Source organism: Dreissena polymorpha, chromosome 9 (genome assembly GCF_020536995.1).
Source record: "Dreissena polymorpha isolate Duluth1 chromosome 9, UMN_Dpol_1.0, whole genome shotgun sequence".
NCBI lineage: Eukaryota > Metazoa > Mollusca > Bivalvia > Myida > Dreissenidae > Dreissena > Dreissena polymorpha.
This window is the reverse complement of record NC_068363.1, coordinates 55,162,322-55,271,731: the sequence shown is the minus strand read 5'-3', so window position 1 is coordinate 55,271,731 and position 109,410 is coordinate 55,162,322. Positions and strand designations below refer to the sequence as shown.

At 34.7% G+C, this 109,410-nt stretch overlaps 1 protein-coding gene and 2 long non-coding RNA genes across 3 annotated transcripts; all 3 read right to left on the bottom strand.

Moving 5' to 3' along the window:
- Positions 1-7,410: 7,410 nt before the first annotated feature.
- Positions 7,411-11,370, bottom strand: LOC127846058 (uncharacterized). Its single transcript, XM_052377234.1, has 4 exons — positions 11,366-11,370; positions 8,947-9,181; positions 8,644-8,785; positions 7,411-8,201 (listed from the first exon to the last, which is right to left on the bottom strand). Exons 1-4 carry the CDS (start codon positions 11,368-11,370, stop codon positions 7,411-7,413), a joined length of 1,173 nt encoding a protein of 390 aa, XP_052233194.1.
- A 16,110-nt stretch (positions 11,371-27,480) lies between these two features.
- On the bottom strand, positions 27,481-36,958 carry LOC127845536 (uncharacterized). The gene is made up of 3 exons (XR_008033251.1): positions 36,302-36,958; positions 32,264-32,357; positions 27,481-27,798 (listed from the first exon to the last, which is right to left on the bottom strand). It is a non-coding gene; the product is annotated as an uncharacterized LOC127845536 (long non-coding RNA).
- A 5,367-nt stretch (positions 36,959-42,325) lies between these two features.
- On the bottom strand, positions 42,326-93,710 carry LOC127844674 (uncharacterized). The gene is made up of 3 exons (XR_008032863.1): positions 93,231-93,710; positions 92,609-92,723; positions 42,326-45,338 (listed from the first exon to the last, which is right to left on the bottom strand). It is a non-coding gene; the product is annotated as an uncharacterized LOC127844674 (long non-coding RNA).
- Between the last annotated feature and the right edge of the window lie 15,700 nt (positions 93,711-109,410).

Genomic DNA, 109,410 nt, shown 5'->3' with positions numbered 1-109,410 from the left:
TGTCAGCTGAATGTCAGCAAATAGTGCATTAAAGAAATCAAGATGATAGTGAATAAGACCATGAACAAGAACTTCAGTGGATTTTTGTGACAAATGTTTTCGGATACACTGCAAGTTTCTTAACTGGCTACAGGCGACTTGGCATTTCTTTCGAATGTGCAGATCAAAATTTAAGGTGCCGGACATATGCACCCCAAGGGCGCAAACATTGTCCACACACTTCACTTCACAACCACCAACAATCACACAAATAATGTTCAGCTTTTCTATTTGTTGTTTTGTCCCATAAGCTATACTTTCAGTTTTTGCATTGTTCATTTTGAGCTTGTATTTGTTCATCAAGTTATGGATATTTTCAAGACAGTCATTCAGTTGGTTAATGATGTTAGCTTCACTTTGTTGATTTCCAGCTGTTATTTTAAAGGCAACTTAATTGTCATCAGCATAACCGTAAAGGTCAGCTGAATAGTTTTGAAAAACCCTATTTAGCCCAGCGATATACATTGTGAAGATAACCGGGCCGGCGCAAGAGCCCTGTGGGACGCAACAGTGTAGTGGCATGGTGTCAGACGAAGCATTGCCAAGCTTGACCTTCACGGTTCTGTCAGTAAGGAAGGATACAATCCACCTGATGGAAGTGTTGGTTACGCCGAAGTCATCTTGCATCAACTGAAGAGCTGAAGGAATATATATCGTGTCAAATGCAGCACTAAGGTCAATCATCACTACAAGTGTCACGAGATTCAGATCCACTGATTCAAGAATATCACCGTACATCTTCAGCATTGCTGTTTCAACTCCGTGATATCACTTTGATACTGGGGTAGAGAATTGTGGATGTGGACATGATTAGTTATTTCTAACAATGCTGCCTTCTCGAGTTCTTTGGAAAGAAATGGGAGATTGGATACAGGGAGATAACTCTGGTGTTCTAAGGGATGACCTTTCTTCTTCAAATGAGGCTTTATGAGAGCACCCCTCCACTAATTTAGAAATGAGCCAGATGTAATTGATATATTTACAATGTCAGTAACAATATGTATGAAGATATTTAAGTTATCTTTCAATTTTTTAGTAGGAATAACATCTAGTTCACATGTAGATTTAGAGTTCATTATCAGTTTAGAGCATTCATTCTCTGTCAAGAATGTCCCGCAAATTGGCAATCTTGTCTGCAAAGAAGTGGAGAAAATGATTGGCCAATGTGAAATCATCAGTGCGAGGAGGCAATTGATTGTTCGTGGATCGGCCCAATAAGGTTGAAGTTACCTTGTACAGTTGCTTCACCTTAGCTTCTGCACCACCTACCACATCGCTAAAGACCGGGTGTTTTTAAATTTCACGGATAATTCTACAGGGTGATTAGTTTTGTTTTCAACATATTTCGCATCTGGCGATTAAGTGCGATTCAGCTAAGATTTGTTATTCCACAAGTGTTCAGAAACAGATAATAACAACCGATTTCAAAATGTGATGACCTTTATAGGTTGTTGCATGGAGAAAGTTTAAAACAAAACTGATGTAAACCCCATGTGTGGCGACTAAATTTCAACATTATAATATCGCAAAAAAACATCAAGGAATTGCTTTGAACATGCACAAGTTGTTGGATGCACAAAACATTGCCTTCTTGTTTATCTTATATATAATTTTGATTTTTTTTCAAAAGAGATGGAGCCAAAGCCAAGGAGGTGGCGCTGATGAGACGAGGTGGTGCCAATGCACAATTCCGCTATTTTAATTACCATACAGTTTGTGTGCGGCATTCTAGGTTGAGTGTTCGATCTGTTTTTTTCTTTGTCAAATCATCATGAAATATAATAAAAAAGTTCAGTCTACATTATTTTGAGCAAACATGTATTGCAAAAATATTTTGAAGATTTTTAATATTTGATATTTTTTTTATTGAAAAGTTACATGAGTAAAGTAAAAAAATTAACGATTAAAGATGAATAAAAAATAAAAGGATGTTAGTAGGAACAAAAGACATATTGTTGAAGTCTATCTAAGCTTCCGTGACCTTTGCCATTCTGTGAATTAAGCATTTGTATTATGGGACAAAACTCATCGTTTGTAGCAGAATTTATTTTAATTATTTCGATAATAATATAATTGTAAAAACACTTCTGTTATAGAAAAAATATGTTTAGAATGTTGAGAATGTATCAGTTATTTGATTTATTTTAAGTTTATATCACCCAATATGTTTTATTCATGTTGCTGACTACTTTATTTAGTTGAGTTGGTTACCTATATATTAACTTATTTACATCTATTTTACATAGAATGTATATATGTTCTGTACAGATTTGCGTATTAACATTGAAAAATAAAATTAGATATAAAAAAGGAAAACTATCTATCAAATGTAAGTCATGTGATGATTCATGTATTATGGATTGGTTCCATCTCATATCCTAGCACCACCTCCTTGGCATTGGCCCCATCTCTCTTGAAAAAATTAAACATATTTTTTAGTTCTGCAAATAATCCATGTATTTGTGAATGCAGCAACTAGAATATAATGAACGCAAGCGTTTGATGTCGTTAGCGAATTAATCGGATGGACATTTGCTCGTCACACAGACAAAATACATCGATTTGCTTTCAAAACAATCACTATGGCACATCTTGTTCAGGTTCTCACGTTTCTAAATCGGCCGTGATTGTATATTTTTGTACATTTGTGGATGAATGAATCTTCGCTGAAACGCACAACATTGCGCGAATTTTAAAATAAATAGAAATATGTTGAAAAAACAACAACTAATACAACCTACTCAACCTGAAGAATTATCCGTGAAATTTCAAAACATCCTGTCATTAGCGCCACCCCGGAAGTAGTATTGGCTCATTTATTAATGCATCACAAAAAAAGAGGTGGCGCCCGTCATTAACGGCCGTGTAATGTGCAACAGTTGCATGGATATCGTGCGTATTCAGACCATGTGCTTAATTAATACTCCGCGAATTTCACTAGTAAAATGTGAAGCCGTTATTTAAATTAGCTATAATAATTCTTTAATATACAAGTATAAATACAATGTGAATTGCAAATGTTGTCAACGAATGGGAATTAAACGCACATGAAAGCTTCCAACAAGATTCATAATGTTTTGTTCTAACGGGCTTTCTAATTGCGCATCGGAAAATCAACAAAAGAAGGTATGTCCGTTTCTGAATGGTGCATAAGCTCTTATTCGCATAACTTTTACACATGTTTATATCAATTAAATTAAACACTTGCACACAAATAACAAAATCGCTGTTCGTAAACCAATAACATGAGATAAATAAACACACTTGTGCCTGACTAGATTTTCCTCTACATTGCCAGGTCGCTGCATAAAATAAAAATTAACAGGTCGAAAACTGTGCCGGGAAAAAAAAAAACACTGTTATATTTCGTCTTTATTTGTAGCAAAACGAACATAATTTATATTGGTTAGGACTTCACTTTCCATACAGAATACGCGACGACGCGCTTTTCATTAGAATACGGCCTGAACTCGAAACCCATGCGCATTTCAATTAAAAAAAAAGAAAAACGTAATGTTGCATATAGTACATTATCTGACTCCTCCCATAAATAAATGTAATTAACATCTTGTTGAAGAGAAGCTTTCTATGAAATAGTGTATTGCCGGCAATACGTGTCGTGAATACAAACGCCAGTATATACGGGTTTTTTGTTCATTTGGTCAAATACATCAAGACCCCCCCCCCTCCAACCAAACAAACACTTTTGTGTAAAGATGGCCTTATTATGAATGATAAACGAAACCTCTTTTGCCCATGCCTCACGCTCATTCCCGTCTCTTGTGATCTGCACGAGGCAATCTTTAGCAAAACGCGGTTTTCCAAACAAAGTGTCTTTTGGTGACGATATATCGCCTTCAGCCATTACAGTTGGATTAAAAGTCCATCTTAAATCAAACAAAATAAAACATAATGTGTTTTGTGTGTATATCATCGTTACGAAGGATTGCTAATGTTCGTTTCACGTTAAGACATACGCGATTTTAAAGTTTGACTTGCATATAGTACTGGTGCTATGATAAACCGAATCATCTCATTACATTCGATTCAATTGTGCTTTAAGAATACAATATACAATACAATAAAATATAGATCATCGACAGTTACTTTAAACAAAACAATATTATTGAAAATTGTTTTTTTTAAAAAGCCACACTCTAGAGTACAAAGAAAGTATACCAGTAAGAACATGCGTGTACCTGTTGCCCTTGTCGTCTGAGATGAAAAATTCATAGTCTGAATCAATGCCTATTCCTCTAACAACAAGTTCATTGGGCTGAAATACAGTTAGAACTTGTGTTATACATTTCACTCGTGTTATTCCGAATTTTGAGATTTCAATTATATAGCAAATACCAAACTCAAGACAAGTTAGTGCCGTGGAGTAGATGGCAAGGTGTCCGCCTAGAGTTGGTCGCGGGTTCGATATTTCGATCTCTCACAAAGAAACCAATCACTGTTAATACCCTGAATACGGAATCGAGAGCGTTGCAATAAGTCTAAAGTTTTCACTTGAGTCGATCTCAAAGGAATATGTTTAACTAAACCAGTAAGACAGATTGTTTGGAGATAATTCGTTCTTTTATAGCTGCTGTCTTTTTTAGTGGTCACCTGTTTCAGTAATACCAAACAACACCAACAACACAGCATTTAACATTTTAAAAAAGCTTATGACCAGGTAAACGCATTATTTTCGTTGACGATGTAGCCAGCTATGCTTAACCTGCTATTGCATAGCAATTTTAACAAAAGAATATATTACAAAACATTAATTATTATATTTCCTATTGGTGGTCAATTACGATCGTATCAAAAATAGAAGTTTAATGGTTTGCGTTGCTTCAATAGTATGTGAAAGTATTTCATACCCAAATTGACGTAGTCGAAAGCAAAAGTAAACTATAGCTGTCAAAGCGACAGCTATATCATCCCGAGATTCTGAGCAACCTTGATTGATGAATAAATTCTAGACAACTTCAATCTTTGCATCTCGATTTTGTATAGGGGTCGGGATATGAAGAAGATATGCAAACAACGAATACTTAACTATTGGTCTTAAGATGTGACATTTACCTGGAGCAAGTGTAGTTGAATTATGCCTATTAAACATCGTATCAATAAATTTAAGAACATACGCAAGCTTTATTAACACGCTTTGAAAAGTTAATGAGATATGGACCAGACATGCAAAAATAGGCTCAACAGTTTTTTAAAATATGAAAATTTATACTTGCCAGCTTGCCTGACTCATGCATTCTGCACATACCTTCTCAATTACTATTACATTCAGACAAGTTTATTATTGAAGTAATATATGCATCATAAGCATTACCCCAGACACTGTTGTATAATGCCAAAAAGGCGTGTTGAAGTTGGTAAGCAGAACAAATTGAGTGACGAAAAATGTATCAAATATCAATAATGATTTTGATGGCTGTGGCTATAACATGCTCTTAGTGTAGTTGATTTTGGTTATCAGCGTTAAAACACACAATCATTGATCGAAGTTTGAAAGACTCCGTAATCAATTATGTACAAATGTGACACGTAAAAATATGTCACGGTATTGCTTAACCAGGCCCCGTGTTCACAAAACTTTTTTTGCAATCGAAAATCGAGTTTGCTTGTCATTGAAAATTGATTTCAATTGTAGTTGATAGGCAAAAATGAAAATCGATGTCAGTTAAAATAGATTTTCCTTTGCAAAATCTTTTTGTGAACACGGGGCCTGGTACAGTATTTGACCGTTAATTTAAAGATGTATATAGACCGGACACAGAGCATGAGTAGTGGGAGAAAATAGAATGTAACCAAATTTCTTTAAGGATTGTTATGTCCATATCGTTAAGAACTTTTTATTTGTGTGTTAAAATACGAATTTCTAAAACAGCCATTTTCACCTTAAATTGTGAAATATTGCAAAAGTCTTAATTGTTCCGTGTTCAACATACATGGAAGCTTCTGAAAATATGAATCTCTCAATTTCGTCCATGTACCTCGTTTTAACCAAAGATCTCAGAACAGGCCACATATGTATTATAATGCCTATATTCTGATATTGCTCTACATAAATATCACTTAAAAAATAAAAAAATAAAAAAATATATATAAAATATGTATCTATATATCTCAATTAATTGCTGTAGAATGCTTAAATGGTGAAAATATCTGTGCAAAAACGTATTTAACCAGAAGTATTAAACATAACTTTGATCGCCAAAAATTTATTAAGCCGTGCGTTTGACTACTAAAAGGATTTACTATTCTACAGTTCTAATGCGAAATACATATCGGAAGGAGGTGAATGATCAGATCAACTTAATCAAATTGAATGCGTTCACGTTTAATGCATGATATAATACTTTAACGTTGAAATTCCGAAAAAAATGGATTTTTTTTTCACTGTAAACCATGTTAATAATCTCTGTATTCTAAATGATTTAAACAGCGGATTGGAAATTAATGTGAGCTTCGGCTTAATGAACGAGTAGCCTATAGTTTATCAGAATCAAGATTATGTCTCAATGTCTCGAGACATGAAATGATATTCATTATTGCAATTGGCGTGGTTCACATAATTTACGAGAAACAAAAAGCCGTCACATGTCACTAGTGTATTGTTGTCGGAAGAGTATAGTAAACATTTGCGATAAAATTGATATAAAAAAGACAAAGAAAAAATAACCTTTACCCTTTCAACAGTACATGTTGATTATGAGTGTGTTCATGTTTGATAACAATCACAAACAGTTTGACGTGAGTTGCTGGCATAATTTTTGAGAGTTTCTTACATAAGCTTTTATGTAGTATAGTTATAGTATTTCTAACAAATAGCAGATACGAAATAAATATAACGCAATTGTGAGACATAGACAATATGCATTGTAGCACTTAGAGATTATGTTTGTGTTAAAATTTGACAAATACCAAGAATTTCATCAACCAAGATATTAAAAAAGCATCGCAGTAAAATGAAGAATTCAGAATTCAAACAATCTTTTCGTGGATAACAATAATAAAAAAACAACAATGCGGGTAGTAGTTTTCACACCACACACCCATTGAATAACTTAGTAAACTTGGAAAAATACAAACATTTTGAAGAAAACATTGTTTAACAGTGGGGGCAGATGAAAGAGTCTCCCCTTCGTAACACAGCCTTTTCATGACAGAAAAAAAGGTGTACCCAGTGACCGCAATTATCGCACTGTCCCAAATTAACAATTTTCAAGTGTGGGCGATCATTTAACCCTTCTGGCGAAAACCTTTCACAGACGCAACAAACATCTGTGTCTTCCACATCAGACCACTCGTCAGACTCTGACAAGTCCATCTTCTCTTGCTGAAGGCCACTGGTGCTTGGTTTGGGGCTTATGTGAGAGGCCACGGGTGTCGGCTTTCGCTTTTTCGTGCCATGTCGGAGCTTGGCGGCAGGTTTTCCTTCTGTGAAGCATACATTTCCATATCTTCGAGAAATTCGTCACTGGTGATTTCTTTGCCAGAGGGGTCATGCTTCTTAATGGAAGGTGGCGGCTTTTTCTTCTGGCAGTTGTAGAGACAGGAACAAATTGCGTTGACGGTTAGCTTCCGTTCTAGATATGCATCAACCGCATGTTTTCTGCTCTGGATTGCCCTGCACTTCAAGACAGGTGTCTCATCTCGAAAGGCCTCGCATGGCATGAGTTGAACATCGGATATGGCGTGCTTGTTCAACGCCAGTTTCATTGAAACCAAAACAATGTTCCATGGGCTCATTGCCTTCAAGGAGGCCTTACATGCTATGCGGGCCATGTCATACATCGTGACAGCTTTGCCTATATTTTCTTTCATGAAGCTTGCACACTCGCTGTAATAATACCTCTTAAATGGCCCAAAGACAGCGACATCAAGAGGTTGCAGCAAGTGGTATGAGTGCGCGGGTAGGCAAAAAAGGTGCAGGTTTTTAGACCTCGCCCATCTGGTCAGTTCTGGTGTCGTATGGGTAGTGTGGCCGTCTAAAAGAAGTAGGATTGGCTGGTTTTCGTCGGTTCTAGCTGCGTACTTAAGAAAATGGTTTTCAAGGTAGTCCTTAAAAACGTATGTCGTTGACCATCCGGAATCCGACATTGTAGCCCGTGCGCCCGGTGTTGCACCTTCCAACAGCTCTTCGTTGTATCTCTTACCTGCGGATGAAAATGCGCCGTATTTTTTTAGTTATCTATTAGCGATGTTAGATGGTGTTATTAAGTTTTATGTTCTATGACTTGTCGAGAACCAAAATTATTTACATACTCTTTTAGAATATTAGAATAGTGCATACAAATGAAACCATTAATACGAACCTTTGTTAATTAATTACTCTTTGTGTAAGTCCAATCCCTTAAAGGCTTTTGTATGTTTACTGTGCATTAAAGTGTGCATTTCTTGATCTCAAACATCTGAGGTCGCGGTGGTGTAGTGAATATCGTGTCCGCCTTGGTAGTTCGTGGATTTGATCCTTACTTGGGTATAGTTCTCATAATATTCTCAATAGACACTGTTTTTTCCCAGGAAACGGACTCGAGAATGTCTCGATGAGCCGAAGCTTTTGATGCAATAGCTAAAATGAATATGTTTAAACTAAACCTTTAAACACGAAATATGGGGGTATACAGGCTCCAGCAGCATTAGCAAAAGCAATCAACGTTGTTGTAGCGGAACGTGGTGAGGTCACAGCATGGGCCTTTTCCTTTGTCAGTGCTATACTATTAGGGGGCGGTGATCGGGGCTTATGAATGTTTCGTCCATGTTGTATATTAGTTCTGGCCTATCTTGGAGCATGTTGAGAGCTACCGCCTTCTCTTAGTTGTGTAAATAAGCCCCAATATGTTCGGGAGTGGTGGCTTTAGCCCTGATTGTCTCGAAGGATTAAGGTTTTATCGAGGACACCCTGTCATACCATCGCTTCAAGAAGCTATAGAGCCAGCAGTTGCTGAGCGGCTCATCCGACGGCCGCTTTCCCAACTTGTATGCAAGTTCGCCGGCGAATCTTTGCATGCTGGTGTTTGAGTAGCCGTAGCCTAGTCTAGCAGAATTTTCTGCATGTTCAACTAACCCCAACTCTTCCTCCGATGAGAACAGCGTCTCCTTTCCATAATTATCACTGTCAATTCGACCATTCACCCTATCTCGCAGGGTGTTGTATGGAATGCCACATTCTTGGGCAGCCCGACGGATCGATCGTTGTTTATTTATTTCCTCAACCTCTTGTTTTCATACGTTTTCTGGCAAATAATTCTTGTACTTGGAATGGAATTTTCTTAGGCACTATTATTAAAAATAAAAAAGGAATTCAAATAAGATTAAATTAATTGACGCTGTCTTAGCGCTTAAATTGGATTTTAATTAACTGTGTCGCTTTAAAAGGCAATGCGCACAATACAAATACCCCGTGTGCGGCCCCAAATACGTCATAAGCTTTTGGATCAACTTGATCACGTGACTTACAAAACAAGTCGACACAAAAGTGGGTCAAAAAATGTAAACATTGGATTTTAAAGCATACTATAGCTTGAATTATTGATTTGAAGGTAAGATTAACGTGTAGGATATGGTTTAAATAACAGTACATACCGTTTTAGTGCGCATTTTTCAGTTTTCAAACGAGCAACAAACTTTCTTACTACTCAAAGAATTCGGTCACGCGCGTTGCACGGATGATATGATAATTAACACGAATAAAAAAATAACGAATGTATAGGAATGGTCGAATGTAAAGAAAGAAGGCGATGTATGTATGTATGTATGTATGTTTGTGTGTTTGTATGTATGTATGTATGTATGTATGTATGTATGTATGTATGTATGTATGTATGTATGTATGTATGTATGTATGTATGTATGTTATATGTATGTATGTATGTATGTATGTATGTATGTATGTATGTATGTATGTATGTATGTATGTATGTATGTATGTATGTATTTATGCATGCATGCATGCATGCATGCATGCATGCATGCATGCATGTATGTATGTATGTATGTATGTATGTATGTATGTATGTATGTATGTATGTATGTATGTATGTATGTATGTATGTATGTATATATGTATGTATGTATGTATGTATGTATGTATGTATGTATGTATGTATGTATGTATGTATGTATGTATGTATGTATGTCTGTATGTATGTATTTATCTATGTATGTATGTATGTATGTATTCATGCATGCATGCATGTATGCATGTATGTATGTATGTATGTATGTATGTATGTATGTATGTATGTATGTATGTATGTATGTATGTATGTATGTATGTATGTATGTATGTATGTATGTATGTATGTATGTATGTATGTATGTATGTATGTATGTATGTATGTATGTATGTATGTATGTATGTATGTATGTATGTATGTATGTATGTATGTATGTATGTATGTATGTATGTATGTATGTATGTATGTATGTATGTATGTATGTATGTATGTATGTATGTATGTATGTATGTATGTATGTATGTATGTATGTATGTATGTATGTATGTATGTATGTATGCATGCATGCATTCATGTATGTATGTATGCACGTATGCAAGTATGTATGTATGCATGCATACATGCATGTATGCATGTATGCATGTATGTATGTATGCACGTGTGCATGTATGTATGTATGCATTTGTCAACACCGTTACATCTTTAATACGGAAGATCAGTGATTTGTTAAAAACATTAAATCATCTTTTTCAAATAATGTCCTAATTATATCATCCCTATTAAGGACACAAACATTTACTATTCATTATCAATATGGTACATTAAATAGCGTTAGACCTCCATCTATAGCGCAAACACCAGTATCACCAGTATCAAACAACCTTTGTGGAAACTAAACAAGACATGCGATCAACAGCGATACATTTTTTATACGGAAGCTCAGTGATTAGTTATGAACATTGAATCATAGTTTTCAAAAATGCAAGCCTCGCCGTTATATTATTCTAAGCCTTGCCTGATATATTACAAAAACAGCAGGCAGTTACATGTTATTCTCTCTCTCCCTCTCCTCTCTCTCTCTCTCTTCCTCTCTCTCTCGCTGTCTGTCTCCCTTTCTCTCCCTCTCTATACTTTAAATGTATATATATGTATATTTTTCTGGTTGTTAATTACCTTCAATGCTTTATGCAAAATAAATAACAAATGACAAAAAACCTTACTTTAAGATCATCTCGGTTCGTTATGCGGTCCCAATTTACGATTCCAATAGATGGGCATCTCTCATTCTGTTTTTCATTCGAATCATGTGGAGAAATATCCCTTTCAAAATTACGAACGGCTTGATTTACATCTCTACTTACAGCATTGTTGGTTCCATCCATGAAAAGACATGTTTCTGAAAAATATTGTATTCTACTTTAATTGCAATATAAATAAACAATAACAAAATATATATTAATCGACATTTTTCATGTGAGTCATGCAATCTAAATCTTTATTTAATATTAATAAGTATATGTAAATGATCCTTGATGTCTACCAAATTACCTATTTGAATTACATTTGTATTACGAAAAGAATGTCTATTTATCCAACAAAACGAGTGTTCAGGATCTCAAGGTCCTAGTATTTTTATTCGTTGACTGAACAATGCTTATATAAATACAATAGTAAGTTGTGTTAATATTTGCAGTTCAGAGTTAATAAACAACTTGCCATGTTGTACTTATGGCAATACCACATGCAATAAAAAAACTTATATTTTGAAGGATCAAATGAAATGTGATTTAATTTTCAAACGCAATACACAAATGAATTTTTGTTTTAAATGTCAGATAAAATACATTTGCTTGTAACATTGAAAAAAATGCCCAGAGAAAATGGGAGTTCACAAAACGTGTTATGGGGTCAGAGGGCTGCTTTACAATATCGACATGATGGATGTTTACTTTACAAATATATCAACTGTATGCGTCAAATATAGAATATATAGTGATTATTCAAATGATATATGGAAATTATGTATTTTACAATTATTCTGGATTATTTAAATGTGCCATAGATCTCCAAATAAAACACATTTATGTTTTAGTGTATGGGTTTAATTATCAACTAATATTAAAAGATTTAATCTGAATACTTGTTTGTTTTAAATTATAATCATTTAAGTATAAATGTATTTGTAAAAACGAGATTGAAATACCGCTAATTGATTGAGGTATCGAGCGTAATGTGGCCTTCATGATGTCATTTTTTTACACTTAATATTTTCTGTAACTGACTATAACTATAAATACAGACGTACATAACAACATTAAGTAAATTTAGTCATCAAAATAATATTTATGTCACCAATTATCTATAAAAATATAATTTCTAAATGTATAACGTAGTATTACATTTTTGGACATGATATGTACTTAAAGCAATATTTGACGGGTCCTTGTTTTACAATCCAACGCCTTTAATTTTTTAATAACAAAAAATATCTGGTATGACGATGAAAGTTTATGTTGGTTTGGTATTGTATTAGTATAAGTTAGCAAATTATTTCAGTGGGCTACACAAACCTATAACCACTGTCCACATGTCCACAAGTGTTGCAGTTTGGACACCAATATTTATCTATGTCGACTTTGTCATTTATTTCAACTGCATATATTACTCTTATTTTGTCATTATATTATTTGCATAGAATTGCTTTATTATTATGTGCATACCTACACATCAAAATGTTATTACGTATAAGATACGCTTTAAAAAAAGGCAATGAGCATTTGTGTGGCTTTTTAAATATACGATACTTTCGCCTGGAGATTATATTTTACCAGTGGGGTTGCATGACAAAAATGTCAGTTACCTTTTTATTTGTTAGCAAAATATTCAAAGTTTCAAACAAAATTCGTTTTATTTAAGCAGATTACGAAGCTACGCATTTCAAAACAAGCGATATTTAACAATATTATTTTTACTGAACAGCTTTTAGACCATATAATAATAATAATAATAATATTATTAGTATTATTATTAATAATAATAATAATAATAATTATTATTATTATTATTATTATTATTATTATTATTATTATTATTATTATTATTATTATTATAATAATTACTATTATTTTTATAACTATTACTATTATTATTATCATCATCATCATTGAGTAGTAGTATTATAATGATATTTACAGTATTTTCTTAAGTAATCTTAATTAAACATTCGAATGGGTGAATCATTATTCTTCTATATTTGTTATCAAGAATGGAACAAGCCTTTAATCGAATAAATTGATGAATTAAATTTAACAGTCCATAAACTCAATAAAAACAGTGTGAAGCACAAAGTAATTCATATTAACGCCCATTTACATTTATCTACTCAAACATATACAAAGTGAAAGTTATAACCTGTATAAACCATGTGATCGATAGCTCAAAACACGTTCGTTTAAATCCGCTAAAAGTACGCAAATGAGCCTTTTTGTGTTTTCAATTTTGAATCAGTGGCTGATCAATTAACGCAGGGTCTGTGGTAGGTTTAAAAGACAAGTTAAGAAAAAAAATGTTTGGGAACCACAATTATTTGGACGTACGACAAATTGGCAATACGTTTAAACGGCCTAAAAAGTGACCCCAACCACTACACAAATGAAGCCGTTTTCGTTCGATCAGAATTTAAATGAAATCGGGCTCCACAAATTTTAACTGGAAACACAACGTAATAACAATTTTTACACTTAATGGTCAATTGTTACTTTAATTTACACATACTAACGGGAAATATTTGCATAGCTACATAACAATCTTTTAACACTTTATGATATAAAATAACTTTATATATGTAATATATACAGCAATGTATATTCGCATAAGAGCTTTTCACTCAAATTATTGATTTCGTGTAAAGTGTTTTGTAACCATCAATTTGTTTGCTTTGTAACGTTTAACATCCGGGTCTTAAAAAAAGCTATTTTGTGTATTAAATGTTGAATTTACATATAATGCTATATCAATATCTTATTTTAATAAAAATACACAACGGAACCACGCTTTTTGACGATGCTGGAATATCAAATGATTCTTCACAATGGCGACCTATGTAACAGACCGAGCCAGTCCGATTGAGATAACTCGATTTTTCAGTTACTTCCCTTGGGCATTCGATTCTCCTAGCAGAGTTGCCGTTCGTGTTTCAACATTCAACAATGGCCGCCCCTATGAGAGTCTCGATTAAAAACTTTCTTACGCCATAAATTGGCTTGTTTCGCTATTTAGAAGCTGTCATTTATGATATATGAATTATTTATTCACTAAATCTCCGCTAATGACAACAAGGGATGGAATTCGAAGGATATTTTCGATGTGAATGGATCACTTTCTACAACAATGGCTTCGCCCATGAGAGACTTTATAACGCTCGTGTCAAAACTTTCTTAAAGCTAAAATCGGCTTGTTTCGCTATTTAGTAATGCAACAATAAATGGAATTCGAGGGATATATTCAATGTGAATGAAGCACTTTCTGGATCTCGACAGCTTGACAAGGCAAAACTGGCATACTGATAATACTGGTAATTTTAGTTATCAATTTAAGTCACATTTTGCTTTATAAATTTTGATCGAGCATTTTGCGACTTATTGAATGGCTATGATACCCGAAATAAACATGTCGTATGGGATTTGCATATCACCAAGCTGTCGTGAAATACAACATTGATTACAAACTCTTTACTCAAATTACTGGTTTGTATGAATTCTTTCTTCTTTCTATTTAATGTTGTTGTTATCATTATAGTCCAAATAATTAGACGTAATTTACCGTTTAGTCCATGTATATCGACCTCATATTTATAGGAGTAGATATTAATTATGTTAAAGGGGCCTTTTCACAGATTTTGACATGTTTTGAAGTTAGTCATTAAATGCTTTATATTGATAAATGTAAACATTGGATCTTAAAAGCTCCAGTTAAAAATCCAGAATAAAATTCTTTAAAAAAAAGTAGTCCGCAGCAGGGCTCGAACCAGTGACCCCCTTAGTCCTGGAGTAAAAACGCATTAGCCTGCTCAACTATTCTGCCAAGTTTAAATGGTTGTCGTATTTTATACCTAATATAAGCAATCTTCAAGATTTTGGTGTTAATAGACATTACTAGTTTATATTTTAATAATTTCGATTCTCATTTGATTAATAGGTAATTTCAAGGCTGATAAACTTGAAATATGCAAGCTATTTTCGTTTTGCATATGTCTGTCGATACATCTGTACAATCGGTAATGTCCGAAACCACTCGTTAAATTGTAGCAGACACAAGTTAAAATTAAAAAAAGTATGTTTTACACTAATATTCTACCTCTTTCTTGCTAAAAACTAATGCATGAATGATTTAAAAGTAATATTGCATCGTTTTCAGCCAGGAACACTGTCTATGACCGCGAAAAAAAACATAACAAACTTGATTTACGATATTTACTTTATAAATAGCTTGCATGCGGCATGGCATTACATGTTCCGCAAGATAAATATCTCGACTTTATTTATTGGATGATTTCGGACTGTTTAATCCAATCAGAAAATAGATTTTAAACGTAATTTAGACCCATGTTAAGCGAGATAATTAAGTACCACTTTTTATACACTGCCAAATTGTGATATAACAAGTTGCCTCCCTTGTAGGTTCATGCTACTATATTATTATGCTCCCCCCACCTTCGAATAAGAGAGGGTATATTGTTTTGCACATGTCGGTCCGTATGTCCGTCCACCAGATGGTTTCCTGATGATAACTCAAGAACGCTTATGCCTAGGATCATGAAACTTCATGTGTACATTGATCATGACTCGCAGATGCTCCCTATTGAATTTCAGGTCACTAGGTCAAAGGTTAAGGTCACGGCGACCCGAAATAGTAAAATGGTTTCCGGATGATAACTCAACAACGTTTATGCCTAGGATCATGAAACTTCATAGGTACATTGATCATGACTCGCAGATGACCCCTAAAGATTTTCAATTCACTAGGTCAAAGGTCAAGGTCACAGTGACTCCACTTTGAAATATGGTTTCCGGATGATAACTCAAGAATGCTTGACGCCTATGATCATGAAACTTCTTAGGTACATTGATCCGGACTCGCAGGTGACCCCTATTGACTTTCAGGTCACTAGGTCAAAGGTCAAGGTCACGGTGACTTGACACAGTAAAATGGTTTCCGGATGAAAACACAAGAAAGCTTACGCCTAGGATCATGAAACTTCATAGGTATATTGATCATGACTCGCAGATAACCCCTATTGATTTTCAGGTCACTAGGTCAAAGGTCAAGGTCTAAGTGCCAAAAAACGTATTCACACAATGGCTGCCACTACAACTGACAGCCCATATGGGGGGCATGCATGTTTTACAAACAGCCCTTGTTTCAAAAATGTTTTCATGTAGTATACTTATATTGATATTTACAAAATTGATGCATATGAATGATAGACTTAACTGAAATCATTTTAATGATACTGAAATCATGACAGTGAATTAATACTGATAATTATTTAATATATTTTGCTTGATACAATCATGTACATCTTTATCAAATGAGATCATACTGTAACTTCAGTGATGAATTTCAGTGAATTAAATTAAATCCAAAATATAAGTAACTCCTTTATTTCTCCCGCAGCGCGCACACTTAAACATCCTGCTGTGTACCTATCCAGATCCAGATAAAAAGATATGATACATAATTATGTATCATCATGTTGTTCAGAGGAGATGATTTTACCTCTGTTGTATCAATGTATTGTTTTACTTCTTTAATCAGTGTGTTTAAAGATATATAAACATAGCTCCAGGGTCTTTGCTTCAGGCAATGAATATTTCATATCCTGATCTATTTTTCTAATGGATATTTTAACTAGTTCCGTCATTCAATACAGTCAAATATATGTTAAGTAAAAGTAGTATCTGTACACATTGGTAGATTAAATGTGTACATCAAATATTATTTTTTAGTTGTTTTAAAAAGATATATTTCAAATGTTCATTCTAGATTAATTTAGAACCTTCGTCATGTCACGGAGATCTAGAGTCCGTGGTCATGTGGTAATTAAACATTTTTAAATATAACCACTTTTATATGGAGTCCTGACCAGATCTCAAATGCATATCCCTTTTCTCTGTCACCCTGGTCATCTCTTATCAAAATGGCAAATTATATGCAGAACCGTTCTTTATACACAATGGTTAAATGAAAAAGTGACATCCTTTTCACATGGAAATTTCACTTTGACAGTCATGGAAAAAGAGCCTGCACAACACAGATCAAAAATACTTTTTATTTGTGGATAATCCCATATCTTGAAACTCTTATGTGCATAAATATCTAAAGTCTTCATGAAATCAGGACAACAAAAATGTTTTTTAAGTCCTTAAAGCGAGATTATACGATTTTTATATGTGTTGAATTGTAATATATTGATACAAATATGTTATATTAACACACAATATGCAAGAAAAATGATACATTTAAGACGAATTTCATAAAATGCAGCAAATACAAATTAGCGCCCCGAGCCGATTGTGACGAAATATTCGTACATATTTTCCTACAATAACCGATGCATTCGTCTTTTAAGTAAGTATGAATCGATTGCTGCAGGAATTTCAAATAAACCGTTAGACTAAATTTAGATTCACATCGTACATGCATGAAATACATGCTAGCGAATTCGGCTGTACAGCTTTGAGTGTAGATGTAAGCAAAATGTGTTTTTTTTTATCTAAGAAGTGCGTCTTTTATTTAGGAAGTGCATTTTTTGTGTGTTTTCTCCATCTGTAAGTGCGCTTTTGAGTGTAGATGTGAGCTAAATGTGTGTTTTTTATCTAAGAAGTGCGTCTTTTATTTAGAATTTGCGTCTTTTATCTAAGAAGTCTGTTTTAAGATATGTGCGTTTTTATCAAATGATCTGTTTTAAACGGATGTATCTAAAAAGACACATGTTTAACACACTTCTTAAAAAGTGCGTCTTTAACAACCGTTTAGCAAATGTTGTACAGAAATTGAACAAAAAACACAATTGTTGCAGGCTCTAACAATTTATTTGCAATCAAATAAATAAACATAGGCATGTACCTCAGCAACCTGTTATTATATAAGGTGCTGTTTGAATTCAAAGCGCTTACTGGTTGTGCATAATTTTATTAACCTGTTTAATGTTTATATACTTTATAATACAATTTCAATGCATATAACATTTCTTTCGTTTTAATCTCAAACATTTCTAAAAAATTCCACCTAAATCAGACTGTGGCTAACTAATTAAAAATAATGAAAGTGTCAAAAGTATTATGTGGGTTTGAAAGTATCAATAATATTTCCTCAAGATAAAAAATAAGTATTTGAACTTTCTTATACTGATATTTATACCCCAATACAATTAATGTCTACCACATTGACCATCAATAAACATTTAAAAGGCAATTAAAATAATATTTATACTATTATTATTATTTGCTAGCACCATTCAGCATGTTATATATGTTATATTTAAATATTCACAATTAAATATAATGCGTTAAGGGTGCTGTGTATTATTCAATAAATATTTTGGTGTTGAAATAACTGCCTTATCAGTTTTTCTCAAATTATGTAATTTTTGGCTTAGACACAGCATGGAATCAGATAAGAGAATAGCCAGTCCCTATCAGTCCTATATCGAAGCCTAACAAAGGGTTGTTGATATACTTTTGATTGGTTCAGGCACCATCTATTTGAGAACCACAGATAGGAAGTTATTTTTTGAAAACAAGCAGAATCAGCAACTGTTTTTAAGCTAGATTTTAGGTACATGTATAAAGTGAACATAATTCAGACTTATTATTCTAGTGTGAAATGTCTTGAAATACTTTCAGCATGAAGTATTGTGTGATGAAATAAAATGTGTATTTACTACAATGTGTAGATCAACAATAAGTTTGTTGCAAAGGAGATTCAAAGTGGGTGGTTAAAGACATATAAAGTGATATGGTCTAGTTCAACAACTGTATTTTTTTAATACTGAAGAACAGTCTGTTGTAACAGGTTTGTATTTTCAATTCTGCATCCCTTTTTTATTTAGTTTATTGAATTAATTATGATCATTATCATATTTATGTATTGTCACTGGGAAATGTAAATGGATGAGTAAATGTAATGCAATTGTAAGGAAAAACAACACCATTTGAATTATTATGGCTGTATTTTATGTTTATTGTCATCTTAAATGTGATTTATACCTATTTTTTGTCATTAATGAACAGATTTTTTCCCCCATATTAAATGAGAACTTTAATATTTTAAATTTAAAGGTTATACCCCATGGTGACCGTGAAATTTACATTGATCAGAAGATCCTTTGGAAAGAATGTGCATCATCGCATCGCCTGCCAAAAAAGGGAGCAAAAGGGAGACTACCTGATGTATTGACTTGAATACCAGGTTTTACTCTGCACAAGCTGGCCAACATGAGGATAACATGAGTGGGAAAACCGCGCCCTCTCCTTGACCAAGAAAAGCTGGATTTGTTTAGAGGTAAAACTATACAGGGTACTGGTTATTGCATTTTAAAGGTGTCACACTTCCGACCAGTCCACAAAGCCAAATGAGACCACGTATCTTGGTACATTTTCAAACAGTATTTTCTACCAAACATATTTATTTATGAAAAGCGTTAAGTCACATGTGATCAGGGAAATAAAATTGCAAAAATAAACAACCAAAAACAACAAGCAAACAAACTAGTTTTGGTTTTGTTTAAACCTATTTATTTTAGCTCGATTGCATCGAAAGCCTAAGGCTTATATAAATGCTCTCGAGTCCGTTTCCTGGGCCTAGAACCAGTACTTGGTGTCTTTGGGGGAGATCTAAAGAACGCTCCCACGGTGGGGATCAAACCCGTGACCTCCCGGTCGCTAGGCGGACACCATATCCATTACACCACGGCGATTAAAGTTTTGATTTAAATTTATAATTTTTATAGCAACGAGATTACCATAACAGAAATATTCAACATTTTCATTATTAAATATCTTTCAGGACCTGATCAAATGAGATCATGCACGAGACGCACCGCGCAAAGGCCATGACAGTATAATAGTTGCAAAGAAGTTTGACCGGCTGGTGGCAGACGTGGAGAGAAAGATGAGAGCCGCATTCCGCCGCCTCAATGACAGGCCTTGATTGATTCTCATCTTTTTTATGTATATAGATGTTCCTGTGTATATACTGTACATGTTATTTATTAGTATGCTATTATGTTTTGTTTATTTATAATCTAATTATGTTAATATTTATTTCATCAAATTGTCATTGATCTTTAATTACTCATATATGTTAAAAATATGTGTGTACATTAGAGTATAAAATTGAATTATCTTGTAATTATTTAAATACACAAATATATGTTTATATAATTATTGGTTTTTATTGCATAACTGAATTTAAAAAAAACACTTTTAACAGCATATAATTGAATCAACTGTTGAGGCAAAAGATACACCTTTAACGCACATGTGTGCTTTTTGTGAGTGCGCTTTACTGCCATTTATGTGCGTAAATTGTGCGTTTTATGTAGGTTATAACTGCGCTTAACGTGAGTTAAATGTGCTCTTTTTAAAATAAAAAGCACACATTTAACTCGCTGAAAAGCGCAGTTTTAACCCACTTAAAAGCGCACATTTTACACATTTAACACACATGTGCGCTTTTATGTGGGTAATAACTGCGCTTAAAGTGAGTTAAATGTGCGCTTTTTAAATAAAAAAGCGCACATTTAACTCGCGAAAAGCGCACATTTAACCCACTTAAAAGCGCACATTTTACACACATAAATGGAAGTAAAAAACGCACTTATAAAAAGCGCACATTTAACGCACATTTAACGCACATAAAAGCGCACATTTAACACACATTTTTGCTTTTATGTGGGTTATAACTGCGCTTAAAGTGATTTAAATGTGCGCTTTTTAAATAGAAAAGCGCACATTTAACTCGCGAAAAGCGCACATTTAACCCACTTAAAAGCGCACATTTTACACACATAAATGGCAGTAAGAATGCACTTATAAAAAGCGCACGTTTAACGCACATAAAGCGCACATTAACCGACAAAAAGCGCACAGTTTCTTGTTTGTTTGTTTTTTGTTAAAAACTCACTCGGTAAGAAAAAGCGCACATAAAACGCAATGCCAATACCGCCACGTTTAACACACGCAAAACGTACTTAAAACGTACATTTCACACACTTTTTTGAGAAGGGTTTTTAAATTTCAGAATTAAATATCTGGCTTATTTAGCACTTTTCAACACATGTTCTTCTTAACTTTTATTTTAGTTTATATTGAAATATATGTATAATCAGTTTTTTACACATTTTATATTAATTAATTAATATTTGACAGTATCCTATATACCCGCTTTAATTGACCTGGCTATAGTAATCAGATTATTATAAGCGTAATTATGTCATATGCTTTGTGTATTGTAAACATACACACAATATTGCAGGTACATGAAAGCAATAAATAATAACAAAGCCTTCCATACTATAAAGGTCAGTGAGAAAAATTTGAACGCATTGAGTGTAATCACACAACATGCTCATGGTGAGCTTTTGTGATCGCTTTATGGCCGTCGTGAGCCGTCAACATTTGCCTTGTTAACTCTGTGGATGCCACGTTTATATTCCAATCTTCATACAATTTGGCCAGAATATAAGTCTCAATGATATCTTGGATTAGTTCGAAAATGGTTACAATTGGTTGAAAAACATGGCTGCCAGGGGGTGGGGCATTTTTCCTTAAATTGCTATAGTAAAAAATTGTTAACACCCGAGAGGTCACATTTATTTTTTGATCTTCATGAATTGTGGCCACAATATTTGTCCCAATAATATCTTGTTATCTCAGGTGAACGACTTTGGGCCTTTCAGGCCCTCTTGTTTGTTCATCTGTTCATCTTACCATTTGAAGAAAAGATATCATTGCACAGATGTCTGTTACTTTTAGAATGTGTTATGCTGAATTTCTATGTGGCTTGTTCGGTGTATATTGTTTAGCACATGTCGGTCAGTCCGTCAGTCGGTCCGTCAACCAGATGGTTTCCGGATAATAACTCAAGAACGCTTAGGCCTAGGATCATGAAACTACATAGGTACATTGATCATGACTGGCAGATGGACCCTATTGATTTTCAGGTCACTAGATCAAAGGGTAAGGTCACAGTGACTAGAATGCTTAGGCCTAGCATCATGAAACTACATAGGTACATTGATCATGACTGGCATATGACCTCTATTGATGTTCAGGTCATTAGGTCAAAGGTCAAGGTCACAGTGAGTCAAAACAGTTTAATGATTTCCGGATGATAACTCAAGAATGCTTACGTCTAGGATCATGAAACTTCATAGGTACATTGATCATGACTTGCAGATTACCCCTATTGATGTTTAGGTCTAGGTCAAAGGTCAAGGTCAAAGTGACTCAAAACAGTATAATAGTATCCGGATGATAACTCAAAAATGCTAACGCCTAGGACCATTTAACTTCATAGGTGCATTGATCATGACTGGTATATAACCCTTATTGATTTTCAGGTCACTTGGTCAAAGGTTAGGTCACAGTGACTCATAACAGTAAAAAGGTTTCTGATGATAACTCAAGAATAGTAAGGCCTAGGATTATGAAACTTCATAGGTAAATTGATCATGACTGGCAGATGATCCCTATTGGTTTTCAGGTCACTAGGTCAAAGGTCAAGTTCACAGTGACAAAAAATGTATTCACAGTTGTCACACAATGGCTACCACTACAACTGACAGCCTATATGCGGGGCATGCATGTTTTACAAACAGCCCTAGTTTGTCTTATGTTGGTAAATTTTCATCTCGGTCAATTCTAGGTTAAGTTTGAAAGTAGGCCATATGTGGTCCAAACTAGGTCAACAAACCAAATCACAGAAAAGGTTAGTGAACACTCCAGAGGTCACATTTTCTTCCAGATCTTCATGAAAATTGGACAGAATGTTATCTCGATGAAATAAAGTTTCAGTTTGAAAGTTGATAGTTTGTCAAAAATTAGGTCATAGGTCAAAATATAGAAAACTTCCTTTACCTTTCTACAGGTCACATTATCTTCCTGATTTTCATGAAAATTGCTTACAATGTCCATCTTAATCAAATCAAAAGCTGAATTTGCAAATTGGTCATGTGCAGGCTAAATCTAGGTTACAACTTAGTCAAATCATACACAAGTTTTTGACACTAAAGAAGGAGTTTTGGGTGAGCGATACTGGGCTATCTTGTTTTAAAACAGCCTGTAGTAAGAAAGGGAAGGTATTGTATTTGTTTCAAAAGTAACATTTTATTGTTATTGGAAGTAACTGAGCAATTATATGATGTCATAGTTTTGGTTATTTTGCTCACTTGTTATGATGTGACAAGGTGAGCTTTTGTTATCACTCTTTGTCTGTTGTATTTTATCCAAAGTTTATTGTGAACACATAAGATATCATTTTACAATGTTTAAATTTGGGTGTCACCTCTTTGCCAGATTCTTATGAAACTAGTCACTTCTATGTCATTTTGGGTTTCATATTCTATCAAAAATTAGGGCACTAGGTCAAATATAAGAAAAGGTCTGTTAATACTTTAGTGGTCACATTCTCTCTTTGATCCACTTGTAAATTGGTTATAACATTATTTTAAATGATTTCAAAGTCAAGCTTTAAAGTAGCATATTCAACATTAAGGTCACAAGGTCTAGTCTCAGTGATTAACAGGTCACGTTCCAAAGTGGGTGATGTGCTTCCAAGCATTTGATCAATTACTAAAATCATTAAAATCTATGTTAACACTTACATTTTTTACCTGATCTTCATGGCAGTTGATCAGAATGTTCAAATAAATAAAAGTAGGAACTCCGTAACAAGGCTCAACTAGATCGGATAGACGCAAATAGTTTGTTCATACTCACAATGCCTTTTTTCTAGATCTTCATGAAAAATTAGTTAACACCTCTAGGAAACAATCAGTTTCAGGTGTGCCACATTGTGCTGTAAAAGCTATCTATGTATAGTATAGATTGTTACAAAACCTTGTTAATCAATAAAAAATGAATGAAAAAAATGGCTTTCTAAAAGTTGTAGTCTTGGATGATTCCTCAACTTATAATCTACGACAATCTTTTGAGAAGAAAAACAAAATTTGACTATTATTATACCCCAACATACTGTGATTGGGGGCTAGCACAGGAATTCTCAATTATGTTCCTCGAAAAATAATGGGTTAGCATATTGTTGCTGTTTTATCCAGTTGTCTGGACCATTACTCCCAAAAGAATTGTAAGTTCAAATATGAGATATTTAGGTAAATAAATCTCATTGAAGGGAGTGCAGTGTCCAAGAACGAAAACGATTGCACCACAACCTTTAACTATTGACCTGCGGATAAATGACAAGCAATAAAAATTACACAATTGCGGTGATGTAGATTAACTTAAATGGATGCTTATTTATTTTATGCTTTCCGGTGATTTATACAGAAATATCAGTGAAATAAACTGGTATTTCACTGTTTTAAACAGTGAAAAATAACAGTGCAAATATCGATATGTTTCGCTGTTTTTCTGGGAAAATCGATATTCCACCGAATACAACAAATATCCTCTATATATCCATCCTCTTCAAAAGCATCGTCAAACCAGTAATTTCAGTACTTTGATTTAACAATTATACACCTCCTTCTATTGCTCCAGCTATATGTTAATACTAATCGTGTACTAATGGTCTTAATTCAAAAACATTGCACAATATTTGGTTGAAGCGTTCAAACTTAGAGGAGAATTTAAAAAGTCTAGTTGTTATTATTAATGATAACTGACCGAGCAAGGTCAGCAGATTAATTTTAACTGACTAATCAAAAGGGAATTTATAAATTCTTTGAAATTACCTCTTTTATACATTTATACTTAAATAGTTGACTCATGTTACTTCAACATTTACTTGTAAATTTACATTTTATTGATTCGCCAATAGATTAAGTTTACCACCTTTTTCTGCCAATCGAATAAACCGTAAAATTGGTATCGTAATCCATCGAAATGGTATTCATGTTACTTTCCTTCATTTGTGTTGCATATATAAACCATTCAGAAAACTAATAACATATCAGGTTTACATTATATTATTGGGTCCGATATATCATTTAAGTGATACTGTTTTTGTTCTTGTTTTTTAATTTAGAGCATGCAATCATAATATCATTTCCAAAGTCGATCGTCTTTTGTTAAGACGTTCATTTTATAAATATTTTAATATAATGAACAATGTATTTTCTATGGAGAAAGAATCTCGTAAAAATGCAAAATATACTTCATTATACAGAAATATACTGTAAATAGAAACTTAAATTTTATAGAAAGTCAAAACATTTATTATTTTCTATCTTATGACATAAAGTAACGGAGACTTAAAGACACATTCACTCTCACCTCTAGCAATCTATTACAACATTGTAGAAAAGTTGAAATAAAGCATTCAAATATCAGATCATTAGAGTATAACCTTAAAGGGGCCTTTTCACAGATGCATTTTTTAACTTATTCATTAAATGCTTTATATCGATAAATGTAAACATTGGATCGTAAAAGCTCCAGTAAAAAATCAAGAATAAAATTGAAAAAAGGAAAAGAACATTGCCCGGACCAGGTTTCGAACCAGTGACCCCTGGAGTCCTGCCAGAGTCCTGAAGTAAAAACGCTCTAGCCTACTGAGCTATTCCGCCGAGTAAGTATTTTATACATTATATAAGCAATCTTCGTAGTTTCAAAAAATTTAACGACAAAAACAGAACTCTCCAAATTATTCAATCGTTTCGCGTTGCAACGCTTTATAATTTTTAGGTTTTAAAATCGTCAAAAGATGCATATAATGGCTATATTAGACCATGGTAAATGTTCAGTATTACTGTTTCCTAACAAATATCATAACTAAAACGAAAATTTGCGAATCTGAAACAACTTTTTTCAATTTTGTCAATTTACCAAAGCGTGAAAAGATCCCTTTAAAATAGAAAATATGTGAAACGTACCTTCTTAATTGACTTTAACAATTATAGCAACTATTAATAACATGATTAAGTATATCTAAAGTGTATATTTCTAAAACTAGAAGAACTTAAACCACAGTATTGATCGCCTGTGCACAATGTGGAATCATGGAATCCCGTTTATAATACGACGCTTCAGTTAACTTAAAATCAACAGTCACTTTTGCATTCTCTAGTAATGGAATATGAGAAGCAACTCGATTCCTTATTTCTCTTCGAAATCCAACTACGGATAAAAATGAGAAGATATTCTTATAAAAATACAATTACATGAACAGATTCTCATTATTTAAACGTGTTATTTTAAGTAGTCAGACGTAAACAGAAAGGTTTTATTTAAAGAAGTTTTAATCGGGACTTTTTAACTGGAGGTTTGTTTGTCACTCGCAACAAGAAAACATCCGCTGAATTACATTTTTTAACGAATCTCAGACTCTTCAAACATTTTTAACTGTTGTATATAGGATAACGCCAGGGACAATTGCCGGTATCTAAATCTTGTCGCATATGATCTTGCAGAAAGAAAATAAAACGGTGTCATACATTGAATCCCATTCTTAACATACTTTTACAGTGCCCATGTGTTAAAGGTTTCATGGAAACAATGCATATATGACTTCACTTAAACATACTTAAATTAAATGTTATCTACACTACGTATAGCGCGATGTCTGCCTTACACAATGTGGTTCTATCGTGATAGATCGCGGTGATAGTGAATGAGCACCGCGGACGTTATCGGGAAATCAATATCACGGTGGACCAACGCGATCGCGGTAAATCACCGCGGCCACGATGGTGCCCGGGGATTACAGGTAAATGTATAGTTTAATGTATGTATGGAGTATTACTTAATGTATGTATGGAGTATTACTCGTTGTTTATTTAAAAAATTGTTTTTGTTAACATTTCGAAAATGCTTTTTGGTTTGTGTAAGTATTTCTTGTCGATAATTTCATGTTAACATGCTGCATGTACATGTAATTTGATATCAGACTATTTTAGTGATTTTCTGTTTCTATTGTTACATATATTGATTCGGATATACATTCGACACTTCGACATTAAGTATTCAATTCAGTGATGTTTTAACGAAAAACAATCAGTTGTTATGTTTGCGAGTGACTATGTTCATATATTCCTGTTGTATATAGTAACAAGTTAATTTCGTCACTTACTCTAAAGAAAAACGTAATCGAAGGAATATTGTGAACCATATTGTTTAAATTATAATCACAATATTAAAATTAATATATTCACAATTTTTGTAATGTATCGAAATCAGTTAGTCATTGATAAGCTTGATTTTGTTTCAAACGAGAATATGATAATAAGGTTATTTTGTAGTTTGTCTCAATACAAACGAAAACATGTGGTGTCATGTCATTTCCCGATGATATATATATATGATATTCTATTGTTATACCCTTTTGATGGCATACACATATGTTATTCCCAATAATTGTTTTGAGAAAGCATACCTTGTAATGTCTGTTCGAGAGCAACACGTAGGGTTCTAGAATCATAACTATCATCACCGTTTGTTATAGAAAGCAAAAGATGTTTCTTGGAAAGTTGTGGTAGCTTTTGCAGAATCTCTTGCGCCAGTTGTTTAAGAATATCACCTTTATCCCTGTTGTTCTCATCGATGTATATAAACTGAAAAAAGAAAGGAAAAAAAACATCACTATGTATTTTTAGAGTTATATGGTAATGCTGAAAATATAATGTTTTCCTTTTGTCAGAGTCAATACGCATACGTTACATTTTGTCAATCAACAAAGCGTCATTATATTATTTCTGTTAAGTCTCATGTGACTCACACATGTTCACTTTTCGCATTGATATCGTGCCAATGTGACAGTCTATACTGTCACTCTCGCGTGGAGCTCAACAGGAAAAAGTAAAAATTGAAGATTTGAAAGAATTGTGAAATCAGAAAGTAGGCGTGAGTAACGTTGATACAGTGTTTTACCAGATAATATCTAGTAATATATATGTTTGCAATTTATTTACTTAACAACAATATAGGTTACATTGAAGCGTGTTGTTTTCTCCCATTTGGTTTTCAGATCACAGTTGCTAGAATGGTAAGAATATTGCGTGTAAATAATTATATGTTACTTAAACCCGTTACTCAATAATCCTTTACCAACATATCGCAACACTCTAAAAAGGCGCTGTAAAGATGTACATGTAAAACAGTATATTTTATTTGTTTTAGAATACGCTGCTCATTTTAAGCAATATTTTATTTAAATGTCCAATACACTATTTAGATTTATAGACACTATTCTATCACATATAACGTCCCGTATCTCATTTTTTGCTGAATTGAATAAACGCGTCAAAAACACCTCATATTGACCCGGCATCTTGTTAACGTAAGTAAACGCATGAACAACGCTTTGAGCTAAAAAAATTCTTTGGAAAAATAAAAAATAAACTATTTGAAACACCAAATTTCCCTTCAAAGTTGTAGTATATCGCTAATTAGCATTAGCAAATATGTTTCATATTACCGATAAGACCTGTTCGCTGGAGAGAAATTTGTAATGGTAGTCTGCAAAAATAGTGACATATTTATGTCGAAATCACTAGAACGTCGCTATAAATTCCTCACGTGTGGCGTGTTTTTCGAAATTGCCTTAGGGGGCGAATGAATATCGAAGAATTTGTCTAATCGGTAAAATATGCAGCAAATACACCGCCATCGCTGTTTTAGCACGAGATGAAAGTTTCATTCGGATATGTTTTAATCGAACTTGATGACGTTTTTTATAGATGCGGATGCCGTGATACGATTTGTGTTTAACAACTGTCGTCTCAAGAGCATGTATATTGTTTTTTATAATATGTTTACTATATAGTTTATTTTCTTTGAATATACTATTTTTAAAATTATTCGAGTAGTCGGAAAACCTCTACGTTTTGCACTTCTAGTTCTTTGGAAAAAAGACATGAATTAGTTGATACCATTCTTTTATTAATGATCTGGTTTGAATTGTATCATTAAGTAACTTAATGATAATTGGATAAAAATGTTTTATATTTAAATGTTATTAAATAAATTGAAGATAAATTCTGGTGCTATGAGATTAATATATGTCTACATTTAAATTGTACGTTTCGGTCAAGACATTTGTTTGGAGGTCTCTACAAGCACACTGCTTTACGATGTTTTAAATTGCCCGTAACATCCATTAAAGTTGCATTCTTCTGTATATGCACATATACAGAATTTAAGCTATATATGGATGCAAACTGACATAATAAAGCACTTATTTTTATGTTTATTATGTACAGTGCGAACAAAGACCTTTTTAATTACAAAGAAATTGATGCATGTATTAAAGTAAATACGTCCAATTTCACAATTAATCACCATAGTAATCTTACTATTGTAAATGTATCTAGCTGTTATATTTGTTCTTATTTTTAACAATTTTATTTAAAAATAGAGTATGACGCTGCTATTTTGTGTGGCAAACGATGGACATACACAACAAAGCTTAGCAATTTTGCCTTCACAACCTTATTGCGGCTCTCTTCCTGCATGGCAATTTTAAGAATGTACAACTATATGATGTTATGTCTCTAAACTTTTTTATATAAAAAAATATATTGTTGATCTTTGTTAAGGTTTCATTAAATCATGCCTCATAGGTTACAGATCTGGTGCTCAGGTCTGATTATAATCATTATTTTATTGTTGTTTATTTCGAATTATGATGTTTTTCGGTTAATTGGCACGAACATTGTAAGGTGACTAATCTTAGTCGTGTTCATGTATGTGCGTTTGTTCTGTACATATGTGTCTTGTCTAGTGCATTTGACCAGGTGACCTTGATTGATACACACTTGACAAGATTCAAACTTGGCCCATACATTGTCAAGATAAATAGTATGTTCAAATATTAATGTCAAATTGTATTCTAACAGTGAACTTGTTTTTGACACACGTAGCCCTAATTCAAAAGTTATTTCGAAAATGTTTTACACGACAATTTGACATGGTGATTTTGTTTTTGGAAAACCCATAATCAGACATGGTCTAGAGAGTTTCAATGTAAAAATGTATCCGTGCATTTCAAATTTGTATGTTGTGTAATGTTCATAGCTTCGTCTGAACTGTTTGGCGAACTTGAACAAAGTGTTAAGTGTTACCAGCTAATTCATTTTGGAATCGCCCATCACTAAATAATTACCAACATATAACTACAATTATTTTGTATATAACAAATTTATTACCATTAAGCTTGTATGTTTTTATGTTCTGTTTTGTATTGTTTTTAACATATTACGTATAATAACAGTATAATTTAAGTCAATTTATGAAGCAACTCGAATGTAATATAAGAACAACGCGTGTAAAAAACATTTTGGGTCTGATGACCCTCTTATACTATATGGGAGCGGTGGTCTAATGGTAGGACGCTTGCGTAGGGATCGAGAGGTCCCGGGTTCGAATCCCGCCCTGACCACTGGAATTCATCCCACATCTGCTCCTCTCTACCCAGGTGTATAAATGGGTACCTGTGAGGGATAAAAGTCAATGTTTCGTGGCTGCAAACTGCGCCGAATGTAAACGGACGACTGATATCCCAGTGATCGGGGGGGGGGCAAATGTCAAAGTCGATGGAATATGTATATAGTAATCAGACTATAAACACATGCATTTGCATTTGCATTTGCATTTACTTGCACACTTTCAGCTAAGTAGTTTTTGGAAAAAAATGCCGATATATATGGTTTGTGGGAAGCACAATGTTTCAACAAAAAATTAAATGTGCTTAAAAGAATAAGCCAAGTTCAGACATGATACCTGCACATCGGTTTATAAACTTCTCTAAACCGTTAGCAAAATCTGCAAGGAAAATGCAGGAACTCGAGCAGAATATATTTATTGGGGAGTGTGGGGCTACAATGTCCAATGTTCGTTAATTGTAGGAAATCATCATCATTAAAGGTCCCCCCATGAATATCCTAGTTGTATATTTACTAAACGCGTACGTATTGATTTTATAATTGGTAATTGTGATAAGTTTAAAACAGAAATGTCGCGAATGATATTAATAAGCAGCTATTGATTCGTGTAGTGTACTTCAACAGCATTCGGAATGTTTCTTTACAAGAGTTTATACTAGGAATAATCTTCTCAAATTGGACTATTGTTTTTCGTTTACTCTAATATTTGTATGGATACATCTCTGAATACCTTTGCCGTTCTTAGCATCGCAAGATAGCATTCTCTCTTTATTCAACCCTAACCAGATAATCACTTTACACAGACCAAAAAGACATCAACTTAAGTATGTACTCTAATCAGCTTTTTAAAATATTTTTAACACAGTATCTCATTTCTTGATCAACAGCTCTTACAGATTATTTTAAACATGTATTCTGATTTTAATAACATATAATAACATATATTTCTCGGCGAATAGCAGATCAGTGCAGCATTAGTCATATTTGCTGTTAAATACTAGCATGACAATTAAGCGCTGTTAATTCCACGTGTTATTTATGAAGCCGTAAAATCGGTAGTCAGTGTTTACAACGCGTTTGTGTAGATCGGCAATAAACAGGGTTTCAATACTGTCTAAAACATGAAATCCTCAGATCTGTTGACTGTTTTTTGTATATTTTATCATTATATTTACATTGATGATGTTTAAAAAGGAAGCAAACAATGACACTTTTTATGATTATCCTGCTTGAGTTATCTGCTAGTAATTAAATCATCGACATTGATTTGTATATAAACATTATTTACAATCTAGTCATACTAGAGTTCTGACACCTTAAGGGTTTCGCGGGATGGAATGATTGAAGACTAAACAATGTGGGTACGAACATTTTTGGTACGAACATTTTTGTGACGAAAAAAATGTGGGTACGAAAATTTTCGGTACGAAAAAATTATGCCAAAAATAAAACAAATTCGGTACAAAAAAATAACGGTGCGAAATGAAAATTTGTTAAACAAAATTTACAATCTAGTCATATTTTCAAACACATAACTTCGTCAAAAATTGACAAACATATTATGTTGCTCAAACATCATGTGTTTTGTACGCGCCTGAGTAGAAACAGTACAATTTATAAAGACTTATATACTTACTGGTAAAGATTTATCATCCATATAGTTGGCCATTATATGATGTCTCTTCTTGCATTGAATTCGTCCTCCAGTTAACGTCTTTCGATAAAATTCACTGAAATATTTATAAAAACAAATCTTAAAATGTATAATAAATAAACACTAGCCAATTTAATACTCGAATGACTTATTGATGAATACTTGTGTTTGACATCGGAATATTAAGTAAATGTTCATAATATGGAAACATTAATAGGATACCTGGTAAGTAACTGTCAGTAATTTCACATTTCGTTTTGTCGTAGTTACTTTTTACACGGGGAGTAAGAAAAATGTTCCGTTCATGTGACGTGTGCTGTCATGGAGTACGATGTCTTGATTTTCCGTTCGGTTCACATATTAAATGTTGCCTTAATGAAAAGCAGGTTAAAACTTCGTCATATCCTTATTATTAAATAAAACTATAGCTATTTCAGAGAATGCCTTACAAAAGATATCATGTATTGACTGGACAACTGTTGTTGTTCCATCATATCCTTTTTTAGTAAGATATTCAACATATGCATCGTAGGTAATAATATCGTAACTTTATGAGTGTACTAATACAAGTTAAGTAAAAGGTCTATTGATTCTGTTATAGTCTAACAACTAAAAAAAGCACGGTACGGCTGGGTAAAATGTGCATTTGATCAAGTATATAATTCAGTCGTTAATGCCAATGTTTATTTCCTAGCTTGACTTAACGCGATTCTGATTTTATAGTATTTTAAATATATTCAAAATACTCGTTTACGATATACTAAACTGGACATGTCTTTTAAAATACAATTAGTGTAAGCATTTGTATTGTGATGACGTGGTTTTAATAGGAACAAGATGATCAGTAATTTAATAACTCGGACCTCATAAAATACCATATATTGAAGTATTTCGAAATTAGTATTTTTAATAAACACGAACACACACAGATACGCATAAAAGTCAATGGCCATGGTTTGTCAAAGTCCACTAAACGCCTAATCTGGGCGAATGAACGAGAAATGAATGTGCCATATTTTCGTTTTCGCGTAAATACTATTGTCGTCCATGCGCAACTTGTTTGTCGTTAGGCGTTTTGCAGATTTTAAGATTCGCTAACATGTGGACAAGCAAAATGACAAGTTACTTCATTTGACATTTCGCCGCGTATATTGTTCGGCCTGATGTGTATTTGTGTTAAGGTTCATGTAGAGGCTTCATTTTGAAAAATATGGGACCCCAAGCATTGAACTCAAATTTGACTAAAGGAAGAGTGCCACATTGAAAATGTATACATATATGCTTTAAAGGATGTTTTTCCTTCAAACTGCTATCAATTTTGTACATCAACGTATCATACCATCCACAAAATCAATCAAAATACAAAGCGATTTTAACACTAAAATATACATTATTTTCAAAAATCTGAAGCATGTTTATTTCACGTATTTCGGCGGAAAATTATATAACTAGTGAATAATATCGACATTGACGAGGGCAAGTTACGCTTAAATAGTAAAAAAAGTTTACATATCTAGAAATATCAAAACTCGAACACATGTCATTTCATCACCATGGGGGCAGCCATTTGTAAATTCATAACATAAAAAGAAACATGCTAAAAACTAACTCATCGCCTAATTGACATTCCAAACGGTTGACGATGACAAATGCATTGGATTGTAATCTTTCCGTTGATGTTTGCAAACTGCACGATCAGACCTCATAAACACTCAAAAGAATAACTATGTAAGAAGCATTTCACCAATGTTTACAATTGTTGTCGAATCACCATACTTATATTATTGCGCATAAAATAGTACGCTTACAGACTGACAGAAAGATCGATACGTAACTCCGTTAAATTCATCACGGTATACTATTCTATTGATAATATATAATAACACATCGCTTTAACAATCTAAAAGGAGAAATAATTGTTTTAAACAAAGTTTTTAATAACGAAAGTGAAAACAACGGAGTTAGATGGATATTCTGTGAGATGCACTTCGGCTCCAGAAAAAAACAATACAAATAAACTAAAAAAGACGTGTGGGGGACAATTTTCAGCTGGAAAATATTTGAAATAGGGTAAGTGATGATATCTCTACGTGGTCATTTCTGTTATTGAGTGCGATCTCTTGCTGATTAATGTTAATAGTTGTTTTACTAGTTGCGAACCAACTGTCAAAATATGTTTGTGTTTTCTCAGGTATGTGTATACACATACCCGGTTTTCTCACTACTGCACGTGGTTTCGACCGATTTGTTTTGCACGTTTTTCTACGGAGCACAGCGAGGGCCACGCTTTCAAAATGGGTAGAAGTAATCGAAATATAAAATCAATCGGTTTGCCAATTTCTTTATAATTCTTTACAATGTTATATGTCGTCTGCAATCTATTTCAATCTTAGATGGTTTAAATTTGCAATTTGGTTGAGAGGTAAATAACAAAATTGTTAAGCCCTTGAAAAAGAATTGTGACTCTTACTATCCACCATACCTGGATTTTTAAAAAGTAGTTACGTTTTAGTTATTTTTAGAACTTTGTTTAGGAAATTTATCCAAAATAGGCAGTTGAATAAAAACTCATTTGTTGTTTTATGACAATAATTTTCTGTGAAATGTTGCTAACTTGACCTTGTATATGTATATAGCTTTGTATTTATTCAACTTAAGGTAGTGCATATCCTTCCTAACTTTAGATTGAGATTTTGTAAATAAGTGTAAAAATGTATTGGTTTTAAACCAAAATATGAATAAAGCACACAAATATTGAATGTCAAAAATGTGTTTATGTTATTCTATCCGTCTTTAGCTTTAAAATGATATATAGTTTGACCATATTGTACCACATTGAATGAAGAAAAACCAAAGCGAATTTTTAATTAATTTTATCCCCCCCCCCATGAACCTTAACAACGGTTAAATCAGTAAACACGGCAGAATGGAAATCACACGCAAGATTTAAGTTTATTAATGCCATGCTGTGTTAGCATCTCTAATGTGTTGTTCTTGTTTGTTGACGGGTCAAAAGTCGATTACAGGGGGAGCTGCGATAACGAAGAACACATCGTGTGTCGTTTTGCCTCTTCACTTGTCGTTCTTGTGTGTTGAAGTGTTAGCGCCCTTCAACCCGCTTACTTGATATAGCATAGCAGAAAACAGCAACACTTAGTATACATGGTGATGGCTTAAGATATATCTTTCCAATATATTTTCTACTAATAAGCGAAGATTAAAACATATCGGATTTAATTGCACAATATATAAACCTAAAGGAACGTGTGCTTATGTTGTCAGCAGACATTTAACTTCCCGCAACATGTATTTTCCTCTAAAATAATTGCAATCATATCCTAATAACAGGATGCGGTTAGATGAATGCAAAAGTGTCAGACTTACTTATAACGTATGAACAAATACTCATAATTTCAATTATTCAAAACATCATTCAGCATACACATGATGATTCAAACACGGTAAATGACATAAACGCAAATAAATAGTTCGTCTATGATCCGAGATTTATGCCGATATTTTAACATATACTGACAAGATAAAATCCCAAATTAAAAAAACAACAACACAATAACTGTGTACATCTGTTTGCATGCAACGCATATTTAAACAAACAAGCTTAAAGAATATGATACCAACTTGCGATTCAATGCGTTTTACCTAAAATGAATGCAAGTTTGTTGACAACATATAAACGTTCACTTTACTTAATTAAAAAAAACAGCAAAACACGGAACTGTTTACACACTTGGCATCAAACGCTTTAACGAATAAGAACATATGGCAAAGTAAATTGAATAATACCATTCGCTTATTTTAAATGCTTGTTTAAGTTGACATGGTCGCGTATTTTCTAAAGTACTCGTTGCTTTCCAAATTACATCATACGTATCCTATACAACAATTCCAGTTTAATATACACTTTAAAACAGAATCCGATATCGTAATAAATGTTATAAAGCCCATTCCATTGTTAACATACCACTGTGTAGATGTGTTATTGAAAATATTGTAACTTACTCATTTCGAGGCGTTGACTGGGAAGCCATTTGTTGAGAAGTCATTGTATGTGACGGTGTTCTCTTTGTCGAATTTGTGTTTAGGTTGAAACCATCTGTGTCGAACTCACTCAATTTGTGTTCTCTTTCGATTGAAGTTAATAAATATATATATATACGCGAGATGATTGCGGTAAAACTGGTCTGTTCTCATCCTCAGTTCGATTTAGAGTGTTTAACATTTTTTACGTCGCACAGATAGTGCCGCGCAACAAGCATAGAACTGAATAATGAATATGTTGACACAACTAAGCAAATACCACTTCTTCTTATCCCGGCTTGTACCAGGGCATCTTAAATCAGTTCGACGAACCAAACACAGTTACAAATCCTGAATTGTTATAAAATAAAGTGTGATAACACAGTGATATATTTATAAGTTACCGCGTTGGACTCGTGCCAGTCATTATTCGCAAGCAACTCACCGCTGTTATTGAAGGAAGCTATTAGAACAAGACCGTTTTATACGTGAGCGGCGTACCTTACAGTGTGATATTATGAAAGATAATCGTATCGCTTCCTTCTTATGGTAAACACTCGATCACATGTGTAGACTTAATTAAATGTGTTGATAAATATGTTCATATTGCCCTATAAATTAAATTCCAAATCAAAGAAAAAGACACGAACTGATTTGTCAGGTCGCGAATAAAAAACATATTCAGAACCAATGTTAGGTTACCAATGTCAAGTGGCCTACAGGAGATTTATATTTCGTTAACAGGGATTTATAAAGATGTTCACAGATAAAATAGTACCGTAACGGTATGTTTTGCTGAGTAACAATCTACTGACAGCACATTTTAAAACTGGTATCGTACGAACCTAAGTACGCATTTTATGAGCCCATTATCAATAAGCTTAATCTTTATTTTACGATAAGGTTGTATTTTAGTGATTATATGAAATGTTAAGCAAACACTTTATGATTAGCAAGATGATCCAAGTATCCCTCCAATGAATTTATTATAACATTTTTTTAGCTCAGATCTGAATGATATTGCTTTAAAAGAAACTACCAACATCAAACCAAGGTTGGTGTTCTGGTTATCATATTAAATAAAGTGTCACCAGCGTCTGCTGACCAAGCTGCACCACTACGGCATACTCGGCCAGACCTTGGAATGGATCCGAGCCTTCCTTACAGATAGAACACAGCGAGTTGCTGTCGACGGAGCAATCTCAGATCCCGCCCCAGTAGTCAGCGGAGTGCCCCAGGGAAGCGTTCTGGGACCGATCCTCTTCCTTGTTTACATTAACGACCTACCCCTTACAGTCTCCTCCAAGACCAGGCTTTTCGCAGATGACTGTGTAGTATACAGAGAAATATCCTCGGAGCAGGACAGTGAAGTGCTTCAGGAAGACCTCCGTCGCCTATGGGACTGGGAGAAGCTCTGGGGTATGTCCTTTAACCCAGAGAAGTGCTGCATTTTGCGAGTGTGCAGAAAGCGATCACCACTCCTGTACAGTTACACCCTCAAAGGCCACACGCTTGCATGTGAAGACGCATCCAAATACCTTGGGGTGGAGCTAACAAAGGACATGTCCTGGAAGCCACATATCCAACAAGTGATCAAGAAAGGCAACAGTTCCCTTGGCTTCCTACGCAGGAACTTACGGATAGGCAACAAAGAGGTAAAAAGTGCAGCATACTTTTCCCTCGTTCGCCCCAACCTAGAGTACTGCGGCACTGTGTGGAGCCCATACCATAAGGAGCAGATCCACGACCTGGAGATGGTCCAAAGACGAGCAGCCCGCTATGTGACGAACAGATATCACAATACTAGTAGCGTCACATCAATGCTCGAACACCTACAGTGGGAAACTCTAGAGTCCAGAAGAACCAAAGCCAAGCTGACAATGGTCTACAAGATAACCAACGACCTCGTGGACATACCAGTCTCGAAATACCTTTCCCCTGGCTCAAGCCGGACACGAGCAAACCACTCCATCAAGTTCCTGCCATTATCGACATCCACTTCATACTATCGCCACAGCTTTTTTCCAAGCATCATTGCCACCTGGAACAACCTACCAGCCTCCATTGCTGAATCCCCCGACTTGGTATCCTTCAAGCGTGGGCTAGCAACAACCAGATTCTGAATAAGTTGTCAGCTCCAGCTACAAAGTAACTCCTAATGACCCCTTGTGGCTGTGCCGGTTGAGGCTCAATCCTCTCAGCGGCCACCGTAGCCAGAGAGGCATGAGGGAGAAGGGCGAAACGTAGCTGGTGTTCTGCTTTACTTTCCTTCTGTCTTTTAACTATCAAGCTCTTCTTACTTTACTGTCCCTCATTCTTTATTCTTATTCTTTCACCACCCGTCGCATAATAATCATGCGTGATTGCAGCGATGTACAATGTAGATGTATATGTAGATGGTAAAAGATTAGAACCACATATCGATATTTCTGTAAAGATGAATATAAAACGTTCCGACCATAATTTTGCAACACTCACTGTATATATAGTGACTTGTCTCGAAAATATATTGCATTTACCTTTTGATAATCCAAACGTTGCTTTTATCCATTACTGTGATGATAAATACAATCCAGAAAGACAATAACATTGGAAGCATAATTATTGTCATTCGGAATTGTATTTCTTTTGCTGTTTATTCCCGTGTAACAGTTTTGGAGGTTTTTTTCCTAGAAATTTAGTTTGCAAACATTTTCGGTGCAATGTCGTACCTTAGTGTACCGGTTACATTCCACAAGTTGTTTTTTTTTTACACAAAATGCCTGAATAGGGCAGTGTGTTAGGTTCATTGTTTTGTTATTGTAGTTGTTTGTTTTTTATCTTTAACAACACCGTGCACTGGTAGCGTTATTAGCAGAGACATGCGGGAGTCTTCTTGAAACATACTGTACTGGCTAGTTTCAATTATGGGACACACCACTTCTCCAATAGAATCGATGATGTTTAAATACATTTAAGTTATATTTGCAGTTTCAGTTATTAACTGTTTTGTTTTCTGATAAGGATATGATATCCCAGACGTTAGTTCCTGTGCTGTCTTTTTCCCTCTAAACAAACAGACATATAACACCAAGGGCTTATATCACTTTTCATTATTGTGTATAAAATACAAAATACCACACACAACTGAAATATTTTATATAACCCATATAAGCAGTATGATTTCCTTTCTAAATGTAATAAAAACTTAATTTTCAATCATGAATTAGTAGTTTCAGGAAAACAGGAAACCAAGAAAAAATGTGAAACCAACAAAGGCATAGAATTGTGAAATATGCAAGCCAGAGTTCTCGACTTATGATTGTTGAACGCTGCACTTCTATACACCACAACCTACCTTTGTTTGAAGTTTGATGTAAATGGGTCTTATTGTAATTACGTTATGACCCGGACAATAAAAAAGTGAGATAAATAAAGTAATGAAGGGGCTATAGCTATAGTTCTTGTGCACTGAACTTCTCATCAGTGAGATCTATCCATATATGCATATATGAAGTTTCATGTGAATAGGTGATATAGTTAAAAGACTAATACTCCGGACAAAGTACTGGAAGCTGCCCGACCCCAGGCATGACATAATTAATCCCTTAATATGGACTCCATTGGTCATTGTCGACTCGGGTGCTACTTACCTGTACCCCGGGTACTCTTAAGTATACTTACATGTACCCCGGGTACGGTAAATATACTAAATCGTACCCGGTCGATATTAGACTGTACTCGAGTTGTATTCCCGCCTAAAATCCTATGTCGTAAAACGCGCTACCGATTATCTTAAACAAACTTCTATTTAAAAAAAAACTGCCTCAACATGCTTTGTGAGTATGAGTTTCGATTATATAGAGGCCATTTTACAGAAAATTGACATAAATGTGAATATATTTAATTAAAAACAAGATGTGTTTGTGAAACACAATGTCCCCCTATATGACGTTTGACCTTGAAGGATGACCTTGACCTTGTAAAGGATGACCTTGACCTTTCACCACTCAAAATGTGCAGCTCCATAAGATACACATGCATGCCAAATATGAAGTTTCTATCTTCGTGAAACACAATGTCCCTCTATATGACGTTTGACCTTGAAGGATGACCTTGACCTTGTGAAGGATGACCTTGACCTTTCACCACTCAAAATGTGCAGCTCCATGAGATACACATGCATGCCAAATATCAAGTTGCTATCTTCAATATTGCACAAGTATTCATAAAATAAGCAATTTGGGCCACATATATTTGACCTCTGACCTTGAAGGATGACCTTGACCTTTCACCACTCAAAATGTGCAGCTCCATGAGATACACGTGCATGCCAAATATCAAATTGCTATCTTCAATATTGCAAAAGTATTTATAAAATAAGCGATTTGGGCCTCATATATTTGACCTCTGACCTTGAAGGATGACCTTGACCTTTCACCACTCAAAATGTGCAGCTTCATGAGATACATATGCATGCCAAATATCAAGTTGCTATCTTCAATAATGCAAAAGTATTCATAAAATGAGCGATTTTGGCCACATATATTTGACCTCTGACCTTAAAGGATGACCTTGACCTTTCACCACTCAAAATGTGCAGCTTCATGAGATACACAAGCATGCCAAATATGAAGTTGCTATCTTCAATATAGCAAAAGTTATTGCAAAATGTTAAAGTTGGCGCAAACAGACAGACCAACAGACAGGGCAAAAACAATATGTCCCCCACTACTATAGTGGGGGACATAAAAATAGCCGACAACGACCGATTAAGCTTTAAATTTCCCGGGTACGTTTTAGTATATTTACCGTACCCGGGGTACATGTAAGTATACTTAAGAGTACCCGGGGTACATGTAAGTAGTACCCGAGCAGACAATGACCAATCGAGCCTTAATATGCCCTGTATTTGACAGACATATAAAAGAGACAAATGGAAAGGATGAAAAAAACAACACAGCAGTAATTAGTTTTATCAGAGACATAGTAACAGAGATAGGCAGCTCGCCAAATATCGGCAAACTCTCGCGCATCCAGTGGTTTTGGCGAGATAGGTTTAAACGCGCAACTGTTTGACGGTTGCAACGGTAGTAAACACGCTTATCAACATTTCTAAAACTCGCTTTCGCATTCCAGTGTTTGCAATTTGAAACAAATATGTTATGTATTATTAAAATGAGAATGTATGCGGTATTATCACTCAACGGTAATGTGTCAATTAAAATAAATCACATGCCGCATTGTTTTATTAAGCGATTTTATCTGGCTCCAGTTTGAAAAAAAAACACAATTCTTACCGGTATATAAAGATGGCCTTTGTAATGAGATAAAGGAGCGATAAGAATCTTACGACAAACAACTAATAATAGGTTGTTTTAATTAGATTTTTGTTTTTCATTTTAATTGCATTTTTCAAATTTGAATAATCCGAATGCCATTTACCTGTAGTATAATTTGAATAAAGCTCTGAACAAGTTTTTCTTCTTATGGAGAGAATCTGTTCTTGGTCTGCTCTAATCTGCTGTTTGTGTTCTTTGCTCTCTTAAATTACTGCTCAATTCAATGCACAATTTTACCAATAATAAATAACATTACAACCTAGAGTATATGTATAGAAATCTTCAGACCCGTATACTGTGCCATTCTCCGATATTTAGCATATCAATCAAGTTATTAAGTGACTTTTCTGTTTATCTTCAACATGTCTTAGGCGGATTTTGTGTCATGGGATGAAGAGGATGAACATTGTGATAGTGAATTTGTTGAGGACATTAATCAGTCCGTTGTGTATGAGTGCCCAGAATGCAAAAAGTTAATGAAAAGAACATATGGATTCCATGTGTTGTTAAAAAGCACAATCAAAACTTTAAAAGTATGTCCCCTTATGTACATAATGATAACTAAATGAAATGTGTTCCGGCTTCTACAGAGGAGCTTATGCAACCATTTATGTGATACAGTCTCTAAGTAAACCTGAGACTGTAGTAACAATTTTAGTCTGTGCAATAAAAGAATGCATGAACATAGTTTTTACAATTTAATGATATTTCATCAAAACTTCATCATTCATAAACACATATCAATACAACTGGCATAAAAAATAAGCAATTTATTACACGTATTAAGCAAGTTGTTGATATTACAAAATTAATAACATATCGGGAGAAAACAGCTAATATTCTGCAGTGATGCAGGCAACAAACATGTAAGCATAAGAGCCATTATCGTATGGGGCAGGGTATTAATGTTGCTGAAGAAAATTCATAATCACATAAGAATTTTTCATCATGGAGATTGGACTATAAATGCGACTGAGAGTGTTAACATGTTTTTACCAATAGTCATGTAAGGAAAAAGCCCCGCCCCTTGGTGGCCATGTTTTTCATGATATCATTGGGACACTCTATAGTGTTAAAAAGGTTTTTCGAATCCCGGACAATCGCTCCTACGGACAATCGCTCCTACGCTTAATTTGACAAGGCGGACAGTCGCTCCTACGATGTTTTGACAGGGCGGATAGTCGCTCCTACGATGTTTTGACAGGGCGAAAAGTCGCTCCTACGATGTTTTGACAGGGCGGACAGTCGGTCCTACATTATTTTGCCAACCCGGACAATCACTCCTACATTATTTTGTCAACCCGGACAATCGCTCCTACATTATTTTTGACTCCACGGCAAAACATATTATTCGCTGATCAAAGGCTTACACCTATAATTAACCAACAATTAAAATTGCCAACCTGTTAACAGAAAGCCAATTTAACATGAGGCGATCAATTTGATTTTAATTAATTAATTTACTTACTGACAAACTATGTTACAGTTTGTCGATTCTGTAAATATAAGGTAGTTATAAGGGCACTTTGGACAATGGTTCCTACATTATTCCTATCAGGGACATTCGTTCCTATATTACATTTATTGGAATAAGTGCCATTTTGCAAATGGAATAAACATAAAAACCGCATTAAATCAATAATTGCTATAACAACAATGGTAGTATCAATCGATAATGACCACTTTGACACCTATGATGTGCGAACCGTGCATAAAGATTACAGAATGGCGTCACATTAAAGGGGCCTTTTCACAGATTTTGGCATGTTTTGAAGTTTGCTATTAAATGCTTTATATTAATAAATGTAAACATAAAATTTTAAAAGCTCCAGTAAAAAATAAAATTTAAAAAAGGAAAACAAAAGTAGCCCGCAGCAGGACTCGAAGTAAAAAACGCATTAGCCAACTTAGCTATCCTGCCAAGGATACATAAGATGCGTATTTTATACCTTATATCATCGTAGTTTCACAAATTTAAACGACATCACTAGAACTTTCCAAATTATTCAATCGCTTCGCGTTGCAACGCTTTATAATTTTTAGGTTTTTAAATCGTCAAAAGATGCATATAATGGCTATATTAGACCATGGCAAATGTTCAGTAATACTGTTTCCTCACAAATATCATAACTAAACCGAAAATTTGCGAATTTGAAACAACTTTTCTCAATTTTGTCAATTTACCAAACCGTCAAAAGATCCCTTTAAAGTGAATTAAGGTTAGTAAACAATTGGCTAGGTCATTGTTTTCACATTTGACCCATTGATTGATATGACACTGAACAATTTCTTAATCGGCATTTCTATGATTATTAAAATAGTGTGTTAAAGTGATACTGAACAATTTTTGTATGTGTTGAATTGTAATATATTGATAAAATGTTATATGTATATGTTACAATAACACAAAATAGACAAGAACAATTATACATTGAATACAAAATTCATGAAATGCAACATGCTGGCAAATTCAAATGTACAGACATTTTCGATTTCAAATTTAAATATCTGGCTTATTTCGCATTTTTCGACACAAGTTGGCAATTTTAATTGTCGGTTAATCATAGGTGTTAGCCTTTGATCGGCATACACTACATTTTGCCGTGGAGTCCAAATAATGTAGGAGCGACTGTCCGGGTTGACAAAATAATGTAGGAGCGATTGTCCGGGTTGGCAAAATAATGTAGGAGCGACTGTCCGCCCTGTCAAAACATCGTAGGAGCGACTGTCCGCCCTGTCAAAACATCGTAGGAGCGACTGTCCGCCCTGTCAAAACATCGTAGGAGCGACCGTCCGCCCTGTCAAATTTAGCGTAGGAGCGATTGTCTGTAGGAGCGATTGTCCGGATACCAAGTTTTTCTATAGCTATATATAGACATATAAGGAAAAATGCCCCACCCCCTGGTGCCCATGTTTTTGAACCAACCGGAACCATTTTTGAACTTGCCCAAGATATCATTTTGACAAATCCTCTGACCAAGTTTCATGATGACGGACAATAAACCGGAACAATTTTTTAACTTGTCCAAGATTCCATTTGGAAAAATGTTCTGACCAAATTTCATGAAGTTTGGACAATTAATGTGGCCTCAAGATTGTTTACAAGGCAAATGTTGACGCCACACAACACGCACTCCACGACTGCCAAAAGGCGATCAAAAAAGCTCACCATTAGCACATTGTGCTCAGGTGAGCTAAAGGGCAAAAAGATAATCACTAGAAATTTGTTCCCACAAAAAATGGTTCTGGGCAACTTCCTAACCATGAACATATTCAGTAGTGTGTCCTGCTTCATTAACACATACTTTCATCCTTAAATATGTTTTGCCATGCTTTGATCTGAATGTAAAAAGCGAATGTCCAGGTCTCTAGCGTGCGTATTGACAATAAATTGCTTTGGATCACTTCGTTCAGTATGTAACACTCAACCCTGATAGGCACAGTGATCTCAACTTGGCAGACTCCAACGGCAGCTGAGTCTGGTTCTGTTGTTGACGATGACTAACCACTCTGAGTTGCTTTGTCTTCATACAATGCAGTGTTGAGAGAAGTATCATCCTCAGTTCTCAGTTATGGATTCATCCTCATCGAGCAGGAAACCATCCTCAAGCGCTGTTGGGGATGATTCATCATGTCGAGAAGGCTTGTGCTTCTTCTGCACCCCATAACTCAGTCACTCCCTCCTGGGCATGGCCAAACTGAAAATACAAATGAGCGTATCAGATGAACACCAAATAATATGAAATGTATTATATGCTATTCTAAATTTAGATAAAACAAGAGATGTGTTCATCAGAAACACAATGCCCCCTACTGCGCCGCAATTTGACCTTTGACCTTGAAGAATGACCTTGACCTTGAACTTCCACCACTCAAAATGTGCGGATTCATGAGATACACATGCATGCCAAATATCAAGTTGCTATCTTCAATATTGCAAAAGTTATGGCCAACGTTAATTTTTTTTCGGACGGACGGACAGACTGACATACTGACAGTTCAACAGCTATATGCCACCCTACCGGGGGCATAAAATATAAAGGCCTCATGGAATTTATAAAGAAGGCACATAAGCATGCAATTTATAATGTTTCATATGTGAATTATTTTTCTTTCTATCAGCATTTTAACCATTTTAACCCAACAACATTCAGGCTGTTTAGTTGACTTCACAGTTACTGCATAATGTAATAATGGGAATTTCTCCATAAGATATAACAGACTACTGCAGTTGACGGCCAGTTACCTTTAAAATAGGATTTATGTGTGTTACATGAATATTGTAACTTAAAAACTCTTCCATTATACAAAATTCCTTTTCTTGTAATAGAATGAGCTTCATTTTTATAAATTCATTGTCATATTTCAGCAAATGAACACAGAAAGACAATAAACAACCAATCCACCATTTACACCACACAATAACTGGTAATAAGACAAAATGCTGTCTTATTTCCAGGTATTGTGTGGTATTTAATATTACCTGAGCTAAGACACCTTATTAAATTATCTTCCTATATTATAAATTGATCAACAAGCACCTGTTTTAAATTAAATTTGATTTAATATTCCTTGATCAATGGATTAAAATTAAATTATTAATTAAATTCTTATCTTAATTATTAAATGACTCTTGTTTTAAAACTAAATTTATAAATTAAATCATATATTAAATGATCAATTTATTAAAACTTTCCTTAACTTATAAAACTGAAGCACTTTTTTAATTAAGCACATTCTTCGATGATTTTAACTACACAAAATAAACAAACCATTATTTATACTAATTTACACAAAGTAAGATTGTGAATGAGAATGAAGTAAAATTATAAATGTTTAAATTATTATAAAAAGTTGATTTAATTGGGGAGGGCTAATCTCTTATCTGGCACAATACTGTGTCTGCCATTATAACTTTGATAACATCAAATGATATACATCACCATTCGGTGGACGGACGGACTGACCGACATGTACAAAAAATCTACCCCCTCTTCTTTGAAGGGGGCATAAATATGGGAAACCATAAAACTATTGAAATCAGAAATTTGCTTATATATAAATGCATTATATATTATAGATTGATTATTAAATGAGGCATGTATTAATACGTCTTGCTAATTACAGCATTTAAACTTAGAGCAGATAATATAAAGATTTTTTAGAGAGTAAATTTTCCCCCCACAACTAAAATTTTGTACATAACATCTAACTGTATTTTTTTCTTTATCAATTGCGGATTTTAAAAATTCACTTAACTTTGTTAAAACAGAAAGAGCTTTCTCTTACATCATACATTCTCACAAGTCATATATTTGTACAAAATGCATAAACATATTTTTGGTGTTATTTTGATGCATGTGTATTGTGTATTTATTATTATGGTAGTTTGATGTTTAGATGTATATGCTTATGTCGCAAATAAACTCGCTGTTCTGTTCTGTTAATTTTATAATATTGGGATTTATTGTGCTCGAATCAAAGTCAGGGGAAGTCTACACTGTGTATTAGCAACCTGCTGTGTTGATCACTATCTTATTAGCTCAATACACAGGCACCTGGCTACTGTACTGGAAAAATTGGATTTACTGCCAAAATAACTGATTTCATTTATTGCTAAATTGTTGTGTACCTTAAAAAAACTTCAATAAATAGTAAAGGCTCTACCATTGTCTTATATTTATACCGTTTGAAAAAGTTAATGACAATTATTGCAAGCGTCCGTTTTATTTACCATTATTATTTTAAATAAGCGTTCAATGGCAAATAATACAGGTAAAATCATTATTTGATGTGGATATCAGTACAGTTAATAAATGTTAATAAATGTCTATATATTCTAAGCATAGCATACGCAATTGTATAATTCCGAACTAATATAATTTACTTAAATATGATCTAGCTAGAATCAACATCAACATGGATCAACATCACAGTTGTACTTTTTATTTAGTTTTCAGTAATCTGTCTTTGAAATAGTGGTAGCCTTATTAAAGACAGCGCTAAGTGTAAAGTGGAGATTAAGAAATAAGATCTATTGCATCGCACTGGCGGTATAGCATATAGTCTTAAATAAGACACATTTAAGACATGGATAAAATACAAATATGACACATATGAATCTTTCATTTCTTCAAAAAATAAGCACATAGTCACATATAAATAAAACACATTTAAGACACAGAAACAATATGAATAAGACACATTTGAATCTTTCATTTCTTAAAAAAAGCATGTGAATCTTTAGAATACAATATAAAATAACATGTATTACTGACACATTATTCTCAAACAACATGTTTAATTAAAAAAATGTATCCGTACAATACTCAATATCCTTTTACAATGAGTTTAACAAGTTTTCTTTAATGACCGATTCATCAAAGAAACACAAATTCCCAACCATTAACAACATGTTCAATAAAAAAAAAAATGTTTCAGTACAATACTCAATATCCTTAAAAAATATTGCTCAAAAATCTGTTTTACTATATAACGTCTTGCATTTTTACCTATGGCATTTTTACCACTTTACCTCTGGCATTTTTACAGCTGGCATTTTTACCTCTGGCATTTTTACCTATGGCATTTTTACCTCTGGCATTTTTACGGCACACCATATAAATGGGTCAAAAAGTAAATTTCAGTAGCGTTAAAGATCTATATAATAGCAAATTCAATAAGAAAACTGTATTGATATGACAGAAATTAAAATTCAAGTATGAAATGTGTCCACTTAATCAAATTCTAGTATTTAAATGGGTCCAGTTTATAAAACTTCTTGTATTGAAATGGGTCCACATTCTCAATGGTATCGTATACAAATGGGTATGCTTTAAAAAAAAATCTTGTATCAAAATGGGTCTACTTTATCAGAGTTCCAGTATAAAAATGGGTCACATTTCGCAAGTCTCAGCGGAACACCCCACCCCCCGGGTTTAATGTCCAGGTGTTTGTTACCCCTCACAGCAATTGCTAGGGAGGGGGGGCTACATCTTGTTCGGATTACAATAATTTTAATGTTTAAGTGGTCATTATTTTATGTTATTTTCTATTGATGCAAAGAAATACTTAAATTACTTCCCAAAATGTATAATATATTATAACATCATTATTTTTTTGCAAGCATTCCCCACACATTTGGCAACGTCAATATGGTGAAATAATCAAAAATAATATTTTCATGATATTGTTGAAAACACAATAAGAATCTTTTATTGACATACCATATATATATATATCGCTCAAATCAGCCAATGGAATAAATGAAGTGTCTTTATTTGTGTCTAGCCGCAGGAAATTTTATTGGACAGTCTGTCTTACAAAGGTCAGGTTAGGTGAAAAGCTGGCTTAGACAGCTTCCACGAGAAAGTACAATTGAAACATATACATGTAACTGTTAAGCATGTGCTAATTATAGCAAACAACAAAACCTGCATATTTAATTGGCTCTGGAGATAATCTGTCTACTGGGGTCAGTGATGTCCCCCAATAGCTTATCTTATCAGTTAATTTATAAACTGCAGTGTGATGGCTCTTATAATGAAGTGAAGCAAAATGTCTGTGTCACAAAAGAATGTTACTCTCAGTTGCAACTGGGTAGACATGTGGTCAATTACTCGAAAAAAAATCAATGAAATTAATGATTTTAACTTATTTTTTAACATGATTAATGTTTTTTTTCATTGATATATTATTAATTGGTAATCTCAACCAAAGTGATCAAATTGATTACAAATGTATTAATTCATGCATTTAATAATATTTGGGCTTCTAGACCCTTAATCAACCACTGTTCATCTATAAAAAAAAATCCTATTCTTATTAAGGGTGTCACGATACGCTCCCCTTCATTACTATACGTATCGCGGTACAGTGTGTACGATACAATACGTACCGGGATACGTATTGTCAGATGGAAACAACATACAAACCATTTTAAACCATTTTTTCAATTTTATTTAAAGACCTCTACATACATTAATTTCTTTAATTTGTAAAAAATGTAATTTTATTTTAAATTCATATTCATGATTACAAAATTTGTCATTTAAAAATGTGATATGAGATGATATTGGGAGATTTTCCGTTGACATTGATCCAATTACTGTGCCACATATTTTATTGATTGCGCCAATGGAATCTTTCTTGCCGCGTATTGTTACAACATCCAAACATTAAAAGTTTACTTGGCGTGTTGGCACATATGAAAAATGCTGTACCGTACCATACGCACTCGAAGGCGTATCATGCACCGTACTGAGAGGAGACTATTACGATATACCGTCCCACAGAGTACCGTGACACCCTTAATTCTTATCCTATTAACTTGCAAAAAAAAAAAGGTTGCATGGTACTGCACGATTATTGCATTTAATGTTCATGGGCATTTGAAAAGTGCGGTCACTCATTCAACTTCTATGAGAAAGGAAAGAAAATGCCAGAGTCTCTCCACTGGTGCAGAAGTTGCATGAATTGCTTTTTCAAAATGTAACTTGTATACATGGGTTAACATGGTTCACTAAAATTCTCATGAAATCAATTATTTGACTGATTACTTAACTGTTCCCACACCGAATTAAGCTCCAACACTTATTTTTTGCATAAATGCAGATCATCAATGCAATAGACTGTATTCGTAACTCCACTAATCGTTAGGTACAATAAACTTTTTACCATAATGACCCTAGTGTCACATGAATATTCTGGTACCGTACTTACTTAGTTTGAACAAGACTATTTCCAAGCAATATGAGTCCAATACCGATGAAACTCCACCATTTTCAGCAATATTTCTAGTCTATTTGTTGCCATACCAATCAGAATTATTGACATTGGAACACAATGAATTGACATGCATAATCTCCATGTTGCCTTCTATCCATGTTTCAAGTTTCATGAAAAAATATGTAGAACTTTTAAAACTATCGCAGGATCCACTATTTTCAGCAATATTTCTAATCTATTTGTTGCCATAGCAACCAGAATTCTTGACGTAGGAACAAAATGAAATGACGTGCATAATCTCCATATTGCCATCTATCCATATTTTCAAGTTTCATGAAAAAATATGAAGAACTTTTAAAGTTATCACAGGATCCAGAAAAGTGTGACTGACTGACAGACAGAGCAAAAACCATAAGTCCCCTCCATTTTCACCTGTAGGGGGAATAACAATACGCATTCCCGTGGATCTAGGTCAATTTTATTTGTACCTCATGTAAATTAGCGGAAAAACCAGTTGTAGGCAAGTTCCAAATAAGAACTATTGTTCAGACTTAATCCCTTGAAATACCCCTCGGACCGAGAGCTATCAGAGATCTACACCACTTGAGTAATTAACTACATTATAAGTTGGCAAGTATCTGATGTTGTTAATGTGTCATTTGTCTTCATGAATTGAAATTGAATCTGCTTTTTGGTCAAAAATAATCATAAAATAATAATGAGTAATGACCTCTTGTAGAGGTAATCTATAAAATTATTATTTAAGTAATACAAAAGCTATAATTAATGATCAATCCATGATTAATGAAAAAAGTATTCAATTAATAATCATGATGATAACAGATTAACAATTATGATTACCCCATGTCTGCTACTGGCAACTTATTGAAAATATAACCCCATTTCTCAGGTAAAAAGTTTTATCAACTCATCAAATAATTATGAAATGGTATTTGTACTAAATACTTCAGGTAAAAATGAAAGTTAGATTTAAAATTTGACATTTGCACAACAGTAGATAGCAGCTTGTGCTTCAGTGATGTGAGACACAAAGAAACTATTATCAAGCACGTGCAATACCCTTAATGTTTTGAAGCATATTTAATTTGCATGAAATGTACAACTCTTTTATCTTGAAATAATTAATGAGAAAATCAGAGCTTCCCTTGGCATTCTTTTTTGTATCTTCATCACACCCTAGGGTGAATTAAAAAGAGACAAAACAAAAACACACTTTCTGATAGAATATTGGAAATAGTGTCACAAAGCATTTGGAGAGAATGTTCAAAAGAAATTGTAAATACATTTTAAATGTTTATTTATGGATTATGATGAACAATTTAATGATCAATATAAAAAGTGCTTATGAAATGCTGGGAACAAATTAAAATGAATGTTGCCTGATTGAAATCCCATTGTGGTTTTTCCAGAGACTGTTTATCATCTTTGATGTGAGGTGTGAGCATTTAGAAGCCCTTAAATCAATTGAAAGTCTGTCACATTGAATCTTAAATTATGAGACTGAATATTGAATTGTGTAAAAGGTCCCTTTTTTGGGCTGGACTAAATGACTGCCAACTTATGACATTGAACAACAAGTTTTACTGTAAAGTGTCAAATGAGCAGTACAACAATTGGCCCAGTGACACCCCATTTGCACAAATATGTGTTTGGTACTTTTTCAATCATTTTTAACCCTAGCATTATAACTCCTTAGTCTGAAACTCCTAACAACAAGTATCGTTGAAAACGATGGATGCTCCCGATGATGCCCTTTGTCAATCTATGTGTTAATAACCACCTAAGAAAAATCTATTATTAGCCTCGGTGACCTTGACCCCAAATGACATCAAGCGTCATCAAAAGGTAGAGGTCTATATATGTAAGGTACCTACATGCCAAATATGTAAGAGATCAGTAAAATATTGAAGGCGCTTTGAAAAACTGTAACAAAAGTGTGACGGAAAAATATATAATTAGCCTCGGTGACCTTGACCTTTAACCCAGTGACCTAAAAACTCATCAAAAGGTAGAGGTCCATGCAAGGTACCTACATGCCAAATATGAAAGAGATCGGTAAAGTAGTGAAGGCGGATGGCCCTATGAGAAACTGTAACAAAAGCGTGACGGAAAATCTATTATTAGCCTCGGTGACCTTGACCTTGAACCCAGTGACCTCAAACCTCATCAAAAGGTAGAGTTCCATGCAAGGTACCTACATGCCAAATATGAAAGAGATCAGTAAAGTAGTGAAGGCCCTATAAGAAACTGTAACAAAAGCGTGACAGAAAATCTATTATTAGGCCTCTGTGACCTTGACCTTGAACCCAGTGACCTCAAACCTCATTAAAAGGTAGAGGTCCATGCAAGGTACCTTAGACATGCCAAATATGAAAGAGATCCGTAAAGTAGTGAAGGCCCTATGAGAAACTGTAACAAAAGCGTGACAGAAAATCTATTATTAGCCTCGGTGACCTTGACCTTGAACCCAGTGACCTCAAACCTCATCAAAAAGTAGAGGTCCATGCAAGGTACCTACATGCCAAATATGAAAGAGATCGGTAAAGTGTTGAAGGCGCTATGAGAAACCGTAACAAAAGTGTGACGGAAAGAAGTATGGAAGGAAGGAAGGACAAACTGGCCACTATATGCTCCGCTAACATTTTATTTCGGGAAGCATAAAAATATAACACTTGTTTAACCCTTTCACACACAAAAGCAAAGTGGAAGTGGCTTTGTGCAAACAGCATAACTTCAGAACAGCCTGTGAATAAAACGCAGGCTGTTCAGGTTTTATGCTGTTTGCTGCTCATCAGTATCTAAGGGTTGGAAATGAAGCCTTTAAAACTTGGATCTAGTAAGAAAGTTCTTGAATAAATATAACTTTCTAAGTGACTACGAATGCGTCAAAATACGTATCTAAGGGGTAAAGGGATACACAAAAAGTAAGGATTTGTAGTAAAAAACTAAGAAGATTGCCAGTAGTATTACAAACAAATAAAACTATGTATTTAAAACTGATAATATTGTCTTTGTGAAATTAATCTGCAGATTCATTAGCCCATTGTTCTTAATAATTAAATCAAACACAACTGATAGATTTACCATGCCAACACATTGTTTAAAACAATTATTATAATACTTGTTTTCCTCAATAAAAAAAACAACTTATTTCGTATTCATTTAAAATTAATAAAAAAAAACTCAAATCTCAAGATTGTTTGACCTGGAGATAATAAGATATTCAATGTGTGGAGTGTGTCCTTCAGCTTATCAGTTACTTTGTTACTGATTGTAATCTAATAAACCGTGGGTGACTGTGCTCTCTAGGGGTCTAAGGTGACAAAATAAGATAAGACTGGATGCATGTATTTAAGAGGGCATAAGGCACTATTTGGATTTTTTATATTAATAAATGACATTAAATAAAAATGGAAACTAACAAACTAACAGCTCATAGATTATGGGCATTCAATAGTGGTGATATTATATTGTTAGTAAAAAAAACAACTGCATTAATTTATCAAAAAGAAACTTAACACATAAAATTGTCTATTTGGTATCTGAAAAATCTTTTCTTGCTGAAATTGTGATGTACACACCATCAATGCATTTGGTTACGTAATATCCCATATTTCTACGAATTCACTGATGGTATTGACACAACTTACATGTAACTGTAACAATAATAAATATTAATAATAATTATAATGCGAAAAAGTTTCGACTGTAGATTTTCATTTACAAGTAATTGATCGCCTGATAATAAAGGCCAATTTGGTGCAGTCACACCAGCAACCAGTATTCGATTTCCATTCTGGGACCAGGGTCCATGTAAATTGTTTCGGTGGTGACAATACAATATAGGTGGAGCTTAAATTAGGTACTCTGGTTGATCCACATGGCACATGACCATGTCAACTTTAAAATATGTTTTTCAGTGAGTCAGAGATTAATGCATAGAATTAAGCTCTTAATATTGAAAATTCTTTCCACATTTTGAGTCTTAACTGCAGGAGCTCCAGGTCAACACATTGTCATAAGCATGATAATACATATTCATCATCACACACTGTCATGTAATTATTCAGGTGAGGAAGGAACTAAGAAATAAAATATATGCACACATGCACACATTTGTTCACAACCTGTGGCTTCAAGCCTAAAAGATGCAGCAGCCGTAAACATCCTCAGGTGTGAAAAAATGATGTTCAATAAATTAAAAATAATCTACAGTAGATACACTTGATTAACCACACAGACGAAATCTACAGTACTGTAACGACACTGAATTGCACTTAAGTATGTGTATGGCACGCCTGAACCACAAAAAAGAGAAAAACTAAGTTTAAGTTACTTAAACTTAGTTTTTCACTACTTAAACTCAATTTAAGTAACTTAATTCGAATTAACGCTACTAAATGCATTAAGTAGTTAAGAAGAGTTATTTTCTATTTATGTGAGAAAAATGAATTAAGCAGAGAAAAACTTAGTTTAACTCGTTAAGTGCGCCCGAACAACAAAAATTGATTTTAATTACCGTTAAGTTACTTAAATTGCATTTAACGCTGCTTAAAATTAATTTAAGTGCTTTCGCATCGTTAATTGTATTTAATTATTTCTTAAGTAATAAAATTTTTACTTAAGTTGAATTATTAATTATCGTTAAGTCAAAACTCGCGTCCGAAAATAAGCATATGAAACAAGCGTTTTGATTGGTTGTCAGGTTTGTTAATAAATTCAGGCCCGAGGTCGGAAGAAAAAGATTGCCATGTGGTACGAGCACAAAATACAGATATTATAAATTTGGATTAGAATCTTAAGTCAGCTAAAATTTGTTTTAGTCTGGAATAACATTCAAAACACCCTTTCATCATCAAATTTTGCTGACAGTCAGTAACTATGCAATAAACATCAAAAACGATCCGCCCGTCTATATATTTCCGGGTCATATCGCATTTACCTGTAGTAATAACTTGTCTTGTATACGAGTAGTCATACCAGCTTGTATGTAGAAACTGGGACTATATTATATGTCCCAGGTAGAAATTAAAGATTATATCGTGTCACCGAATCCAACTTAATTATATTCCATACATGTAAATTTTGGCTTTGATTTTAGTATTTAAATGGAAAAAAAACAGTCTCCAGTATCTCAGTATTGGCAGTGAACTTATAAGTAAACAATCCCAAAAAGTACACATATCAGAAATTACCCAGGTGATATTTTAAGTCTGAGTGCACTATTGTCTTTTAAAATAATTTTAAATGTAAAAAAAGAAAAAACTGCCCCCCTGTCAGAATTGATGACCCGGAGAAGTGCCCCCTAATTAAAGAAATTTCGCGGCGATATATAAAGCGAGTATTATAATGACAATAACGCCAGTAACTTTCTTGCTATTATGTCTGGAAATTGAGTGAAATTTCAAAAGTAATATAAAGTTGTACAAGTAATAAAAGTTATAAAACGGCAAAAAAACCTGCCTCGGCATGGACGTCGCCATCTTGATAATCACGTGATTTTCGTCTATGTGAACAAAGAAAAACAAATCACTTTTTGCTAATAAAAAGTTTTCTCGGCTGAATTATTTGATATTTCCCCGTAAGTAAAACAAACAATTAGCATGCAATTTAATCCATCCTTATGCAAGCTGAAAACAATAATTTATTTGTTTGTTTTCGCCAATTACGGATTTGGACGGTTCAATATAATTAACCCGTATGCGGCTTTATTCAAAGCTAACAAGTTCTTAACAATAAAGGTCGGTCCGGTCTACCAATTAAAAGATCGCGGTGCTTATCGTTAACGGTAACAAGTTCTCTGCCTGCCTAATTAGCTGCTAATTAAAGCAACTGTTACCGATTTTGTTTGTTTGGCATGTCGACATGATCTGCTCAAAATGCAAACTGTTGCCGTAATATGTGTAATGTGTGTATTTATGTATGTCATTTTGTATGACACATGAATAAACTAAACAACATAAATAAATTGATTATAAATTCGACTTCACTCTATTTTTTTCTTCAAGTCAGCTAAATGAATGCCTTTGCTTTGCCTATTAATTTCCTTTTTTATACGTAAATTTACGTTTTTTTTCCATCGGTCAATACTATCTTTATAATGAAAATTAATTCCGATGTAACTTTTCCTCCATAAGTACTGAGTTGCACGTCTATATTTAGTTGCGACACTTGGCCAGTATTAACACGCACGCGTTTCCTGTGTGGATCTCGACTATGTTTCGCGCTCTTATTAAAACACGACTTTTACATGGCATTCATGTATAGTGAGTGGTGCAGATGCGCACTAAGGGCCTTAAACAGTATTATCACATGCCTCTAGACAATTTGTGTTATTCAGTTCGATAAATGGTAATATACTTATACTGAAATTCAATTGTTACCGGATAAAATGTGTACGGCGATAACGTAAAATTACCCGTAAGTATTGTTTTCACTACGTAACTAATAACTAATATGACACCGGGGGGCAGTTCTCCGCCCCTACAGATTTGATGGGGGGCAGATATCCGCCTACTAAATTCTGACAGGGGGGCAGTTCTCCGCCCCTACCGATTTGATTGGGGGGCACCTCTCCGCCACCTTTAAAATAAGGGGGCAGTTCTCCGGGGGGCAGTTCTCCGGGGGGCGCTTCTCCGGATACCATTGTTTGATGAGATTCAAAATAAACCTAATTAAGAATTTAATTGTTGTTTTAGTGCAGCAGTTAACAATTTATATTTTTTTATGAGTGTGTAAATATTGCAATGGTAACAAACGAATCCATAATACAGTATTAAAAATGTCATGAGGATCAGTGATTGCTCGTTAATTGTCTTTCATATCCTGTATTTGTTATTTCAGTTCCCTTTTTAAAAACAACCAACATTTTGTTGTTGTTTTAACAGTATTGGTAATTGTCTAGTTAATTGAAGGGTACCCCTTGATTACACATGGGTTGTTTTCTTAAAAAGAAGGCCATATGACATTCCACAAGCTAAGTCATAGTATGGCTTCATCTTTTTCTTATAAATAAACCACCACTCAATTGCTTGATCATAATTATCCTGAATTCAAGATGTCAGTTGGTAAGTAGCAATTTTATTCAAGAACACTGTCAGCTGTAGGTAAATGCGTGCGTTGTAACCGATCCATTGCAAAATTGTAAATGGCGGTAGAAGAATATCCTTTCCTGTTTACGTTTGTTACGACGTTTCTGATTGGCTTAGGTCTTCCGGATCATTAACTGACCAATCAAAACAATTCGACTTTACAACTTAAGTAAAATTCCTTACTAAAGTTGAATTCGTGTAACTAAAAACATATTTTAAGTAGAAAAACCTATTTTAACGCAACTTAATTGAAAATAGTACAATTGATAGAGAAAATCCTTGTTAAGTTGAATTAATTCAACTTAAGTAAGAAAATTACCATTAAGCACCGTTAATGCATTTTCGGTGTTTTAATTAGCGTTAACGCCGCGGGAACCACAAAAACTACTTAAATTCATTTTAAGCAGCGTTAATTCGAATTAAGTAACTTAAATTGAATTTAAGTAGAGAAAAACCTAGTTTAAGGTAACTTAAACTTAGTTTTTCTCATTTTTGTGGTTCAGGCGTGCCATATATGTGAATAATTTCATCATTGCTCAATTAATGGATTTTTTTCAACATTTGACCAACAAAATTTTTGTTGTAGTAAATATATTCAATACCAACAACAAAAAAATCAATTATAAAAGTGGATAACATTCATTAACCCTTTCAGTGCGGGAACCGAATTTTAAAGGCCTATGCAAAACTGGCGTCTCATCAGGATCCAAACTGTTGGCTATTCTGATAGTATTCTTTGAAAAAAATCAAAGAAAATGCTAATTTTAGAAATTCAGCAGACAACATTTTAGCAGACGACAAATTTCCCAGCATGCAAAGGGTTAAGGGGGCAGGGGATATATTTTTGCCCAAATTTCAAGTTCCGAAAGGCAGCAAACAGTCAAATCCATTTCATCAAAACAGAAAGTGACACAAGAACGCCTATTTGTGTCAGTGTCATAACATAGCGCAAAGGCAACATGCATTGAAAATAAAACCAAAGACAAGGCCAGCTTCTTCACTTGTGAAACTATTGCCCTTGATCTTCCCCCCGGCAGGGAGACAATTCACCCCCAAGACAATTCACCCCGAGGAGACAATTCACCCCTGCTCCCTGGACAATTTTTTTTAATCTTTTGCTGTTTGTTTAGGATTTAGTAATTACAAATATCTGTTTTCTAAGGATAGTTATTTGTATTCTTTTTTATTTTTATGAAGTTCTAATAAAAGCATATTAAGATGTTCTCAGAATTTCTTTCTTTTTTCCATAAAATTACTTGCAATTGAAACATAACTGTGCTTTTTATCTATTGATGTTTGATTTTGTTATTAACAATATCTTATTATTAACAATATCTTATTATTGTTTTTATGTCATTTAATAATTTATTATGTGTTTATGTTTTATTTAAGATTGATTTTACTCATTAAAACAGTTTATATTTGTAAAAAGTGTATAAATAAATAATAATGGTATTGGATACATTATTTGGAAATAATCTAATTGTTTTATTTGATAAGTTATGCAAGATTTCGAAATTTTTATAAAATTACTATATTTATTTTTAAATGGGAAATATAATAATAAAATATTTGTCACATAATCAGTCAACAAAGTAACAACACCTAAAAAACAACCTTTTTCACACCCATAAAAGGTATCAATAAACAGATAATCTGTCAGGCATTTAGAGCTGATGAGGGTACTGATTATCTAATGGTAGATAAGGCTATTACTGATTGGGGTTGCTAGAGATAAGGCTGTAGTATGGAATGAGTTAACATACTGTATGATTGAAGTGGACTTGAATTGAGTACAATTTTTGTAAAAAGTACATTACATTTCAAAACATTTTTAAGAGGAGCATACTAGCGGTATTATAGTAGATTTAATAAATCATGAGGTATTCGTGTATAAGTAGCATTTAAAAAAATTGTAACATAAAATGGTGTGAATTTGATACTGGCTTTGAAATGAATACTGATAATTGCAGACTAAAATATGTTTCAATACACAACATTACAAAACACAACTTCTATCACTAATCCTTCAATGAGAGAAAATCCAACAACTTAATGGATAATAAGAATAAAAATAATATTTTTTTTAATGAAACACTTTTGTTTAGGCAGTTAAATAAAAATAATAATCAAAATATCAGGTGAACAACAATGGAATTTTTTAATACAATACCAGGTCTTAGAATTGCCCAGCCCAACATAATTATTTGTCAATGTGTGTAACTGAAGTCTTTGTTTATCCGTGTTGACACTTTGATAAAGCCTTGTCAGGTGTGTGAATGCTTGATTGTAATACCCATTAATAGCACGCTTCCAACCAGATTAAATTTCCTTTCTTTAATTAAGGTTTTCTTATCAATTAAACCATAATATTTTATTAAATTAATTATCCCATCTAACATAAATAAATAAGTAATTGTCATAATGTAAAATTCTAAGAATTAAATGAAACTAATTAATTAACTTCAATATTTGACAAAGTTCTCAAATAATAAAATAGCAGTTAACCTAATAATATTATTTCAGTCTTCACAGGGCTCGACATTAAAGGTAGTCCGACTGTCCGGGACAACCAAATTGTTAGTCCGGACAAGTAAATAAAGAAATTTGCTAGTCCGACAGGACAAGTGGTCATTATAAATGTATAACTTAGAAAAAAGGCCTTTAAAGCTATTATTTCTGTGGAGATATCACTCAACTTTTCCGAGTATATTTTGTATACGTTTAATCGCCGAAGCCCGAGATATTCCGATAGTTCCATGTGATACATGTACTACACTGAACTGTTCACAAGGGAAGCAACCCGTGTAAAGAATATGCATTTTACGACACCGGTACACACCGATCTTACAGACAATTAACGTAGTAACGTCCTCCCTATGTATAGATTGATTTTGTTTTTTTAAATATCAGTTAAGTACTGTACATATACATCACTTTTAACATTTTCTGTTTGATGTTGTCAACAAACAAGTTTTTGTCAGGTATTATGGCTTTGTATAATGTTTAAAAATCAATTATCTTGAGTTTTCCTGTTATTCAAGTCAGTTCTTTTTGTATTAAAATAGCCTGCAATTATGTTTACATGTAATTTGAATGATTCAAGTCTTTATGATTTGAACATTTTGTATTATTTCATTATTTTGCAAAGTACTGAGCAGAATAAAGATATAATGGTCAGGACAAGTTGCTTTTTGGTCAGGACAAGTGAAATTATGGTCTACTTGTCCGACTGGACAAGTGGCTTCAAAAGTTAATGTCGAGCCCTGCTTCATGATAGTTCATTTTATCCACTAGCCATTCGGGCTTCTGGAATGGTAAAGACAAGTAGCCCAGCAGCAAAATTACTAGCCCAAAGTAAATTTGTTAAAATATACACCCTGTTAAAGGGTTTCATCTTTCAATAGCAGTTAATCTTTTAAAAGTAAAATTGTATCCAGGGTATGTTAACTGTAAAGCCTATTGCAAAAACAATTGCAACACAATATAACAAGTCAATGTAATTATGTCCTTTATTAATTATAAGTATTTAACATGTGATAAACAACTTCTTCATTCATCTAATCATCACTGCAATCCTGGAGATTCTCTTAGTCAGAAACCATATCCTGTAAAACAAGCAACCTGATAGTTATTTTCCAGAAGTTTACTTGACAAGTGAAGGCATAGATGGCATACTTTTATCATACATGTTGACTTTTTTATTATGCTGTGTTTTAAAGCGTAGCTTATTAAACTCTGTCATACAGAAGTAGCTTCTCCTTCATCACTGATTTTTTACCACTTTTCTTGAAATTCACGTTTCCGTGATTTTTCATAGTCATTTGTTGACTTACGGTCAGAAGTGGGCAGTTTCTTGCCAGGCTTCGCTCCAGCTACGTATTTAAGCATTATGCAGCCTTATGCAAGTAGGGACTTACAACTTTGGAAATAAACACACAAACAAGGTTACAAAGTAAAATGATGTTTATTCCGGAAATGCAAGCCGCGTACGTCGATAAGTTTACTTCAGCAGAAAACACATCAGCATGACGTGTGCCAATAGTAAATAACCAGTCTAAATTGTCACCACGTGGCCTGTGTTACGACTCGAAAATGACCGTTGAATGTATGGACCAATCGGAACGCGTTTAAATCTCGTATTTTAGGCGAAGTTGAACAAAGTTCTGTCGGAAATCTTCGCGAAGTACTCACAAAATAATGACTTTTATCACACTTAAAAATGAAACAATATTGATACACGGAATTTCTACTGGCCCGACAGAAGGCTTTCTGAAAAGGCCGGACCGCCGGTCTTGTCTGGCAAAATTCTTTACGGTCCGGTGAAGTTTCTAATATTGCCGGTCCTTGTGACAGGCCAAACAAAATATGACTAAATACCGAAAAGCCTAATACTTGCCAAAAGAACGATTACACCCAATTCGAATCACACTTTTCGTGAATTTGGAGCCTATTTGTCATTAAGAACACTAACGCGTTACGAGTTCTTAAGAGTACTCTCCCATTGTTGTTGTTTTTTCGAAAACGTAAATTTTCATTGTTCCGACATATAACCATCTATCCAATTACAAAGGATGTAACTAAAAACTACAAATGAAAAAATGCTTATACAAATGATCGATATTGTCAAATTTGAAGTTGTCATCATCATATATAAGCAATGTTTTGCTTTAAGTATCGTCGGAACGCATGAAATAACACGGAAATGTGCTTATATCAGTGTAATATCGCATAATGTCATTATCATTTTATTTTTGATAATATAAAACAGATAGTTTTGTAAAAGAATGATATTGTACGGAGAATATATAAGAGTATATTTTGTACAAGTTGACTACATAATTACATTTTATATTGAATGAATCCCATTTTTTAAAATTACAGTGTGTTACATTTGCATAAGAAAACATAATGATTTGATGTTATATGTTCCAAAATCAATTACTTATAGTTGTCAAATACTTATACACAGGCTGCACATTGCAATAAATATAAGTTAAACTTTACTAAATTCTTCAGTTACACTACGCGACCCGTGATTTTTGCCGCCATTCTCACATCACCGCAATCGATGCAACGTGACAAATCGCGGTGATTCCGAGCGACAAGAAAATTTGGGTGATGTCTGGGCGAATCCGTGGTGACCGTCGCGCGATGTATCTCGCTGTTACTCAATCAGCGCGAATCACCGCGAACCGCCGTGGTTCACCTTTTTAAGCGATTTACATTGAGGGTTACACTACATTGCATTAACATATATGTATACATTTACATTGTACATTGCCCTTCCCAAATAAGTGTGTAAAACTCGAGTTAAACACGAGTTTTAACCGTGTTAAACCAAGCGGTATTGGCAGTTGGTTTTTAGTGGGTTTTGGTATGTTGGTTTTTGTGAGTTTTGGTAAGTTGGTTTTTTCTGTGTTTAAAGTGGGTATTTTTACCAACTTGGTTAAAACTGAGTTAAACACAGAAAAAACTCACTTGTTACATAAATGTGGGCTTTGGTAAGTTGGTATTTTGTGAGTTTTGGTAAGTTGGTTTTTTGTGAGTTTCGGTATGTTGGTTTTTTGAGAGTTTTGGTAAGTTGGTTTTTTCTGTGTTTAAAGTGGGTATTTTTACCAACTTGGTTAAAACTGAGTTAAACACAGAAAAAACTCACTTGTTACATAAATGTGGGCTTAGGTAAGTTGGTTTTTTGTGAGTTTTGGTATGTTGGTTTTTTGTGAGTTTCGGTATGTTGGTTTTTTGTGAGTTTTGGTATGTTGGTTTTTTCTGTGTTTAAAGTGGGTTTTTTTTACCAACTTGGTTAAAACTGAGTTAAACACAGAAAAAACTCACAAAAACCAACATACCAAAACTCACAAAAAACCAACATACCAAAACCCACAAAAAACCAACATACCAAAACTCACAAAAAACCAACATACCAAAACTCACAAAAAACCAACTTAAACACACTTCTGTCTACAATAGTGTGTTTAAGTTGGTTTTTGTGAGTCTTTTGTTCGCTTAAGGGATCATAAAATTTTGCTTGTTTGACCTGTAACCTTTGTAAAAAAAAATATTTACACCTTAATGGTAAAAAGGTTATTTGAGATCAAATCACAACAGATCATTACAAGCCCCATGTGATTATAAATAAAAGACACACAATTTGCAAAAAAACAATGTTTATATTAAAAAAAACAAATAATGTGAACATTTTTACAGTGCATTTTTAACAAAACCAGGAAAACATCTACCCAAGATACATTATCACAATATGCGAGCACATTTAACATAATAAATTAAAACAAGAGTTCCGCGGTCGGAGATGACCGCATTGAAGCCGGATTTTTGATTTAAATGACAGGAAAGTACCTTTCGTGTTTTTGTCAATGCAATACTTAAATTACTGAAATATTGTTCAAAGGTCAAAATGAAATGTAAGTACTTTTCAAGGCATGAGCAAACCTTGTGTTATGTTTTGAATGCATGCATATACATGAACAACAATAACATTTAAGGTCACAAATATGAACTTGAATTGACAATTAGGAAAGTTTGATCTCAAAGTTATAAGAACTTTAACATTTTTACATTCAAGGTCACAGTGACCTTGACCTTAGAATGAATGACCTTGAAATGACCAGTGGTCATCTAAGTGTGCTTGCAAACCTTCATGTCAAGTTTGAAGACTCTATGTCCAAGCATACCAAAGTTATAACAATTTTAACATTTTAACATTTAAGGTCACAGTGACCTTGACCTTCAAATGAATGACATTGAAATGACCAGTGGTCATCTTCTAGTACTGGCCAATCTTTATTTCAAGTTTGAAGACTCTAGGTACAAGCATACCAAAGTTATAACATGAAATAAGAACTTTAACATTTTTACATTCAAGGTCACAGTGACCTTGACCTTCAAATGAATGACCTTGAAATGTCCAGTGGTTACTTACTAGTTCTGGCCAACCTTCATGTCAAGTTTCAAGACTCTAGGTCCAAGCATACCAAAGTTATAACAACTTTAACATTTTTACATTCAAGGTCACAGTGACCTTGACCTTCAAATGAATGACCTTGAAATGTCCAGTGGTTACTTACTAGTTCTGGCCAACCTTCATGTCAAGTTTCAAGACTCTAGGTCCAAGCATACCAAAGTTATAACAACTTTAACATTTTTATATTGAAGGTCACAGTGACCTTCACCTTCAAATGAATGACCTTGAAATGACCAGTGGTCATCTGTTAATCCTGGCCAACCTTCATGTCAAGTTTGAAGACTCTAGGTCCAAGCATACCAAAGTTATACCATGAAATAAGAACTTTAACATTTTTACATTCAAGGTCACAGTGACCTTGACCTTCAAATGAATGACCTTGAAATGACCAGTGGTTACTAACTAGTTATGGCCAACCTTCATGTCAAGTTTCAAGACTCTAGGTCCAAGCATACCAAAGTTATAACAACTTTAACATTTTTTATATTGAAGGTCACAGTGACCTTGACCTTCAAATGAATGACCTTGAAATGACCAGTGGTCATCTGTTAATCCTGGCCAACCTTCATGTCAAGTTTGAAGACTCTAGGTCCAAGCATACCAAAGTTATACCATGAAATAAGAACTTTAACATTTTCGAGCACGCCGCCCGCCCCCCCGCCCGCCCCCCCGCCCGCCCGCCCGACAACATCAATCTATAAGCCGAGATTTTTTCGAAAAAAATCCGGCTAATAAATAACATTCTCCTCTTTGGGCTACCACAGGTAAAAATGGGAGGAAGGGTATGAACCATGATTATATACAGTTTCAGTTAGTGAGGGGTGATACAGAGGATAAATTTAATAATAATTGTTTTTAACTGTGTTGGTGGTACCGGATTTATAAAATGACAACATTAAGGAATCCTTCATCCTATCTTTTCCTGGAATAGCCCTTTACACATATTTACACCTATGAACAAAGGAACATATTGCTCAGCACTAAACAGTTTATATATTCTCCCCGCAGTACATGACACGAAGCCTCCTCAAGGCCCATCTCATGTTCTCTTACACTGTTGATATGGGCAGGGCAAACATTTTGGAGATGACAACTGAAATGTATATGAACAATCAATGCAGGATTTTACTGTACATTACAGTATTAAAAAAACATGTAGAAGTTTATTCCACCCAAATCAAGTCTGATCTGAATGACTTGATTTTGGTGGAATAAACTTTTACATCAATATCATCAGTTCAGATATCCCATTTTAACATCATCTACATTAGAAGGATTTCAAAAGAGGTTTTTGAAACAAGGAGGCAAATTACTGTTGCTTGAATTTTTTACATCGTTCACAATTAGAGCTTGATTGTTAACTTTATACTGGGGTTATTTTTGTCTGCCTATGTGTTAAATTCTCAAAACTTTTATACACAAACACAATTTTTAGTAACTCTTAAATTTTAGCAGTTGTATTAAATTAACGCAAGACAGATTATGTGCTGGAGTCAAATTTGAATCAATTGCATTATGTTTGTTTCAAAATGAATATGGAGGCAGTAGAACACCTATATATTTAAATCCCCTTTTTCCCTATAAAAAAGAATCATACCAACCATGGCGTAGTGTTCAGCAATCAGGAGACCCTCTCGAATCTCCCCCTTAGGGGAGGTTGAACAGCACTTCATAGAGCAGTCACCAGCTGATCAGGTCTGAAAACTATACTGTCATGGCCTTTGCGAGGTGCGTCTTGTGAATGATCTCATTTGAGATCAGGTCCTGAAAGATATTTTATAATGTAAGTGATAAATATTGCTGTTATGGTATATCTTGTTACTATAAATATTATTAATTTAAATCAAAACAAGTTTGTTTGCTTGTTGTTTTTGTTTGTTTATTTTTGCAATTTAAATCCTGTGATCACATGTGACTTAACGCTTGTCATAAATAATTAAAAGAAATTACGTGTGGTAGAAAAAACCGTTTGAAAATGTACCAAGATATGTGGTCTCATTGGCTGTGTGGACTGGTCGGAAGTGTGACGCCTTTCAAATGCTAAAACCTGTATAGTTTTACCTCTCAACAAATCCAACTATCCTTGGTCAAGGACAGGGCTCGGTTTTCCCACTCCTGATCTACTCAAGTTGGGCTTCTCGTGCAGGGTAAAATCTGGTGTCAAAATCCATACATCAGTTAGTCCCCCTTCTGCTGTCTTTTGGCAGGAATATTCTATCCAAAGAATCTTCCAATCAATGTAAATTTCACCTTGGGAGTTTAACCTTCAAATTTAAAATATAAAAGTTTTCATTGAATATGTGGGAAAGAAATCTGTTCATTAATGACCAGAAATAGGTATAAATAACATTTAAGATGACAATAATCATAAAATACAGCCATAATTATTCAAATGGTGTTGTTTTTCCTTATAATTGCATTACATTTATACTTATCCATTTACATTTCCCAGTGACAATACATAAATATCATAATGATCATAATTAATTCAATATAAAACTAAATAAAAAAGTGATGTAAAAATGAAAATACAAACCTAAAACAACTGTTCTTCAGTATTCCAAGATAACAGGCAGTTGATGAATTATGAGACCATATCACTTTAACCATCCACTTTGAATCTCCTTTGCAACAAACTTATTGTTGATTTACACATTGTAGTACATACACATTGTTTTCACCACACAATACTTCATGCTGAAAGTTATTAAAGACATTTTAAACTAGAATTATAAGTCTTAATGTTACTCAATTATACCTTAAAGCTCAAAGTCATTTGATGAAAACCCCCTTTGTTTTCAAAACATAACTTCCTGTCTCCAGCCAATCAAAGTCGCTTGTTTTCAAATAGATGGTGGCTCAGCCAATCAAAAGTCTATCAACACCCCTTTGTTAGGCCTATAGATGGAGCACTGATACTGTGATAAGAATTAATGTTTATGATTTAATTGGGGGGGGGGGGGGGGGCTAATCTCTTATGTGTGTCAGCCAATTACTAAATCTGAGAAATATCTACTGATTTCAACACCAACATATATGTATTTATTGAATAATACACAGCACCCTTAGCATATTATATTTAATTGTGAATATTTAAAAAAAAAACATGCTGAATGGTGTTAGCAAATAATATTAATAGTATAAATATTATTTATTTTTATTGCCTTTTAAATTGTATGTTAAAGGTCAATGTGGTAGGCCTTAATTGTATTGGGGTTAAATATCAGTATAAGAAAGTTAAAATAGTTATTGTTTTTATGTTGAGGAGATATAATTGATGCTGGCAAGCCCACATAAGTTTCCATATATTAATCAACACTTTCACACTGAAACTAGTTTTATTTATTATAGAAACAGTGTCACTCTCCCCCTCAAAAAATCTATAAAAAACACACTGTAAGTCTATTGAATTCTCCAAAGAACATGAATTAAATGGAAGGATACACATTTTTATAGATGTGTGATTGTTCTTATAATATATTTAATATTTATGTATTGATTCAAAGTGAAAGACAAACAATTTCATATTCAGGTATAAAAATAAGTTTGAACATTTTAACATTTTTATAGTATCTGTGAACCTGTGATGTTCTGAAAGAGCAATTTTTATCCAATGTTTCCTTAAAATTATGGGGAGCCCATAAATGTACAAAAGGTGCAATGGCAAACAAGCTGTAAAAAAGCCCCTTTACAATTCACCTTGATAATATATGGCTATAAACATGAAACAAAGACCTAGTTGAAGAATTATTGTTTTATTGTTGAGTTATGTTAATAAACAAAAGACCAACTTATTGATAAGTGTGTTAAAGTGAGTCTTTTAGCCTTGTTGCGGCTTTCAAATTATTTATAAAAAGACCAACTTAAACTCGCTTTAACCCACTTCTGTTTATAAAAAGACCCACTTCTGTTGTAAAAGACTCGCTTATGAAACAAAAAGACACACTTAAACACACATAAACCAACTCATAAATAAAAAGACTCACTTTTGACACATAATAAACCAACTTCTTACAGCAAAAAAACTCGCTTTAACACACATCTACTTTAAAAAACCAACTTTAAACTCAGTTAAGCACAGTTTAGCTCACATAAAACTCGCTTTTATAAGCAAAAACCAACTTCCGCTCAGAAAAACTTAGAAAAAACACAGTTTTATGTTGGTTTAAGTGTGTTTTGGTATGAAAGTGGGTTAACTTTTTGTGAATAATAAAGCTTTTGTTGTTGTTGTATACAATGGGCATATTAGCTAAAATACTCCCGTTCCGACATGAACTTGATGAAGTAATGTCGGAAGCTTTAACGACTCCAAATTAATATATAACAGCGCAGAATGATCATGCAATAATTATTGAACATAACATGTAAACTTTATTTAACTAATTGCATTAGCAGAATGTTTATTAAAACTTACAATCAATTATATCGCAGGCCCGAATACACTACCACTGTTCAAATTCCATATTGTTGCCATATACATGTAGCGTAGCACTGTGTAAATTGAAAGTTGCATAGTGTTTCGTCATTGGTCGGTTATAAATACCTTGTTTCTCTATACACGGTATTAGATTTAGACAAAACTAATAATTTGGTAATTTACGAGAAATATGTTTTCCATTTAAACTTTGATCTTACCGTGTGTGTTTATTGACGTTATTAATTATGTTAATACTTTTTTTTGCATTTCATTAAAAATTATAACGTGTAGCCCTTTTGTTAACAGTGTTTAGCAAAATATTCGCGCCTTAAGACACAGAAAAGTGTTTGAGTAACACTTTCATTTAAAGGTTAAATGAAGAGCTGCAACGATTCACCAACAGCTTGATTCGATTTCGATTTTAGACATTCCGATACCGATTTTTTCGATTCGAATGATCTTAAAACCTAGTTTTATCATATATTCACTCTTATGCCTCAAAATTAACATTTCTGTTCAAATGTGATTTCAATAAAACACATAAAAAATAATAGCAAATTAGGAATTTTAATATAAAAACTTCTCACTAGAAGATTGTGTTGATAACACAATAATATAAAAAGTAAAAAATAATCATAAGAACGTATCTGGAATCAGTGGAATGGTATAGTACTATCACTATTATACTTTTACCCAAAACCGCTACAAGCATGTCTACCATTGTGCCATGACAGCATCACCTTTTACCTGTAGGACAAATCACATTCTCTAATAAACTTAACAAAATTCAAACAGAAATAGAATTACTTTTCTGGCTCGCGACTTCAGTAGTTGCACTTGTGCGACCTCTTAGTCTTGCTAAATCAACGTTATGTTTGCGTTTGACATGTTGCATTAGATTAGTGGTTGAGCCGGACTCAGCGTACGCCACATCCGTGAAGCACAGTTTGCACTTTGCTTTATCGGTAGGGCTACCATCCCGAAACCCAAAATACTGCCACACTTTTGATTTTAGCTTCTTAGGCGCATCTGATAATTTCAATTTGTCGGCAACAACTTGTTCAGCCATTTTGACGCATTTCCAAAAGTAGACCGTAACGCGCTTATTGATTGGATGACTAAAGTAATAAGCAACCAATCGTGCGCGTCGTAATTACAGGTAAAGATAAAACCTTCACCTTCCCGTATCAATAGTCGGAATACAGCGTGCTTTACGTATCTATGTATATATATATATATATATATATATATATATATATATATATATATATATATATATATATATATATATATATTATATGTATATATGTTAAAGAATCGAATCGAATTTGGTAGGTGTGGTATCATAATCGAATCGCAGCATTTCGAATCGATTTTCGATGAATCGGATCGAATCGTTGCAGCTCTAGTTAAATGTAATCGGTAGATTACGTCTAATTATTTGGACTAAATTATGCTATACTTTCTGTTTCAGGCTTTAATGCGGATAACTCGTGTTACTCACGTTACTATCTGAGCGTTATACATACATTCACAATGCTTGATAAGCCGGAAATCGGAAATACATTACTGTTCTATTTTAAAGTACATGTTATTATGACATCGTGTTATATAATATGTTGTTATTACATAATTGTCTATATATTAAAGCAATTAAACATTGTATTTGTTTTGCTGAAAAAAACACGAGTATATTAACGTAGAACTTAGTGTTCGCAGAGTTCAATAAATTTGATGATGATGTATAATGTACATGTATTTCTCTGGGTTTTCACGCCCAAAACAAAAACAAGAGGGCCATGATGGCCTTGTATCGCTCCTGACTGCTGAAAAAAGGCTGAAACAAATATTATCTGCATGTGCAAATACTTAAATAATTATAGGCCCTATTTAAGCACATGTACACTATTGTGACCCCCTGGGCTTGGTCAAATATAACCCCAGGGGCATAATTTGAGCAAACTTTGTAGAGAACTACAATATCTCACACCATGTACATTCAAAATATGCAAGCCCTAGGTCCTAGAGTTAAGGACAAGAATATTTTTTAAGTTTTCACAAATAAGCAAGATAAAAGCGTATATAATGTTCAATTTTGTGACCCGCAGATAAGGGTCAAATTTGACCCAAAGGGCATAATTTGAACAAAATTGGTAGAGGACTATAAGATGTTACTGCATACCAAATTGGGTAGCCATTGTCTGAATGTTTTTTGACAAGAAGATTTGTAAAGATTTCACAAAATAGGCGCTTTATAAGCGTTTATTCAATTTTGTGACCCCCAGGGCAGGGTCAAAGAGGCATTATTTGAACAAATATAGTAGAGGTTTCTAAGATGTCACTACATACCAAATTTGGTAGCCCTAGGCCCAATGGTTATGGACAAGAAAATTTTAAAGTTTTCACAAAATAGGCCCCATATAAGGGTATGTTCAGTTTTGTGACCCCCGGGCAGAGTCCTAATTTGAACAAACTTGGTTGAGAACTATTAGATGTCACTACATACCAAATTTGGTAGTCCAATGCCTTATGGTTAGGACAGAAAGATCTTTAAAGTTTTTACAAAATAGACACTATACAAGCAAATACTTGATTTTGTGGCCCCCAGGACAGGGTCAAATTTGAATCCCGGGGCATTATTTGAACCAAATTGTGTAGCCCTAGGCCCAATGGTTATGGACAAGAAATTCTTTAAAGTTTTCACAAAATAGGCATTATCTAAGCATATGTTCAATTTTGTGACCCCCGGGACAGGTTCAAATTTGACCCCAGGGATAAAATGTGAACAAATTTGGTAGAGGACTATAAGATGTCACTACATACCAAATTTGATAGCCCTAGGCCCAATGGTTATGGACAAAATATTTTTAAAGTTTTCACAAAACAGGCCTTATATAAGCATATGTTCAATTTTGTGATCCTCGGGGCAGGGTCAAATTTGACCCCAGGAGCATAATTGAACGAACAAAGTAGAGAACTATAAGATTTCACTACATACCAAATTTGATAGCCCTAGGCCCAATGTTTATGGACAAGAGATTTTAAAACCTTTACAAAATAGGCCTTATATGAGCATATGTTCAACTTTGTGACCCCAAGGGCAGGGTCAAATTTGACCCCAGGGGCATAATTTGAACAAACTTGTTAGAGGACTATAAGATGTCACGACATACCAAATTTGGTAGCCCTAGACCCAATGGTTATGGACAAGTAGATTTTAAAGTTTTCACAAAATAAGCCCTTTATAAGCATGTATTCAATATTGTGACCCCCGGGGCAGTTTCAAATTTGACCCCAGGGGCATAATTTAAACAAACTAAGAAGAGAAATATTACATGTCACTACATACCTAATTTTATAGCCCTTTGCCATACCATTATGGAGAAAAAGATTTTTTTTAATTTTCCCACAATAGGCCTTATATAAGCATATGTTCAATGTTGTGACCCTCGGGGCAGGGACAAATTTGACCCCAGGGGCATAATTTGAACAAACTAAGAAGAGAATTATAACATGTTACAGACTTAATTTGGTAGACTTAATTTGGTAGCCCTAGGCCCAATGGTTATGGACAAGAATTTGTAAAGTTTTCACAAAATAGACCCTTTAAAAGCATATGTTAAATTTTGTGACCACCGGGGCAGGAACAAATTTGACCCCAGGGGCATAAGTTGAAAAAATTTGGTACAGGACTATTAGATGTCTCTACATACCAAATTTATTAGCCCTAGGCCCAATGGTATTGGACGAAAAGATTTTGAAAGTTTTCACAAAATAGGCCTTATATAAGCATATATGTACAATTTTGTGACCAACATGCAGGGTCAAATTTGACCCCAGAGTCATAATTTGAAGAAATTTGGTAGAGGACTATAAGATGTCTCTACATACCAATTTTGATAGCCCTAGGCCCCTTGGTTATGGACGAATGATTTTGAAAGTTTAAAAAAAATAGGCCTTATATAAGCATTTGTTCAATTTTGTGACCCCCGGGGCAGGGTCAAATTCGACCCCAAGGGCACAATTTGAAGAAATTTGGTAGATGACTCTTAGATGTCTCGACATACCAAATTTGATAGCCCTAGGCCCAATGGTTATGGACGAATGATTTTGAAAGTTTTCACAAAATAGGCCTTATATAAGCATATGTTCAATTGTGTGAACCCCGGAGCAGGGTCAAATTTGACCCCAGGTGCATAATTTGAAGAAATGTGGTAGATGACTATTAGATATCTCTACATACCAAATTTGATAGACAAAGCCAAATGCTTATGGACGAGAAAATATTAAAAATTTTCACAAAAGAGGCCTTATATAAGCATATGTTCAATTTTGTGACCCCCGGGGCAGGGTCAAATTTGACCCCAGGGGCATAATTTGAAGAAATTTGGAAGCGAACTATTAGACGTCTCTACATACCAAATTTGATAGCCCTAGGCCCAATGGTTATGACCGGGAGATTTTGAAAGTTTTCAGAAAATAGGCCTTATATAAGCATTTGTTCAATTTTGTGACCCCCGGGGCAGGATCAAATTTGACCCCAGGGGCATAATTTGAAGAAATTTGGTAGAGTACTCTTAGATGTCTTTACATACCAAATTTGATAGCCCTAGGCCTAATGGTTATGGACGAGAAGTTTTGAAAGTTTTCACAAAATAGGCCTTATTAAGGCAAATTTTCATTTTTTTGACCCCTGGGGCAGGGTCAAATTTGACCCCAGGGGCATAATTTGAACAAATATAGTAGAGGACTATTAGATGTCTCTACATACCAAATTTGATAGCCCTAGGCCCAATGGTTACGGAAGAGAAGATTTTTTTTTTATTTTCACGAAGTAGGTCTTATATAAGCAAAATTTTATTTTTGTGTCCCCAGAGGCACGGTCAAATTTGACCCCAGGGGCATAATTTGAACACATTTGAAAGAGGTTCAGCCCAGGAAAATTACTGAGAAATTTCATCAGAATTGGACCAGTAGGTTAGGAGAAGATGTTGTTAGGAAAAGTTAACGCACGCACGCACGAACGCACGCACGACGGACATAGGACCATGACATAAGTCCCGCTGGCCTCTGGCCAGTGGAGCTCAAAACCTTAACATATGATTATTTATTGTGTATTGTCCAGCGGGTGATAGTGTTTTATCTAGTGTCTAAGTGGCACTCTTTGTACGTGTTCAAACTGTGAAAAGATGTGACAATCACAGAAACATCAGGATGGCGCTGCCAATTAAGTGCGGTAATGGATCAAAGGGCATTGACAAAAAAAAGTTTGTATATATTTTTCGGCGTTTACTCAGATGGTCTCTCACAACAAAAAAAACTATACAAGTCAAGGTATTATGTTTTACTTCTATCAGTAACGATACGGATACGGCGTGTTTGATTTGAAATGACTTTAAAAGAAATATCAAATTGTTGGCGATATAACTGTTTTTAAAATACCAAAGAAATATTTAACCGAAATCAACAGAATTCAATGTTCCCTGCGCTACACAGTTTGTATAAACAAGAGGGCCATGATGGCCCTGTATCACTCCACTGTTTTTTCTTTGCGAAAAAAACGTGCAATGCGCATGGGTTGAAATGTACTCAAGCATGTGACTTTTTCTTTCTATCCTTCGTCCCACTGGGGGTTTAAAGTTGGAAGGGTGAGCATTTTTATATATGGAAAAAGTTACTACCGTGTTAACTGAACAGACTTAAAAGACCGGGGATTGTTGCACAGGTCCTTTGCTTATAACGTAGGTTCATTTATCTCTCCAAAAGATATTGTCGTTTTTTCTATTTCACATATTTTAAGATGCTGAAGATCAAATCTACGCATTTGATATAAGACAAATTCACAAGACCCATAGGAATCAAAATGCCTTAACCCTTTACCAAACGACACATTTTGGACTTTCCCAATTTGAAAGAGGATGCAGACGTCAATTAAATTAAAATGGAATATGAAGGAAATGATCAGGTAGGGTAGAAATAATTGTGATAAAAGGAGAAATTGCTCATCAACCCACACATCCCTAAGACCAACAGGCCTGATAATATTATGATAATGTAAATATTATTTCTTTTTTTATAAATGTATTTAATTAAGTAATACATTTGACTTCTAAGATCAATTCATAATTTATATTAAGAAAATTATAAAATGGTCAGAAATATATATGGATTGTTGAGCAATTGACAATCATATTCACAATTCATGAGTCACGATTCACACATGGAACAATGAATCATTAGTTATTAAAAAGCAGCATATACGATAGTTAAGAACATTGCACTTCATTAATTTCAACACCTTCTCTTGGATATAAAGTTTGAGTTTACCGTGCAGTATCATATATTGACTTTTCTTTAAATAATTATGTTCATGAAAGTTGTGTTTTTAAAGTCAATAATATATTATTTAACTGGTTTAAACACTACAAAAAAAACATGAAATTAACATGTCATCCAAAATATTTTCATCCGGATATATGGTAACTTTCGACATATTTAAATAAAACCCAACTTTCTTCAGTTTGTAAGAAAACCATTCATAACAAATGTTCTTACTTCAATGCCTTTGTAAGCAGTCACCATCTGACCTAAAATGGCACTAAATGACAGGGTTTTATATCATGTTTACAAGATGTTGGTGTTGTTGTTGGTCACAGCCAAACGGCCGCAGTAATCTCCACTGGTGAACGTCATATGTTCAGTTTTGTGACCCCCGGGGCCGGGTCAAATTTGAGCCCAGGGAATAATTTGAACAAATTAGGTAGAGGACTATTAGATATCACTACATACCAAATTGAGTAGCCCCAGGCTCTATAATTAAGAACAAGAAGATTTATAAAGTTTGCACGCAATAGGCCTTATTTCAGCATATGTTCAATTTTGTGACCCCTGGGGCAAGGTCAAATTTGTTCCCAGGGGCATAATTTGAACAAACTAAGTAGAGAACTATTATATGTCACTACCTACCGAATTTGGTAGAAATAGGCCCAATGGTTATGGACAAGAAGATTTTCATAGTTTGCACAAAATGGGCCCAATATAAGCATATGTTCAATTTTGTGACCCCTGGGGAACGGTCAAATTTGATCCTAGGAGCTTAATTTGAACATACTTGGTAGAAGACTAAAGATGTCATTACATACCAAATTTGGTAGCTCTATGACATACGGTTATGGACCAGAAGATTTTTAAATTTGCACAAAATAGGCTTTATATAAGCAAATTTTCGATTTTTTGACCCCCCATTGCAGGGTCAAATTTGACCCGAGGGAAATAATTTGAACAAACTTGGTAGAGGATTATAAGATGTCACTACATACCAAATTTGGTAGCCCAAGGCTCAATTGTTATGGACGTAAACATTTTTAAAGTTTTCACAAATAGGCATTATATAAGCAAATTTTCAATTTTTTGACCCCCGATGCAGGGTCACATTTGACCCAAGGGGCATAATTTGTACAAACTTGGTAGAGGACTATAAGATGTCACTACATACCAAATTTGGTAGCCCTTAGCCCAATGGTTATGGACAGTTAGATTTTTAAAGTTTTCACAAAATAGGCCTTATATAAGCAAATGTTCAATATTTTACCCCTGGGACAGGGGCAAATTTGACCCCAGGGGCATAATTTGAACAAATTTGGAAGAGGACTTTAAGAAATCACTATATAGCTAATTGTTAGCCCTAGGCCCAATGGTTATGGACAAGAAGATATTTAAAGTTTGCACAAAATGGGCCTTTTCTAAGTAAATTTTCATTTTTTAACCCCCCGGGGCAGTGTCAAATTTGACCCCAGGGGCATTATTTGAATAAACTTGGTAGAGGTCTATAAGATGTCACTACATAGCGAATTTCGTAGCCCTAGGCCCAATGGTTATGGATAAGAATATTTTTAAAGTATGCACACAATAGGCCTTATATTAGCAATTTTTTAACCCCCCGGGGCAGTTTCAAATTTGACCCCAGGGGCATAATTTGAACAAACGTGGTAGAGGACTATAAGATGTCACTACAAAGCAAATATGGTAGCCCTAGGTCCAATGGTTATGGACTAGAAGATTTTTAAAGTTTGCACAAAATAGGCCTTATATAAGCAAATTTTCAATTTTTTAACCCCACGGAGCATTGGTCAAATTTGACTCCAGGGGCATAATTTGAACAACCTTGGTAGAGGTCTATAAGATGTCACTACATAGCAAATTTGGTAGCCCTAGGCCCAATGGTTATGGACAAGAAGATTTTTAAAGTATGCACAAAATAGGCCTTATATAAGCAAATTTTCAATTTTTTAACCCCCCGGGGCAGGGTCAAATTTGACCTCAGGGGCGTAATTTGAACAAACGTGGTAGAGGACTATAAGATGTCACTACATAGCAAAGACGGTGACCCAAGACTTATTGGTTATGGACAAGAAGATTTTTAAAGTTTGCACAAAATAGGCCATATATAAGCAAATGTTCAATGTTTTGACTTCCCGGGGCAGGGTCAAATTTAACCCCAGGGGCATAATTTGAATACACTTTGTAGAGGACTATAAGATGTCACTACATACTAAATTTGGTAGCCCTATGCCCAATGGTTATGGACAAGAAGATTTATAAAGTTTGCACAAAATAGGCCTTATATAAGCACATTTTCATTTTTTTTACCCCGGGGCAGGGTCAAATTTGCCCCAGGGGCATAATTTGAACAAATTTGAAAGGGGTTCACCACATGAACATTCCTGAGAAATTTCATCAGAATTGGACCAGTAGTTTAGGAGAAGAAGATGTTTAAAGAAAAAGGTAACGCATGGACGGACGGACGCATTGACACACACACGAAAGACACAGGACCATGACATAAGCCCCGCTGGCATTTGGCCAGTGGAGCCAAAAATGAATGTGGTTTAATACTCTGAAGTAGAGCAGACGTTGATAAAGATCATGCAGACGGTTGTTTTGTTCAACTCACAAAAGGGTTATCACCTTTAGCACGAACCCCCTTACGCGGTGTTGTGAAGCTGTGCCTGGAAACAGTTCCTTTGGTGAAGTCTGACATCTATTATTCATTTGAATGCTATGCCACATTGGAAAACATAGATTGGGAACGTCCGACGTATTGCTGTAGGACTTGATTAGGCACGTCAGACTTTAACGTTATATAGGACTTTGTTCTTCAATCTCGGGAGATATATACTGGTTTAATACATTTTAAGTTAGAAAATAACATAAATATTTACTTGCCTAACAATTGCTTTTACAACAATTCTTCATCAACTTTAAACTTTAATATTTTCCTAATACTGAAAAAAGCAATCTTCCATCAGAAATCACGCAAAATAGGGATTTGTTGTTAATCTTTGGTCTGCTTAATTAAGGATTTTCACAAAATATAATCAAGAACATGTGACACTATAAGTCACGTTTAATGAAGAGTAATGCAGGAGATTGTTTCGTTAAATTACTACATCCGTTTATCGTTGGGTACATTTAAATTATCTAGCCAAGAGAATTATATTGGCATTCGAGACATCAGTTTATCAAACACAAATATTATAACCTTGAACATTTGAATTTAATAATATATTACAAGCACTTCATGTGACTAAAATAAAACTTTTACAACCTGCCACATGTCTGATAAAAGGGAGTTTCACATAACATCACACACACGCAATAAATCAATGCTATAAGTGAACACATTAATGTCTTTGAGGCATCCTGAAAACACTCAAAATATCTCCAAAATGTTTGCCTTAGACACTTGAAACATCAATAAACTGGCCTCCAGAGCCCAAACAAACATACAAGAGCATATAAATCTCGACACAAATAAACACAATATACTTGGCAATATTTACATAAACTTCTTTTAAGATGATTATAAATGTTGATCTGTTTTGCTGTTTTCATAGTCAACATCAATGTAAACTCTAGTTCCCTCACATAGAAAGATCATAAACATGGAATCATTCAGTACTTAACAGCTGATTTGGAGGAATGAGGTCTGATTTAAGAGTTTGAAGTTTTTGATCTGATCCCAACGAAAATGGTTTCAAACCTGTAATTGACTTGTCCCGTATCTCATTAATAGGATTGTTTTCTATGAATGAAGAAAACACTCATTCACTCTTATAGTCTTGTTTCACATGTATATATATATATATATATATATATAATAAAAGTAAAAACACGTGTCTGGGATTTTAAATATATATTGATTTAGCCAACGCGTTTCGCATAGCTCATCAGGGCATAATACAATATATTACAACGTCAAAATGTCATGGAGATAACGTCATATCAATTATGACGTCATAACGTCAATAAATATTAAATGAAATTTAATTTGGGTTTAAATACATGTATAAAATGTTGTTCTTTTGCTAACCTAGCTGAAATATTGTTCGAAAATAGCTTATAAAATGGAAATATTTTAAATTTTGGTTCATTATGTGAACATTCATCTAAATGTTTACTTAAAGGCATCTGTCTTGTTGAGGGGTCTCGCATTTGTTGTTCATGGACAGATCGCCTATTTCTAAGTTTATCGCCAGTTTGGCCTATATAATATTGTTTGCATCCATTGCATACTAATACATAAATCACATTTTGTATATCACATGACATATTAGTTTTTATTTTGAACATTTTGCCATTAAAATCAAAAGAATTCCCTTCAATAATATAACCACACAGGGCGCATCTAGGGTCATTACATTTGGATACTCTTGGTTCTTGAGATGAAAAGTAAGATTTGGTTAACAGACGTTTTAAATTAGGTGGCTGTCGTTTACATTTTATTATCTTCTGATTTGAAATTATTTTATTCATAACCGGGTCTGTTTGTAAAATGTCAATGTTGTTTTTTAATACGCCAAACAGTTCTTTATTTTTTGGATTTTGTGTTGAAATAAATGGAATTATATTACTCTTGTCTCTTTGTGTTGATTTTGAAAGTAATTCATGTTTAGGGATGGAAAGTGCTTTTTTAATGCCTGTATTTATAATAGATTGTGGATATTTTCTTTGAATAAGGGAATGCTTAAGTTCATTTAAACGTTTTAGTTTAAGTTTATCATTCGAAACTATGGTGCAGATCCGTTTCGCTAAAGTGAAAGGAATATTTATCTTTGTGTGTTTATTATGACACGAGGTAAAATTAAGATATTGTTTAGAATCAGTTTCTTTGTAATATATATCAGTATTAATTTCAGTATTGTTTTTTATAATTAATATATCAAGAAATGGTAACTCGAGCGTGCTTGTTTGCATTGTAAACTTGATATCCGAATGTAAGTTGTTTAAAATAGTATAAAAGTTTTGAAGTTCATGGGGAAATTTTGTCCAGAAAATAAAGCAATCGTCTAGAAATCTTTTCCAAAATGTTTTTATAAAAGAAAGAAATTCATTCTTTTGATTTTAATGGCAAAATGTTCAAAATAAAAACTAATATGTCATGTGATATACAAAATGTGATTTATGTATTAGTATGCAATGGATGCAAACAATATTATATAGGCCAAACTGGCGATAAACTTAGAAATAGGCGATCTGTCCATGAACAACAAATGCGAGACCCCTCAACAAGACAGATGCCTTTAAGTAAACATTTAGATGAATGTTCACATAATGAACCAAAATTTAAAATATTTCCATTTTATAAGCTATTTTCGAACAATATTTCAGCTAGGTTAGCAAAAGAACAACATTTTATACATGTATTTAAACCCAAATTAAATTTCATTTAATATTTATTGACGTTATGACGTCATAATTGATATGACGTTATCTCCATGACATTTTGACGTTGTAATATATTGTATTATGCCCTGATGAGCTATGCGAAACGCGTTGGCTAAATCAATATATATTTTAAATCCCAGACACATGTTTTTACTTTTATTATATAATATTCACAATCTGGATTATTACATTTTACTTATATAACTATATATATATATATATATATATATATATATATATATATATATATATATATATATATATATACCGGTATATATACCATATTACAATTCATATTGAAAGTTACAAACTCATCAATACAGTTGATTTATAAAGAAGCACATTAAATAACCAAACAAATTGTAATAAAACTCATACATGTGTATTGCCGTACGTCTTAAACAATAAATTTTAGATATATTATTAATTTAATTCTCTCAACCATGCATCTACTACGTTCCAATTAAACATGTTTTATTCGCATGTTTTCAAAACTGTGCCCTTCGCTCCCATGGTGTGTACAGTCAAACCAAATGTAGGCATGCTCCTGGATGTGTCCAATCACATTAATCAGTGGACATTTCTGTTGTAAAATGATCGTTGGTAAAAAAAATAATTTAGTATTTATGTCGTTGTTAATGCATAAAATGGTCTTTTGGCAAAAGACATACTTCATACTGCCTGAGCGATACATTGTTAAATGAATAATAAAACAATTGCTTGCAGGATGCAAACACAAAATTAAAATAAATGTGTCAATAATGGTGATACACATTTTCAAATTAGACAATTAAAATATCTCCAAATGGCCAGACAAAACACATCTTATATATAATGTGATTGTTCTAGTTCAAAATATAATTATAGTCGAGTCGGTCATGTTATTACTGGGGATCTTAATTTTGTTGAAATGCAAAACCTAAGAAATTTACTGCGACCAGGCCCTAAGTATAGACTTGCTATTCCAATCGATTTTCAAAGAAAGATAACAATAAAAAATAGAAGAAAAATTGCGAGGGGGGATTATGAGGTGGGGCGTGGGGGATTGTTTGGGTAGAGTCCGTTTTGGTATATCAGGTAAGTGTTGGTTTGTCATAGTGTCAATCAAATCTGATAATAAATAAAAAAAAGTAATGGCAAAATTAGCAAAATTTAATAATTTGATCTTACTAGTCAATGTCGTTCAAAGGTGAAGGTCAAATTTCACTTGCCAGGTACAGTACACAATGATATTAAGAAATAATTAAAAGTTAAAAGCAATAGCCATGATACTTCATAAATACAGTGTATCTAGACAAAGCAAGAGGGCCATGATGGCCCTGTATCGCTCCACTGCTGAAAAAAGGCTACAATATATATTTTCTGCATGTGCAAATACTTAAATAAATATAGGCCCTATTTAAGCACATGTACACTTTTGTGACCCCCTGGGCTTGGTCAAATTTAACCCAAGGGGCATAATTTGAGCAAACTTTGTACAGGACTACTATATCTCAATACATGTACATACACAATATGGTAGCCCTAGGTCCTAAAGTTAAGGGCAAGAATATTTTAAAAGTTTTCACAAAAAGCGTATTTAATGTTCAATTTTGTGACCCGCGGGTCAGGGTCAAATTTGACCCAAAGGGCATAATTTGAACAAACTTGGTAGAGGACTTTAAGATGTTACTGCATACCAAATTTGGTAGCCATAGTCTGAATGGTTTTCAACAAGAAGATTTTTTAAAGATTTCACAAAATAGGCGCTTTATAAGCGTTTATTCAATTTTGTGACCCCCAGGGCAGGGTCAAAGTTGACCGCAGAGGAATTATTTGAACAAATTTGGTAGAGATTTATTAGAGGTCACTACATACCAAATTTGGTAGCCCTATGCCCAGTGGTTATGGACAAGAAGATTTTAAAAATTTTCACAAAATAGGCCCCATATTAGCGTATGTTCAGTTTTGTGACCCCCGGGCAGGGTCAAATTTGATCCCAGGGGTATTATTTGAACAAACTTGGTAAAAACTGTTAGATGTCACAACATACCAAATTTGGTAGCCAAATGCCTTTTGGTTAAGGACAAGAGATTTTTAAAGTTTTCACAAAATAGGCACTATATAAGCATATAATCGATTTTGTGGCCCCCAGGGCAGGGTCAAATTTGACTCCTAGGGCATAATTTGAACAAACTGAGTGGAGGACTATACAACGTCACAACAAACGAAATTGTGTAACCCTAGACCTAATGGTTATGGACAAGAAGATTTTAAAAGTTTTCACAAAATAGGCAATATATAAGCATATGTTCAATTTTGTGACCCCCGGGGCAGGTTCAAATTTAACCCCAGGGATAAAATTTGAACAAATTTGGTAGAGGACTATAAGATGTCACTACATACCAAATTTCATAGCCCTAAGCTGGATGGTTATGGCCAGAAAGATTTTTGAAGTTTTCGCAAAATAGGCCTTATATAAGCATATGTTCCATTATTTGATCCCCTGGGGCAGGGTCAAATTTGATCCCAGGGGCATAATTTGAACAATCTTGGTAGATAACTATACGATTTCACTACATACCAAATTTGGTAGCCCTTGGCCCAATATTTATGGACAAGATGATTTCTAAAATTTTCACAAAATAGGCCTTATATAAGCATATGTTCAATTTTGTGACCCTCGGGGCAGGGTCAAATTTGACCCCAGGGGCATAATTTGAACAAACTTGGTAGAAAACTATAAGATGTCACTACATACCAAATTTGGTAGCCCTAGACCCAATGGTTATGGAAAATAAGTTTTTAAAGTTTTCACAAAATAAGCCCTTTGTAAGCATATATTCAATTTTGTGACCCCCGGGGCAGTTTCAAATTTGACCCCAGGGGCATAATTTGAACAAACTAAGAAGAGAACTATTACATGTCACTACATACCAAACTTGGTAGCCCTATGCCATACGGTTATAAACTAGAAGATTTTGGCAAGTTTTCCCACAATTGGCCTTATATAAGCATATGTTCAATTTTGTGACCCTCAGGGCAGGGTCAAATTTAACCGAAGGAGCATAATTTTAACAAACTTGGTAGAGGTCTATAATACTACATACCAAATTTGGTAGCCCTACCCCCAATGTTAATGGACAAGAAGATTGTGAAAGTTTTCAAAAAATAAGACCTTTATAAGTATATGTTCAATTTTGTGACCCCCGGGGCAGTTTAAAAATTGACCCAAGGGCATAATTTGAACAAACTAAGAAGAGAACTATGGACAAGATGATTTCTAAAAGTTTTCACAAAATAGGCCTTATAAAAGCATATGTTCAATATTGTGACCCTCGGGGCAGGGTCAATCTTGACCACAGGGGCATAATTTGAAAAAAACTTGGTAGAGGTCTATAAGATGTCACTACATGCCAAGTTTGGTAGCCCTAGGCTATATGGTTATGGACGAGAAGATTTTGAAAGTTTCCTCAAATAGGCCTTATATAAGCATATGTTCAATTTTGTGACCCCTGGGGAATGGTCAAATTTGACCCCAGGGGTATAATTTGAATAAATTTTGTAGAGGACTATTAGATGTCTCTACATACCAAATTTGATAGCCCTAGGCCCAATGGTTATGGACAAGAAGTTTTTGAAAGATTTCAAAAAATAGTCCTTATATAAGCATATGTTCAATTTTGTGACCCCCGGGGCAGGGTCAAATTTGACCCTAGGGGCATAATTTGACAAAATTTGGTAGAGGACTATTAGATGTCTCTACATACCAAATTTGATAGCCCTAGGCCCAATGGTTATGGACGAATGATTTTGAAAGTTTTCACAAAATAGGCCTTATATAAGTATATGTTCAATTTTGTGACCCCCGGGGCAGGGTCAAATTTGACCCCAGGGGCATAATTTAAAGACAGTTGGTAGAGGATTATTAGATGTTTCTACATACAAAATTTGATAGACCTCGGCCCAATGGTTATGGACAAGAAGATTTTGAATGTTTTCACAAAATAGGCCTTATATAAGCATATGTTCAATTTTGTGACCCCAGGGGCAGGGTCATGTTTGACCCCAGGGGCATAATTTGAAGAAATTTGGTAGAATACTATAATATGTCTCTACATAACATATTTGATAGCCCTAGGCCCAATGGTTACGGGCGAGAAGATTTTGAAAGTTTTCACAAAATTTGCCTTATATAAGCATATGTTCAATTTTGTGACCCCCGGGGCAGGGTCAAATTTGACCCCAGGGGCATAATTTGAAGAAATTCGGTAGAGGACTATTAGATGTCTCTACATACCAAATTTGATAGCCCTAGGCCCAATGATTATGGAAGAGAAGATTTTGAAAATTTTCACAAAATAGGCCTTATATAAGCAAATTTTCATTTTTGTGACCCCCAGGGCAGGGTCAAATTTGACCCCATGGGGCATACTTTGAACAAATTTGAAAGAGGTTCACCTCAGGAACACTCCTGTGAAATTTCATCAGAATTGGACCAGTAGTTTAGGAGAAGATATTTTAAGGAAAAGTTAACGCACTCACGCACAGACGCACGCACGACGGACACAGAACCATGACATAAACCCCGCTGGCCTCTGGCCAGTGGAGCTAAAAATCAAGGCTTGCCCACTCGTATACCTTGACCTTGTACATTGCCGCATAATTGTCGCGCTCTTTTGTCGGGACATATACATGATGACTATATTGGAAGCATTTGTAAACATCGTGTTAACATTAAAACATCGGAAATGTGTCTCCGATTATAAATTATTATTCTCTTTTGGGAATTTAACGGAACATTTATACTTATGGTTTATTTGTTGTGTATTGTATATTAATTTGTTACAACGCTTTACGTGTCGAAAAAATGTTTTGATATCGAAAAAATGTTTTGATAATATTATGCATTAATAGCACAATTTCCAGGAGGAAAACGTTTTTTACATGAAGGCGTATGACGCAATAAAAAGTTTTTTTGTAAGATCGTATTGCATTCAATCTAAATTTAAATAGGCTCGTTTAATGAAAGCTGTGTTCCACATAATGCACTGTACTCTTTCCACTTCTGAAAAATGGTGTAGTCATATGGTCGTGTTAATGAAATTCTCAAATATATTTACCGACATAAATGTTTAAGATTATTTTTTCGTAAGTGATGATGCAATCATATTGGATTATTTGATAATTGTGAACATTAAAAAAGCGTTATGTACATGTATGTATACAGTTATCGATACTATTCGGTTTATATGCATGAATTGGCGAATCATCGATTTCACCGATATCCACTGCGATCACGGCGAATCACCGCAAAATTGAGGGGAACCAGCGCGGAGATTATCTTGCTCTCGTGCGTCGAGGAAGTGACGAATAACGTGAAATCGCGGTGATTTTCCACTAAAAAAGCAAACTGTCCGCCTTGACTCTGTGAATAAGGCAAAAAATCACGGGTCGCGTAGTGTATAAACTCACGCTGTTCGGTCAGGTGATTTTTTGTCCGGACAGGCTTACTTTTCCATCAGCCTGTCCGGTTGACAGGCACTGTTTGGAACTTTTCAGGAAGCCTGCGACGGGCGTTCAATATGGCAATTTTAATAGGCCAGAGCTATTATTTACACGCCCAGGCCAACGGGCGTGCGCTTATTTCGCAGACTGTTATTTAAATCCAATGCACAAATATTATAAATACAAAATACTTAATTTGTTTCAATTTTATATGTTGTAACACAGTTTATAAAAAAAAAACATTGGTTGGATTGCATTTGACAAAAAACACTATTTCATCTTTCATTTACATACTACATTTATTATCTTCACATCAAAATTGTGCTACAAAGTCAAAATTATAACCCCAAACACCTGTTCACAACTTATTTTAAAATATGACAAAAGCAAATGACAATACAATATCATATAAAAATATGGCAGTGAATTGTCTTGTGGGTGTATTGTCCAAGGAAATCAAATTCTGGAGTGAATTGTCCAGGGGATGAATTGTCTTGGGGGTGAATTGTCTGACACCCTTTCCCCCACCCACCTACTTTTTAATGAAAAATTGAGAAATTTTACCCATTTCATGGCATGCAAAGTACATTCAAACAGAATGCAATTCTAGTTTTGGCTACATTACTCATTAATTTCAACCATGTGCTGTGCTTATTTACCTAGAAGTCTTTAGATTTTTCACAATTTACCTTCAAAGTTCTGTTCTGTTTCTGCAGCGTGAAATATTGACTTTCGCAAAAACCTCCTTTTTGGAGATCCAAAATAGGTAATGTAACGACTCGCCCCCTTAACGACTCGCCCCATTACGACTCGCCCCACTCCAAAATATCCTTGCAAGGGAGCTGTCGCTAGTTTCAATGTTTTTTTTTACAATATTTTGAGACATTCTTTCTTAAACCTAACACAAGAAATACCTTTTATAAATTCCTAATCGATTTTTAAAGACCATAGGTTACTCATACCCTAAAGATATGTAATTTTTCCCCCTTTCACTGATATGTGCTCGGTACGACTAAAGAGCGTATATTACTATATTCGCGAAAGGGGCGAATATCAACAGATATCGGCTGTTTTAAAATGGTTTTCTAACATTTTGGATATGGAAATTCTTCTATGAATATAATTCTTCCTGATGTATTTATTCTGTTAAGATCGAGTGAACATTTAAGTGGTTTTTCGTGACATTTGTGAAATGTCTATGTAGTCTTTGTAGAGCTCTTTTTCAGCGTTCATGTTTTGTTTTTGTTAATTATTTGTATTCTAATTTCTATTTAATTGTTATAAATTTTATATAAGCTGATATGTTTTACTTTTTTAATAAGCTATGACAGATTTTGAAATGTTCATACGTTAGTATGTTAAAGTGATATTATAGGAATATTACAGTTTATAGGTGTCTATCGCAACCGTTGTTTATTTTTGGTGTTTTCACTTCATATACACTTATATTTGTTAATGCAGCATCAACATACTACAACAATATCCCGGAAAGAGAAAAATAATGCATTTGAATATCAACCGTAGTTTCGTTTTGACAACTGACGACACACAAGATTCGATTTACGAAGTGAATCTAAATCTAGTTTTAGTGCAGATTCGTTCGTACGACACAAATACACTAGTTTGTTTTACGGATCTTTTCGGCTTAGAGGACTGGGTGAGTCATGTAAAATATCGATTATAATATATACTTTTTATTGACCTTTTCGACATTATTTTAAGGGAGACAACTCTGGGTGGATTTAGTGAGGTCGGGGGGGGGGGGGGGGGGTGGTACTCGATCATCTACTGCAGTGCGTCTGCATACAGTTCTGTATTGATGCAATTATAATTTCCCAATAATTTGCAGATATAACTTATATGGTATGATTTTGTATTTAATTTGTTATTAGCTTATTATCTTTGATTACCTGGAATTTTATTAACTCTATGTTCTTTAAAAAATAAAATAAAGATACTTCAGATGTGTGTCTACTTCATACCCTTACATTAAAAAATATCAAACACATTCAGAAAGATAATAAAATGGATGGTGGTTTAAGTTGCTACACATCCAATGGTGTCATGTAATCATTTAAATTAACATGTGATGTGTTGACATGACTATTAACACTGCTAAGAAAACATTTACTTGGAATTAAAATAAGTGTCCCTGGTCAAATGTCCATTGGCTAAATATCCATATGGGTGAAACTTTCACCTGCATCACAGTCATCCTTAATTGGTTGTGTGTTGGGCTATCCCCATTAACTACCCGTTATGGCAGATTTGTTCAAATCAAGACAAGTATCAATATTTGAAGAATTGTTATTGCTTTTCCAGTCTTGACGCTTACCCCTAGCCCGGCAGCCCGGGGCTTGTGATAAATTTGGGCAATTAAAATTTCCAGATTCATATAATCGGGCAGCTTTGGCTAGTGGGTATTTTAATATGTTCTATTAATGCATAAAAATTCGGGCTAGTTGTTCAAAAATGCTAAAGTGAATACTGATTGTATATGCTGGTTAGTCTGAGACATTCCAACAAGCAATAACTGTGACAGTCCAAATACTTGCTCATTAAAGTGTGTGTATGTGCAGGAGCTTGTGTGTGTGTTTGGTAAAAGTTCATTTAAAAAACTGATTCACTATTTAGTTTTTAATCTAATGGAAGTAAAACGTGACTGTAAAATGAATATTATCATTGTAAAGATTTTGTTGTTGGGATCAAATATTAAAAATTGTAATACCTATGATTAACACAGAAAACATAAACCGAACGCTAATTCCTGTTGATGTAGCAGAGCCAAACGACCTGGAAGTATAGGATGGTGTTCCTTATGATAGTACTAGTAGGTACTGGTTGGTTTGTCTTTTTGAAACATCTAATAGTATATTTAATTTTTATTTCATTAATAAAATGGGGTTAACTTAATTATCCTGCTCAGTGGTTGAATCTTCAGGAAATGTTAGCATAAGCATATACATTGTTTTGATACATGTATGCCGGCGACCCTCAACAGCAATTTGGGTTACAGACAGGGTAGCCTAAGGTGTAATTATTTCTAGAAGATGAACCCGAGTTGAGGCTTTAACTTACCAACCCATGAGTGAGTCAGAGATCAGCACTCTATACCGGTTTAGCTGGCCGGGGTAAGCTTGGAATTGGGGACTTACTTTTGCTTAATAATGATCTTAAATAATATTAAAGTTGTCAACAATATTATTTTATGTATTTTAGGCTTTTATTATGTATTTTAGGCTTGTTAGGCTTGCAATAGAACTTATAACAGCACACAGTACAGAGTTATGATCTTATTTTGTTTGTCAGTAGTTAATTTACGGCGCCGTAATTTACAATGGTAATGAAATATTATCGAGCAGATGGTCATTGAACGTTATAATAAAACTAAAGAATGTTTTTATTAGTTATACATCGGCAATTTATCGCTTTTATTTAATTTATAAAGTCAATATAGCGGACAGGTAAGCCGTAAGGTGTGTAGAGCGAATACTGGCAGAACCCCCCCCCCCCCCCGAACCCTTAATCTCGCGTTATCTCGGCAGTCTCGTTACGCGTGATTTAACAATGTCGAAATCGTGAATAAACAACTGGCAGCAAGATGAGTTGCAGATAATTCGTCAGTAACCACATTTAAACTAACTCTTTTGACCTGTTACTTATGTTCAGCTCAATTCAACAGTGAAACATGCCCATAATATCACTTTAATTGTTAATTTGGAATTGTAATAATAAACCATATGTCACCTAATCAGTCAAGAAAGTAACAATACCTGAAAACACCGTATCCTATTTCCCACCCCAAAAATTACAATAAACAGATAATCTGTCAGTCATTCAGAGCTGATGAGGGTACTGATAATCGAGGGGTAGATAAGGCTATTACTGATAGGGGTTGCCTAGAAATAAGGCTGTAGTATGGAATACTTAAATAAATATTTTAATTTGTCATGCTTTACAATTTAATATTTAATTAATTAATGTAGAACTGTAACTCATGTACACATTTTAATAATGCTGGGCAATTTATTAAATTATTTATTAAATACACATTTGATTCTGTAAAATTGTATTATGACTGATTATTATTGTAAAATTAATAATCTTTGCGTACAAAAATGTTTCAATACATGTAGGTATGATAATCATATATACTCGGTTTATATGATACTAAGCTATACGTATTTGTACTCACGTTAACATTATTGTTATACGTTTTTTACTTATAATTGTGTGCGCAATAAGTTTTCCATATGTAACGGGATTTTCATTAATAGTTTTATGACAAATATTAAATTCTTAATAATTCATAGTTCTATCAGTCTTTATGTCCTATTCATTAAATTACAATATTAGTGTACATATTGTAAATCTTTGATAATGTGTGTAAATATTGAAATAAATATTAAAATAAAAGTATAAAGATGTATGTCTACTTGTGTACATATTGTACAGCTTTGATACTGTATGTAAATATTGAAATAAATATTAAAATACAAGTATATAGGTGAATGTCTACTTGTGTACATGATAAAGCTTTGACAATGTGTGTTTCAAATATTTTAATAAAAATAATAGTTTAAAAAATATATTTTAAAAAGTACTTTTACTGTCTGTTATAATGTGCCGATAATGTAACCTGGTGTAAACACAATTTGTTAAAAAAATGTGTTATTTTGTGAAAATATTGCAATAAAAAGTATTGAACTAAACTCTGAAAGTATTTCTCATTTGTGTTTATGCATAAATAACTCATTCAGAACCCATCAACACATCAATAGTTTCACTACCGTGCGAGTTGACTTTTAGGTACGAGTTGACTTCCGTGCGAGTTGACCAAACAATGTGCGAGTTGACTACCGTGCGAGTTGACTTAGGTACGAGTTGACTGTAAACCTTGTATTGTGGAGTCGTCGTGGTTATTGTTGGTTGTGTGTAGCCTAAAAACAATGTTCATATTAGCGAACATGACTTTAGAGTTCGAAACATGATAATGGCTAGAGAATTGCTCTATTTATGTCAACAGTCTTAATTATATTTTACATTAAACTGTAATTTGTTGATAAAAACATTGCAGAAAAAGCATCAATATTGCAAATATTCGATCATATTCGTTCGTTTCGTTCATATTCGCGAAAATGAGTCATATACGCATTATAGAGGTTATATTACACTAATTCCGATTCCCATAGGGTCCCATTATAAAACTGACAACTTTCACAGCATTTTTCTTGCCTTTCCGACGTATCAATTTTTCCGAACCTGGTATCATTTTAAAGATGGATCTGTCATCTTCCAATAATTGCAATCAAAAACATACCGTCTCGCAACTTCTAAGAAAGTAAATCGCTGTCGAATGAACCCACCGTAGAAAAACGTGTTTCGGAATCCTAATTTCGACAAAAGCCCCACACAATAGAAAACACACCCTCAAAAGTTCATCTTTTAAGTTAGCTTCCAATCCAAGGCATCAAAGTACTCCAGACACATACAGGATATTACAAATAACCACAAAAGTCATGTCTCACATTGTTAAATGGCTTATATTCAAGAAGAGAAAAGGAACTCTTTAGAAATAGGCACTACTTTCGAATGGACCACGGAGGGATACACAATGATTTAGTGTAATGTAACCTTTAAGGGAACTCAACTTTGTCCTATCTTTTTCAAACTTTCTCCACATGAGATTTCAACTATTTCCACAATGAATATGCAATTTCAGTGCATTCGGATGGGGGGTAAAGGCCTTAAAATGGCCATTTAAAGCGGTGACTAAATTGGCCGCAGTCAAGTCGGAATGCATGATTTTTAGTCTAAGTGACGACAGCTGATTTTGCGTCTCCAATTATTGTTACGCGTAACTTTCATGGCAAAAACTGGTATCATTGCATGCGAAATTCACCAATATATCAGCAAAAGGCCCAAATAAATGTATTGATTGTGAATCAGTGTACTTTTCTTGATGAAATAGGAGACTTTTTTTAAATTTTAAGCACTTTTTTCAATAAAAAACTCACTGACAGCATATAAAATCATGTTTTTTAAGAAAATTATTATTAAAAGCTTCACTTACAATCTAAACATACACATTGCAATTACAAAAATTAATGCTATTATGATGAGAGGCATAATTTTCAGCTTTCAAGCTGATACAAGCCGGCTATTCAAAATTAACACTTAAAAAGGTGCAAATCGCTCCTTCAACAGCTTACGACACAAAGTGACACTTAATGCGCATCCAGATAGTCTCTCTCATATAAATAAGTCCTGTTAGCGACATTTTATTAAGTATTCTCTTTAAAATCCAGTGTTGAAAGCATAAGTTTTGCAAAAATGTCCACAGTCACCATGCAAAAGAGCATGTTTGCTAAGGAATTCCTACGCGAGTGGCCACACTAATGTCGTGGCAGGAAAGTCATTTGGGTGTGATTCCTCTGTAGTTCAGTGAACATTCATTCCACTACCTGGGGATGACTATCAGGATCAATTTTCCCAGCTTGGTGTAGTGTTGACCTTTCAGGATGTTGATGGATCGTCCACAAGCGCTGCACCACTGCGGTCTCTGTTCAGGACACAGAGTCGGATTGAGGTGTACACAAACCCGCAGTCAGGCAAGGATCATCCAGACCTTTAATAAAATAAAATGTTTAGGCCCCTGAAACTGGCAATTATGTTCAACACTGAGATAAGGATACACATAGAGGAGACATCATGCCATGGCTTTCTCATTATTGACACGGCAAACTCGAGCAGCTGGGGACTTGGCTCTAAACAAAAACAGGTATGCTCCATCAATGTGAGCAAGATGGCATGTCAGAGTTAAAAAGGGCAAACAAACATACAAAAGAGATATGTAGGAAATTAGAAATTAAATGCCAGAAGTAATTTTAAGTATTGTTTTTCTGTCTGCAAGGGTTGCTGTGGAAAATAGTGCTTAACGCATAGTTTGGCCTGTAGGGGTTCTGCTAGCAAGAACAAATCGAAGTCATATCTGCCCGCGAACTGTAAGCTTGAGATAACCATATCTGATGAAGTACTGCTTTGAGAATGCATTCTTATTGTACTTGAACCAGATCGCATTGACAGCACAAGGCTTCAGACCCCCCAAAAGTGTGAGGCTTTCAATAATGCTTACCTGATACCAGACCGCATTGCCCGAGACAGTGACTTTCTCCCGGAACTGCACAGGCTGCATCCGCAGCACAATCCTTAAGCTCAATCATGGTCTGGCTGACTCTGAAATAGTGAAATCTGAATTTACAGATGCTCATTTGTCTAAAGGTTATGAGTTTATTGCCTATCTTATTAAAAGCAAACACAATGACATGCTTAAAAAGACATGTGCATTTCTGAAAAGACATACAGCTGCCCGATACTTGACTAGGAAAAGGCGCTATGGTCTTCACTCTGAAATTCATTACTCTAAGGGCTTAACAGAACAAAAGCCAGATCTTACAGCTAATTGGCCCCACCTACAGCTAAATATGCTTTATAGGTTGAAAATAAAGTTATTTGTCTGAAGAACTAGTGCTATTAACTCATCAGCTATGTTGCTCCACTGGCCGCAATTCTGTAAACATAGTGTATATATGGAAATACCTAGTCTACCACCTGCACCGCACCACTACGTCCACTGTAAAAATACACAGCTAAGTTAGTACTTTAACGAACAAACTGAAATTCATGTGTTAATTAAACAATCAGTATGATGACTCACATTGAAATCATGTCCAGTGCACCAGTCAGAGCAAGACAGCTAGCGGATTGTTGACCATCTACGGCTCAAGGACAAACGGTCAGGCCTACAAACAAAGAGAAAAATGGCATAAATGGGTTGCATGCATGTAATTTTGCATATTTTTCATCTTGCTCTCCACCTGAAACTTCAATCTATGGACATAATAATATTTACATTTAAGATTTGTTGGAAATGTTATCCCGGTGTGACCCAAATTCGACGATGTAACAGTTACATGAAGCAATATATAGCAAATAATGAAAGAAATAATGAAATGTTTAATAGCACAAAATAATATTTTAAACTCGGCTGTATAACTTTGAAATGATTCCAAGACAATAATCATCCATTTAATCAATACAAATAGAACATCGTCGAATTTAGGTGTCGTCGAATTTGGGTTGCGGTAGGATACCCTTACTTGTCCATACCAGGTCCCCCACCCATACGGAACCGTCTAAAACCACCTAAAACATCCATTTGGACCAAAATATTGACACCTCTCATCTATTTTAGCACCCAAATCATCAAAACATTAATTAAAATTCATGTTCTACTTGTCTCGCTTGCAGACGAATCAATGTGACCTTGACATTGCAGTAAATGTGCTTTTTAAAGGTTATATTACACTAATTCCGATTCCCATAGGGTCCCATTATAAAACTGACAACTTTCACAGCATTTTTCTTGCCTTTCCGACGTATCAATTTTTCCGAACCTGGTATCATTTTAAAGATGGATCTGTCATCTTCCAATAATTGCAATCAAAAACATACCGTCTCGCAACTTCTAAGAAAGTAAATCGCTGTCGAATGAACCCACCGTAGAAAAACGTGTTTCGGAATCCTAATTTCGACAAAAGCCCCACACAATAGAAAACACACCCTCAAAAGTTCATCTTTTAAGTTAGCTTCCAATCCAAGGCATCAAAGTACTCCAGACACATACAGGATATTACAAATAACCACAAAAGTCATGTCTCACATTGTTAAATGGCTTATATTCAAGAAGAGAAAAGGAACTCTTTAGAAATAGGCACTACTTTCGAATGGACCACGGAGGGATACACAATGATTTAGTGTAATGTAACCTTTAAGGGAACTCAACTTTGTCCTATCTTTTTCAAACTTTCTCCACATGAGATTTCAACTATTTCCACAATGAATATGCAATTTCAGTGCATTCGGATGGGGGTAAAGGCCTTAAAATGGCCATTTAAAGCGGTGACTAAATTGGCCGCAGTCAAGTCGGAATGCATGATTTTTAGTCTAAGTGACGACAGCTGATTTTGCGTCTCCAATTATTGTTACGCGTAACTTTCATGGCAAAAACTGGTATCATTGCATGGGAAATTCACCAATATATCAGCAAAAGGCCCAAATAAATGTATTGATTGTGAATCAGTGTACTTTTTTTGATGAAATAGGAGACTTTTTTTAAATTTTAAGCACTTTTTTCAATAAAAAACTCACTGACAGCATATAAAATCATGTTTTTTAAGAAAATTATTATTAAAAGCTTCACTTACAATCTAAACATACACATTGCAATTACAAAAATTAATGCTATTATGATGAGAGGCATAATTTTCAGCTTTCAAGCTGATACAAGCCGGCTATTCAAAATTAACACTTAAAAAGGTGCAAATCGCTCCTTCAACAGCTTACGACACAAAGTGACACTTAATGCGCATCCAGATAGTCTCTCTCATATAAATAAGTCCTGTTAGCGACATTTTATTAAGTATTCTCTTTAAAATCCAGTGTTGAAAGCATAAGTTTTGCAAAAATGTCCACAGTCACCATGCAAAAGAGCATGTTTGCTAAGGAATTCCTACGCGAGTGGCCACACTAATGTCGTGGCAGGAAAGTCATTTGGGTGTGATTCCTCTGTAGTTCAGTGAACATTCATTCCACTACCTGGGGATGACTATCAGGATCAATTTTCCCAGCTTGGTGTAGTGTTGACCTTTCAGGATGTTGATGGATCGTCCACAAGCGCTGCACCACTGCGGTCTCTGTTCAGGACACAGAGTCGGATTGAGGTGTACACAAACCCGCAGTCAGGCAAGGATCATCCAGACCTTTAATAAAATAAAATGTTTAGGCCCCTGAAACTGGCAATTATGTTCAACACTGAGATAAGGATACACATAGAGGAGACATCATGCCATGGCTTTCTCATTATTGACACGGCAAACTCGAGCAGCTGGGGACTTGGCTCTAAACAAAAACAGGTATGCTCCATCAATGTGAGCAAGATGGCATGTCAGAGTTAAAAAGGGCAAACAAACATACAAAAGAGATATGTAGGAAATTAGAAATTAAATGCCAGAAGTAATTTTAAGTATTGTTTTTCTGTCTGCAAGGGTTGCTGTGGAAAATAGTGCTTAACGCATAGTTTGGCCTGTAGGGGTTCTGCTAGCAAGAACAAATCGAAGTCATATCTGCCCGCGAACTGTAAGCTTGAGATAACCATATCTGATGAAGTACTGCTTTGAGAATGCATTCTTATTGTACTTGAACCAGATCGCATTGACAGCACAAGGCTTCAGACCCCCCAAAAGTGTGAGGCTTTCAATAATGCTTACCTGATACCAGACCGCATTGCCCGAGACAGTGACTTTCTCCCGGAACTGCACAGGCTGCATCCGCAGCACAATCCTTAAGCTCAATCATGGTCTGGCTGACTCTGAAATAGTGAAATCTGAATTTACAGATGCTCATTTGTCTAAAGGTTATGAGTTTATTGCCTATCTTATTAAAAGCAAACACAATGACATGCTTAAAAAGACATGTGCATTTCTGAAAAGACATACAGCTGCCCGATACTTGACTAGGAAAAGGCGCTATGGTCTTCACTCTGAAATTCATTACTCTAAGGGCTTAACAGAACAAAAGCCAGATCTTACAGCTAATTGGCCCCACCTACAGCTAAATATGCTTTATAGGTTGAAAATAAAGTTATTTGTCTGAAGAACTAGTGCTATTAACTCATCAGCTATGTTGCTCCACTGGCCGCAATTCTGTAAACATAGTGTATATATGGAAATACCTAGTCTACCACCTGCACCGCACCACTACGTCCACTGTAAAAATACACAGCTAAGTTAGTACTTTAACGAACAAACTGAAATTCATGTGTTAATTAAACAATCAGTATGATGACTCACATTGAAATCATGTCCAGTGCACCAGTCAGAGCAAGACAGCTAGCGGATTGTTGACCATCTACGGCTCAAGGACAAACGGTCAGGCCTACAAACAAAGAGAAAAATGGCATAAATGGGTTGCATGCATGTAATTTTGCATATTTTTCATCTTGCTCTCCACCTGAAACTTCAATCTATGGACATAATAATATTTACATTTAAGATTTGTTGGAAATGTTATCCCGGTGTGACCCAAATTCGACGATGTAACAGTTACATGAAGCAATATATAGCAAATAATGAAAGAAATAATGAAATGTTTAATAGCACAAAATAATATTTTAAACTCGGCTGTATAACTTTGAAATGATTCCAAGACAATAATCATCCATTTAATCAATACAAATAGAACATCGTCGAATTTAGGTGTCGTCGAATTTGGGTTGCGGTAGGATACCCTTACTTGTCCATACCAGGTCCCCCACCCATACGGAACCGTCTAAAACCACCTAAAACATCCATTTGGACCAAAATATTGACACCTCTCATCTATTTTAGCACCCAAATCATCAAAACATTAATTAAAATTCATGTTCTACTTGTCTCGCTTGCAGACGAATCAATGTGACCTTGACATTGCAGTAAATGTGCTTTTTAAAGGTTATATTACACTAATTCCGATTCCCATAGGGTCCCATTATAAAACTGACAACTTTCACAGCATTTTTCTTGCCTTTCCGACGTATCAATTTTTCCGAACCTGGTATCATTTTAAAGATGGATCTGTCATCTTCCAATAATTGCAATCAAAAACATACCGTCTCGCAACTTCTAAGAAAGTAAATCGCTGTCGAATGAACCCACCGTAGAAAAACGTGTTTCGGAATCCTAATTTCGACAAAAGCCCCACACAATAGAAAACACACCCTCAAAAGTTCATCTTTTAAGTTAGCTTCCAATCCAAGGCATCAAAGTACTCCAGACACATACAGGATATTACAAATAACCACAAAAGTCATGTCTCACATTGTTAAATGGCTTATATTCAAGAAGAGAAAAGGAACTCTTTAGAAATAGGCACTACTTTCGAATGGACCACGGAGGGATACACAATGATTTAGTGTAATGTAACCTTTAAGGGAACTCAACTTTGTCCTATCTTTTTCAAACTTTCTCCACATGAGATTTCAACTATTTCCACAATGAATATGCAATTTCAGTGCATTCGGATGGGGGTAAAGGCCTTAAAATGGCCATTTAAAGCGGTGACTAAATTGGCCGCAGTCAAGTCGGAATGCATGATTTTTAGTCTAAGTGACGACAGCTGATTTTGCGTCTCCAATTATTGTTACGCGTAACTTTCATGGCAAAAACTGGTATCATTGCATGCGAAATTCACCAATATATCAGCAAAAGGCCCAAATAAATGTATTGATTGTGAATCAGTGTACTTTTCTTGATGAAATAGGAGACTTTTTTTAAATTTTAAGCACTTTTTTCAATAAAAAACTCACTGACAGCATATAAAATCATGTTTTTTAAGAAAATTATTATTAAAAGCTTCACTTACAATCTAAACATACACATTGCAATTACAAAAATTAATGCTATTATGATGAGAGGCATAATTTTCAGCTTTCAAGCTGATACAAGCCGGCTATTCAAAATTAACACTTAAAAAGGTGCAAATCGCTCCTTCAACAGCTTACGACACAAAGTGACACTTAATGCGCATCCAGATAGTCTCTCTCATATAAATAAGTCCTGTTAGCGACATTTTATTAAGTATTCTCTTTAAAATCCAGTGTTGAAAGCATAAGTTTTGCAAAAATGTCCACAGTCACCATGCAAAAGAGCATGTTTGCTAAGGAATTCCTACGCGAGTGGCCACACTAATGTCGTGGCAGGAAAGTCATTTGGGTGTGATTCCTCTGTAGTTCAGTGAACATTCATTCCACTACCTGGGGATGACTATCAGGATCAATTTTCCCAGCTTGGTGTAGTGTTGACCTTTCAGGATGTTGATGGATCGTCCACAAGCGCTGCACCACTGCGGCCTCTGTTCAGGACACAGAGTCGGATTGAGGTGTACACAAACCCGCAGTCAGGCAAGGATCATCCAGACCTTTAATAAAATAAAATGTTTAGGCCCCTGAAACTGGCAATTATGTTCAACACTGAGATAAGGATACACATAGAGGAGACATCATGCCATGGCTTTCTCATTATTGACACGGCAAACTCGAGCAGCTGGGGACTTGGCTCTAAACAAAAACAGGTATGCTCCATCAATGTGAGCAAGATGGCATGTCAGAGTTAAAAAGGGCAAACAAACATACAAAAGAGATATGTAGGAAATTAGAAATTAAATGCCAGAAGTAATTTTAAGTATTGTTTTTCTGTCTGCAAGGGTTGCTGTGGAAAATAGTGCTTAACGCATAGTTTGGCCTGTAGGGGTTCTGCTAGCAAGAACAAATCGAAGTCATATCTGCCCGCGAACTGTAAGCTTGAGATAACCATATCTGATGAAGTACTGCTTTGAGAATGCATTCTTATTGTACTTGAACCAGATCGCATTGACAGCACAAGGCTTCAGACCCCCCAAAAGTGTGAGGCTTTCAATAATGCTTACCTGATACCAGACCGCATTGCCCGAGACAGTGACTTTCTCCCGGAACTGCACAGGCTGCATCCGCAGCACAATCCTTAAGCTCAATCATGGTCTGGCTGACTCTGAAATAGTGAAATCTGAATTTACAGATGCTCATTTGTCTAAAGGTTATGAGTTTATTGCCTATCTTATTAAAAGCAAACACAATGACATGCTTAAAAAGACATGTGCATTTCTGAAAAGACATACAGCTGCCCGATACTTGACTAGGAAAAGGCGCTATGGTCTTCACTCTGAAATTCATTACTCTAAGGGCTTAACAGAACAAAAGCCAGATCTTACAGCTAATTGGCCCCACCTACAGCTAAATATGCTTTATAGGTTGAAAATAAAGTTATTTGTCTGAAGAACTAGTGCTATTAACTCATCAGCTATGTTGCTCCACTGGCCGCAATTCTGTAAACATAGTGTATATATGGAAATACCTAGTCTACCACCTGCACCGCACCACTACGTCCACTGTAAAAATACACAGCTAAGTTAGTACTTTAACGAACAAACTGAAATTCATGTGTTAATTAAACAATCAGTATGATGACTCACATTGAAATCATGTCCAGTGCACCAGTCAGAGCAAGACAGCTAGCGGATTGTTGACCATCTACGGCTCAAGGACAAACGGTCAGGCCTACAAACAAAGAGAAAAATGGCATAAATGGGTTGCATGCATGTAATTTTGCATATTTTTCATCTTGCTCTCCACCTGAAACTTCAATCTATGGACATAATAATATTTACATTTAAGATTTGTTGGAAATGTTATCCCGGTGTGACCCAAATTCGACGATGTAACAGTTACATGAAGCAATATATAGCAAATAATGAAAGAAATAATGAAATGTTTAATAGCACAAAATAATATTTTAAACTCGGCTGTATAACTTTGAAATGATTCCAAGACAATAATCATCCATTTAATCAATACAAATAGAACATCGTCGAATTTAGGTGTCGTCGAATTTGGGTTGCGGTAGGATACCCTTACTTGTCCATACCAGGTCCCCCACCCATACGGAACCGTCTAAAACCACCTAAAACATCCATTTGGACCAAAATATTGACACCTCTCATCTATTTTAGCACCCAAATCATCAAAACATTAATTAAAATTCATGTTCTACTTGTCTCGCTTGCAGACGAATCAATGTGACCTTGACATTGCAGTAAATGTGCTTTTTAAAGGTTATATTACACTAATTCCGATTCCCATAGGGTCCCATTATAAAACTGACAACTTTCACAGCATTTTTCTTGCCTTTCCGACGTATCAATTTTTCCGAACCTGGTATCATTTTAAAGATGGATCTGTCATCTTCCAATAATTGCAATCAAAAACATACCGTCTCGCAACTTCTAAGAAAGTAAATCGCTGTCGAATGAACCCACCGTAGAAAAACGTGTTTCGGAATCCTAATTTCGACAAAAGCCCCACACAATAGAAAACACACCCTCAAAAGTTCATCTTTTAAGTTAGCTTCCAATCCAAGGCATCAAAGTACTCCAGACACATACAGGATATTACAAATAACCACAAAAGTCATGTCTCACATTGTTAAATGGCTTATATTCAAGAAGAGAAAAGGAACTCTTTAGAAATAGGCACTACTTTCGAATGGACCACGGAGGGATACACAATGATTTAGTGTAATGTAACCTTTAAGGGAACTCAACTTTGTCCTATCTTTTTCAAACTTTCTCCACATGAGATTTCAACTATTTCCACAATGAATATGCAATTTCAGTGCATTCGGATGGGGGTAAAGGCCTTAAAATGGCCATTTAAAGCGGTGACTAAATTGGCCGCAGTCAAGTCGGAATGCATGATTTTTAGTCTAAGTGACGACAGCTGATTTTGCGTCTCCAATTATTGTTACGCGTAACTTTCATGGCAAAAACTGGTATCATTGCATGCGAAATTCACCAATATATCAGCAAAAGGCCCAAATAAATGTATTGATTGTGAATCAGTGTACTTTTCTTGATGAAATAGGAGACTTTTTTTAAATTTTAAGCACTTTTTTCAATAAAAAACTCACTGACAGCATATAAAATCATGTTTTTTAAGAAAATTATTATTAAAAGCTTCACTTACAATCTAAACATACACATTGCAATTACAAAAATTAATGCTATTATGATGAGAGGCATAATTTTCAGCTTTCAAGCTGATACAAGCCGGCTATTCAAAATTAACACTTAAAAAGGTGCAAATCGCTCCTTCAACAGCTTACGACACAAAGTGACACTTAATGCGCATCCAGATAGTCTCTCTCATATAAATAAGTCCTGTTAGCGACATTTTATTAAGTATTCTCTTTAAAATCCAGTGTTGAAAGCATAAGTTTTGCAAAAATGTCCACAGTCACCATGCAAAAGAGCATGTTTGCTAAGGAATTCCTACGCGAGTGGCCACACTAATGTCGTGGCAGGAAAGTCATTTGGGTGTGATTCCTCTGTAGTTCAGTGAACATTCATTCCACTACCTGGGGATGACTATCAGGATCAATTTTCCCAGCTTGGTGTAGTGTTGACCTTTCAGGATGTTGATGGATCGTCCACAAGCGCTGCACCACTGCGGCCTCTGTTCAGGACACAGAGTCGGATTGAGGTGTACACAAACCCGCAGTCAGGCAAGGATCATCCAGACCTTTAATAAAATAAAATGTTTAGGCCCCTGAAACTGGCAATTATGTTCAACACTGAGATAAGGATACACATAGAGGAGACATCATGCCATGGCTTTCTCATTATTGACACGGCAAACTCGAGCAGCTGGGGACTTGGCTCTAAACAAAAACAGGTATGCTCCATCAATGTGAGCAAGATGGCATGTCAGAGTTAAAAAGGGCAAACAAACATACAAAAGAGATATGTAGGAAATTAGAAATTAAATGCCAGAAGTAATTTTAAGTATTGTTTTTCTGTCTGCAAGGGTTGCTGTGGAAAATAGTGCTTAACGCATAGTTTGGCCTGTAGGGGTTCTGCTAGCAAGAACAAATCGAAGTCATATCTGCCCGCGAACTGTAAGCTTGAGATAACCATATCTGATGAAGTACTGCTTTGAGAATGCATTCTTATTGTACTTGAACCAGATCGCATTGACAGCACAAGGCTTCAGACCCCCCAAAAGTGTGAGGCTTTCAATAATGCTTACCTGATACCAGACCGCATTGCCCGAGACAGTGACTTTCTCCCGGAACTGCACAGGCTGCATCCGCAGCACAATCCTTAAGCTCAATCATGGTCTGGCTGACTCTGAAATAGTGAAATCTGAATTTACAGATGCTCATTTGTCTAAAGGTTATGAGTTTATTGCCTATCTTATTAAAAGCAAACACAATGACATGCTTAAAAAGACATGTGCATTTCTGAAAAGACATACAGCTGCCCGATACTTGACTAGGAAAAGGCGCTATGGTCTTCACTCTGAAATTCATTACTCTAAGGGCTTAACAGAACAAAAGCCAGATCTTACAGCTAATTGGCCCCACCTACAGCTAAATATGCTTTATAGGTTGAAAATAAAGTTATTTGTCTGAAGAACTAGTGCTATTAACTCATCAGCTATGTTGCTCCACTGGCCGCAATTCTGTAAACATAGTGTATATATGGAAATACCTAGTCTACCACCTGCACCGCACCACTACGTCCACTGTAAAAATACACAGCTAAGTTAGTACTTTAACGAACAAACTGAAATTCATGTGTTAATTAAACAATCAGTATGATGACTCACATTGAAATCATGTCCAGTGCACCAGTCAGAGCAAGACAGCTAGCGGATTGTTGACCATCTACGGCTCAAGGACAAACGGTCAGGCCTACAAACAAAGAGAAAAATGGCATAAATGGGTTGCATGCATGTAATTTTGCATATTTTTCATCTTGCTCTCCACCTGAAACTTCAATCTATGGACATAATAATATTTACATTTAAGATTTGTTGGAAATGTTATCCCGGTGTGACCCAAATTCGACGATGTAACAGTTACATGAAGCAATATATAGCAAATAATGAAAGAAATAATGAAATGTTTAATAGCACAAAATAATATTTTAAACTCGGCTGTATAACTTTGAAATGATTCCAAGACAATAATCATCCATTTAATCAATACAAATAGAACATCGTCGAATTTAGGTGTCGTCGAATTTGGGTTGCGGTAGGATACCCTTACTTGTCCATACCAGGTCCCCCACCCATACGGAACCGTCTAAAACCACCTAAAACATCCATTTGGACCAAAATATTGACACCTCTCATCTATTTTAGCACCCAAATCATCAAAACATTAATTAAAATTCATGTTCTACTTGTCTCGCTTGCAGACGAATCAATGTGACCTTGACATTGCAGTAAATGTGCTTTTTAAAGGTTATATTACACTAATTCCGATTCCCATAGGGTCCCATTATAAAACTGACAACTTTCACAGCATTTTTCTTGCCTTTCCGACGTATCAATTTTTCCGAACCTGGTATCATTTTAAAGATGGATCTGTCATCTTCCAATAATTGCAATCAAAAACATACCGTCTCGCAACTTCTAAGAAAGTAAATCGCTGTCGAATGAACCCACCGTAGAAAAACGTGTTTCGGAATCCTAATTTCGACAAAAGCCCCACACAATAGAAAACACACCCTCAAAAGTTCATCTTTTAAGTTAGCTTCCAATCCAAGGCATCAAAGTACTCCAGACACATACAGGATATTACAAATAACCACAAAAGTCATGTCTCACATTGTTAAATGGCTTATATTCAAGAAGAGAAAAGGAACTCTTTAGAAATAGGCACTACTTTCGAATGGACCACGGAGGGATACACAATGATTTAGTGTAATGTAACCTTTAAGGGAACTCAACTTTGTCCTATCTTTTTCAAACTTTCTCCACATGAGATTTCAACTATTTCCACAATGAATATGCAATTTCAGTGCATTCGGATGGGGGTAAAGGCCTTAAAATGGCCATTTAAAGCGGTGACTAAATTGGCCGCAGTCAAGTCGGAATGCATGATTTTTAGTCTAAGTGACGACAGCTGATTTTGCGTCTCCAATTATTGTTACGCGTAACTTTCATGGCAAAAACTGGTATCATTGCATGCGAAATTCACCAATATATCAGCAAAAGGCCCAAATAAATGTATTGATTGTGAATCAGTGTACTTTTCTTGATGAAATAGGAGACTTTTTTTAAATTTTAAGCACTTTTTTCAATAAAAAACTCACTGACAGCATATAAAATCATGTTTTTTAAGAAAATTATTATTAAAAGCTTCACTTACAATCTAAACATACACATTGCAATTACAAAAATTAATGCTATTATGATGAGAGGCATAATTTTCAGCTTTCAAGCTGATACAAGCCGGCTATTCAAAATTAACACTTAAAAAGGTGCAAATCGCTCCTTCAACAGCTTACGACACAAAGTGACACTTAATGCGCATCCAGATAGTCTCTCTCATATAAATAAGTCCTGTTAGCGACATTTTATTAAGTATTCTCTTTAAAATCCAGTGTTGAAAGCATAAGTTTTGCAAAAATGTCCACAGTCACCATGCAAAAGAGCATGTTTGCTAAGGAATTCCTACGCGAGTGGCCACACTAATGTCGTGGCAGGAAAGTCATTTGGGTGTGATTCCTCTGTAGTTCAGTGAACATTCATTCCACTACCTGGGGATGACTATCAGGATCAATTTTCCCAGCTTGGTGTAGTGTTGACCTTTCAGGATGTTGATGGATCGTCCACAAGCGCTGCACCACTGCGGCCTCTGTTCAGGACACAGAGTCGGATTGAGGTGTACACAAACCCGCAGTCAGGCAAGGATCATCCAGACCTTTAATAAAATAAAATGTTTAGGCCCCTGAAACTGGCAATTATGTTCAACACTGAGATAAGGATACACATAGAGGAGACATCATGCCATGGCTTTCTCATTATTGACACGGCAAACTCGAGCAGCTGGGGACTTGGCTCTAAACAAAAACAGGTATGCTCCATCAATGTGAGCAAGATGGCATGTCAGAGTTAAAAAGGGCAAACAAACATACAAAAGAGATATGTAGGAAATTAGAAATTAAATGCCAGAAGTAATTTTAAGTATTGTTTTTCTGTCTGCAAGGGTTGCTGTGGAAAATAGTGCTTAACGCATAGTTTGGCCTGTAGGGGTTCTGCTAGCAAGAACAAATCGAAGTCATATCTGCCCGCGAACTGTAAGCTTGAGATAACCATATCTGATGAAGTACTGCTTTGAGAATGCATTCTTATTGTACTTGAACCAGATCGCATTGACAGCACAAGGCTTCAGACCCCCCAAAAGTGTGAGGCTTTCAATAATGCTTACCTGATACCAGACCGCATTGCCCGAGACAGTGACTTTCTCCCGGAACTGCACAGGCTGCATCCGCAGCACAATCCTTAAGCTCAATCATGGTCTGGCTGACTCTGAAATAGTGAAATCTGAATTTACAGATGCTCATTTGTCTAAAGGTTATGAGTTTATTGCCTATCTTATTAAAAGCAAACACAATGACATGCTTAAAAAGACATGTGCATTTCTGAAAAGACATACAGCTGCCCGATACTTGACTAGGAAAAGGCGCTATGGTCTTCACTCTGAAATTCATTACTCTAAGGGCTTAACAGAACAAAAGCCAGATCTTACAGCTAATTGGCCCCACCTACAGCTAAATATGCTTTATAGGTTGAAAATAAAGTTATTTGTCTGAAGAACTAGTGCTATTAACTCATCAGCTATGTTGCTCCACTGGCCGCAATTCTGTAAACATAGTGTATATATGGAAATACCTAGTCTACCACCTGCACCGCACCACTACGTCCACTGTAAAAATACACAGCTAAGTTAGTACTTTAACGAACAAACTGAAATTCATGTGTTAATTAAACAATCAGTATGATGACTCACATTGAAATCATGTCCAGTGCACCAGTCAGAGCAAGACAGCTAGCGGATTGTTGACCATCTACGGCTCAAGGACAAACGGTCAGGCCTACAAACAAAGAGAAAAATGGCATAAATGGGTTGCATGCATGTAATTTTGCATATTTTTCATCTTGCTCTCCACCTGAAACTTCAATCTATGGACATAATAATATTTACATTTAAGATTTGTTGGAAATGTTATCCCGGTGTGACCCAAATTCGACGATGTAACAGTTACATGAAGCAATATATAGCAAATAATGAAAGAAATAATGAAATGTTTAATAGCACAAAATAATATTTTAAACTCGGCTGTATAACTTTGAAATGATTCCAAGACAATAATCATCCATTTAATCAATACAAATAGAACATCGTCGAATTTAGGTGTCGTCGAATTTGGGTTGCGGTAGGATACCCTTACTTGTCCATACCAGGTCCCCCACCCATACGGAACCGTCTAAAACCACCTAAAACATCCATTTGGACCAAAATATTGACACCTCTCATCTATTTTAGCACCCAAATCATCAAAACATTAATTAAAATTCATGTTCTACTTGTCTCGCTTGCAGACGAATCAATGTGACCTTGACATTGCAGTAAATGTGCTTTTTAAAGGTTATATTACACTAATTCCGATTCCCATAGGGTCCCATTATAAAACTGACAACTTTCACAGCATTTTTCTTGCCTTTCCGACGTATCAATTTTTCCGAACCTGGTATCATTTTAAAGATGGATCTGTCATCTTCCAATAATTGCAATCAAAAACATACCGTCTCGCAACTTCTAAGAAAGTAAATCGCTGTCGAATGAACCCACCGTAGAAAAACGTGTTTCGGAATCCTAATTTCGACAAAAGCCCCACACAATAGAAAACACACCCTCAAAAGTTCATCTTTTAAGTTAGCTTCCAATCCAAGGCATCAAAGTACTCCAGACACATACAGGATATTACAAATAACCACAAAAGTCATGTCTCACATTGTTAAATGGCTTATATTCAAGAAGAGAAAAGGAACTCTTTAGAAATAGGCACTACTTTCGAATGGACCACGGAGGGATACACAATGATTTAGTGTAATGTAACCTTTAAGGGAACTCAACTTTGTCCTATCTTTTTCAAACTTTCTCCACATGAGATTTCAACTATTTCCACAATGAATATGCAATTTCAGTGCATTCGGATGGGGGTAAAGGCCTTAAAATGGCCATTTAAAGCGGTGACTAAATTGGCCGCAGTCAAGTCGGAATGCATGATTTTTAGTCTAAGTGACGACAGCTGATTTTGCGTCTCCAATTATTGTTACGCGTAACTTTCATGGCAAAAACTGGTATCATTGCATGCGAAATTCACCAATATATCAGCAAAAGGCCCAAATAAATGTATTGATTGTGAATCAGTGTACTTTTCTTGATGAAATAGGAGACTTTTTTTAAATTTTAAGCACTTTTTTCAATAAAAAACTCACTGACAGCATATAAAATCATGTTTTTTAAGAAAATTATTATTAAAAGCTTCACTTACAATCTAAACATACACATTGCAATTACAAAAATTAATGCTATTATGATGAGAGGCATAATTTTCAGCTTTCAAGCTGATACAAGCCGGCTATTCAAAATTAACACTTAAAAAGGTGCAAATCGCTCCTTCAACAGCTTACGACACAAAGTGACACTTAATGCGCATCCAGATAGTCTCTCTCATATAAATAAGTCCTGTTAGCGACATTTTATTAAGTATTCTCTTTAAAATCCAGTGTTGAAAGCATAAGTTTTGCAAAAATGTCCACAGTCACCATGCAAAAGAGCATGTTTGCTAAGGAATTCCTACGCGAGTGGCCACACTAATGTCGTGGCAGGAAAGTCATTTGGGTGTGATTCCTCTGTAGTTCAGTGAACATTCATTCCACTACCTGGGGATGACTATCAGGATCAATTTTCCCAGCTTGGTGTAGTGTTGACCTTTCAGGATGTTGATGGATCGTCCACAAGCGCTGCACCACTGCGGCCTCTGTTCAGGACACAGAGTCGGATTGAGGTGTACACAAACCCGCAGTCAGGCAAGGATCATCCAGACCTTTAATAAAATAAAATGTTTAGGCCCCTGAAACTGGCAATTATGTTCAACACTGAGATAAGGATACACATAGAGGAGACATCATGCCATGGCTTTCTCATTATTGACACGGCAAACTCGAGCAGCTGGGGACTTGGCTCTAAACAAAAACAGGTATGCTCCATCAATGTGAGCAAGATGGCATGTCAGAGTTAAAAAGGGCAAACAAACATACAAAAGAGATATGTAGGAAATTAGAAATTAAATGCCAGAAGTAATTTTAAGTATTGTTTTTCTGTCTGCAAGGGTTGCTGTGGAAAATAGTGCTTAACGCATAGTTTGGCCTGTAGGGGTTCTGCTAGCAAGAACAAATCGAAGTCATATCTGCCCGCGAACTGTAAGCTTGAGATAACCATATCTGATGAAGTACTGCTTTGAGAATGCATTCTTATTGTACTTGAACCAGATCGCATTGACAGCACAAGGCTTCAGACCCCCCAAAAGTGTGAGGCTTTCAATAATGCTTACCTGATACCAGACCGCATTGCCCGAGACAGTGACTTTCTCCCGGAACTGCACAGGCTGCATCCGCAGCACAATCCTTAAGCTCAATCATGGTCTGGCTGACTCTGAAATAGTGAAATCTGAATTTACAGATGCTCATTTGTCTAAAGGTTATGAGTTTATTGCCTATCTTATTAAAAGCAAACACAATGACATGCTTAAAAAGACATGTGCATTTC

Coding starts and splice junctions, on each gene's coding strand:
- LOC127846058 (XM_052377234.1), bottom strand. Junction 8,786..8,946: donor TGAAGCGATGGTATGACAGG/GTGTCCTCGATA, acceptor AACATTCATAAG/CCCCGATCACCGCCCCCTAA. Junction 8,202..8,643: donor CCCATATTTCGTGTTTAAAG/GTTTAGTTTAAA, acceptor TTTCATCCGCAG/GTAAGAGATACAACGAAGAG.